This window comes from Dermacentor albipictus, chromosome 2 (genome assembly GCF_038994185.2).
Source record: "Dermacentor albipictus isolate Rhodes 1998 colony chromosome 2, USDA_Dalb.pri_finalv2, whole genome shotgun sequence".
Taxonomy (NCBI): domain Eukaryota; kingdom Metazoa; phylum Arthropoda; class Arachnida; order Ixodida; family Ixodidae; genus Dermacentor; species Dermacentor albipictus.
Window position 1 is genome coordinate 70,670,587 of NC_091822.1, and position 116,914 is coordinate 70,787,500.

General features: G+C 47.5%; 3 protein-coding genes across 6 annotated transcripts in view; all 3 read right to left on the reverse strand.

Annotated features, from left to right (window-relative positions):
* Nucleotides 1–13,521: 13,521 nt before the first annotated feature.
* Nucleotides 13,522–46,195, reverse strand: LOC135908194 (glucose dehydrogenase [FAD, quinone]-like). The gene is made up of 11 exons (XM_065439943.1): nucleotides 46,001–46,195; nucleotides 41,786–41,988; nucleotides 35,480–35,672; nucleotides 34,323–34,460; nucleotides 33,930–34,060; nucleotides 30,939–31,106; nucleotides 28,905–29,052; nucleotides 24,352–24,518; nucleotides 22,289–22,466; nucleotides 18,433–18,649; nucleotides 13,522–15,000 (listed from the first exon to the last, which is right to left on the reverse strand). Exons 1-11 carry the CDS (start codon nucleotides 46,122–46,124, stop codon nucleotides 14,820–14,822), a joined length of 1,848 nt encoding a protein of 615 aa, XP_065296015.1. The 5' UTR covers nucleotides 46,125–46,195; the 3' UTR covers nucleotides 13,522–14,819.
* A 21,044-nt stretch (nucleotides 46,196–67,239) lies between these two features.
* LOC135908235 (uncharacterized) lies at nucleotides 67,240–96,386 on the reverse strand. Its single transcript, XM_065439988.1, has 6 exons — nucleotides 94,247–96,386; nucleotides 92,515–92,765; nucleotides 86,110–86,210; nucleotides 85,243–85,318; nucleotides 84,146–84,265; nucleotides 67,240–67,613 (listed from the first exon to the last, which is right to left on the reverse strand). Exons 2-6 carry the CDS (start codon nucleotides 92,719–92,721, stop codon nucleotides 67,464–67,466), a joined length of 654 nt encoding a protein of 217 aa, XP_065296060.1. The 5' UTR covers nucleotides 92,722–92,765; nucleotides 94,247–96,386; the 3' UTR covers nucleotides 67,240–67,463.
* Nucleotides 96,387–108,180: 11,794 nt separating this feature from the next.
* Nucleotides 108,181–116,914, reverse strand: part of LOC135908236 (solute carrier family 22 member 7-like) — a 43,664-nt gene continuing 34,930 nt past the window's right edge. For 2 of the 4 annotated variants that reach the window (XM_065439993.1, XM_065439989.1), the window contains 2 exons: nucleotides 114,355–114,638; nucleotides 108,298–108,810 (listed from right to left, as the gene is read on the reverse strand). In XM_065439993.1, the coding sequence (XP_065296065.1) occupies nucleotides 108,436–108,810; nucleotides 114,355–114,638 (659 nt within the window). In that variant the 3' untranslated portion in view covers nucleotides 108,298–108,435. Of the gene's footprint in view, nucleotides 108,811–114,354; nucleotides 114,639–116,914 lie in introns of all 4 variants that reach the window. The other 2 variants (XM_065439992.1, XM_065439990.1) reach the window with 2 other exon arrangements.

The following is a 116,914-nucleotide window of genomic DNA, read 5'->3' on the forward strand; positions in this document are numbered from 1 at the left end:
AACAGTTTGGGAATTCACTGTGACGAGGCATTGACACGCACAGCTGACGCGACTTGGCCCAGTTCGAAGCCCGGGCGGCCATCTTCTCCGACGGCGAGCCACCGGCCGTCCAGCGCATGACGTCAGTGCAGAGTGCGCACCCATTAGTGGATGCTCGTGTGCATCTGCCTCGGAGGAGTAAACGCCCCTGTTTTTCTAAAGTTGTATCTGACTATAATCGAGCACAGCTTGACCCTTGGCCTAATACTAAATCAGGCTTGAAGCTTTCAATGTGTGCTAATCGCTAGAACAGCACCAGATTTCATTCTGTGCCAAGGGGTGGAACGCATTTGCTTAGAGCTAGGCAGATGAATGTCTTTCTTTCGCATCGAAGTTCCCAATACTTTCTAGTCATAGGTGAAAGTACACAGCTCAGCACAACGCATGTATGGTATACGTAATAGTACTTTGTTCTTTAAACCGTATCAACAAGAAGCAGCTACTTCCGTTTTTGCAAACCTTACCTTATTTCCTAACCTTTCCTTGATCAAAAGTGTAGAAAATTAATCTGTGCTTGTTCTGTTGTTTCACAGGTAGACATCGGCGACGGTGTATATGTTGAAAAGGGCCTGCTGAAGAGGATGCGCCTGGATGCTAACAACTCGGGCTTTCAGTTCGCGGGGGGCCTCCTTAAGGCTCCTTTTACAAAAGTAGAGGTTGAAGGGAGGCGCTACACATGGATGCGCAGCAATTGTTTGTGACAGCGTCACTGCTGGCAGGCCTGGCCTGCTTTTTCGCTTCCTTCTGGGTCTTCCACGTTATCTACTCGAAAAAGGCCCACAGGATTTTGACATTTATTGAGCACTGCTTTCTTGATTTTTACTACACAAAGCCGCAGGTGAAAGCATTGGATTTACTCAATTTTTGCAAGACAAAACTATTGCTAGGCAAAAAAATTTTTAGATGCATATCCTCTAGAAAGTTTCTGTAAAAATTATTTTGCCTAACGAAAGCACTCGTGGGTTCTGTGGCTGCCAGGTTGCCCAAGCCATGTAGCACAGTGCTTGCTTTAAAGGGACACGAAAGAGAAAATTTATTTGAGCTTTATTAAATCATTCTTCTACCGCACTGAAAAAACAACTCCCACCATGAGAATTGGCTTGATAAGCCAGATAACTTGCTAAAATGAAAACTGGTGTCGCCACCACCACCTTATAGTTCCTGCACCAGCTCGCTGTGATATGGAATTTGACGGTGTCTGGTCGGGTCTAGCTAATGTTCTACTGGCCAATATTGATGAATTCTGTTGTAAAGGTGTCAAAGAATATACATAGTTGAAGTATGACTCCACACTGATGTGCGGGCACCGCATAAAACTTGAAAAATGAAAGTTATATCTTCATTTTCTCATGTATTAATCTGCTTATTGCCACAATGTTCATGAATACAGTTCTGAAGGATTGTTTTATCAGTCTAAAATGATTTACTGTTTCTCTTTAGTATCTCTGTAATGGACCTTCAGCAACAAAATGTGTGTTAGTATGCCACAGGTATTCTCAGCAGGGGCAAAAGCACCAGCAGCATGCTGAATGATTCTGTACCAACTGATAACTTGAAGGATGTCCTGTGCCACTAGGGTTAGGCCAACGTGGCTCTGTGTTAATCACCACAAGTGTATTATGCAAAACTTAATGGCCCAGAAACTGGTAATTCAGGGGGGAGTTGAATTAGCTATTTTTATTTCTTTTTTTTCTTTATCATGGACTTCTCACATTACACTTTGTCACAACGCATTCACTTTAAAGTAACTGTGGAGAATAAGGTGGTTTGGTATTCAGACATGCCTTCTGTGTGTAAACAGTGTTAGATGAGCAATACAAAGATACACTATAGATGCTGACTAGCAAAATGAAGGGGTTTGAGGGCAGCTACAAGTATACATCCTTGTAGTCGTACCTGTAGCACTGTGTTCAATTTGTCACACAAGCATATGGCATCCATCACAACTGCATGCCTAGAAACAGACAAGGGCAACACACTCAATTCCCTTTTAGTCTATCTAAGAAGCACTACAATTTTTAGGCAACGAAATTTAAATCTGGCTTGTACCCATAAGTACTGCAATACAGTTGTGCAACATGTTCCTCTTGTGTGGAAAAAGAGCTGCGTATGTTTTCTTTGAGCACAAGGGGGAGTGGTATCAGTTAGAGCTCCTCCATCCACGCGCCACTGCCGCTTTCTTAAGTAGCGACAACCTTTGTTGTGCGCCGCCTTTTCTCCTCACACCAAATCCTGTTCCAGCATTTCTGCTTTAAAAGTTTCCGGTTCCGGCGTTACCGCTTCCTGGAGTTGTGCTGCGGGAATTTCCGCTTTGACTGCCGATGGTCAGACGCCCACGCGTGCTTAGCAGAGCTGTGGGAGTCGCTATGAGAAGAATGCAAAGGCGACAAGCTGTTATATTCCGCTGAAGTAGTAATTCGCGGTCGCTGTTTTCTAAATGCACGAAAAACGGCAGTGGTCTCCAAGCGCCAGGCACTACATTCCACTGTACGTTGTCTCTCGTGGCACAACCCGTCACAGGTTGAAGTGAAACAGCGAACACGATCAGATCGCTGATTACAATAGGCGGTGGTACTTGGATGGAATCGCATTCACAGTTTAAACCGCAGCTGGTGCAATTAAAGCCTCTCCATCGACGCGAAAGTAAACAACGTTAAGAAAAACATAGCGTTACTTCCACTCGGAACAGGAAGCTGCAGCTACTGAAGTTCCGCTTGACCCCGGAAGCTAAGGGGGTGAGTGGCAGAGGAGCGTGGAGGAAGAGGGTAGGTTGGCGGTACTTAACCTGGTCGGCGGAAACGTGTATGGAGGGGCTTTAGTATCAGTTAATGGCTGTTTTCCACACATGTTTTGTCGTGTGTATTAGCAATCACCACTTTCCTTATCTGAGTGACGTCATTTTTTAGAAAGTTTGAAAGTTTATAGAACATGTTGCTCATGGTTGTTGCAGTTTTCTTCCTAACTATCCATTCATTGCACTGTGCACCCATGTCTTGGGCAACTAGCTGTTTGAAGCTCAGTATGCTATCGATGGGTCTAATGATAATCTCTAGTGCCCCCTCATTTGCTTGTTGCAATACTGAAGAGTTAGATTTTGTATATTGTGTCACTTGTTTATTTTCACTGTACTTTAGTTTCACTACATCTTGAATGTGTTGTGATAGTTTTTCTTTTGCAATGAAAGATATGGTGGACAGTTGCCGACACTAATGTGATAGTATGAATGCTTGCTGTATTTATCACGATTGTTTCATTTTGCTGAGGCACTAATGGTCATTAGCAGCAGATGCTAGCTGCCCTTAAGTGCAATGTTTTTATGTTGCATAGTATTGTTCATGATCCATTTAATGCACTGCACACGCATGTTGTGGACAACTGCCTGTTTGAAGAAATTGTCTGCATATTCAGTGGGTCTAATGTGAACATCTCTACTACTGACTTAGCTTCACTACATCTTGAATGTGTTGTGATAGTTTTTATTTTGCCGTGACAGATGTGGTGGGCAGTTGCCGGCACTAATGTGATAGTACGAATGCTTGCTGTATTTACCACATGGTTGTTTCATTTCGTCTGAGGCACTAGTGGCCATTAGCAGCAGATGTCATTTGGCCTTATGTGCAATATTTTTATGTTGCATAGTTTCGTCCATAATCATCCATTGAATGCACTGCAGACCCATGTTCTGGACAACTGCCTGTCCCCGCAGGGGCGTCTGCGTCAGCAGGCGTTTGGTGTGTTGCGACACCACGGACCCGAGCACACGAGGGTTGGACCCTCCCGCGTGTAGCCGTGCGCGGCTTAGCCCTGTCTGGGGAAAGGGGGATCCTGGGGGTTGAGCTGATGCTGGGTGATTGGACCTTTATGGCCCCCCGGCGGAGGCAACACACCCCTTTGGCCTCTGCTTCACATAGATGGCACCCCCGGACTGACCCACCCGGGGGAAATCGGTAGTTGCCTTTTCCTGTCTCTCTCTCCCTCCAGCCTTCGTCTTTCTCTCACTTTTCATCTTTCCTGTCTTCTCCTTCCTTCCGCTTACTTCCAAATTTTCCAGGCAGCAAGGGTTAACCTTGTGTGATTAGCCAATCTAGGTTATTTCATATTTGGTTATAGTGATGACGTACGGCTGGCGTTTACAGGACCTGTTCTTACAGTCCCTGTAGCGTCCCCTTGTAGGACTCCATGGTGGGTGGCTGGCGTTATTGCCGAAAACTAAGTTCTCCTATGGCAAATTCCTTCCCACCCCTCCTTGATCGCCCTCAGAAAAGAGGGCGCACCGAAGATGTTTTCAAGTTCTTTGGTCGTGAAAGACCCAACTTCCCACGATTTCATGTTATTCACTCGGAAAAGTCAGACACACAAGTACGCACAATCTCCCCATTTCTAGTTTCAAAGTCCTTAACTGAGGCTCTTGGTCAAGGTTACAAGGCAACAAGGATGGCAAGTGGAGATCTCCTCTTGGAGCTCCAGAATCTGAAACAATTTGAGAAGTTATCCAGTCTCGTGTCATTTGGGGACGTCCAAGTGACAGTGACTCCGCACCGCACTATGAACACTTCACGCGGCGTTGTCTCAGATGATGACCTGCTTCAGCTGACGGAGGCAGAGCTCCTAGAGGGCTTCAATGAGCAAAATGTGGTTAATGTGAAAAGAATAAAGATGAGGCGCGATGGTAAAGAAATATCAACCAAACACCTAATTCTCACTTTCAATTCAAGTGTCCTGCCCGACTCGATCGAGGCCGGGTACATAAAGCTCCGTGTCAGGCCTTACGTGCCTAATCCGCTCCGATGTTTCAAATGCCAGCGCTTCGGCCACAGCTCGCAGAGCTGCCGAGGCCGCCAAACTTGTGCTAAATGCAGTGCCAAAGAACACACCACCGAAACCTGTGAGAACGCTCTCCGCTGTGTAAACTGCGATGGGGAGCACGCCGCGTACTCGCGGTCGTGCCCATCCTGGAAGAAGGAAAAGGAAATTGTTACAATCAAAGTCAAGGAAAATATCACTTTCAAAGAGGCACGCAGGCGGGTTTCATACCTGCCCAAGAAAAGCTTTGCCGAAGTGGCGCGTCAGGGGGCAGCGTCACAACGGCCTCCGGCGGCTGTCCGACCCACACGCAGTGAGTCGGCAGTTACGCCGTCTGCCCCTGCGGCGGTTGCAGCTAGCGCTGCTCCGCCAACCGTGGAGAAGGGACCATCGATCCCGAAGGTGGGCGCAGCCGAGGCTGCCTCAACCTCCCAGGTCCCTTCCAGCGCTGGCAACAGCCGGCGCAGCCAAATCCCTCAGGGAGCCCCAACGACCTCCGGGCTGTTGGGCGCAGCGGTCTTGCCCTCCAAGGCAGGACACTCCCTGATAACCTCTCGCTCGCAAGAGCACGTGTCCGGCGCCTCACAAGAGGCAATGGACACTACACCTATCCTCCAGGGGCGCCAAGCGCCTAAGGAGCGGCGAGGTTCACTCGAACGCTCCAGAAAGGGCAAAACTCCCGTTACAGGGCCTCGAAAGGGCTCTGTAATTTAATCACTAATTTCCATAAACACTACTTCTGTTTCTGTACACACAGCACATATTATCTCCCAATATGGATACACAGATAATTCAGTGGAACGTCAGAGGTCTCCTTAGAAACCTTGATGATGTTCAAGAATTAATCCACAAACACAATCCCAAAGTGCTGTGTTTACAAGAAACAAACTTAAAACCCAAACACACCAACTTTCTCCGACAGTACATAACTTATCGCAAAGATCGCGATGATGCTGTCGCATCATCAGGCGGTGTCGCCATTGTTATCCATAAGAGCATTGCGTGTCAACGTTTACAGCTACAAACGCCTCTCGAAGCAGTGGCGGTTCGAGCTGTTCTCCTAAACAAACTCATCACCATTAGCTCTCTTTACATACCCCCACATTACAAATTAGCGAAACATGAATTTCAATCCTATGTAGATCAATTGCCAGAACCCTATGTTGTTCTTGGCGATTTCAATGCACATAGCACCTTGTGGGGAGACTCTCGCATCGATGCGCGAGGTCGTCTCGTTGAACAGTTCCTTTTTTCTTCTGGAGCGTGCCTTCTAAATAAGAAAGAACCCACATATTACTCTCTTGCAAACAGATCCTTTTCGTCAATAGACCTTAGTATAGTTTCCGCGTCTATACTGCCTGAACTCAAATGGGAAGTTACGAGCAATCCTTACGGGAGCGATCACTTCCCCGTACTGCTAAGAACATCTGAAGAAAATGAATTTCCGCCACAAGTTCCTAGGTGGAAGATAGATACAGCCGACTGGGAGAAATTTCGAAATCTATCTAGACTCTCATGGGCTGATATGTCTTCTATAGAAATCGATGCCGCTGTGGAGTATCTTACAGCGTTTATAATAGATGCCGCATCTAAATGCATATCTGAAGGAAGCGGTTTGGCATGCAGACGGCGTGTCCCATGGTGGAACGAGGAATGTAGGATTGCTCGTAAGAAACAGAACAAAGCGTGGGGGTTGCTACGCGCTTCTCCCACCGCAGAGAATCTAGTCAATTTTAAAAAAGTAAAATCCGAAGGCAGGCGAACCCGCCGACAGGCCAGACGAGAAAGTTGGCACAAGTTTTTATCAAGTATTAACTCGTTTAGGGATGAGGCCAAAGCCTGGAACAGAGTAAATAGGATTAGAGGGCGGCAAACACATTCACTCCCCCTAATAAACACACAGGGAGATACACTGCAAGAACAGGCCAACTCACTCGGAGAGCACTTCGAGAGTGTATCAAGCTCAAATCATTATTCACAACCCTTCCTAAAATATAAACAAATAGAAGAATGCAAGCCACTCATCAATAAATGTCGACAGAATGAACCGTACAATTGCCCTTTTAGTGCTGCCGAGTTGAAAGCTGCCTTGAGCGCATGCAAGACCTCTGCACCGGGATCCGATAGAATCATGTATGCAATGCTCAAAAACTTACACAATGACACACAAGTAACACTACTTACACTCTTCAACACTATCTGGGACGCAGGGTACCTTCCAACGGCATGGAAAGAAGCCATTGTGGTCCCTGTTTTGAAACAAGGGAAAGACCCTTCTTCAGTGGCAAGTTACCGCCCGATAGCCCTCACAAGCTGCATGTGTAAGGTATTTGAAAAAATGATAAATCGGCGACTCATCCGTTTCCTTGAACAAAACAAAATGCTTGATCTCTTTCAGTGTGGCTTCCGAGAAGGGCGCTGCACAACCGACCATCTTGTACGTATTGAAGCACATATTCGTGACGCGTTTGTACACAAACAGTTCTTCTTATCGATATTCCTCGATATGGAGAAGGCGTACGATACGACCTGGCGCTATGGAATCTTGAGAGATTTGTCAGAAATGGGAATTCATGGTAATATGCTAAACGTAATAAAAAGCTACCTGTCCAATCGTACCTTCCGGGTGAAAGTAGGCAATGTGCTGTCACGTCCTTTTGCACAAGAAACCGGTGTACCCCAGGGTGGCGTGCTCAGTTGCACACTTTTTATTGTTAAGATGACAACACTTCGTGCTTCCTTACCACCCGCCATCTTTTACTCTGTCTACGTGGACGACATTCAAATAGGTTTCAAATCCTGTAACCTCGCAGTGTGCGAAAGACAGGTGCAGCATGGTTTGAACAAGGTGTCAGGGTGGGCAGAGAAAAATGGATTCAAAATCAATCCCCATAAGAGTTCTTGTGTTTTGTTTACAAGGAAGAGAGGCCTGGTTCCGGATCCCTGCGTAGAAGTGTGTGGACAACAGATACCTGTAAACAAAGAACACAAATTTCTAGGTGTCATACTTGACTACAGACTCACTTTCATCCCACACATTAAACATCTTAAAGAAAAATGTCTGAAAACAATGAACATAATGAAACTTCTATCCCAGACTACGTGGGGTAGTGACAGGAAGTGTTTAATGAATCTATATAAAAGCCTCATTCGATCGCGACTAGACTATGGTGCCGTCATTTATCACTCTGCCGCCCCGAGCGCACTAAAGATGCTAGACCCTGTTCACCATCTGGGTATCCGTTTAGCCACAGGAGCTTTCAGAACGAGTCCCGTACAAAGTTTATATGCAGAATCGAATGAGTGGTCACTTCATATCCAGAGAACATACATCAGCCAAACATATTTTTTGAAAGTCCACTCTAATCCCGAACATCTCTGTTTTAACACCATTAATGATATGACATATGCTACACTATTTCGTAATCGTCCTCCCGTAAGACAGCCTTTCTCTCTGCGTGTGAGGGAGCTTACTCATGAAATGCATGTTCCACTCCTCGAACTTCGCCTAATGCATCCAGCCAAGCTGCTACCTCCTTGGGAGTGGCAGCTGATACAATGTGATACATCTTTCATGGAAGTTACAAAAAACGCTCCAGAGATTGAAATCAAGATGCATTTCCGGGAACTCCAGTACAAATACTCCTGCACGGAGTTCTACACAGACGCATCGAAGTCACACGATGGGGTGTCTTATGCAGCCGTCGGTCCATCCTTCTCGGAATCCGACGTACTGCACCCGGAAACTAGTATCTTTACGGCTGAGGCCTACGGACTGCTGTCGGCCGTAAAGCATATAAATAAATCACAGCTCCAGAAATCAATTATATATACGGACTCCCTCAGTGTTGTGAAGGCCTTGATGTCTTTCTGTAATCACAGAAATCCAGTATTTAATGATCTCTACTCCGCACTGTGCAAAGCATATGTATCTAACCAACATGTGATCATATGCTGGGTACCTGGACATAGGGGCATCGAGGGAAACGTTTTAGCCGACCAGATGGCCACATCAATCTCATTGCATGCAATTAATCCTACTGCTTCGGTCCCTGTCACAGACCTGAAGCCTTTTTTAAGAAGGAAACTACGAAGCCACTGGCAACGCATGTGGGACGAAGAAATCAATAATAAACTGCATGTAATAAAGCCACAATTAGGTTTCTGGCCTCCTGTAACAAAATCCCGCAGGACAGATGTCCTATTCTGCCGTCTTAGAATAGGACACACTTTTGGAACACATAACTTTTTACTCACAGGAAACGAGCCTCCAACCTGTGGTAGATGCGGGGAGAGGCTGACCGTCCTCCACGTCCTACTGGAGTGTCGGGAAGCCGAATATGAAAGAAAGAAACATTTTCCCTTAGCATACCGACAGCATATTCCCCTTCATCCTGTAATGTTACTCGGCCCAGAACCGCTCTTCGACACTAACGCAGTCCTAAGTTATCTGAAAGATGTTGTGTTGCATGTTGTTAGCCCAACATGTTCGTAGCGTCTCCTCTCTTCAGAGGATGGCGCTGCGATAGTTCTTTCGTGTAGCACGTGCCTCTAGGCCCTTGTGTTTGAAGGGCTCTGGCGAGGCAACAGTGCTCCAGGCATTTTTACCATCTCATATATTTTCTATTCTGCATCATTCTTTCACGATGGATTTTAGTGTTCATAGTATTCGTCATCTGTCATCGCCATAATTTTATAACAAGTTAATTTTACGCACTCTACAGCGAATATTTTTAGGCCACTTTACAGCCAAGTCACATCTCCATAATACATCGTCAACATCACCACTTGTCATGGCGCTCTTTGGCCAAACCTGGCCCTTGCGCCATTAAACACCACATATCATCATCACAACTGCCTGTTTGAAGGAATGATCTGCATATTCAGCGTGTCTAATGTGAACATCTCTAGTACTGCCTGTGTATTTGTGAGTTAGATTTTGTATTGTGTGTCATTTTGTTTTCACAGTGCTTTAGTTTCACTACATCGTGAATGCGTTGATAGTTTTCCTTTTGCAGTGAGAGACATGGTGGTCAGTGGCCGGCACTAATGTGATAGTACGAATGCTTGCTGTATTTACCACATGGTTGTTTCATTTTGTCTGGTGCAGTAATGGCCATTAGCAGCAGATGCCATTTGGCCTTAAGTGCAATATTTTTATGTTGCATAGTTATGTTCATACTAATCCATTGAATGTACTGCACACCCATGTTCTGGACAACTGCCTGTTCGAAGGAATGACCTGCATATTCAGTGGGTTTAATGTGAACGTCTCTAGTACTGACTGTATATTTATCAGTTAGATTTTATATTGTATGTTGCTTGTTTTCACTGTACTTTAGTGGGATTGCACATTGAATGTGTTGTGATGTATTTTATTTTGCTGTGAGAGATCTAATGGGCAGTTACCAGCCCCCAGTCTGTGTGTTAGTACAAATATTTATTATGCTTATCACAGCATTTTATAAGGCTATAGTTTTGTGATGATTAACTCATGCCTGACTTTTTTATGAGAAACATGTCAGAACTAATAAACAATCACTCATGCTTGGGATCCATGAAATCATCTTTGTAATCTTTCAATTGTCTTCGAAATATTTCCACATCAGGCCCAAGAAACTCCAGAACGGGCTTGAAAAATTACTCTCGGAAAGAACCGAGAAAACCTGATGAACGAGGTAAAAAAATACTCCGAGATCAGCTCCAACAAACCACAGAATGGGCTTGAAAAATTACTCTCAGGTAGAGCTACGAAACCTTGATAACGAGGTAAGAAAATACCCCGACATCAGTACCAACAAACTCGAGAATAGGCCTAAAAATAACTCCCAGGAATAGCCTAGAAAACTGGATGAATGAGGTAAAAAAATACTCCCACATCAGACCCAAGAAACTCGCGAATGGGCTTGAAAAATAACTCTCAGGAATAGCCGCTAGAACTTCGTGATGGCAGTAAAAATATAGTACCACTATCGTCCCTAAAAACCTTCCCACAGATTAAAAAATTACTCTCGTTTCTACATACAAAAACCTTGGTCAGCATGGTAGTAAATTTTTACCTCGACTGGTACGTAGTAAAAAAAACCCAGAAACGGGAATGCGATACAGGACGAGCGGTTTACTCCCGTTTCGCGTTATTTTTGTTTAGTGTGTAGACACTACTACGCATGTGCCACTAATAGCACCGAGCCACAGGTGTTCCGCCGCAGCGCCGTGGCTTTTGCCGCCGCCGTTTGGTATGACATCACATCCCGTACCTCGTCGTTGCGCTTGCCTCCGCTCGCTTCGCCAGCTGCGTCGCATGCCTGATAACATGTCGGAGGATCGAAAAGGAGAGCTCGCATGCGCCGCAACCCCAGTTGAGGCGGCAGTATGGACGGCGACAATTCTGATAAGCAGGAGGAGGCCTGGAATCGCCATCGGAACGATGAAGAGGAAAGACATTGCACAGGAAGCAGACGAACAGCGCGCCGAACGACTGGCTAAGCGCCGCAACAAAGTAGACAACCAGACTAACCTGGGTTTGCAATCAACATTAACCAAGGCTAGCCATGCTATCTATGCCTTAGCTTTCGCTACGTATATCCTGGCATAGCCGAGCTAAGCCACTGCCAATTTTTATGCTTTGCTTTTGCTCTTTCTCAGCTCCCTCCCCCAACTCGCGGAAGCTGCGGACCTCAAGATAAATCCTGCGAGGTTCTAATATAGCTCCACTGTAAAAAATCATGTTGCTCTGGGGCAACACATGGAACAGCTAGTATGGGCCCACTGTTGCGCTCGCAGGCGCGTATCGTGTTATGCAGGTTACAAGCGTGGGTATTGAGAAAGCGCATAGTATTCCAACAATTGTACATTGTTTCGATAACGCTCCCTCGCTTATGCGGTCAGCGGTCTTTCATTCTTTTTTTTTTACGAAATAAGCATTATAGGCCTTGCTATAGCTCCAGTTACGTCAAAGGTAGTGCGGGTTAGTTGGTTTGTGCGTGGTGGAAAACTTATTAGAGCTCTTATGACAACACACGGCGCAATGTATCGCATATCTTCTGTCAGATTTTCAGTTGCGTCTTTGCCTATATTGGACTCGCATTCGTGCTCGTTAACTGAACGGGGATCAACAAATACAGGCAGGGCGTCGTTATGCAAAAGTACTTGTAGGCACAACGTAAGCACTTATAGTATGGAAATAAAACCATCATCAACACGTCGCGATCATACCAAAGCGCAAGTTGGCGTTGGCGCGATATGTACAGTGCCCGCTTCCTGGCCACTCCCCCGTTGGGGGCGTGTGCCATAGAATCGAAATAATCATCACAACCAGCAGGCGCACGAGATTATTGCCCGGTAACACAGCCCCCTCCCCCGCCTCTCCGTTATGGGTATGTGCCACAGATTGGAAATCATCACCATAACAATTGGTGACCATCTCAAAGAGCTAGTTGGTTATCGCATGCACGAGAGAAGCGTGCATGCGATTGTGGCTTTATAATAGAGTCGTGGCAATACAAGATGAGCTCAACTCCTTTCTTGTGGGAGCTTCTCAAACAAATTTTGAAAATAGAAATACTGTCAATCCCTTTGCGCTGTTCGTTTCTTGCCATTTGGAGGCACAAGGGGGAGCGCCCAGCTGACATACTGATGCTTTTTGTGTATGAGCAGTGGGTGCAAAAAGCACATAGGTGTAAGGAGTGCCCGAGTATAGATGCAAAGCCTGTGAGGCAACACTTAATAAAAAGTACTACGCTCACGCGCGATGCCCTAAAGCACATGATGAACACCCCCCCGCCCCTCCCCACCCCGAGTTGTTTCAGAAACTTCATGGTTTGGTTACCGCTATCGCCTCTCCGAAGGCTTTTAAAATTTTGTAAAGTCTAACCAAATGAAGAAAAATCATTTTTTAGCACCAAGTGACCGGCTCTATACGTGTGTGCGTAGTGTTGCTAACAATGCAGTAAAGGAATATAAAAGAACTGTGAGCGGCGCCTTAATTAGAGAACCCTGCTTTATTGACTGCATGGGCGCCATCTTATCTTGGGGCGTTCTCCAAAGTACTTAAAAAGACCATGATGTAAGTCGTCGTCCGATACGATATCTCATGCCGCCTAAATGGGAAGATGTGCCTTTTGACATGCTGCTATTTATGGCGTTATGCAGTTTACGGAAAACTCGCATGTTAAATCGGAGTGCAGAACCAATTTTTTTTTCGCAGTCGCATTTCATTCAGGTGATTTCACAACTAAAAGCCTTTTATGATCAAAGAGACTTCCAGCCAGGCTGGGATCCATTGTCGATGTAGTGTATCCTTTTGCCTTCCATTTAGAGAACTGTTTACTGTAAAAATTCTACTGTGAAGTGTTTTGTTTTGTGCTTGTGGACCCGGCTATGATTGATTTTGCTGCTACGGAAATACTTTACCCAAATACATATTATGTTCGTAATAAATATTATGAAAAGAAAAGTGGTTGTGACCTAATGTTTAAATCATCGGACTGCTGCACCTGGCAGCAGAGGTTTGAATCCTGCGGCAGGATATGCTTGCCTTTTTTTGCTTTCTTTAAAAGTGAGGAGCAATCTTTTTGGCGAGAACCTGACCAGCGACCGACTGATCCAGGTGAAAGAATCGGATGGTAGGCAAAAACACTTCGCCTTAATAGGCGTACCCAACGTACACAACAGCACTCATTCGAGATGGAATATTTTTATTCAATGAGGAATGTTCATGTATTTATTTGTACAAACACTGCGCATCACAGGACCCGGGTGTTTTTAAATCTTCACAGAAAATATTCACGACCTCAACAAACTAAAGCAGGTAAACGAGCGTGCAATCCCACGGTACTTCGTGCTAGTGTGTAAGGCCATACTGTACGTAGGTCCGGGACGACAAATCAAAGCCAGCAATTTCAAATAGCTCAAGCATGCTGTTATCAATGCATTGTACTGTTTATATCAGTCAATTATCAGTTCCGCAAGCCCGATATTGCAACCTATAAAGCGTCGTCGAAATAACCAGCTAGCGAGCTTTGCAATGAAAATTCCTAGTACCAGGTGCATAATACATTATATAAAGTTTTTAGCAGTTTCTAGGATTGTCTAATGCGTCTCAATAAGGGGCTACACAATGTTACTAGCATGCTTGCAGATTGCGTCGCCAGACGTGAAGATGCTTTAGCATGGATTCACAGACAGACAGACAGACAACGAACTTTATTTAGTCCTGAGGAGCTACTTTCAGGACCTCCTAACGGGAGGCCATTGTAGCCGCTGGCCGCGCCCACGTAAAGGACAGAACGCCGTGACGCTCCGCTCTTTCCTGGGCCCTCTGGATAGCCTGGGCTTGCTTTCGGAGTACACAGCTGTTTTTTTTTTCATTGAGTGGAAAATCGGCCTTATTCGTTTACGTAAATCTAGCGAAGTTGGCGAGACGACCTTCAGTCTTGAAAGGATGAAAAGTGCGGTGTAGAGATATTTGCGAGATTCCTAAGATTTCCCGCGCATTTACTTTATCGCGGAAAGTAAGTTCCAATCTGTGGTTTCAGCAAGACAAGGATCTGTGAAGCCCAACCAGTCGCAACGTACGACGCGCTCGTGCTTATCAAACACACACCGCCTAACCTACCTGGCATGATCAAGAACGATCTAAGCTATATACAATAACCTTTCAACATACACGGTGCAACTTGCTTTGCATGAGCAGGAATGAACTATAGTTTGGCTCTTGTATGCAGTCTGTAGGCTCTTACGCCGACATTCTATTAGCTTCATGCACCGTCGCCCGAACTGGTGCACGGCAACACTAGTGGTAACGTACACTATAGGTTTAGACGCTTCGCCTTGACGATAACTGACGCTATGATGATGCTCGGTACACCACCCAGAGTAAGTTGACGTAACGCGCAAGCGCGTCGAGAAGGCTGCCGGAAAGCTGGTTGCGATGCAATGTTCTTGAGCCTGGAAGACGGGGGGCGTCCACGGAGGTCTCAAACGACGGCCGTGGCGTCTGGCACCAGGGGCTCGTTGTCCTCGCCCTCCAGGTCCCGGAGGATCATGTGCGCCGCCTTCTCGGCGATCATCATGGTGGGGCCGTTCAGGTGCGCCGACAGCGGCTCGGGCATCACCGACGCATCCACCACTCGCAGGCTTTGCACGCCGCCCAGCACCCTGCACGTACGCGCATGCGCACGAAATCGTTAAGGTCGTGCGCGAGGTAGGGACCGGACGCGGCTTCGCACTGAGGCTTCCCGTTTTTCTATGCGTGAGCCTATGTGGCGGCATATACTTTGAAGATTCGTTAAGAGAGAGCTGGATAGACAGCTGGGCTATAGTTTTGGCATGTGGCAAATAGCGCCGACACGCTTTCGGTGGCCAACGGAAAATTAAATACGTCTTGCGCATTTGGTTCTATCGCTGAAAGATAAATAAAAATGAATTATTTTAATTTATTAAAATAAAAAATTTATTAATATAAGTAAATAATAGATAAATTAAAAGATGATATAATTTAAATTAATTAATTAAATTAAACACATAATTAAATTAACACAGCGGCAGTAGGTGTAGAAAAATATGTTTTCTCTTATTTTCTTTTTTCGTGTACCTTTTTGTATTAGGACGCTTCACTCGTTCGCCTCACTGTCGCAGTTGTCGCTTCGACTGAAATTTTGTTCGTCTTCTCCTGGCTCTCTCTGCACACGTGTACGCCTTTGCCGTCACTGTGCGCTGCAGGATTTCATTTCTGATCGGCCATTGGTTTTCAGCAAGGCGAGGAAAACAGAAGAAAGGACATAATGCGCTCACGCGCATCTACGTTGATTGGGTGTACACGGGGAGGAATAGCAAAGCCATTTTCTTTCCACTTCCGAGAAATTGAAAGGTGAGCATGCTTATTAAGTAGTCGTTATGTAGCGAATAGCCGCTAACCTTATTGAAATGGTTGTAAGACGAGGTGTCTTCGGTACGGGGTACATCGTGTGTCGCGGCTAAAGTTAGCCTAGCCGTTCAACGAAAGAGAAATATAATGTAAAAAGGAAGGGACAAAATAGAAATATAAGACTTACGGTGTTAGTTCTTACGTTCAGACAACCGACCATCGTAAGTATTAATATCGTGTCTTGCACCGTGTTTATTTAATATTTTTTTTTCATCGAATAACTTTGCTAACATCAGGTGGGACACTTCACATTCGCCTGCGGGTGTGCAAATACATTGAAGCTACCTATTGACAGCTGCTGCTGAATAGAGTGAGTGCTAGCTAAGCAGCTGACGGAAATTGCAGTTCGTTAAATCTTGGCGACTGCTGTTCGTGGTCTTAAGGAATAAAAAAAAGAAAAAACCCGATAATTTGTCTTTGCGGAGGATGTTTGAATACATGCTGCGCGGACGAGACCATTAGGTTAGAGATTACTGGGCTCGCTTGTCGTTCTTGGTTAGACATCGGAGACTGCTTGAAGCTTCGCGAGGTGCAGAAACCATGAAGGAGTCCTGCGCAGGCGCACAAAGCAGTGCAAGCGCGGTTTTTTTTCTCCGCATTGTCTGCTCCAGCGCCGGGGGCATGTTACGTTGTGAAGCAAAACTTGTGGTGCGTCGCCCCCCCCCCCCCCAAAAAAAAAAGAAAGAAAGAAAAGGAAAAGAAAGCCAGCGTGCTTCTCTGCATTTCTTTATCGGATAGTCATCTGCGATTTGCTATATTCGCAGTTGTTCACCGGGAACTATGCAGCCGAGCAGGTTTTGCAGTGAACGAATGAATTAAACTTCGCGGCAAGTCGCGCTGCCGCACAAATGCGTGCGAAGCTTCTTACGTGGGCGCTTAGCGAGGACAGCGCCTCCTGGCGAGTCATGCACTCAGCCGTTCCCGCAGTGTGTTGTCCCCCGTGTGCAGCGGAAACTATTCTAGAATAGGAAATGCTCATAGGCAGTTGAACAGTGACTTATAACTTTTGGAAACTAGTCTTACTGAAAGTGGCATTCTGAAGAACGACAAAGACGCAGCAAATAAATGGTTCAAGAGCTTATGCGTGAGCGCCATATCTACAAGCGAATAAAAAATCCATGGGTCAAGGTAATTTAGCTGTGAGAAATTGATCAATATATACAGACAGCTGTTGAGAAAGCAGCATTAACGAGTTTCTTATCACAGTGAACTAGCAGTTAAAATAAGAATGTGGTTTGTTAAACTTTTGTGCCACATCTTTACGTATAAATCCCCATAAGAAAATATAATGAGTTGACCTACTTGAATTGAAAGCGCTGTCTTGCTGTAACGGTACTGAAATTTTTCCAGCAATTGTGTTGAGTGTAAGCACATGAGTGATTACCTCCATTTTTTTTTTTTGCGGACCACAGGCCTAGCATGGACAATTCCACCTCCCCTGAATTTCCATCTCGTCTGTTCCAGGCTATGCTGAATGAGCTGTCTTAAGCCTTCCAACCGGTTTTGCCCACTGATAGTTCTCGCGCTTCTGTCAAGCGTGGAAAGCCTCGGGGCAAGGTGCCCATCAGCAGCCAGAGTGTGTTGCGCGGATTTAACTGATGAACGCAACGTTGCCGACACAGGCCGCTATGGGGGAAGCGAATAAAATGAGACGATCTTCAAACGACCGCGACCAATGCTTTGTCGCTCCTCCGGCCACTATGTGCCAAGATTTACCGGTAACGTTGCCGCGTACGAGTTTGATCGCCAATAGGAACGCGCTCGCTGCTCCGGGCTCGTCGTGAGAGATCGGAGGTGTCGCGCCGAAAGGTCGCAGCGTCCTTCCCGCTACCCTTTTCTCGCCAGCCAGACTGTGCGTGTGTGTGTGTGGCGCTGTCCGTCAAACGCGAAAAAAATTACTGCAGAAAATTCCCCTGCGGGACCTGCTCATCTTGCACGATCATGCAACGAATGATTCGTTGAGTGGTCGAGTGTATACGCACACCGCGGCTCAATGTGTCCAGGGTGACGCAACGTGCTGCAAGTATTCCAAGGGCTTGTTGCAATTACATAAATTGGTGAACCTAATGAGTCGTAAATAATCTTACTGGGCGAAATTAACGTCATCGTAATTAATCAGCATTAGGGCTAAGTAATGTAAGACAATTTATTTTATTGCCTTCATTATTCTTGATTTGGCTTAAGTACTGTAATCGTACTCAATCTTAATTAGGCTTAAGTCATCTTAATTACCATGAATTATTCGTGATTAATCTTAGTCAATGTAAAGGTAATGAAGTCATATTACGCCTAAATATTCCTAGGTACCCGTAATTAAGTTTAATTAGGCTAAATTAATTTAACCGTACTTACTTTGATTAGGCTAATCAGATATAGACATTGAGGTCGTAGCGCTGGACAAGTTGATAGAAACAGCACGTGCTGTCGTCTTTCTTGTCCGCGTAATTCTAGCGCTATGACCTCAATTAGTGCAACGAAGCAACTATAGCCCGAAAATCTGCACTCCTGGTAATCATATTTAACCTGAACTAATTTAATTAGACTCAGTATTCCAATTTGCCTCAGTATTCCAATTTGCCTCAGACTCAGTATTCCAATTGCGGTGGTGCGTGAGCCTCGGGCGAGCGGAGCCGGTGAAGTCCGTGCGTGCGTGCAACGCGTACCTGAGCTCGGGGTCGACGACGGCGTCGCGGCCGCCGCCCATCTTGCAGGTGCCCGACGGGTGCCACAGGGCGGTGGTGTAGTGCCTCGCCAGGCACTCCAGGTACTCGTCACTCCACAGCAGGTGCCGCTCGCAGCCCGGGAAGTGGCGGGGCCAGAGGCGCGAGCCGAGCTGCTTGAACGCCTCGGTCTCGGCGATGCGCGCCGAGGCCTTCATGCCTGCGCGCAGAGGAAGGGTTGGCGCCCGTGTGCGGTCAACGTGCACGCGAGAATCCGCGCCGACAAGCGGACGACGTTATACGTACTACGGCTGTAAGGCGGGGCTTGCCGATTATTACCGGCATTAGGAAACGTGTTTACGGCGCCAAGGAAACTAAACGTTTAATGTTTGGCGCCCACCCTCTCCATTTTGCGTTTTTGCTTCCTCTTTCTCGCTGCTGTCAAGTAAGCGCAGAAGCCCAAACCACTCACCCCGTGCTCCTCGTAACAAAGGGTCCGTGAAACTGACAAACGAAGCCACAGCACGCCGAAAATAGCGTTGTCTTTTTTTTTTTCTTCACTCGAAGTGACTTGTGAGTGGTCAGACGGCATGTGTACTGCTGCTATCCTTATGAGCTGGGTACGAGTGCTCGTTTAAGGCTACATAGTGTCCCATTGGATAAAAAAAGAAAAAAAAAGAAAACATAGGCTGCAATTCGACAGGTGGCATTTACTTTAACATGATTTCAGTAAAAACTGAAACTATACATTTAAAAACAGATTCGGTACATTTATCTGCAGAATGAAATATGGTTCTTATTCACCTCATCGCACATAGCGCGTGACAGAGGCTCGTGCGATGTTCCTTTATTGGATAATACCTGAAATGTCTCTTATCAGGGACTTTACATCAATACTTGACATGAATGTATACACACGGCGTCGCTCTTGGCGTTCCCCACCTACGGGATCAAATCCAGTTTCATCCGACATCATCCTGCGTGGTAACGTATGCCTGTCTGGACGTCAACGCGCCGCGTCAGAGTAACGTTAATGATCCTGTCTGCACGTTAGCTTAGTACGGAATATGTTTGCGCTACACCCGAAAATCTGCGACCACGTGACGCGCACCCAGACGTACTACTTCGTGTGTGACGCGCCCCGTGGTGCCCGCGCATCCATTGCAATGTTGTACACGGGCTCTGTCGGATTGTTTTATTTTCTTTTTTGCCTCACAACCCTGTTTCTTTTTTTTTTTATCTCGAGTGGGTGAGCGGCTTTTCGTGGTACATAAAAAGACATGCTTATTAGCACAGTTGTTGTACTGCTACTACTGCTAGCGGTATGCTTTGCGGCAGCGGTGGCGTTGTGAAACTCGTCGTGAAGTCAAACATATTTCGACAGGGATTATATAAACATTTTGCATTAGGCCGACAACCCTACGCGACCATTGCGTTCTCACCGCAATCGTGACAGATAGACGTGCGGGTGAGCGCAGGACATGCGTAGAAATTTTTGTGGGCCGTGCGGGCTCTGTTATAGGTCTCACTGTAGTGTTCTGATATGTACATAGCGTATTCGCCGCGTAACGTGGCCCTATACAAATGCAAGTTAAGTTTCCCGCAACGGCATCGGTGGATTGCCTTGGCATGCTCTCGCGCTTGCCCCGAAGAAGGCATCTTTGACTGCTACAATGTGAAAGTGGCGACGGGTAGCAATCCTTGACTGCATGAGCTGCAACTTTTTTCGACTTTTGCGTCATTCCGGATTACATCAAAGCAAGCTGTATGGAAAGTAGGGAATCAAATCAAGGAGCGCGTTATGCGTCGATATCTTGTTCCTGTTTAATGGCGCAACAATTGCTCGATATCATAATCCAGCTCGAGGGAAGTGACCTCGCAAACGCTAGAGTATTCAGCTACATGATCGGGCCAGCTTGTGGCGGCCACCGTCGCCCAGCATATGATCCTTGCCTCAAGAAACGCGGCTGCATTCGCCCACGCAGATTTTGGTGAGGGATGCAACTGATTACGGCGGTGCGCAGTAGAACATTAGTGTGAAGCATGCTGTACACATTCCTCTAAATAAATATGCCGTGTGACTGGTGAATCAAAGGTGCTGCGCCTAAATGTTACAATTGGCGCAGAAATCTGGACGAACGGTTGGCACAGCCCCGAAGCGGCCGACTTCAGAGGTGAAGACGGTGCATCGAACGCTTGCTGAACTTTGCGTGATTAAGTGTAGCCTGACAGCCGAAACTGCATGCGTACAAAAATTGCCTGCATATAGCGGCAGGCAGCTGTAGGTTGGCACGTCGAATTGCGGGGAATGAACGCTCAGAAACAGCACGAAACGCACGTGCGCGCGATGGAACATCATCATCATCAGCCTGGTTACGCCCACTGCAGGGCAAAGGCCTCTCCCATACTTCTCCAACAACCCAGGTCATGTACTAATTGTGGCCATGCCGTCCCTGCAAACTTCTTCATCTCATCCGCCCACCTAACTTTCTGCCGCCCCCTGCTATGCTTCCTTTCCCTTGGAATCCAGTCCGTAACCCTTAATGGCCATCGGTTATCTTCCCTCCTCATTACATGTCCTGCCCATGCCTATTTCTTTTTCTTGATTTCAACTAAGATGTCATTTACCCGCGTTTGTTCCCTCACCCAATCTGCTCTTTTCTTATCCCTTAACGTTACACCCATCATACTTCTTTCCATAGCTCGTTGCGTCGTCCTCAATTGAAGTAGAACCCTTTTCGTAAGCCTCCAGGTTTCTGCCCCGTAGGTGAGTACTGATAAGATACAGCTATTATACACTTTTCTCTTGAGGGATAATGGCAACCTGCTGTTCATGATCTGAGAATGCCTCCGATGGAACAGGTAACCGGCTATCACCCGATCGTGTCTACGGTGTTCATCCTTCCCCATGGCAGCCGAAAACCTGCGTCGCTTCATTGCAGCACAGGATAGTCCTCATTACGCAAGTCCCCTATAGCTTCGTCATCGCACAGCGCGAGAATTGACGAGGTTTGCTTGATGAAGGCAGCGCCTCACCGCCGCTTTGTGGCCCTTGCCCTTGTCATTATACTTCTTTTTTTGGCACGAAATCCGTTGCCGGTACTTCAAAAACGGCCTCCAAGATTGCACCGGTGTGATTTTGTATGCCACGACTTACGGCAGCTGACGACAGCTGACGGCACAGTTTTCGAGAAAAATATTACAAGCGCAGCGATCATTTAGCCATGACTTTGAGATGGCGTGAGGAGGTTCTCGATCTCGGATGTTGCACATTTCGAAGGCCATGGTTCAGTTACCGGGGAATGATTAACGTCATTGTTAACACTGGGGGAAATGATAGACATAGCACAAGGATTTCCGTAATCTTTGCGCTTGTGGCTTCCAACGTTTTTTGTGGCATTAGTTTTCGACGGTTTGTATTTTCATCATCGTTTTCTAAACACCGCTACACAACAATTTCACGCGCACGCGCGCAATCAGTGCCAATGGCTGAATATGCAGAGTGATGTTTATTGAACATAATCAATTTTGCAAAATCACAAAAACTGTTTGAAGCCAGAAGAGCGAAGTTCAGGCGAATGCGCGTTCTGCACATGTTTCCCACGTTAGATAAACCGCCTCCTTGCAGCTAGCGTAGACGCTCAGCGCCAGAGATTCCTGTAGGAAACTCTAGGACGGACAAAAGCCACCAGTTCCGCGTACCAACGGTACCTCGCGCAGGTCTCCAGTTCGCAATGAATAACGTGGCATGTGAAACTCTGGGACTAACCACCCACCCCGTGCCATCATCCGCTCTGCACTTTTAATACTAAAATGTAGTTTTTTCCTTTCTTTTCTCGTTGTCTCAGTTTGTACGTACCTTTGACAATGACCCGGACGTCATCCGGATGTGACAGGTATCGGGGGTCAATGGCCGGAGGAATCCGGGGATCGGCACTCTTTAGTCGCAGCACACCGCGAGACTTGGGATGCAGCAGGACGGGCACCAGGTTGTAGCCGTGGCTCCCGCGCAAGGGCTTGTAGTATTCGTCGTACGCCTGTAAGCAATGGTGCACACATTCAATAGCCAACCAAAAGGCGGCTCGCGAGGAAAACCGAGTAGTTTGCAGGCCCACTTGTTTGTAACGCTTGTTTGTAACATTGCATTTTCCATGTAATGAGCATCGCCGGCCAAGGAAATTGCAATGCCGGAATTTTTTTTGTCCTCGTATTGCTGGGGCGCTATGCCGTAAAACTATCCCAAACTTTTCTATTCCAATTCTGCAATGAGCCCTCCACGATTGGTCAAAAACTTTTTTGGACCACCCCCCCTTCACCTGTGTGTCACGCGACGTCCCGGATACCGCGATAGCTCCCCATCTGATATGACGTATACACGCTGATTATGCATAATTTGACCGAACAAAAGAAAAATAATTATTTCTCATTCAACGCCTTTTCACCATTAGCCCTGGGCTATTGGTCAAAAGTTTTCGGGCTGCGCCCACTTCACCTGCGTGTCACGCGACGTCACAAAACCGCAAGAACTCACGGCGTCAAAGTGACGTGTGTGCGTTAAAGATGCATTAATATGCCGAACAAAACTGAATTTTCCTCTGAATAACCACAGGCTGCCCGTACCGAAAGGAATAAAAGATGGCTGCCACCGATTGCTCACGCACTGCTTACTCGCACCTGCCGGATAGCATGGGTTTATTTGCTTGTAATAAAACTTTTTGCGTGGCCGTGCAACGTTTCGGAGAACTTTCAGCACGTTTACGACCTCGTTCTGCCAACTCTTCTTTACTGAGAATACGTTGTAGCGTCATTCTTAAGCTTCCGTTGCATGCCGCCGCAATTTTCGACGAGCCACCGCAAGCTAAGTAAGGGAAAGCGGACCAATCGCAGACGCCGGTACCATCCTCTTCATCCGCTTATCTATTTTCAGTGCACTGGCTCGGCCCCATCGAATCTCTCTCCATTTGAGCGTGGTCCTCGCCTCTTGTCAGTCAATTAGATAAGACAAGCCGCTCAGTGTAGGCAATGTTATTCGTTTTTCAAGGAAACAAAAGTGACCTCCTATGAACGAGGAGAGCGTTTGATTGGTCTGTTCAGAGAACCCTGCGAGTGACTGCCCGATGCTTGCGTCGGCGGTTACGCAAATTTGACGTCTGGAGATCGGAATAAAAACATATTGGAATAGTTTTACGTTATAGGGCCCCTGGTTTCAATAAAAGTTTGTTCCTCCTCCTCCTCGTATTGCTCTTAAGCACATTCTGAGTAAGAGTGCACGATCTGCTAGTGAACTTGATGCGATCTAATACAGGCGAATCCAAAACGAAAAAGTCCGATTTTCCAATAAATTGTACAGGCGTGCATTCTCATTGGAGGGGATCGAATGAGAAACCGTCGCCGTTCGTTTTACTCTTGCGGACGTCTTGTCGTTATCAATGCTAAACAAATCAAAAAGTCAAATGTCGAGATCATATCAAGTATGAGCCAGAGCCACTATTTGTCGGCAGTTATTTCGATGCTTTACTGCGCCCATCGTAGACGACGTGTTCGATTGGAGGTTAAAAAAGTTATCATTCAAACAGTCAATACTGCTGGACACAAGCAATGTTGCTTCTGAACAGTAAAATCCACTTTTGCGAGGTGAATAATGTCTTTAGTAACTTTTTGAGCCCTCTGCACGGGGGTTCTTTTTAGTATCTAGATTTTGTACATCATGTTATAGTTCACATTGTATTTATCTTTTGTAGTCGTGTCCTTGTTTGTCGTAAGCTTCTTCTGCATGATTGAGGTTTACGATGTGTTCTAACCTTGCGGCAATATTATCTATCGATTAACTTATCAGCAACTCTGCGAGCGTACATGAATGAATAGCGGGTTCTCTCACGATGTTTTTTGTTACTTTCGCGGAAATACATGCAAACGCAATACCTTTTGTTCGAGTCCGATGTCGAGCATGAACCTCTCGCCTTCGCTGGAGGCCGGCGACATAGAGAAGAGCAGGATTTCGATGTCGGGCACATCAGCGGCCGTTCCATTGGCTGGCTCGGTCTGCACGAACGCGACCGTCTCCACACCGCCGGGGATGGTCCAGGGACCTGGTCGAACAGGAGACCGAACATTCGATGCTTGTGGTGGTGGCGGTCGTGATTTATCGCTAAAAAAACGCATTTAGGGCTAAAGAGACAGCGACGAAAAAGCGTGTCAATGTGTGCTCATTTGTCTTCTCTGGCTGTTTTGGTGTTGAAAGCATTTTTGAAGCTGCAAAGTGTCCGCGTTTTGTAGGGGCACAGAAATGCGCATGCCCAACATGACGGTGCACGCGGTCGCGCTCGAAAGGCTGAAGTCGCGAAGTGGTCCCGCGACTTAGCACTGCAGTCTTACTCTCTGCTACGAACGTTTTGTCGCCTAGTACCTAGACGAACGAGCATCGCAGATGTAATGCCTTTTCGGCTTTAGGCGTCTCATTTTTGAAGACGAAAGAGCAGCTGGCGTCGGTAACATCTGGATTAAATTGTGGTCTCCGAGATCAGGCGTCAACGCGCAAGCGATCACAGGCGCCATGGTTAAGTTTTCGAGGATAAGCATTGGGCGGTGCGGACAGTTGAAATCGTTGAAACGCAGCTCGATGGGTGTGAATCCGGTACACGTATATGGACGGGATGTTCACACTGGTAGTTTTAATAACTCTTCACTCTCTCTAGGGCGCCAAATTAGGGTCAAGGAACTACCAGTGCGTTTAAAAGGCTGAGATGCTGTTGGCAATGTCATGGGACGCCGACCGGGCCAGTACTCGGCGCCATACTTGAACAGGACTTCCAGTCCCTTGAAACCCTCTGGAACAACGATGTCATGAACTCATCGCTTACTCTCGATTCGCAATAAGTTTGTGGGCATCACTGAGGGTGACGACATTGAAGAAGTCCAGGATTTTGTTGTTGCTAGTGTCGGCCGGTCATGTAGTTTCTACTGCCCTAACCTCTCCTCCCTTAATCCCGTCTCAGAGATGCCACTATCACGTTCTGCTGGCGCTCCGCCTATAATGTCCAAAGGGCAGCTTATATATGACCACAATGACTACCTTGCGATACAAACTACCAGAATAAACATCGACACTTCTTCTATGCGCTCGTCAAATCCAGCTTTTTTCTCTTTGCCGCTGGCGTAGTTCGCATTAGAGGTATTTGATGTCGCTTCACTTTCCGCATTTTAGTTCAGGCAGTGCAGCACTTTCGTCTTCGATTTGACAATGCAGCGCACGCCGTCTGCACTGCGCTCTTTGATTTGACTTCGCGCAGGGTCAGTTCAACACGAGTTCGCAGTTTTCTCGCACTCACGATTTAGGAGGTGCAGACGTCGTCCAAGCTTTTGGCAGCAGGCGACATGGCGCAGCGCTAGTTAATTAGCGGTGTGTGGACGTCAGTATCTCCCGTTTTAGTTACCGCATTTGTTCTAACTTTCTGTTTGCGTAACGTTAAAGAAAGCACTAAGAGAAGAAATTGATCGGAAATGAACAGAAAGATGGATTTAGCCAACTAGCCCAGTTCTGAAGACGAAAGCATATATTCTAGTTTGCATAAGCAGCTGATCGGCACTGGTCTTATGACTGAATCCAAGGGGTGGAAGACTTCCACAAGGTAACGAATGGATCGTCTTTTGCCGTAAAAGTGCATAGCGAAGTGTAGATGGTCCCGTGCGTGGTGCCACTTGTTTGTATACCTCTGCCGTCTTCTCCAGAACACGTTCAGGCAGATGCAACTAGTCACCAACCTCCAGTGATATATCCACTGCCGTTCTTCCCACAATCCCCTGCTATTCGAAAAGGCAGTCATTTGCCAATCCACACGCGCACTGGTAACTCGGTGTGGATCCGCCTTGTCTCTCCCGCCGCGAGAGGGTTGCGTTAAGAAGGATACGTGTGAGGTACTGCACTGATGTCATTTGCTACTCGTACAAGAGCTCCGGACCGTCGGTCAGCGTCCCGCGCGACACGTATCTTCTGCCCTCGCCCAGCGCCCCTTGCAGATACCGCACATCTTGTGAAATTGTACACCTATGTAAGCCGCTCACCTGACCACCATCTGTGGATCCATGGTCCCCACCATATATCCCTGTTGGACTTCGTTGAACACAACGAATTCTTCATGTAGATATAACTTGCACGAATCAAGCATGTTTTTGCTGTAAGGCGAACTTTTTCATAAAAGAAGAAACTATTGCGTGCACTCGTGCATTCTGTTCCTTCAGAAATGAATGTATTAACTGCTTACCACGAACCATCACTGCCTTTTCAGTAGCTGTTAGTTAAACGTGGTTTATGAACAGGGACTCACTCAACACGTAGTAATTGTAACTAATGCAGTTGCAAAACAATTTGAAAGTTTCCAGTTATAGCCGCGATTAGGCTAGAACGCTAATCAGCAGTCCAGTTAGGCTTGGCCTCCGAAAGCACTTTCGTTGGCTATAATTATGCATCTCGTATTGTAAAGTCCACCCATGAAAGATAGAAAAAAGAGAAATACGCGCCAACACGTTTTGTTAATCCCTACGTCGAATTTCTCGCTGCATTTCTCACTGTGGGACCTTCATGATCGGAGAATTAAGCCTCTCGTGCCTACACTAGACGCTTAAATGAGAACGGAGAAAAACGCGTCGCAGAGTCTGCGGTTGCAGTTTGGAGGAGGACCGCGTCGATATTTGTTGCCGTACTTTTGCGGGAACGGGTCGGATCCATGAGTACCTGTGTTTTCCATGAGCACACATACCCTTGTGCGGTAATTGGTTGGTTACAAAGCGTACGCGTAAGCTAAGCAAGAGCTAAAACGAAAACTGCTGTTCTTCTAAATGTTTTCTAGCACCCACATCTGCTTAGATCGAAAGCTTGAAATGGACCCGACCTCATGAGAATTCAATCAAAATGCAGAGCGTCGGGCTCTGAGAAATATGTGCTCTGGGGATGCAAATGGGTGATAAGTGTTTCCTCGTAGGCCGGCTTGAGGCGATGTGTAGGGACTGTTTCCTCACGTCCACGCTGCGCAGCGACAAAAGACTTGGAGGAACGGCGCAGAACCGGAAAGAGTCCATCATAGGCCGGAATTACAGGCGCCCCTATGCCGTCTCGCCTTCGAAAAACATGTGCGGCAGACGCGAGGTCTGGGTCCTCGAATGTATGTTGCCTGGCTGACACGGGTTAAACGGGCTGTAGGTCGCAAAAGTAGTCTCGCAGGCGTTGAAGATAGGGCTGGTGTTGAAGTGGCGCCTTCTCTGTGGCAAACAGGTCGCCGGGATAACGTAAGAGGGAGCCAAAAACAAGTTCAACTGCAGAGCACCCATGGTCGCGACGGAGGACGACTCAAAGGCCAAGCATTACCAACGGCAAGTGGTCGGTCCCTTACTCACGGTCCCGCAGCGTGCCGTGAGCTCCCCTGGTGTCCGAGCAGATGTGGGCGTTAAACTTTCATAGGACTCTCAAGGTGGTGTACCCACAGACCACGGGCAAGACGAGGTAGTCCCTGTAGTTTAACGAGGGGCGTTAGAACCGGACGCCTGGCTTGTTTGTTATCTCGCAGCAACCGAGCGGGCTAGCCCCCGTGGCTGCAGCCCGTGCTCGGCGCACTTTCTTCTTTATTTCAAACTGTCCTTCCTAACGTACTGAGTTAATGATTACGCTTACTATACCCTCGCGTGCCGTGCCTCATAATCAGATGGTGGTTCTCGAACGCAAATGTCCAGCAGTTTTGAAAAGTTAGCTATAACTACGAATTTTTCGAGTGTGCATATATTAGACGAGACAGAGAAAGAAAGGGGAGGAGGGGCAGGGAAGTCGGGCGCACACAAGTTAGTAACGGTCCGGAACCAGGCAATAAACGTTAACTGGCGCTTCTTTGATGTAACTGGTCAAGTGCAGGCGATAGCGACCACGAAAAAAGAACATTAAAATACCAGGAGTCTTTAATGGACACCTCATTAAAAGAGCATGTGTACTGTGCTTTGGGCGGAGGATTGAGAACTCCAGGTAGTTGAAATTATGCGGGAGGGTCTCACTAAGATGTCGCCCATAGGCCGTGGGTGGCCTTGGTACCGCAAGCTCCGTAAGTTGACCATCAACCAATGAGTTTGCAAGTGGGGCATAGAGATTCACGCTGTATTTCGCATAACCACAGAAAAAAACATATTTGTAGCCACACGACCTTACATAGATTTGCTGAGACAGATGTTTAAGACAGTAGTAGAAAGTGGGCTGCATTTGATAGGACACAAAGAGAACAGTCGCTTGCCTGTGCAGTCGAGCCTCGTTACAACAGAGTCCCATCCGGGGCGAAAATGCCTTCTTACATCCGCCATTCGCTATAAGGATATTTGTTACAGGGTAATAGAACAGAGACACATTTTGAGCATGCTTATACTGATATCCCCATATTCCACTATATACGCTCGTTATATTAACAACAGACTGTACCAAGGTGGGACGTGCACCCGCGTACCTTTGTTGCGGGCGTAGAAGAGCAGTGGTCCGGCGAACGGCGTGACGTCGATGTCGATCTTGCGTTTGACGCTAGCGCTGACGCCACCGGGATACAAGTGCTCGGCCAGATTCTCTCCGACGCCTGGCAGGTCGGCGATCACCGGAATCTACGAATATACCACGGCAGTTGTGGCATTTACAACGACACATCAGGCAGCACACGCTGGGAACTCAAGCAGCGGGTATAGTTGGCAAAAGTGGGCCAGAAAAGCATCGGGTACACGCATTCGTATATTTCTTGCTTTACTGTCGGAGTATTTTCGCGCACCTTTTACGCCTCATGTTTTATCTGCACGAGCGGTGTTTAGCAGGGTTGTCAAAGCTACGAGATCAATTGGGTGGGCTGCGATAGCTGGTACTGGTCAGCAGCGTTTCTCGCAATATGTTTTCGAGCTATTTCCAAAGCCTGCACTTGAACGGTGTGCTTACTCGACAGGATCCTCTTTGATAGCAATGAAAGACATGGGAGTGCCACCTGACACACCGCAAGATATAAAAGAAAATGAACCCATCTGAGCCAATGAAACTGCCTTTGTGGTGTTAGCAACTTTCACAGGAAGGCTCCCGCGTTCCTTACCTTCTGAATTACCTGATCAGTCAGGATCAAGAACTAACATTTTAATTACTGGCTTTATGACCACTGTGTCAATATGAGGTTTGTGAGGCATATCTTGCGAAGCGTTACCGTTTGTGTACCTTCCCCTTTGTGTGCTTCGAAGAAAGGCTGCAAATTCTTCAAATCCGGCTGCGCGACTCGACCTCCCTGCACGCCACGCGGCTGCTTTCTTTTAAATAAATATAATAATTCAAGAAAGTTACGCAGAAAGTATATAGCGCGCGGGAAACAACTCAAAATGGCGTTTTCTAATGTGCTCTACAAACGGTATTGACGTTGCGGTCGTAAGATAATAATTAAAAGCTGCGTTAAGTAATCACTACCCGTCGTTAAACAGAACACACACAAAATGTACTGTAGGCTTAGTCAGGAGGCTACTAACAATGTACGGGTGCTTTCAAGCATCAAGAAAGCACTCATTTTTTAAAGCAAACCTGCTCAGTGCTGGCGAGAGCCCCCTGGGTATAAGCTAGCAAAATGTGCCTCTCGGCCACGAAGCAGGAGTTCTTGCGACCTAAAGGCTTCCTTGATGAAGAGCTATTCTAACACCCATTTTCGCCGCTACTACAACCTCTTCTTATTCATTTCTACCCTTGGGTTTTAATCTCCCATATTCCGCGCTAAATACCAATGTTTTCTGGACATCCGTGCTGATCTATTCCATTTGAAGTTTCGTGGCAGTACACTGTATGAGAGAAGTATGCTTAACCCTTCTCCAGACTCGCATGTATAGCAAGGCAGAAAAACCTACGCTTTGTCAAACTAACCTGGAACATTTCGTCCTCACGCACCTGGGTCTAGTCTCAATTTGTACGGCACTTGGAGTTGTTCAGAAAAATTTCCTTTCGATGTTTTTTTTTCTATTTACTGTAGAGCTCCATGCACCATCTGCATCTTTCATTTTGTCGTAATTGGGCCCGATGCGCGATGTCTTGTGGAAAAAGTTAGGTTAGCATCACATGGACCAAAAAAAAATCTGAGCATACACAAAACGACAGATTTACAAATGAGATAGTTTAGAAGAACTTCTAGCTGGGCTAGTTGGTGCATTGCTATGAGGAACCAAGTTGCGCATTCAAAATAGACAACCACAGGAAAAGGCGACGGAGACGGAAAATCGGGTGCGCTCTTGCCGTCTCCGTCACCTTTCCCTGCGGTTCTCTTTTCTGGATGCGCAACTTGGTCTTCATTACACATGAGAATTTGAAATGCCATAGCAGAATAGCCACACGAATGTAAATGGCGTAGCTAACGGTCAATTAGCCAATTGATTACTTTTGTTCCAGAGATGCGAATTTTTTTCCACAGTTGGCAAGTGAAATAAACTCAGCCTTCTACGTTCCCTTCGAAGAGGCATTGAAGCGACGAATACGTTACCCCAAACTCTTGCAGCTGTTCCTTGGGTCCGATGCCTGACAGCAGGAGCAGGTGCGGCGACTCGATGACCCCCGCCGACAGGATGACCTCGCGGGTGGCGAATGCGGTACGGATGCGGCCATTCTTCACGAACTCCACGCCGACGGCTCGCGTGCCTTCGAAGAGCACCTGGGAGCAGAAAACGCACGCGCATTGTCTTTGGTGCTGACTACAAGATCTAATTTGGCTCCCATTCGTTACACCTTGCGGCAACTCCTACGAAATCCTAAATATGATATTATTGCGAAAGCAATACTGCTCGCACTTTCGCCCCATCGGTGGTCGTGGCGCCTCCTTACACAGCTGCGCGTCACGTGACCGTGTGACGTCACGCCAGACCAAGAGACGGGGCCCCAGCTCGCGGCATCGATGGTGGAGGCGAAGCCTTGCGCGCCGCTGCTGCGGTGCTACCGAGAGAGGACGCTCGCTGGTGTCCACATGTCCACATGTCCACACCATCAGCCGAACCAAGGCACAGCCAAGGGTATTGCTTTCGCAATTTTCCAGGCTTAACCAAGCTAAGCCTTCAGCCAATTTTTTTACTGGCAGCTCAACGCGCCCCGTCCCCGTTCTTTCTAAACTAAGCAAGAAACAAAAAATCGGCTCGCCCTCCCGGCATGGCTCGAGGACTTGCATGACGAGCCGCGGCGCCCGCCAGCAATCCTGGCGTCTCGCCCACCGCGAGAGCGATGCGGGAGTGGACGTGGGGGGATCGCGTGACAGTGGTCATGCGATGCTTCAGAGATACAGCGCCATCACGCAACACTACAGATTGAATGGATGTAAATACCCACCGCCGCATGCCAAACTACACAAGAAACAGGCCGTTGCCCGGCGGAAATTGCAGACACACCCATATCCGAACAAGGCGATCCTTCACCTCTGCTACCCCGACATTTATTCGTCCGACGATTGCAAAGCCTGCGGAGTCAGAGCGACGCTGCAGCGTTCCCTGACTGGAACGTGTCTAACGTGTGATAAGGAACGTGTCTCACATTGTTCACAGGCGTTTTATCATTCATCATGAGCTTTTCATGCTCGTTCTGTGCTTTTCTTTATTGATATAAATACTGAGCTGTCTGTTGTACACTGTGCGCCTGATTCCAAAGGAGATATGAACTTTTTTTTCGGTTAAATTTTTTTTTGGCTGGTGGACGCCAAAAATCCTCACCAACTAGAGGCTAACAGCTTGGCTGTAAAATAATTGTTGTCATATATGAATAAATTAAGAAAATTACGTGAAAAATATTTGAAATATTATCTTTCATGAATAGTAACGAACGCAAGCTCATGGAAACACGCGGTGTCATCCTTCAGTTAAAAACTATTCTTATAAAATTTCTTCCGAACGCAGATGGCTGTGTGTACTGATGATGACCGCACCGGCATACTCAGTGACCCTAAACGCAGACGTACGATCGCATGCGTAGCGTTTCAAGCATGTCGTTTTGCCCTGACATAGATACATTTGGTTCCGTATTTTTTTTACAGTGACGAGATATTTCTTGTGTGAGGCAAAATCAGGACTTTTCCTGAGGGCAAAGCTTGAAGTAGTAAAGGCAAGGCGTAGAAGACCAGGAGTCAGGAAGAAGAACACAAACGGCGTTTGTCGTTTGTGTTGTACTTCCTGAGTCCTGGTCTTCTGCGCTTTGCCTTTACTACTTCTAGCATGAACCAAATAGCCCAAGCAAGAGTTTTACTAAAGCTTGAAGCACCGTCAAATCTTTTTATCCGCTGTTCACGGGATCTGTCACAGTGTGAATGGGGAATCGTTATTTATAAGTTTTTTTTTCACAGTTCTAGAATGTTAAAAAAATATAAATTGTTCATCACAAGACGTGAAATATTTTTTTTACGCGAAGACTTTTCATCTAAATGAGAGCTCGTGCATTCAAAAACAGAGAGAAGTTATTTTCTTAATGAACTTGGGGGGGGGGGGGGGGGTGCGCGAAAAAGAAAGAAATAAGCAAATGGCTGCTGACTCCATCGTAACGGTCTAACATTGATGTTGACGCCAGCAGAGAGGAGAGGTAGCGGTAAGAGAGGGAGGGGGGAGAAAGCAGAATCAGAACCAAGAAGGAGCGAAGGTGCAAACGCACAAAAACTATTGCACCCAGATTGCACTGTACAGTACTCGAAGGATCCGCGTACCTTGGTTCTACGCTTGTCCAAAATTATTGACCTCTTACCCCCGGACCGTTTTTTTGCCCGTGACAACCGGAAAGGGCTCCCACGCCTAAAACATCGTTCGAGCATTCACGCGTCACGTCGGCGCAGTCGTAGATATATACATGGCCTTCTAACACCGACCACGAGGACGCGGGGTCGATTCTCACTCGCGGCGTCTGCATTTCGATGGAGGTGAAATTCATAGCACATCCTCTTTCTAGAGGATGCCGCTGTGATGGTAGTCTAGCATAGCACATGCCTACAAGCCCTTGCATCCCAAGGACTCTGTTAAGGCCGTAGTGCTTATTGGAAAAAGTATATCTATGAGATCTATCACTAAATCATCATTATTTCACAATGTGTATTTTGTGTCCATTCTACACCCCATTAACCATCGGCATAGTTTTATCTTGTATAGGTTTTATGCACTTGTGCACTTTTATGACCGACTGTTTTTAGGCCCCTTTACAGCCACCGTAACATCTGCCCTTCGTTATTCATACCTCCATTGCGAACGCATTACCACCGGCTTGGCGCTCTTTGGCCACATTTGGCCCTTGCGCCACAAAACACCCCATTCATCGAAATGGAGAAACGCTGCTCGTGTGTCTGAATTCGGATGCACGTTAAAGAACTCCGGGTCTCGTGCAAGTAATGTCCGCCTCTACGAATAATCCGGCTCAAGGATTACAATTAGGCTATCGACAACAGGCGTATTTTTTTTTCTTTTTAAACTCCGGAAAAATTAAAAAAAAACTATAATTCGTGCAGTATACCACGCACCCTGTTGGCCGTCGAGTGCAGGGAGATGTGCAAGTTCTTTCTTCCTGCGGGACCGGAGATGGGCCTCAGGAATGCGCTGGCTGTGCTCCAGCGGGAACCGTTGCGCATGGTCGTCTGGAAGGTCGAGAACCCTGCGCACGTACAGATACGTGTTTCATTGTGCGACGATGGTCATCGGTCGATACCGCCTTGGAGACTACTACAGCACGCAAGCGGAGAAGGTTGTAAGCGCTTACTTTCAACGCCACCATATTGAAAGGGGCAGTAAGTGTGCAAGCGTTCTTTCTTTTCTTAATTTTACGGGTATTTTGAATTGCCTGTGGCACATAACACGTTTATATTCCTTGCGATTGAGGGTTTAGCACCAAGGGATTCCACCACGTGCGGCCTCACCTATCATCTGGCCGCGGCCGGCGTTGTAGTCAACGATGTCGTAGCCCAGTTCCTTGCCAGCCTCCAAGAACGTCCTGGCCAGCGGTGTGTTTGACCCGGGCATGGACACGGTCAGCTCGCCGCCCACGCCGTACATGCCTGCAGCAAGTCGCAACGGGAGGCACTTGGAATAACCACGAATAGATAGGCGCTTCCCAGCAAGCCGTTACACTGCACTTGTACGTTTAGCGACCAGGGGTATAGCTTGACACATTACTTCGACAACAGTTCGAATAATTTGTGATGCGCACCCTATGGGTGGAGGGTGGTGCAACGTTGCGGTGCACCAAAACATGCACTGCCGGTGCTTTATTACGAATGGTTCATCTGAAATGAACAGTGCGTTTTCATGTTGGTCGGATGGTCGTAACGGTAGATCTTCGAGAGAGACAATCGCTCTGCAGCGTTCTACTGCTAGACTGTTCCCGCATGAAACATGCGCCGAAAGAAAATTGACGCGGCCTTAAAGGGACACTAAAGTGAAAATGATTTCTTCTGCATCAGTAAATTACCGTTCTACAACCCCAAAAACACCACTCTTACAACGATAAGAAGTTTGGTAAGCCAGAAAAAGCGCAATAACGAAATACGGGTGGCGACGCCTACTTAAGTACCCGCACCCGGCGGCTGTGATGTCTTGGATTTTGATGGCATCTTCTAGGGCCTACTAATTATATATAGCGGTACAGATTGACTACATTGTGTTCTAAAGGAACAATATTAAACGTGCCAAGTTTCGGGAACCTTTATTCAGCTAATGCGCCCCAAATGCGAAAACATACTTTGGTATCCCTGACGTCACGCTGACGTACCGGCGCTGTGGTTCCGACGCGAAATTCAAACGCTGATACTTGGACCTTCATTTTCTCACCTAATAATCAAACTATATTTCTGAAATGACTGCCTGCAGGGTTCTCAAACAATGCTTCATTAGTCTAAACTGATTTATTGTTTCGGTTTAGTGTCCCTTTAAGCACGCGCAATAAATTGCGTCCACCTACAAGGAAGTGGCGCCCTCAATGCTCTCCGTTTGGCGACACTGGGTAGGTTCTAGGAAATACGGGAGGCCACGCCCTCGGAATCGCGCGGAGGCAAGACATTCGACGAAGGGACGGTACCGGACGAAGCCAGGCGTATGTCGGTCTGGTCCTCGAAGCGTTTGAAGAAGGGCAGCACGCTCTCCCAGTCCCACCCCGTGGCGCCGTGCACGCGGCTCCAGCGGTCGTAGTCCTCGGGGTGTCCGCGCACGTACAGCATGAAGTTCACGGCCGAGCAGCCGCCCAGCACCTTGCCACGCGGCCACGGACTGCGCTGCGCAACGTTCGCCATGGGCGGAGGAGCAAAGACGTGAGCGAGTAACGGCGGACTGCTGCACTTGTGCATTTAAACTTACTGCCAATTCAACAACGACTTTATGTCCAAGCTGCAGAAAAACGAATTCGAGAATAATGCAATAGAATCAATGAAAAAAACCATGCGGTACAATAATGAGCAGTGTAAATATTATACAAGTGGGTAAAATTTAAAAAAAAATGCAGTAGCAGCAGTAGCACTAGCTAGTAACCACCTTGTAGTATTACTAAGGAGTACTAGTAGTACGATTGAAAAAAAGTACTACGAAAAAAAAGTTACAGTATTTTTATAAAAGCTGCATGGTTAAATATAAGTAAATCACAGCGCATCATTCAGAGGGCACGACCGAAGAAACGAGACAAACAGGGCGCTGCGGTTGTCCCTCGTCTATAATGCGCTATTTACCTATATCTTTGCAAGAATAACTATCGTGGATTTCTATTATGGTCAAGATAAATGATAGCAGCGTGTTTCTACCACTGCACTTGGACAATCGCATTTTGATGGTGTTCCTCCTCTTTAAATAATTGTTTCTTCGGCTTTTTGAGAACTTTATGTAATTTTCTGTTCTTTTAGTGGCTTGTGTTTGTATGTTTCGTTTTCTTACCTTGCACATAATTCCTACTGTTACTTATGGAGCTCTTTCAGGTTTAAGATAAGTACCATGAAAGCATTTAAGTGGCGTGAATTGTACTTTATTGTACAGTCATTCAAAATGTGCTGAGCCACTTCGACAGACATTGGGTAGCATTGCGCGCATGAAGCGCCGCCTGATCTCACGTTGCATTTTTCCATTACAGTACACTGTGACACTGTCGCGGCCACAGTGATGTAGTCTGTAAATAAAGAGACCTCATTCCAAAACTTTTCTGTTCCCAATTCTGCAATCAGTCCTCCGTGATTGTCAAAAACGATTTTACCACCCGCAATTCACCTGTCTATCACGCGACGTCACGAAAACCCCGATAGCTCTCCATCTGATATGATGTGTACACACTGATTATGCATGATTTGACCGAACAAAAGAACAATTATTTCTGATTCGATGCCTTTTCGCCATAAAACCTCGGCTATAGGTCCAAAGTTTTTGGGTGGCACCACACTTCACCTACTGTCACGCGACATCACAAAAGCGCAAAAACTGACCGCGTGAAAGCGACGTGTACGCGTTAATAATGCATTAATATGCCGAACAAAACTGAATTTTCTTCTGAATAGCCACAGGCTGCCCCGTTCCGAAAGGAATAAAAGATGGCTGCCGCCGATCACTCAGGCACTCGCTACTCGTACCTGCCGGAGAGCATGGGTTTGTTTGCGCATAATAAATCTTTTTGGGTGGCCTTGTAACGTTTTCGAGCACTTTCGGCACGTTTACTAACTTGTTCTGCCAGCTCCTCTTTGCTGAGGATCCGGTTTAGCGTCATTCTTAACCTTCCGTTGCATGCCGCCGCGATTGTCGACCAGCCAGCGCAAGCTAAGTAAGCGAAAGCGGACGAATCGCGGAGGCTGACACCACCCTCTTCACCTGGTCATCGATTTTCAGCGCAGTGGCTCGGCCCCATCGAGTCCCGCTCCACCTGAGCGGGCTCCTCGCCTCTTGTCAGCCAATTAGATAAGACAAGCCGCTCAGTGTATACAATGCTATTCGTTTTTCAAGCAAACAAAAGTGACCTCCTATGAACGAGGAGAGCGTTTGGTAGGTTTTTTTCAGACAACCCTGCGGGTCACCGCCAGATGCTTGCGTCGGCGGTTACGCAAATTTGACGTCAGGAGATTGAAATTAAATCATATTGGAATAGTTTAACGTTCTAGGGCCCCTGCACATTGTACGACACGCCTAGTGTCGTGTTTCAATGAACTATCCTCTAAACTGATAAAGCTACGCTCACATGGACAAACGTCAGCATAATTTCATTTTCGCTGGTAATGCCTGCCAGCAGTAATGAACTTGCAGACGTGTTTTGATCAAATAATTCCATTATTCTTACGAGAGGAAAAAAAATTACGCGACCTGACTGGCTGCTCTAAATAACGGTTTAGTTACCCTGCAATTACGAGAACTAACTAAACCGTACGTAAAGAATCATCCTACCACCAGTTTATTTCAATGGAGTCAGCGCGGCCTTGGAATACATAAATTTATGTACCTGTGACACGTGTATTGAAAGTACTTTACAATGCGTACCTAAAGCGGACGCACTTCTTTTCTTCTCCACCGACGAAAGGTAATTAAACGCACTTGCGTTACTGCGATATCAAAATACACATCTCGAATTTACCGACATTCAGTCACTAACAACGCTGAACCATGGTTTGAAGATCGTACTTTAACTTAAGGGAAAGTGTTTTCTCACAGACACACAAATAAAAGAAGCCCTCTCTTTCAAAACGAATTGTATTCAGCGCAACTTTGATGCGGGCGTTCTGTGAAGTGTTCACACGTTACTGCTTGTTCATAAATGACTACTCTTAAAGCTGAGATACAGTACAGAGTTCTAGGGGCCATGGTGCGCTGGTTATTTACACAGAATCTGCTACCTGTAATACTTTTTCCTTTTTTTTCTTGCATCCATAATAACAAAACGGGGCAAACAAAAATAAAATTATTGTTCCGCTCCTGTCTACAGCTCGTGACCGGCAAAATTAATACATCCCCCCCCCCGTTCCAAACATTGGTTAGTGCCCGCCAGAACATCTACCCTCAAAACGATTTCACTGTTTCTATTTTCATATCACGTATGGATATGACATTTTTGCCACCTATGAGGTAGCGCAAAAAGAAAAAAGGAAAGAAATAAACTTTAGAATACAAGCAAACTCCATAACAGGAGGCATTTATCAGGCGTAGATTGTCAGCGTTAGCCTGAAGCCCGCAAGGACTTCTAAATGCAACCTTTAGTGTATACGAGAGCCTTCACACAGGTCAGGCAATTCTGTAGAAGTTTCTACAAAGGCCGATGTAAGTTTGGAGCTGGCTCTCGATCAGCTGCCAGCAGCACGCAGGATCCCTACTTAGTTCAATTCCAACTTGGGTAGCTTACTGCAGCCTTTAGCACGGTGCCCATCTTTATGAAGCTAAACGTTACCTGCACCACTTTTATGCTGCTCGTTCAAAATTCCCGCTCAACACGTCGACCATTCGAAGACCAGCCGCAAGCACCCGCTCCACGCGCAAGTGGAGTGTGTACACTGGGCAACAACACATGGTAAACCAGGGCAGGACAGGTTTTTCGCTGGAATTGCGCCTAAATGGACGCTAAAGTGAAAAAAAGGAAAGAAGAAGATTTCGCTGTGTTCGTAAATTGCCTTTCTCAACCTGTGGCAGATGTGGCGACCGGCTGACCGTCCTCCATGTCTTCCTGGAGCGCCGGGAAGCCGAAAGAGACAGGAGGAAACATTTCCCATTTGCATACCGCCATTGTATTCCCCTGCATCCGGCTATGTTTCTTGGTGAAGAACCGCTTTTTAAGACCAAAGCAGTCCTCGCTTTCTTAAAAGATGTTGTACTACATGTTACAAGCCCATTCATTTCGTAGCGCATCCTCTTTCCAGAGGACATCGCTAGGATAGATTCTCTGTATGGCACATGCCTCTAGGCCCTTGGGTTTCAAGGGCCTCGGGGAGGCAGTAGTGCTCTAGACTATTTTTTACATCTAGATAATCACATATTTTATATATTGCATCATTCTGTCTCAATGCCGTCTAATGTTCATAGTACAAGTCAATAGTCATTCTCATAATTTTATTATTCCTACATTTTATGGAATTTGGATCAACTCTTTTAGGCCCCTTTACAGCCAAGGTACATTAAGATCACAGAACCCATCTGTCCACAGTGAACTCATTAACATTAGCATGGCGCTCTTTGGCCACACCTGGCCCTTGCGCCATTAAACACCAAACATCATCATCAAATTGCCTTTCTGGAAAACCATATGAAGTCACTCATACAGTGAAGAGAGGCCCGGCTAGCCAGAAAACGCGTGAAAATGAGTGACAGGTGGCAGCGCCACCTCGATGTTACCGCACCAGCTTACACGACGTTACTACACGGGGTTTTGCCTCCTCCCTAACTTTTATCGGTAATGACGGACAACGTTGCTTTCTATAAAGCAGTGATTTGGGCTTGTTGGTTAGACATCGTGAGGCTTACAGCACGTGATATAAGCCTCACGTTGCTTTCTAAAAGAGCGAAAGACTTGGCAAGCTTCAGTTGCTATTACTGAGCCACTTGAGCCAAAATACCTTTGAAATCTTTAATGCTTAGATGTATGTCATATTGTTGTAGTGGCAAAAATTTCAAAGTTTAAACAGAGGCAGAAGTATTATTTCATCTTAAAAATAAAATGAAACTTGCAATGAAAAAAATGGAGTTTTAATGGAATGTTTTATCAGTTTACAGCGATCCAGCGTTTCTCTCTCTCTCTCTCTCTCTTAAAATCAGGCTTGTGTAAGGAGATGTTGACGCCTTGTGGAACAGAGCCACAGCGATGGAAAAAGCACTGAGGAACCAGAATGGTTACTTGCTAGGCTAGTTGCTTCCTCACAACTTATATAACAGCGCTAAAAAAATAAGGAAGACGACGATTCTGACTCGGCAACGTTTTCGTGAGAGTAGTTCACAAGCCGTGGCGCAGAAGCCACAAGTTCTGAATCGAAGTTCACGAGCTAGAACACAAGGGCCCTTTCAGCAGCCACTACGTTTATTTTCATTCCTAGAAGACGTATTGTTCTTTTTTTCTTATTAAAAACTAGATGACTGGGGAAGTTCCCGCCGCCGTACTGATGAAGCACGTCACTGTTGAACTAGATAGACTTGAAGCCGGAGGCCGCACACACAAAAAAAGAAAAATGGCCAGGCTTAGCTTGGTTAAGCCAAGAATGCGTTGCATATTGCGCGAGTTGGGGCCCAGCTTTTCCTCCGGCTGTCGTGACGTCACGTCACGTGGTTGCGCTAAAGGTCAATGGTGGCTGCCCGGCCGCGCCCAAGGGCTGAACTGAGTGATTGCAATATGCAACGCATAAAAATAGAAGCAACTTAATAACAAACATAGCAAACTTAAAAGAGAATAGACCCACATATGAGACGCGCAGCAATGAACAATGGCTCATACCCTCAATGATGGCTGCGCGGCCGCGCCCAAGGGCTGAACTGAGTGATTGCAATATGCAACGCATAAAAAAAAATTGGAGGACGCTTAAGCTTCGCCTTCAAGAGTGGGACGCGACAGCGTTCCCGTCGACCCGCCAAGGGGTATAAGACAATGCGCTACGGCGCAGCGATCACTTACGATGCGCCCCGCATCGGACTTAGCGCCCACCTATCACGCGGTGAGCGTCGAGCAACGCAGCGTTCGGCGCGGCAACGAAACGTGCGCCTGAGCGAACGGAACGAACCAAAGAACTCGGTGTCTCGGAGGGGAAACGATCTACGACAGCCAAACGTCGTGATCGGCACGGGCGGAGAGATAGATAGTAATCTAAACCGGGAGCACGGCGAAGCGTCGTCAGGGGAGAGGGAGTCCCGCGACGCGCCTGGCAGCGGTCCCAATGCGCGCGCGGCGCGCCTCCTGCCGGGGCAGCACCGTACATTGAGAGGAGGGGGTCTTCTGTGTTTGCCGCAAGATGGCTCTACGTGTGCGGAAAGCGCAGAAGAAATGCAGCGGAAACGCACTTCGCAACTCGTGTAATTGTGACTTCTGTACGTTACATGTTCATAATTACCGATATACACCGCAGTATAACTTTCCACGGCTCGTTTCGAAGGCAACACCGCATTCACTAGAGGCGCATTTGCACCGCTTGGAAGCATCGAACTCGTGGCTGAGTGGTAGCGTCTCCGTCTCACACTCCGGAGGCCCTGGTTCGATTCCCACCGGGCCAATCTTGGAAGTTGCTTTTTATTTATGAAGCGCCTGCCGTGATTTATCGCTCACGGTCAACGCCGCAAACGCCGACACCGACGCCGACACCCGACGCCGACGACACCGGCTTTTCTGCGACACGAGCTCCTTAACGCTATCGCGTTAAAAGAAACTGGCACACAACTGAGCCATGAAAAAGCTGCGTACCTGGTCGGTGAGCGCGAGGCATGCGTTTCTCTGGGGCTCCGTCCAGTAGGCCCAGTCCTTGGGCCCCTGAAGCTGCAGCGTGGCCATCAGCGGCACAGCGCTCAGGGTGTCTTCCACTCCTCCGGCCTCGAGCAGGAGCACGCGAAGGGAGGGCTTCGCCGACAGCCGGTTTGCCAAGAGGGCGCCCGCCGACCCGCCGCCAACTGCACGCAGGAACGTCGGCAAGTTGGGTGCAGTCAAACGCAGCGTTAGGATGCACTGCTAAGCATATGAATGTGCCTTTCTGCAGACACCGCAGATCAACGTGTCAACGAGGTGTGGCAAAAAGAGGCAGGCTTTGCACCTGGTCTACACAACCCGCGGTCATCGCCCAGACCACAGCGGATAGGCAAAAAACGACAAAAGAAATTAACGGATCGGATACACTGCGTGTTGTGTGAAATGATCAAATATACTATATACTATAGGTACACATATGCATCGACAAATACTGTTCCAGCGAACATTACGCAGGGGATTGTCAGAAGATTACCTGGCGAATTCCGAAGGAAATAATGCTGTTTAAATCATGACGGGGATAAGGATACACCGAAAATACAAAGAGTCCGGGGAAAGTGGAAATGTCAGCAGTAAACTGATATCAAATACAGTTTTAAATACGGGAGCTTACCTCTTCCTAAATTTATAGCGAAGCAAACCATATCTTTCTCTTCCGGTTAACCTCGACGCCTTTCCCTACTTATTTCTGTCTCTCTCTCTCTCTAAAAAGACAGTAGCATTCAACGAGGTGCAGATTTTTCACACTGCTATTTATGCTGTCCTAAGCTGGCCAGTCGCGCAAGCATGAAGCGAAGGACAATCGCGGCTTGATTAGGAGAGTCGCGTCATGCTTGTCGGGTGGCGAGGCGCAAACAGCACACCACTGTCGGGCGCCTGCCGAGGGCGTGGCATTTATGCTCTCCGGCAATTCGGTTACAGTTTCCGGTGACACTTGCTGGAACTAAGTGCGTTGTAGAAAGTAGCAGCTTGAGTTTTCTTTTTGCGTTCTGAAGTTTTACGTGCCAAACCATGATTATGATTACGAGGCACGCCGCAGGGGGGACTCCGTTTTAATTTCGACCACCTGAGGTTCTTTAACGGGCACGTAAAGCTGAGCACACGGGAATTTTTTGCATCTCGCTCCCGTGGCAACGCAGCCGCCGCGGCTGGGATCGCACCCGCGACGTCGAGCTCAAGAGCGCACCGCCATAGGAGCTTGGTTACCCCGGCGAGTTCCTTAAAGCTCCCAGCCAACACAGAGAAAATAATGACTCCAACAGTGTGCGAGCAAAAAAAAAAGTGAAATGCTTCAAAAAGAGATAACAGTGATGAAAAGGAGAGTATACCAGCAGTATTATGTCGAAATAGTTCCGATGGCTCTGACTATTGTTATATTCAGGTTCTTAAGATTGCTAGGCTTACTATCCACTTATTTTGCACTTCTTGAAATGGTTATGAACTCTTTCAATGACTGGCTTCAAGTCTGACATATGATCGATCGTCTGACTTTTTTTTTGCTAAAGTTAATGCTTTTAATTTTTACGATTACTTGTATTCTTACTACTCAGAGTCACCTTTCTATCCTACTCGTATCTGGGCAGCTCTAGAGAATGAATTGCTGGTTAGCAGTGAGGACAACCTCTTTAGACTGTAGTCTTAATAACTGTGTCTCTACTAAACGAGCCTCATATTTATCTAACTGCGTACATTTTATGTGAATTTTTGTTCCAGTAGAGCTAAACAATGTAATATGCGCTCTCACTGCAGTAATCCGTTCGACTTAGGGAAATGCTTCGTACATTGTAATGTGTCATATTATCAAGCTTGTTCGCTGGTTAATTTTTGTCGTGTTGTTAAATGTCAACGTGTCAGGTTTTGGAGCTCTGTAAGTCAGAAGGAGGATCAGAAATAATACGGCGTCACCTGACGCGTGGCTGACTTAATTGTACGTCTCTGGCAGAGGCCTAAGTTCAGCAGTGAGCTGACCATGCTGAACATGATGAACATGATAGGCTGACCATGATGAACAACAAATTATTTTGTGCATTTGATCACGCACCTCCGGCCGAATAGATTTTCCTTACTGTCTGGTACTATAAAGAAATACTTTATAGTGAAAAGGAATTTCTAATTATTGTCTTAGTTATTTCTTTTTTTTTGGGGGGGGGGGGGGGGTAGCTAGGCTTTGGCAGTGAAGCTCGATGCTACGGATGCTGGGCGCCGTGCAGATTGAATATTGGCCTTCGAAGTAACATACAAGAGCAGCGCCTAATCAGTGCAGAAATGTATCGTTCGGAAACTCTACATGAGGAGTTCTTTTCTTTTTTTTTTCAAAATGTGTCAAATCCGCCTAAACACAACTTGTGAAAAAAAAACGCAAACATTTTTCTCGAACGGACATTAAATGCTATAAAAGCAATTATGTGATACCTTTTAGATGTCAGCTAGAGCAACTTTGCAGCGACAAGTAATGAAAAATTATGCAGCATATTTGCCAATATCAGCCTGTAAGGTTCCCATTTGATTCTTCTTAATTCTAAACGCTCTATTTGATGCAGTTTTCGTAAGAAAACATTGTTGAAAACGACTGTCAGAACGGTCTGATGTTATTTTAGCAGAAAAGCTCTTAGAACGTTAGCAATTAGGGGCGCTAGCCATGCTTCATGAACACTGAGAGTAATATTTGTAGACAAAAATTTGTCTGCTTGTAAGTATGGGGGGCCTCATCTGTAATGTCTCATAGGAACTTTTTTCTTGAGCAGCATTGAAGGTTATAACATAACCAGGAGCACAACTTGGAAAGAAACTGCCATAGCGCCTCGATCACATTGTGCGGTAAGCGTTTTCCTACAGGTAGAGTGGATTTGACTCACTTTGATCTGTCACCGAAAGTCTCATTTTCAATTTCAAACAGGATCTGTGCGCCTATGTTGCTGGCGTTATTTGACCCAATTCGGTCTGATAGGTTTTTTTTTAGGGAAAACTGATTACATGCTCTTCCCATGGGAGCATAATTTGAACTAGTTTCGGTTTCTAGATTCGTCTCTTCTAGATAAAAAAAAGCTCTTCATATATGTTGATATGGTGAAAAAGAACATCAAACTTGGCTTACAAGAGATAACTCAACTTCATTACAAATGTATTGCTTGTGTATAATTTACTAGCGTACCTGTAATACATTCACCCAACCCTTTCGTAATTAGTTTTCATTAAGGTAAAAAAAATGAACATGGAAAATTAAGAAAGCAATAGTGCATAAAATCAAGGGCAAGCTTCCCATTCTGGAATATCGCGTCGTAACCCTGAGCGTGGGTTTGTAAGTGTGACGTCACAAATTTCAAAACAATTTACCGCATTTATCATAAGTTAGCAAAACTTGCCAGGTTATGTCCTCGGTTCCTTTAGCATGAAATGTAGGGGCTCCTTTCTTGCGGACAAACAGGTAACTAGACGCTTGCGGAATGCTGTCACAAACCATGACGTCGCACGGCACTCTAACACGGGTACGTCAGGGCGACATCGGCTCTTCGCCCTTGACGTCTTTACTGTCCTACGAAGCCTCCAATTTCGCGGTAAGAGGGAGCTTTCTGCTATCGCAGAAGCGCCATAACTACTTAATTCATACAACTAAACATTATTATTTAGCGTGGATATAAAACTCTGCTTAGGTGACCGTTAGTTCGGTAACCAATGGCATAATTCCGGTTACGAAAGGTCGCACGTGTGCCGCATGGTTGGATTGGCAAAGGCGTCGTCGGTCCAGCACTGACGTTTTGCACAGCGATGATTATAGACTGTGCGGCAAAAGAGCAGAAATTCAGTCTTAGCCTTGGAGCTACTTTTTCTGCGTAAAAATAAAACGGTGCAGAGACGGAAGGAACACCTCGAATAGCTGACATTACACAGGCGGCACCGGTGGCGCTCCTACAGATGAAATAAGCAAAGACGAATGAAAAAAAAAATCGAAGGTTAGCTTATGGTTTCCTTCTTGATTAAGCCGCTTTCCACCATTAGGAAACTTAGGCGCAGTCGTGATATAACCACATTCTACACCGCTCTAAAGTGACTTAGTGTTACGCTGCTCTGAAAGGGGAACTCAGACTTCGCGCACACGTGCCCGATACACGCGGACTGTCGCCCGTGAAACCCCCGCTTGGCCAAAAACAGAGGACTCACCGATGATGAAGTCGTACGTCTCGGATAGTTCGTGGAAGTCGTAGTAGTCTTCCTGCGCTGGCAGCTTGGAGAAAATCACCGCCATCATTTGCGTCATGGCCAGGGCTTGCGCCTTGGTGAACATCTTCGCTGTGGATCGGCTCCTCTGGCTAGGCGCACAGCGGGTAAGCGTAGAGTTCGCGTCCAAATGGTACCCGTGAGGATTGAAGCTGCTTCTTATAAAGCGGCCCTAATTTCCCCGCGTGACTAATTTTCGCTCTCACGCGGAGTCAGTGATAGTGCCGCTTTTGACGCGCTTTGTTAAAATGAAAGAAGAGGAAATCCGCCCTCCCCCCACCCACTTCCTTTTGGTTGTCATTTTTCCAAAAGCCGTCGTATGACTATATCATGCGATGTCCCACTTTAAGCTTAAACGATCCCTTTCATTGTGCTCCGAATGACTGATAATAAGCCGAGTGGTCGAAACTATCACGACGTGGAAGTCCCGATACGCTGCTCCTTTCCCGACGCTTATCTGTTGCTGGAGATGACTGGGCCATTTATCTGGCAGTAAGGCTAAGTACTGGGGTAGTTGCTATCCGGTCGACAAGGAATTAAACTAGTGAAAACGAAGTAGGCGCAAGTGAGGATGGACATTAGGCCATCATAGCAATATATCTGAGTGTGTTCCTCTATTTAGTTCGGTAACGATTCTTGGTCGAGGAAAGGCACGAACCGCTAGGAAGATTTTTAAGCTTTTACCATTAAGAAGCGCAATGACTTTTCTATTAGTTTACCGTCGCTCAGCCTGACTGCACAATAATGTTCGTACCTAGACATCTGATTTCGATAGCATGTGTCAACGACACGTGAAAAAAAAATCTCGTTGTACGGTGTCGTTTTGTGCTGGCGCATGTACTTGTTGAGAACCTTGCTGGTCTGGGTGAATAATAACGTCACTTGATAGTCCAGCATCGTCCTGAGCACTTCTTGTCTCTGCGTATGCGTTTAGTTCGCTAGTTCCCCTGGGTATTACTTCAAAATGATTTTTTTTTCTCGCCGATATATTGCGGGAGTAATGTCATTTTCTGAGTTGGCTGGGATCTTTGAAAGAACTGTCAGCGGTGTCTGAGTGGTTATGGCGTCGAGCTGCTCAGCTCGAGGTCACGGGTTCGCTCCCCGCCGCCGCGGTTGCACGTATATTGCTAAGGGCGGGATGCAAAAAGACGCACGTGTTCCGCGCACTTGCGTTCACGGTGAATAAACCCAGATGGTCAAAATTAAGCGGGCGTCCTACAGGTTATACCTGCTTCGTAACCAGGTCGAGGTGTTCTTGCAGGCAAACCTCGAACAATTTAGTTTCTTTAGATTTGGAGGAGTGTGATGCTAAAATTGCGTAAATTCGTAACGTACAGGAACAGAAGGAGAGGCAGGAGCACGACCTCCGACCGTTCAACTATGGAATACCGTAAGCGTTGTGCGCGGCGCAATGTGCCGTTCAACAGTTTCGTAAATGAATTGACTAAGCGCGTGCTCGCAGGTGAAATTCGCCTGTATATTATCGTAACCTGTGTTGCATCGTAGTTGTTAACTTTATCCACTACTGCGATGTCTCGCACAGGCCAGTATCAGTCAATGAGAAAAAAAATGAGGATGACGCGCAAACGCTATCTATCACTACAATTTTATTTTCCATTCATCGCAGTCATGCATACCATGTGTGCGTTGTCCAGTTGTGATCTTAGCATACTGTCTCGCTGTTGGATGTCGAACGCTGAAGCCGTTGCGAACTTTTGTCTGTTGCTAGTAGTACTACTACAAAAAAAAATAGCTGCGTTGAACCTGCTTATGAATCACAGTTGTTTTCCTGCGTAGCAAAATTAAACCAGAATTGCAGCGCTTTATTTAGGACTTCGGCATGGACGGACGGATGGACGGACGGACGGACGGACATACAGAGAGAGAGAGAGAGAGAGAGAGAGAGAGAGAGAGAGAGAGAGAAACGATACTCGTTGCATGACTTTCGGTTGAGGGTATTTGCAGCGCCGTGCAAAACTGGGCATATTTATTGACAAATGCTGCAGCTTTGCGTTTCTCAATATAGTGACTGCTTAGCTAATCATTTCTTTGATAAACCTTAAAACTGCACGTTGCCGTTCGAGATAGCTAGGTCCACGTATATGGCCCACAATAGTCTGTTAAACGTGTACACGACTGCAAAAAAGAAAACTCAAATAATTACTTAAAAAAGGGGGTTTGTAAGTTACTGTAACATACGTTGCTAGTAGTGTGTTCAAAGGGGCTGGTTGGTTCATCTGCAGAATAAAAACAGGAACAGCGAAACACAGGAGGGACGAGTAAAGGGCACAGGGCAGAGCGCTCAGTCCTGTGCTCTTTACTCGCTCGTGCTGTGCTGCGCTGTCCCTATTTTTATTCTGAATATGTTGTTAGGTTCTTAGCAATGCATCGCTAGTAACAATAAAGATAGCTAATATACCTAAATCTCCAAGCTGTTGCGCAAATGAGTGTAAACTTAACTGGAACTTGTAGTACGTACTTATATGTATACTTGCACACTGCGCAATTCCTCATAAAGCGACGATCAGATAAGGCATGCATGTACGGAACACGAAACACTTCGTAGCAATGATTACACTTCGTACTTATGATTTTGATATGGTTACATTACAATCAGACCTTGATAACGTTACAACCTGGTGCTCCCGCTGGCACATGAATCTTAACACTTCAAAATGTAAATTCATGAGAATCTCACGCAACCAAGTATCTTTTTATAACTACCATCTTAACGACATCCCACTTGAATCAGTATCTTGTTATAAATACCTTGGAGTGCACATTACAAATAATCTCTAATGGAAACGACATATCGAACACATTACATCGAAAGCTAACCGCATGCTGGGCTATCTTAATCGAAATTTTTCACTCGCACCTTCTTCCCTGGGAAAAACAGTTATATGTAACCTACATTCGGCCTAACCTAGAGTATGCATCCTCAATATGGTAGCTTCATCAGTTAACATTAATTAACAGCTTAGAAGCTGTGCAGAATCGGTCCGTTCGTTTTATTCTTAACAATTACCAGCGCACAGCAAGCGTAACTAGCATCAGACTTGCCCTCAACATATCTCTCCTTTCCATACGCAGAAAAATCACTCGCCTTTGTCTGTTCCATAAAATATACCACTTAATTCCTACACTCAAGTCACGCTTTATCGAACCGGCCTCTTTTACTTCTGCACGCTTGGACCATCGTCATAAGGTGAACATCCCATTCCACAAGACGTCTGCCGATGCTAATTCATTTCTTCCAAAATCATGCCAGGAATGGAATCACCTACCGGATCCACTAATCTATATAACTAACACAGATAACTTCCGTAAGGCACTTACTAACATTATCTAGTATACCTTGATGTGAATGTATAACGAAGCAATTCCGTTTTCTCCTGATCAGTATTATTTATAAGTTTTCTTTTTTGTTATCTACCTAATCTACAAACAGTGTATCTTGTATTATGCTTTATTTTCTATCATTCTGTGCTCATTGCCTCACTCTAACTTGTCCTATATACCATGTATTTACATTTTAATCTGTATTACTGAAGTTTTCCGTTTTTCTTTGTATAATCATTTTTTGTTACCGTAATATGCTTTTTTTGTGTCGCTCTCGTGTTATTTTTACATTGTACTATGCATAGTCATCTGATTAGTATTCGTGCTTTTCTTTTTCCTTTCTTCCATACTTCTCTGTATTTATTAGCCCCTACCCTCTGTAATGCTTCATTGTAAGCCCTGAGGGTACTATAAATAAATAAATAAATAAATAAATAAATAAATAAATAAATAAATACGTCATCAGCGCAGCAACTGCCAGCCCGTGAAAGTCGAAACCTCGCAGTATAGCTTCTTCTTATTAAAAAAAAAAAATTCGCCTAATTGAGCGTAAGAAGTCAGCTAATGAATCGCGCTTCGGAAATTCTCTGAGTAACTGAGGACGGTTACGAACAGTCCGCCGTTGGCCTGATACTTCTATATAGTATTTATTTCTTTATTATTTATTTAGTACCACTATATTTGCAACGTTTGGTTATATAAGTGTACACAATCATTGCTGGCATTCTGAATGCGTCTTGCCGAGCGGTTTTGTGACGTTCCCTCGGCTGAACGTTCGCACAATAGTTCAATTCCCCCATGCTTTATTTCTTTATTGTTCCTTCCTCCTGTAGGATATAGAAACGTCGCGACAAGCTAGAAGCAATACCGACACAGGAAACAGAGAGCTCGGACGTTGTAGTGATGCCTATATCGAAGCACAGATTTGGCTATGCAGATAGCGAACGGGTTTTCCGGTGTAGTTAATGTTGCTGACTGTCCCCAGCAGAACAATGTAATCAATGAACTCCGATTGAACACGCACCGAAGATAGTTTGTCAATTGTGCCATGAAAACTTCGTGGTGGGATATTTCCTCCTTTATCGCCTTCCCCAGAGCATGGTAGGAAAGAGCGGGGCTTCTGACTAATCTTCCTGCCTTCCTTCTGTTCTCTCTCTCTCTCTCTCTCTCTCTCTATATATATATATATATATATATATATATATATATATATATATATATATATATATATATAAAGAGATGTGCTGGTGCACGTACGTAGAACAGCCAAAACATTTAGTTAGTCTGCGTACGAGCAGCTCCGACTTGGTAGGCGAGCATCTGAGTCCTGTGGGAATTAGAAATTCTTCTATGGCGTTCGCTGCTTCTTGCAAGATGTCCTGCACCATGCCCGGGGTTCCTTTGGACACCCACATGGTGATGTCATCTGCGTATATGGTATGCTCGAGCCCGTGGATCTGCCCTAGTTTCTCAGCTAGTCCCGCCATGGCAAGGTTGAAAAGCATAGGGGAGATGACCGAGCCTTGGGGAGTGCCCCTGCTCCCCAGCGAGAGAGTCTCTGTGGAGAGGTAGGGCGAGGTAGCATGACGTCATTGATCGAAGTGCAGAGGCCTTGTGCTCTCTAGGAAGCGTTGGCCAAGCATCTCAAAGTGCTCGCATGCCCCCGAGGAGTTCGTAACCCGAAGGGTCGCTCAGCGGCGTTCAATTCACAACTCATAAGTGCTTAGGTGTCCTCGTATTTCTTTCTATCAAACTTGGCAAGGCCAACATAGAAAATCGTCTACACGTGCAGGAGTAGGAGCCCTTATGATATAATATAAGCCATATTCTGAGTTTTCAAGTCGTATTTTTTCCCAAGAAAGCGTTTCAGATTGACATATTTGAAAGTTATAACCGTACTAAATGCTGTTCTACAGCAACTATAGCTTTGACAGCTACTGTTGTCATACCAACATACTCATCTTATACAAATTTAAATCGAGGAGTTCTGCTGCTCGAAATATATCATTTTGCACCTCTTACCCCTTTCTAAGTTGAACCACTCCCACAAACCTCACAGAAGAAAATTAAATATTACAAACACCTTTTTCGCGGCAAACGCTTCATAATTTTTCGCGTCATTACTTCATATGTTTATCGCAGTGCAGTAATTTAGGCTCTGAGCACAAATTTCACACATTTTCGAAAGAACAATAAAGTTTTATATTGAATATAATGACCAATCGTTTAAGAAAAGTACTAAGTGAGACACTGTGTGACGTGTGATCAGTTACATTGGATCATGTGAGCAGGCTTTAATTTCTTTATTCTTGTTCCCCTCATTCCTTCAGCTCGTCGTCCTTTTCCACATGTGCCTCCTTATTAAAATGTCCAAAGCAATGCACTACTATATGACAAGAATTAAAACACGGCGCTATCCAAGCTTTAAAAGTTCTTGTGAGATCTTATCAGAGCGATAGCGACTGAAGATAACCGACAGCCGCTGAAAGGAATCTTTCAAGTGCCACCTAAATTAGCGGTCCCTGACATGGCGGCAATGACGACGATGACAATCACTGTTACCCCAACGCCCTGGGACGTCGTCGTATCGTGCGCCGTGTCGTTTCCTGCCACACACTCTTTTGCCTCCTCAGAATGTTACTGGCATCTGCGACAAGTGATCTAGATTATACGTTAACCTTCGCGACCTCAACTCTAACGTCTCTTCGTGCATGGCAATTGGGCGCCCTACCGTGGGAGCATTCTGGAAGTTCATAAGCTTCTTCACGGACCCTGAAGCTGTGCTTTTATTGTGTGCGTATTATGCGGAATCACGTTCTAATGTCATAGGGCACCTAACGTCTTCTTCTCGTTCTTTATTTCTTTCCGCATCTCCCATCTGTGGGATCGAAATATCTCGCTTCTACGAGCCATGTCTTGATGCTAACCCCGAAGTGGCGGAATCAAATCCCGGCCCCCGGCGGCTGGATTTCGATGGAGGCTAAAAGCACGAAACGCCCACGTACCGTGCGTTGGGTGCACGTTAAAAAACAACACTACGGCATGCTTCATAATCATATCGTCGTTTGCCACGTAAAATCCAACAATAAAATTATTTTAATGTTCGAGAACACAACGAAAACAAACTAGCAAGCAAAAATAAAAGAAACTGGAGGATATAGTTTTCTAGAACTTGTGCGGCGGCTTGTATTCTTTGACGTTTCATATTTTACGCAATTTATCTCTACTTCGACGGCGCCGCAGGCCATACTCGTCAGACTTCGATTATAATTAAGAAATTACCGTACGAACCACTTCGGGACACGCCATACCGTGCGTCGACAAAATCAGAGTCCTGGGTATGATCGTAGAGACTAAAGACGTCAATGCCTCTACGGTTCAGAAGCTCATCACCAAAACCAACAACGCTATTGGGCTCATCAGAAGCATTGCCAATAGACACAGGGGCCTCAAGGAACATAATCTCATCAAACTCATACACGCGTTCGTCACCTGTCACTTCGCATACGTTGCGGCAATGCTCAAATGGACACGATCTGAAAGAGACAGACTGAATGCCCAAATCAGAAAGGTCACCAAGCAAGCCCTCGGCATTCCAACCAGCACCAGCAACGAGAAGCTGGGGCACCTGGGCATGCACAACACCCTGGAAGAAATTGCCGATGCCCAGCAGCGCGCCCAGCTTGCTAGGCTTTCGACGACGCCTCCGGGGCGCACGATCCTAGAGAAGCTAGGCTTTGCACAAGGAGACATAGAAAAAGACTTTGCGGATCTCCCACGGGACATCCGCGCCAAGATCATGGTCCGCCCTATACCCAGAAACGTACACCCCGAAAACAGGGGCAGACGACAAGCGAGAGGACAATTCCTTCTTAACCAAGCCTTGGCGAACCGTGAACGCTCAGCTTTTGTGGACGCGGCGGCATACACGGGAAACAAAGCTTTCGCAGTGGCGGTTGTGGACGGCCGCGGATCCACAAGATATGCAGCCACGGTAATTGCAAGGAAGCCTGAACAGGCCGAACAGGTTGCGATGGCTGTTGCGCTCACCGACGACAATCTTTCCCATATCTACAGCGACTCCATAGCCACTATCAGAGCTTTCCAAAAGAGCACGGTCTGCGCACAGGCTCTCAGAATTGTTTCAAAGAAAGCGATTAAGAACCACTTCATATACTGGTTCCCGGTACACTTAGGACCAATGATCGGCGACGTCCCCAACCTTAACGAGGCGGCACACGAGGCTGCGCGTGCGCTTACAGACCGCGCGGCTTCACCCAACCACTCGGAGAATAAGGACGCGCCCACTACATACAATGAAATCACTAAACACTACTATCTACAAAGCAGACAGTATAGCACCCCACACCGCACGCTCACTCGAGCTCAAGGGGTTACACTCAGAATGCTACAAACAGACACATACCCCACTCAAAACAGATTACACCATTACATGCCTGAGCTCTACGACAAGTCTCATTGCACCAATTGCAATACATCCCTTAACGTATACCATTTACTCTGGCCGTGCTCGCAAGCTCACGTAAACTACGAACAGGACAAGCGCAAGTTTGAAGAAGCAATCCGGAGCGAAGAACTCGCTCCCCAACTCTGGGCCGTCCAGCAGGTCCACGACGCCGCCACGAAACTCAACCTGCCGGTTCCTTCGTGGGAGACGCCCACTCCATGAGAGCCCAAAGCTCTCGTGGCCTGCAGGACCTGAATAAAGTTGATTTCCTTCCTTCCTACCTCTTAATCTTAATGGGGACACTCGCGAGTAAGCTGCGATTTGACACGACCGTTTTGTCACGCCGGGCTTGGCAATGGACATGTCGGTCCAAGTAGCACGACGTCACAACGCAGAGTGCACAGGCCGGCTTATCTAGGAGGCGCTTGTTTAGCCCAAAGGGTAAAACACTCGGCTTCTGAGCGCGGGGGCATCGGTTCAAGACTTTCTACCGCCAGCGTTTTTCCTTTCGAATTTATGTATTTTTTAAACGTTAATTCCTTTATAGCAATCACCAAAGTGAAGTTAGAATACAGGCGAGAGCTTGCGCGCACAATGAACGCGCGGATAACACGGGCTTCCGAGAGCCAAGGTGTAGTGGCATCGCATCGATGCCCTCTCCCCTCACGCAGCACCTGGCGCGCCATCGATTCAGCAGATGTTCCCGTTAGCCGGCTCTGCTCTTTCAAGGCGCGCACGTGACTTGGCGTCGCAGCCAATCGGAATTTAGGTGCTGTCTCGCTGCTACGGACGCCGGGTTTTTCGCTCAATGGGTCATTTGACGCTTTCGCATCAGAAATATCAGACAGCGCCGTGGCTTGCCTAACTCCTACGTTTCCCCATTGATATGTATGTTTTAGGGTCGAGGAATATAACTTAGAACGCAATTTCACCTGCTGCGTTTGCCATAAACTTCACACAGAAATGGCTTCGCATAATCAGTCTGTGCTAGGTAACCTGAACACCTAAGAGGTTTCCTAACGTGTAGTCTACCTGGGAAAATGCAACATATGTTAACAACTTTACCATTTGAAAGGTGTCGTATGAGTGAGCGAGGGCTTTTAGAAACATTCAAAAAGTTCATAACCTCGAGAAGCTCGCGGCTTTCGAGGCACCATGTTAGTGGCTTCTTCATCAGCATATGAGCATTTGAATGACTGAATGAATGAACGAATGCGCCAACCAACCTTAGACTTCGACACTCGGTAATACGGACGCGACAAAACAAACGAAAGCAAGAAAGAAGAACCAGACGAATAAATAATGCTGACTACGACCGCGTTCAGATTTGGCCGCTGCGTTAATGCTATGTTTGACCGGACATTTTAGAGCGCAATGCAGCTCTACTTTGTCCCATAAGAAAAAAAAATCAAGCTCCATTAGGAAGTAAACCACGCAGTAATGATATAAGCAAGTTTATGTCCACGGGGACAGAAATGAGGATGATGATGGTAATGTTGATAATGATAAGGGGCCATATTGATTATTCGTTCCGTATATACGTTTTTCTTTCATGGGCGCCTGCTTACTGTGTAGGCAGTAGCGTCGTCTATGGGCAGCCGGCATGCTGACTTGGGCGAGCCCTCCGTGTTGTTGCCAGGTGTACGCTCGTCGGCAGTTTCTGGTGGCTGTGTTCGCGATCGCGCAATCTGTTTAACATGACGTGGCGTCTTCTACGTGGGAAGCGCGGTTATGTGAGACGCAGTGAAGTGATTTAAGCAATCGTGGCCCGAGTTTCTGCGGCGTTCAGGTGTACGCGGTGCACTCAGCCAACACCACCTAGATAGCACAAGGCCTGTTTACTCCGATCCATGACGTCACGCTACCTGGCCCGATATTTCTATTGACAAGGCTGACGTGACGAAAGAGGTGACGTCAAAATCACTGTTGCCTACTCGGGAGCATCCCCATTAGATTCTATGGCAGTCGGGCTAGGTAGCATGACGTCATGGATCGGAGTACTTACCCTCAGAAGCAGAAAGCGTCAGATCACTCCCTGGCGCGTCGGGGGGTTCTACGAAGCGTACTCTAGCGGGTAGCAGTAAGGCGGGTTCTATAAGCAATGGCTAGCAGGGGGAGCTTTACCGTGTGGCAATGGAATTGCCGAGGATTTTATCACAAAAAAGCACCTCTCATGCAGTTAATAAAAACTCTGTAGACAAACCGAAAATTATTATGCTGCATGAAACCTTGGCGGATGACATTAGCCTCTCGGGATACAAAGCGACATGCAGGGGCAAAGAGCCGGGTAGGGGGCTAGCCACGCTCGTAGATAAGAAAATACCTTACATAGAACATGATTTGCACCTTGGACTAAACGAATTAGAATACTTACTTGTGGAAATAATTTTGAAAAGGAATAGAAGCAAACCGCAAAGCCTCTTTTGTCTTAATGTTTATAGCAGCCCTAGCGACATGAAACAGAGTTTCAGGGCACTTCTTAATAAGACTATGGCTATTACTAAGCACGCTCCACTCATTATTGGAGGAGATTTCAACGCCCCACATCAAACCTGGGGATGTCCCTGGAATACTAAGAAAGGGGATGGACTCTGGCACCTAGCTACAGATCTTAATCTCTCCCTCATCACAAACCCAGCTTAACCCACTAGGTGTGGTACATCTACATGCAGGGACTCCACCCCAGACCTTACTTTTGTATCAAATTTAGCGAACGCTGGCTGGAATAACTCCAATATTGACCTGGGTAGCGATCATTACATATTGCAAATACTATTGGAAACACCAAGTAATGCGATAAAGCATTTTAACTACATTGACTGCGATCTTTTTCGGAAAGCAAGGAAAAGCAGAGCAGAGACAGAGACAGGAGAAAAGAAAACACTCCAAACTTGGACCACTCAGCTCAGGGAAGATGTAAAGGCGGCAACGAAGGATATTACCACAGAGGAGGATATCGAAATCATGGATAGTAGGCTGGCGCACTTGATTGAAGCCAGTGCACCAGCCTACTATCCATGATTTACGTCTGCAACTATCCATGCAACGTCTTAACAGGAGACTCAGGAAGCACATATCATTGTTGAATAGGGAGATTGAAGAACACTCCAGAAATTTACAGAAACAACAATGGGATGAGCTTTGCAATTCCATAGATGGTCGAATCAGACGTGGTGGAAATTGGAATTTACTTAGACGTTTGCTTCATGAGAACGACACGAAATCTAATAGGAGAACAGCAGCAGCACGACTCGTCCATCGTGAGAGTCAGGACACAACGGAGGAGGCCATTCTGGATCGGCTTGCAGCTAAGTATTTACCGCTTAAGGATAGCAATGAGAGTACAGACCCGCCTGAATATACAGGGGAAGACTGTGAGCCTATGGATCAAGACTTCACAGAAGGCGAAGTTCGCGCAGCCCTGTACGACCTCAACAGTAGATCTGCTGCCGGTCCAGATGGCATTTACAATAGGCTGTTGAAAAATTTGGACGATGAATCTATAACATATTTAACAGAGTACGTATTTCAACGAACTCTGGAAAAATGGTGATTATCCAAAGGAATGGAGAATTGCTAACACAATTCTTATTCCCAAACCAGGCAATCAACTAAATCTAGATAACCCATATCGTTAACATCATGTCTGGGCAAAACCATGGAGCATGTCATACTCAATAGACTTACTAAGTATGTAGAAAACAGAAATCTTCTTCCGCATAACCTGATCGGTTTCCGTCCTGGACCTTCGACTCAATATGCAATGCTTTTAATGAAACATCACCCTATTCTTGCTAGCCCGCTGCATACGAGAGCTCTTCTAGGCCTAGATGTAGAGAAGGCCTTTGATCGCATCAAGCACAGGGCCATATTGGATATCCTCTCGGAGATGGGATTGGGTAAACGATTGCACAATATAGTTAAAGCCTTTCTCGGTTGCCGTTCTGCTTGTCTCAGGTTAGGCGAACTCCAATCGACAACTCTGGAACTTGGGAATCGTGGGACACCATAAGGGTCCGTCCTATCTCCCATGTTATTTAATTTGGCAATGTCAAAAGTGGCTCGAGGTCTCGCGCAGATTGAGAGCATCCACTTTGCTATATATGCAGATGATGTAACAATCTGGAGTACCGAAGGTAATATGGGACAAACAGAGACCAAACTACAGGAAAGCATTTATGTGGTGGAAGCAACACTTGAGGGTATGGGACTGAACTGCTCTGCTAAGAAATCAGAACTATTGGTACTACGGAGCAGTAAGCGTGGGCGCAAACCGAACGGATATATCCCAGAGGAAGAGCCCCGCATTGACATATACGCCAAGAATGGAGAACCAATCAGGCAGGTGGAGACTATTAGAGTGCTAAAACTTCTCCTGCAAGCGAATGGATCTAATTGCAGGATGATACAACACATCTCTAACAAGTCAGAAGAAGTCATTAGGCTTCTGCGTAGAGTTACCAACAAGCATAAGGGGCTAGGAGAACACAGTGCCATAAGATTGGTACATGCATTCGCCTTTTGCCACTTCTCGTACGTGGCTGGCATGCTACAATGGACACAGGCTGATAAGAACAAGCTAAACGCTTTAATCAGACGACTTATAATGACTGCACTAGGACTTCCCATCAGCACGGCTAACGATAGCTTATTGCGCCTAGGGCTGCATAACACACTAGAAGAGATAGCTGGGGCTCAGCAGGTGGCCCACCAGGAGAGACTAATGGGGACACGACCTGGGAGGGCGCTACTTGAAGAAATTGGCATAGAAATTAACAACCACACCAACGAAGGAGAATTATTAACACAGTTGCAAGCGGGACTACGAAAAACAATAAAGACGACCCCGTTCCCTAGGAACATGCACCCGACACGTAACCTCGAGAGACGAAAGACAAGGGCGAAGGCACTCCTTCAAGACATAGATCAACATAAGCAGCAGGCGGTGTTCGTTGACGCTGCGTGGGTTAAAAATAAGGATGCGTATACCTTCGTTGTTGTAGACACTCAAGGTAACATACGGGATGCCATCACCGTCTATACCAAGGACCCAACAGTAGCAGAACAAGTAGCAATCGCCTTAGCCATTCGGGCTTATCGGTGGACACATATCTACAGCGACTCTAGAACAGCCCTATGCAACTTTACCAACGGATATGTGACACGGATAGCAACAAAATTACTAGAGAAGGTCAACAGTGAGATGATTGAAATCCGCTGGTCTCCTGCACATCTGGGGGTAGTGGACGGAGCTCGGAGAAACTTCAATGAGGTGGCAAATGAAGCAGCACGAGGACTTTCTAGCCGTGCTCTTCAAGACCGAGCAACTTACACTTCACCCGGGGAACACAGGGATCGATTATTAACATATAACGAAATCACGAAGCATTATTATTTAAGCAGAAGGGAGTACCCATTGCCACACGATAAGCTTTGCAGAGCCCAAGCGGTCACATTACGTTTGCTACAGACTAGAACATACCCAAGTCCAGATTTTATTAATAGGATCTATCCTGAGAGGGAAACTCAAATCAACTGTAATAAGTGTAATGGCATCATTACTCTTGACCACATGCTTTGGCAGTGTCCCGCGGTCTTCACAGACTGTGACAAAGAAGAAGAATGGTGGCGGCAAATGCTACACAGCGAATCACTCTCTGACCAATTACGGGCAGTCCAGAAGGCCCGCAATGTGGCTGAAGGGCTCGGCCTGACAGTCCCAACGTGGGAGCGGCCCGCGTCAACCTATGGTTGACCTTCAGGACCAAATAAAGTTCTTCATACTATACCATCTAGGCGGTGTTGACTCAGCGCGATGTGTGCGCGCGTGTTTGTGCCTGAAATCAGCCTCGGAGATCAGTTGTATTTCTAAACATTTATTTCGCTAATGTGACCTTACTGCAGCATTCTCACTGTAGTTCTAATCTGTGGTTCAGCAGCGATGAGCAGTTAGGACACATATGACGATTCCGATAGCGTGGGTACCGTTCTGCTACGGAATACGTTGTGCTGTTTACTTTGACATTCGTTCAAAATGTTATCTGCATACATTTTTCGACTACCTCGTTTATTGCACGATGTTTCCGCCCACGAATAAAATAGTTTTGGTTAGTAATCATACCATTCGGCGCAGTGCGAATGGCACTTGTCGAGTGGTTGAGTGCGGACTGCACGGACATCTGAAGCAGTGGTAGCTGCCGAGTCATACATCGGTTTGGTCTGTATAGAACATGGCAGAAGCATGCGGAATGACCACACGAGCTCTTATTGCAGCGTTAGCTCATCCTCTTTTTTTGGCGAAAGAAAGACGACCATAGTCGTCGAATTCCTTTTATGCGATCCCTTTTGGATTTTAATTGCTTTACAGGGCAAGAAATATCCGACCATTACGATATTCCCTGATGGGAAATTTGAACGCAGCTTTATACGTGCTTTTATTTCGAGGTATATTGAGTCAAAAAATTGAGACCGAAATCACCGCACCGACTGGTAGTGAGCGAGTGCCGTCAGCGCCTTCGCAGGGGGAGAGGCAGTATGGGAATGCTGGCATGGAGAGTGGCTACGGGGTCAGCTGTGGAAGAAGATGACGAACGCACGAGGCATGCGCGCGTTCGCACGGTGTAACAGCGCGCATGCTGACATAGATAAGTTTTATTAAAAGAATAATCAGAAAAACCGCTAATGGGTGGTGCCCCTAGACCAGGGCTCCGCTGCCTCTTGCTATCTTCTCAGCTCTTTTCATCAGCATGAGCTGGTCGTCGAAGGCCGAGCTGGACAGCAGTGCCTCCCATTGCTCTCTTGTGGTGTTCGTGTCGGGGTGTTCTATGTTGTGTAGTGTGCACTCCCACGTAATGTGGTATAAAGTTGGTGTGGCCCCACACCATGGGCATTCGTCCCTGTAGGCTGTGGGGTGTATCCGATGTAATATGTATACGTTCGTGAAAGTGCCTGTGCCAGGCAGGCAGTGGCATCTTCTATCTTTAGGTTTCGATGGGGTGGTGGATATCGCAAGCGACGCCCTCTGTGGTAGTTCACGATGGCTGAATACTCGAGGTCGACAGGGTCCGGTTCTTCTGCAGCCGGCGTGATGAGTGCCCGGTTATGTATGAATCCTCGAGCTGCTCTGTCGGCCTGCAGGTTGCCCGTGATGCCAGTATGGCCCGGTATCCGGATGACGGTTTGGGTGGTGAAGTCCTCAGGGTCTTCCTTGAATATTTGGGCAAGGACTTGTGCGGCAGGTCTTCCAATTTTTCCCTGTAGGAAGTTGCGGTAGGCCTGCTGGGAATCCGTGAGGATCGTCAGTGGTTGGTTTGCGTGTAGGCTTTCGCGGATGGCTAATGCGACGGCCAGCTCTTCGGCTTCCGTAATCGTGCAGGGGCGGGTGGATACAGCGGAGGTAACGTGGCCTCGGTGGTCGCATGCCACTGCCTCTGCGCCCTTGTTGTTCGTCCCATACATGGCGGCGTCCGTAAAACGGGCCGTGGTATTGAACCTGAATGCTTTCTCCATGTACTGGGCCCTTCCTCTCCTCCTGCTGGAGTGTAGGTTAGGGTCCATGTTCCGTGGTATGGGGGCAACGTGAAACCTGTCCTGGACGTGACGAGGTATATCAAGCAGGTTTCTTGGGTTCGTGTTGTTATAGCTGGGGACCCCAAGGTTTGTAGGACCTGCCGGCCCGTGCGAGTCCGCGCAAGTCTCTGTTGTTGCGAGGCGTAAAAGGCTTCTGTCAGTTCGCTGAGGGTGTTGTGCAACCCTAGCGCCAATAATTTTTCAGTCGATGTACTCATCGGCAGGCGGAGAGCGGTCTTGAAAGCCATCCTCAAACGTGTGCCGGCCTGCTTCGTCTCGGACTGTGTGAGGTGGTAGTAGGGCAGGCTGTATGCGATTCTGCTTACCACCAGGATTCTGACACTTAGCGAACGCTGGCACTTAACCTAGGAACGAGCGCCTTAATAGTTGCTCTTTAGTAGGCACTGCCGAAGCACAGCGATTTTATCTATGAGGCTGGTTTACCAACCGCAGTGAGCGCTGTGTTGAGCAACGCCACCGGCATCATACAAGAGGCTAACGTAGACTAGAGCGCATGCATAACATAGTGATTTCAGATCTACTACACTTGAAATGCAGGAGAACTACGCCGGCGGCTGACGGAAGTGTTCTATAATGATTGGCGCTTAGATGATTCGGGTTTGAAGTGGGTTGGCCGTACACGCACTCTTATGTTCCCACACCAAGTGTTCAGGTAGAAGATTTTCTAATTCATGCTGGCAATTCAAAGACGTCGGTTATATTCGTGGAGTGAAAACCCGATACAGCCAAAATAGTTCACAACATGTGCGCACACCGCGGCTGTTGATGCACGCCGCGCGTTTGCGCAGCCAAGATAAATTTTCCAATGCTGTAGCTGCCGCTGCACCGAAAGGCTACACAGCCGTTTCTCGACGAGCTTGTATGAACCGACATCGAATAAATTTCACGCAGAACAAGCTAGAACATTTCCAAATCGTTCGCACTAGTGTGTCTGTATATCCCGCACACTGCGGGGGCATGTACAGGAGCACTAGGCAACATATTCAAGCAGCGCCCTCGCACAAACCGTAGAGTAGGATAGTCTCGCCGCGTGCCCTTTCTTCCTCGCCCAGTGAAAATGTCTATGGCGCTTCAGTAGAACTATAAAAGTCGTGCAGAGCAGCTACAAAGTATTATAACGAAACTGATCTAGCCTCATGTGTGCTGCATAACCTGCTTGTTCCTGTTACTGCGCACTTCCGTCCGAAATACACTTGAATCCTAAGCGATTAGCAGAGATTTCCAGCGCTCTAAAATGGATGGTAGAAAACAGAAATACTAAAGGGGCTAATTATGTACTCCATTCTAATATGTAATATTTGTTTGTTTCTGTCTGTTTCTCTTTCTTTTTTTTTGCTTTCGCTTGTGCTTCTCAGATTATATTACGCATTTTCAAAGGCCAGAGGAAGGTCACAAGTTCCAGCAATATCCAATTATTCCGGTCTTACATCAGCCGACTTCCCGCTCTGTTTCAGGCATCCGATGTCCCTCAATTTAACGACCAACTGCAACAACATTTTTGGCCGCATACACAGTCCAGTTTTATATAGCGGGCATTCGGAGTAGCCTGCGTGCCGAACATCACGTCTGAAGTGCTAGAAGAAGCATCAAGAAGTGCTTGGAAATATAGACGTGTTTGATACCAAAACTCAAGAGAAAAAAAAAAACGCGGTCATTTCTGATCGCTGGAAACGACACATGACTGAGGATGCTCTACTCCCTGGCATGACCCCAGGAATTATGGGCCGTCCACGGCTGCCCATGGTACGCTGGTAACTATCGGAGGCGACTTGCTGTTGCGAGTTTCAGCAGAACTATTACGTCAAACTCTTGCCTTTGCTTTGAGTTGTTGACAAATTCGACTTCACCCTGCCATCTGCTAGTCGACTGGTTAGCTCAGATGCTAGAGCGGCTGATCCAGAAAGTCGGTGGTCCCGGGTTCGAGTCCCGTACCGGGATGCATTTTTCTGCAACTGCGAGGCTTTTCTTTGTAGCAGCTAGCTACGTTTGGGTGGATGTCTCATTTTCCCTTCATTAGGTGCATAAGCCGTCTGTTTATGTGCTGTTTAGAGGCTGCTAATACAAGAAATGAGGCAGCTACCCGCCCTCCAACTTTACTAAGTTTGCTTCAGTAGCACATACCACTAATCCATAACCAGTTTAGATAAAGTGCAATTTCGTTGCAGTTTGTCTCTAATAACCTACTTTGTCAGTCAGTAGCAATTTTTCGCTCCTCGTGGTGTAAGCGCGGTGCATTGCTCACTTTGTTGTAAATCAGCGCCCAATATCTTTTCATCGTCGGCCGTAGGAGTCCAGATTCTCACACGCATTGACGCGTGCTTACGCATTGAACGGAACCTTCAACTTGGAGTGATTCGCAGAGATACCAGCCTTCAGTTTAATCTTGACCAGATTTGTAGACATGGTATGCAGTGCTATACCAGATACCGTGGCTATCGATAACATTTAAACCAACGTTGCCACTGCCTCAAATTTGTGGAACCATTTCCCTATCCATGGGCTGCAACGTTTACTCTATGTACAAGCACGTATGTATGTATGTATGTATGTATGTATGTATGTATGTATGTATGTATGTATGTATGTATGTATGTATGTATGTATGTATGTATGTATGTATGTATGTATGTATGTATGTATGTATGTATGTATGTATGTATGTATGTATGTATGTATGTATGTATGTATGTATGTATGTATGTATGTATGTATCTATACACCTACCTATACTTACGTACGTTTGCATAAATATGTGTTATTAAATTTACGAAAATTGCAAGAACGCACCTTATACTTTCGCAGGTAAATACGCGCTGGAGGAATCGTATATGGCATTCTAAAAAAACATTATGCTGATCAAACGCACATTTTGATATCTATGTGAAATGAAGCTTATGTGAAACCTCACTCAATGTGTATGTTTACGCTCCGCAAGGGTAACAACTTTATTCTCACGCAGTTTTCATATTTGTATGAGATTAAATGTAAACCAAATATGGCGGATACACAACGTGAGACGTCCATGCAATGGTACCATGAGGCGGAATGCGATGTGTGATGCTTGTCGAGCAGGGAACGGCGCTGGGAGGTTGCATGCACAGACAACTACGACGCATGTGAAGCTACGTATCACGAGTGTGTAACTCTTATGTCGCAGAGGCACATACCCATAAAAGGTGGCGGCTGCGTTAGTCAGCCTTCCGTAGGCTTATCTTCGAATGAAATGGGCTTGTTGAACAGGGGTGAACAAAGGTGTTAATCTCATCGGCGAACACGAGGCAATGTTTTGGTAATGACAAGTGCTTTTATTAGCAATGACTGTACTCGAACGCTTGATGTAAAGTTTCAAAAAGTAAAGATGTGTTTTATTTTCAATAAACGCAGTTTTAAGTCAGCGCCGTGTGTGTCCCATCCGCTTTTTGTGTGTCCTGTGTCGTTAGCGCTTTTTTTAAACATCATGGAAACTTTTCCATCCAGTTTCAAGCACGGCGCAAACTCTGAGGCGCGTTGCCAATAAGCCAAATATATTGACGCCTGTATTATTATTTATATATTACTTTCGCCTGGTCGCGCGCCATTCTTTAGTGGTTGCCTGGCGTGAGGATTATTATCACCTCGCATATCAAAGAAATCGAAACTGTCGGAGGCCGAGCGACGCGCAGATAGAATGAGCCGAAATAGTCGACATACGACGCATAATATTTAGAACAATGCAGTCATTTCATGACAAAGGCCGCATTGGTGACGCAGCTCTATGTTTGAAGCGGAAAACAATGGAGGAACAGAATATGACCATCGTCACTGTAGTTGCGGTGGGATCTTTTCCTCACTACAGGACAGGTGGAAGTTATTGTCAGACAGGACGTTTGTTACGATCTTATGCGACGACGACTCCGTAAAGCCGGATTAAGGAAAGGAAGTGCGGCTCAAAATCTGTTGCCCACGGCAAGTCGCAAGGCGGAAAGGCTGCCTTTGCAGACGATTACCTGTAGTGGACAGTGGATTATTGGAGCAGAGTGGCATTTACAGATGAGGGAACCTTCTGCATAGAATGGAAGCAGGAACACAAAGTTTACCGTCCGGCTCTCGCGAGGTGTCTTGGTCCGCTATTCAGCATTTGCGAGGATGGGGATTTAACCTTACAATATAAAGAGATCCCAATTTTCCATATTGTAGATATGACCTCACCGCACCCAGGACTTGAAGGCAAGTGGTCGCCACAGCGTCAACGTTTGCGGCATAGTCACCCGTGTACACATCTGCCGAATTGCACGTCGATTCTGCTCCGAAAACTACGCTGGCATCATTGACCGCCAGCTTCTGCCCCACTTGCTCGATGGTCCTATTAGGAAAGGCTGATTTGACCTCCAACCTCCGGCAGGACCTTTCATAGGACTACACTGCCCGCGTTGTGAAGGCCCACCTTAAGGAAATGGTGGTTACGGCTCTGGCATGGCCACCGCAGGGAGCCGAGCTTTAACATTATAGAGAATATGTGGGGCAGAATGAAGAGAAACCTTTGAAGGATGGGTCTGCACAACGTGACACCCGATCAACTCTGGTAATCTGTTAAGGCGCAATGCAAGATCCTAAAAACGACGTTGACCTCGTGCCTGCGTTGTACAATTCGTTACTGCGGCGTATGGCTGGTGCTGCTCAGCTGGCGAGAAATTCACAGCGTTACTAAATACGTATCTTTTTTATAAAGCACGAAATCATTTATTTAGACTAGTGCAAGGTGGCGAATGAAATCAAACATTAAAGAAGCGACGCCGTGTTCTACTAAGCCACAAGACTCGTCGGCGAGTATCTGTTTTTAAACACGTGCAGCAAGGAATTTGCTAAAATTGCAAAAATAAAATCATGAAACTCGGAAAAACCTGCTGCATCAACGATTTCTTATTTCTGCGCCCTTTGTTATTTATGTTAAGGTACATGTGGACCACAGCGGTCTGTGCTATAAAGAGGTTGCGTCCGGGCTCACGCGCACTTGTTAACTCCGATAAGCAGGGAAGCGTCCACTGAGTTAATCATGCCAGTGGCTATGTCGTACTGATGGGAAGAGCCTAACAGACGAAACCAGCACTTCGAGTGAACTTGGTGCGCATGCGCTGCTCTTGCTGAGCAGCGTCATCGCTTCGCGCCGTTAGAAGGCGATGATTGGCCGGCCAGTCGACGGTCGCGCGATGCTGTTAAACAATCAGTCGACTGTACATCTGCTTCTAAACGTGCAAGCCATCATTGCTCGGCAGTAGCACTTAGAGCTCTTTCTATTTGAGTCTTACAACGGCATCTTCTAGCAAATGTAACATTCAATAACGTAACCTTTTTTTTTCTGACATAACATTCGTCGGGCTGGTTAGAATATTAAAAGTGGTGAAATTGGTGACATGGCGCTGCTCGACACGCAAACAAATCACCTGACACTAGCACACTGAGGGAGCTAGTGCTGAAATGACGACGTGCTGCCCCTCTGCGGGGTGACTGCGCAAACGTAGCTGGTCATGTGTGACATTGGCACGTGACCAGCCAGTTTGCCACGTGACAGCGACGCGCACAGCGGGTGAGCGCAACATGCCAATCGGTGAGGTAGTCACGTGGCGGGATGTCAGGGCTGGTGCCAAACCAATACCGGCAGCTCTCCCGCCCCCAGCCCCAATCCATAGCGTCCCTCTCCACGAAGGCCCGTCCATACACTTTGCTCGTGCCACAGCTTCGCCGCCCGAAGATGGACGATCTGTGCTGCGCGATAATTGCGCACTAAAAAAGATAAGGTCGTTGCAAAGACAAAGTACATTGTAGAATCTATTTTTTGCACTAAGTTCGCATAACGGTGCCACAAGGCGTTTGCGAGCGCGAGCGTGTGACGTTTGTAGTGCGAGAGAAAGAAAGCTGAAGCCAGCGCACAAAATATAAGGCGCGTTTCCGCGAATCCCGCAATGAATCCCGCATTGTGAACGCGTTGGCATGCCAGCGCGCACGGGGCGGAGGGCCGCGCATGCGCGTTCACGGCTTGGATTTGGCGGGCCAGTCCAGGAAGTCGTTCCGGGGAGCCTCGTAGCCGGCGAGCGCCCGAAGCAACGGCGCGGACGCGCTCGCCGTCCAGTCTCCCTTGATCGCCACGCCCCGCAGCTTGGCCCAGCGCACGAAGCGAGCCTGCGCCAAGTGCGAGCGCCGCGGAGAAGACAGCGCTGATTGAAACGAAGCGGTCGGATCGGAAAGCAGGCACGAAACACGCGAGGCAGGCGTTCAAAGTTGCCTTCGCAAAAAGCGAGTTAATGAGGTCCCGCGGCCGAGTTAGGGTGGCTTTCAAGGAAGCATCTTTCAAGGAAGAACACAACTCTGTTTTCCCTGATAGATCCAAGTGATGGTAGCATAGTCGACTCACCAGATGGAGTTCTTGCACTGGCGAGGCAGTTTTACATGACCTTGTGTGCCTCTCCAGCTGTCTTTCCGTTTGCTTCACCAGCTGAGCCGCCACAAGCGTGCGACTCAGCCATAGATGAGGACGAGCTATTTTCGGCCTTGGTCTATGAAGCGTAATCGCAGTCCAGGATCCGATGATATGACAGTCGAATTTTATGTTAAATTTTGGACACTGTTAGTGAAGCCGTTCACATCATTGGTGAACAGGCTACTATAGGTGAAGGGACTTTGTCAGCGTCTCAACGAGAGGGGCTAATCACTCTCCTTTGTAAGGACGATGTCGAGGAGCTCCGATCTGAGAGCATGGCGTCCAATCACGCTTCTGAACTGCGATTATAAGCTCATAGCAAAGTGCCTGTGTACGCGACTCACACCAGTGCTCAGCACTTTTTTGGGTCCATATCAGGCATGTAGTGTCCAGGGGCGCTCTACTCGACACGGTTTAGCAGTGAGGGACCTTCTCCTGGAGGGAAATACCTGGAAACTTCCCGGTATTCTTTGCTCCTTCGATCCGGAGAAGGCTTTCGACATCATTAGCCATAGGTACCTTTTCCGTGTTCTAGAAGAGGCTGGTTTTAGTGTGGGTTTTCTGCAGATGGTCCAAGTTTTGTATTCTCGACCGACTTCTGCTGTTGTCATACGAGACCGCGTCTCGGGTGGTTGGGGGGGGGGGGGTTGCTTCTGTATCCCTCAGCATGTCTATACAACCTCATTCAGACACTCGAGGACCGGTTCACTCGTGCATTTAGCACTACGCGACTGCACGCAAAAGGTGTCAAGAATTTCTTGCTTCTAGCAGCCAATGTGCCACAGATTGGCTGCAGGAGGCATTCCGCTGATCTAACAGGATCGGTGTCTAGGTTTTATTGTATAACACATATATATTCACTTTTTCCTCAAAAGCTTAAATCTATGTGTCATCCACAACAAAGCCAAGAAGGTTAAGCCCTGCGTTTTTTTTTAAATGTGATGTTATGCATTAACCGTGTTATTTCCAATAAACATGTATTAAGTCGCAAGCGCTTTGGACTTTCTAGAATTTCTTCACCACAATGCTGATATATTGCATGAACTTCCTCCATTTAAAGTAATGTTACAATCCCAAATATGTGACTTATGTGCGGGCGACACATTCAAGGTTATTCCAATGCGCTGGCCTTGCGTGGCAATTCCTATGAACTATATTTTCGGTAAGGCATAAGCGCGCGAATCTCGGCAAGAGGTGGTCGCAAAAAGCATTGCTGTGTCGGCTGCGTAGTCGGTGCTCGCTGTTTCCATGTGGAATGAGAGCAGCGAAACATCACTAAATTCTCTCAGCATCAACAATGTAGAGAAAGAAGTCTGGTCAGATTTGAACGCATTCAAACGCAAAAACTAAGCGCTACCAAATCATTTTCCCGCCCGGAGGTATGCAGACGCCCCGAGAAACTACGGCGCCCTAAACGGCGCCCCGGCCGGCAGCGCCGTCACGTGGCAGGAACGCGTTTTGGGGCCAGCTTCCGGAGGCCGGTCTTCACACCTCCCCATTCTAGCCACCCTAGCCGAGTCTTGTCGAAAGTCAACTGCCGTGGTCAACGAACTTTAGAGCGGAACCGACGAAAGAACGCAGAGATACACAACAGAGGGCGCCAACAACTGTTCGGCCCTCGAGGTCCGTTTCGGAGATTTTTTGGCCACGTCAGCGGCGGTCCCTGTTTACACGAACATTCTGACGCTGGAAATGTTCGCCAGTGCCGGTGAAAGCCAATAATGACGTTGGGTAGTGATTGACGAAGGCAGTCTGCCGGTGGCAAACAACAACAACAACAACAACAACAACTACAACAACAACAACAACAACAACAACAACAACAACAACAACAACAACAACAACAACAACAACAACAACAACAACAACAATAATAATAATAATAATAATAATAATAATAATAATTATTATTATTATTATTATTGCCACAAAATATACAAAACAACACAAGCAGGCCGGTCTAAGCTTCAGTTGGCTTGTAGGACCGTGCTAATGAATATGATAGAAAAGGCAAAAAATATACATAAATTGATGAGACATGAAAAAAAAAATAAAACGAAAGGCAAGAAATTGAAAAGAATGAGATAACATTTGGTTATCTACATATAACAAAAGTTGAAGAGGTAAATATTGCGATGCAAATAATAATAATAATAATAATAATATTCAGCCAATTCTTATCGACTGCAGGAACAGGGCCTCTCCAAGCGAATTTCAATTATCATCAAGTAAAACTTTCGCTTGTGCTAGTTGGTTCATGCTTGAAGTAGTAAAGGCAAGGCGCAGAAGACTGCAGAACCGCAGGCGCAGAAGGCGCCGGTCCTGTCGTTTGTGTTCGTCTTGAGTCCTGGTCTTCTGCGCCTTGCCTTTACTACTTCAATTATCCCTTTCTTGGGCTGGCTAATTCCTACTTCCGTTTGAAAATATCGCAATTCCATCACCCCACCTAATTTTCTGAAGTCCTCGACTGCGCTCCCCTTCTCTTGGAACCCATTCTGTAACCCTAATGGTCCACCGGCGGTCTCCCCTACGGATTACATGGGCTGCTCAGCTGAATGTTTTTCTCCTATCGCCAACTGGAATATCGGCTATCCCCGTTTGTTCTCTGATCCACACCGCTCCATTCTGTTTCTTAACTTCAAGCCTAATATTTTTCGTTGCACGGTCCTTGCGCGGTCCTTAACTCGTTCTCAGGCTTCTTCGTTAGCCTTCAAGTTTCTGTCCGATATGTTAAGGCAGGTATAACGCAACGATTGTAGACCTTTATGTGTAACGACAGTGATATGCTCCTATAGTCAGGATTTGGTAATGACTGCTATATGCAGTGCAAGCCATTTTTATTATTCAGCGAGTTTCCTTATGATGATCAGAATTCCCTGTAATTGGTCTACATACACGTGGTCCAGCGCAGACTCTAGAGACTGACTGACGATCATGAATTCTTGTTCGTTTGTCAAGCTATTGAACATTACCTTCGTCTTCTGCATATTAATCTTCAACCTCGCTCTTACACATTCTCAGTTAACCCATCCCCCGTGTTGCTGAACAGGACACTGGCATCAAACAGATCCTGCGCACGGACAACTGTGAACTCGGACTCTCAAATTTTCGTCAGTGCTCGTGGTGTGTTTCTATGTTCCTGTATGCTTCGCCTGCTCGGCTCTCTAAGTTCGGACCCTTCATACCGGTTGAACAGACACTTTATACCGTACCATGGCGATATGAAAGCCCTTTTATATCAAGTTAATTGTGTTCAGCTAAAAACATACGACACATTTTTTTTTCGTTGTAACAAAACTCGAAGATTTTCTTCGTCTGCCGCAGGTCTTGTGCTTCCATATAAGGAGACAAGTTATACCCAACATAGTAGATATACCCTTCAGCGCGAAAAAAAGGAAAGAAAGGGGAAGACAAAAGAGAAAGCTGCAGTTCAACTTCATGCGAGATGTGATCGCGATGTAAACTTTTTTATCTTCATGTTTTTTTTCAGTTTTTAAAATCTGCACTTCCTTTCTCCAATCAAAGAAAATAACGCTTGAGAAAGTGGAGCTGCCCCCTACGCAGATTGCTTAGACATGAAGGCAGATATGATGATAAAGTGACGAACAGTGGCAAACTAAGCAGGTGGCTATTCAATAATGCGGTGCTGACGTGTTTGAAAGCAGGAATACTATGAACAAACGTTGACCAGCAGAAGCATAGACTGTTTGGCCAGTTGATGCATCATGCAGTGCCGTTGAGCGGAAATACAGGCGGAAAGAAACGGACTGGACAGGACAGACGCGCACTTACAGCTTGAAGTTTAAATGAAGGTTTTCGAGGGAGTGGAGGGCCGCACCAGGGGCGGGGGGACACTCCCCGGTTCCGGTGGCACAGGAAATTTGCGCCATCTCTGTAATGGGCGACGCAAAAATCCGTTTCCCTTGCACGGCCTCGTAGATCGTCGCGCGCACGCGCGCCGATCCAGGTGGCCAAGCCCTTCCCCCCCAATCGACTCCTCTCCCTACGCCCTCTCTCGTAATACTCTCTCAACTCCCTCACCTTCGACTGTCTACGCGCCCGCGCCGCCGTGCCATCTCCGCCGGCCCGGCTGCTGCTTAGTCCGCTACGTAACGCTTTACTTTTGTTATCTACTGTCATCGAGATGCGTGCGCTGCTGTGCGTTGACCGACGTGGCTAGTTTCGCCTGTTCTGTGGTCCTCGGTAGCTGTGTGCTTGTGCTCCGCGATGTTTCACCCGTTTCACGACTCGTACCGCTCGTGCATCGTGCAGTTGTGCACAAATACCTCAAAAACAAGTCCTGCAAGGTTGTTCCGGGTGCCTAAAGACAACAGGTGAGCGCTCAGACCCAAGGACATCAGAAGGCGCATGTACACGGTACAGCCCTGTCCATTTGTGTACACCATGAGGCTCCGGACGTCGTTGCGCCTTGATTGTGCTACACTTGCCTCTTCCCGGTAGAGAAAGCTGACAAATACATGTTCCTCCTCATTGACACCTGGTCTGTGACTTGTGTTTTTCTGTGCCAAGTCTCATTCTGCAACTTGAGTACCTTGCCCAGCTTTCCATACCGCCCTCAGTGCTTTTTCTGTGTATCACGTTCTACAAACCAACTAACAGCTGAAAAATTACTGTTAGTGTTTGTGTACTATCACAGTAACCCCCGATGGGAAAACCGCGCGAACAACCTTCATGTGTAGGCATGATACGCTTTCTTTTCCTCTGGAAAGCATGAGCATTGCAAGTGTCCTACATGCAGATTTTTGCAGTTCGTGTTTATTATACAAGGGAGAGCCCAGTAGGTACGACTTAGTGCCTTAAGTGACGTAATTTTATTGCTAAGCATTGCATTCGGGTAGAAAGAAAAGTCGTGTTGGCTTGTTTTACCTGGTCTTTGATTGAGGAATAAGCCTTTCTGCGAATGTTTTCTATGTGCTGCTGCAAAAGCCGACAACCTTCTGTTCCCCTTGCCACCGTTACTCAAGTTGTGGCCAAGTGCAAAATATTGTGATAGTGTGTGTTTCAGTTTTTAGTACAATGTTATTTTTTCTGCCATGTTTTTTTCAATTTGTTCAGTAGTAATGAACATGTCAAGCATTTCATATACTTTCGTGCAGATTTTTGAGTAAGCTTTCCTTTGGTATGGCGCTCAATCAAACAATGTTAGCATTTTATTCTATCTTTCAGGTATTTTGCGTGTCATTGTTTTTGCCATTACCAGTGAGTTTTCCCTTTTTGTAGTTGTCATGACTATGTCATACACGTCGTCCAATTTTGTGCAATATCTTAGTGCACATATCAGGAGCTCGTCTACATTTAGGTCTTGAGAACGTTACATAAAAATCTTGTTTTTATATGTGTGTACATGAAATGGCCTTCGCGTTTTCTAGCACTTTCTTTTGTTATTTCACCATCTGTGAACTTTTGTCTTTAGTACTCTTGTATACGTCATGCACCTCTCACTTTTGCTCATTTTTTGAGCGTGTATCACACCACGTTGTAAGAAAAATCTCTTTTCGGAAACGAAGTCAATAAAGCGAGACTAAACATCTGTTGTGTTGGAAGTGGAATTTTTTTTATGTCCCGGCACATGCTGGTATAATATAAGTATGGGCAAGACTGCGTGCGTACCAACGCATAGCCCACGGCGCACCACGCGCCAGCTCGCAAGCAATGCGAATGCGCGGCGTAGCGCGCGCATTGCTTGCGAGCTGGCGCGTGGCGCGCGGCAACAAGCGCGCTATAAAAAAGAAGAAAAAACGCGCCGCTTACGGGTAAAAACAAAAAAAAGTGAGCGGCGCGCGTGGCATGGGGGAAAGGGAGTGGAGCGGGTCGGCATAATAAAAACAAAAAGGAAAGAATAACGTTTGGGAGAGGAGGTGCCGCGCGGCTGCTGTTGCTGTTGCCATGACAACGTAAACAATCAAGTGCGCCACCATTTTGCTTAATGCGTCGCCCATTGGTTAGGGCCGTAACTGAAGGGGACCTTGGCGCTAGCGTCGAAAGAGCGTCTGCTCGAAAACGGCCAATGGGATGTATACGGAGTGTCCCCCCCCCCCCCCTGGCCGCACAAGCACAATCAATAAACACATACAAAACTCTTGCGTAATCGCATGCAAAACTTGTAAAAGAACGCCAACGCCCAAGGAGATAACATATTTCTTTATCCGTCAGCGCAACTGACGGGACACTGACACACGTGGCAGATTGTGCGTACATCTGGCCAGCCTCAATAATTTCCCTAACCGGTCTGGCGTTAGGCTCGTTTAATACCATTGCGTTTATAAACAGGAAAGTGCAACCGTAATATTTGACGCGTGCGGGTAGGTGCATACCACCCGCTGATAAGTATAGCGCGCGTGCTAGTTATACACTGATCAACACGTGGAACTGGGCTTTAGGCGTTGCTCCACTTGGCTAGGCGTATAATCCCGCGACTACGCGGCAGCGCGATAGCTGCGCGGTTATCACTGTCCCCAAGTTGACCCCGTGAAACGTTCCCCCTTACCGATAACTACACGAAATAGATTTGGGTGGCCTTTGGAGCAACGTCATTGCGCAGGGCGCAATGGACGTTCTAAGGGGTTTTAAAAGATCGATTGATGTTATGAGCGTCCCCTTTGGAACGGGGTGGTGGGTTGCGCCACCAAGCTCTTGCTACTATACTGCCTAATATTCTACCTAGGTTAAACAATGAAAAAAGACAAAAAAACACTATGAACTACCACGCCCAAATTTTCTGATCTCCTATTGTGAACTGTGCTTTTGTACGTCTTTTGTCGTTTCCCTACTTTTCTTCCACCAATCCTCCAGTCGCCTCTTACTAATGTCTATTGCGGACATGTTTGCTTTACCACTGCTCTCTCTGAACCCAAGGGCTTCAAGGAGGCCAGTGGTGCCTAAATCGACCGCTGGGTAGACGTCTTCACATTCTAATAAATCATGCTCCGTAGTTTCCCTAGCTTTACCACAGCAAGCACATGCTTCTTCCTTCTTATATCTCGCTTTATAGGTGCGTGTTCTAAGGCATCCTGATCTCGTTTCGAAGAGTAATGAGCTTCCCTTTGAGTTATCATAAATGGTTTCTTTCCTGATTTCGTTTTTTCCTCTTAAGTAGTTACTCATGGCAGGTTTCTTTTCCATTGCCGCCACCCATGAGATTAATTCAGCTTCTCTGACTTTCCGCTTGACCTTTGTTGTTGTGTTGTCCACCCTACAGGCCGCATACTTGCTGGTAAGCTTCCTAGTTCTTTTCCTCCACTGTGAATCAATGTTTTTCCTGTACAGATACCTGAACACTCTCCCAGCCCATTTACTTTCTTCCATATTCCTCAGCCGTTCTTCATACTCAATTTTACTGCGAGCTTCCCTCACTTCAAAACTAGTCCAGCCCATATCACCTTGCACCGCTTCATTTGTAGTCTTCCCGTGAGCGCCCAATGCGAGGTGACCCACTGACCTTTGGTTCCCGTCGAGTCCTGATTGTACCCCTGATTTATAGCAAACAACCGCATTTCCAAAAGGAAGTCCTGGAACCATTACACCTTTCCACATACCTCGGGGGACCTCGTAGCTATTGTATCGCCATAGCGCTCTGTGCTTCATTATGGCTGCATTTCTCTTCCCCTTTACTGTTATGGTTCTTTCCTGTGTTTCCATATATCCATTGCCTTCGTTTATCCATATACCAAGGTATTTATATTCTGTTACCCGAGGTATTTCTTGGCCCGGTATCTCCACTCTCTGTTCACTGTTTTCATTGAATACCATAACACCTGATTTTCTAACACTAAACTTCAAACCTAAATCGTTGCCTTCCTGTTTACAGATATTAGCCAGACGTTGCAAATCACTTTGCCTGTTAGCTAGCAACACAATGTCGTCCGCATAAAATAAACCTGGGAGTTGTTGATCTATTACTGCAGCCGCCTGTTCGTATGAGAGATTAAACCCGATATTACTTCCTTCTAGCGCCCTCTCCATCCTCACCATGTACACCATAAACAACAGTGGGGATAAAGGCACCCCTGCCTCAGTCCCTTGTTGATATGAACTTTCTCCTCGCTCCTCATCCCTTCCCATTCGACGCAAACGGTATTTTGTAGGTAAATCTCTCTCAAAAGCTGTATACAATCGTTACCTAAGCCTTCCCCTTCCAGGATATCCCACAATATGTTGCGGTCCACGTTGTCGTAGGCTCCTGTAATGTCTAAAAAGGCCACATACAACGGTCTCTGCTTTCTGCTTTTGATATTTCAATACACTGAGTAAGAACAAACAAGTTGTCATCCAAACGCCTACCTATTCTAAAGCCATTCTGAAGCTTTCCCAAAATGCTATTATTCTCTGTCCATGCTTGAAGCTTTAATTTGATTGCCTGCATTGCTAGCCTATATATTACCTATGTAATGGTCAACGGTCTATACGAGTGAATTCTGTCTTTCTCCCCCTTTCCTTTATAAATCAAATTCATTGTACTTTGTCGCCAACTGTCTGGTATTCGTCTATCTTTTAAAGTTCTTTCCACTGCTTTCACCAGAGCTTCCTTACTTTTTGGTCCTAGTTCATTTATCAGCCTAATGGGAGCGTCGTCTAGCCCTGTGGCTGTACGCTTAGGAATTTTTTCTTCCGCTTTCTTCCAGTTTAAATTTGTTAGCACCAGATTCTTTTCCCCTTCGGTCTCTTTCATGCTCTTTTTTCTAACAAGTATAACCTCGTCATTGCCTTGGAAAGATTCGGCTGTTGCTTTTCAGATGTAATTTATTGCCGCTTCTCTTTCGAGTCTGTTTTCATCTTCGTCTAGGATATGTTGTTGTATTGTTGTTGACTTCCTGCCTAATAATTTTATGTGTTTCCAAAATATTCTAGGTGCCGGCTTCTGTTTCTCACGTATTTCTGACAACCAAAGTTCACTTTCACCTTTAAATTTTGCTTGCACCAGTATTTCAACCATAGTCTTTTTCTCCCGGTATATTTCCCATTAACTAGTTACTTCATCCTTTGGCAACTGCCCCTTCTCATCCTGCCTGTGCTCTCGAGATGCTTTCTGTCGTACGGCGATCGCTTCTTGTATCTCCTTGTTCCACGAGCTTTTCGGTTTCTTTTCCTTTCCAATGAACATACTGTTTCTCTTTCCGTATTTCTGTCGTTATTACACTTATAAGCTCACCATATTCCCACTATTTACTTGGCCATTTGCCAAGTCCTTCCTCAACTCTAGTGACTGTATTTGCTATTTGTTCAGCGTTTAAATTTGGACTGGCCATTTTGCTCTCCTTGCTCTCTTTGCCAACTACATATCCCATTTTCAATATGATGCGTTTATGGTCACTCCCTATGCTGTTAAACCCTTCCTCATCGATGACCATTTCTCTCAACTTATCATGAATTCCTTCTGTCATCAGACAGTAATCAATGGTCGATTGCCGGTTTCCCACTTCCCACGTGATCTGTCCTTCACACTTAGGCCCTGTATTCACGATCACGAGGTTATTTTGCTCACAAAGGTCCAGCATTGACTTCCCGTTATTGTCCGTATAGCCATCTAATTCCTGTATGTGGGCATTCATGTCACCTAATAGGACAATTTCAGCACCACACCCGAAACCCTTAATATCAGCGCTTATGCATTCCACTAACTCTTTATTCTTCTGTGTGTAATTTTTTCCGGTCCACAAATACGTAACGCCCAGCCAAGTTTCTTTCCCACTCATTGTACCTGATAACCAAAGATGCTCTTGACATTGTGAATTTACTCTTTTCCATTTGGCTCCCTGATGGATGAGCGTTCCGACTCCCCCTCCCTTTCTTTCCGACTTAGTTCTGTTGCACCCTTCCCAAACAGAATTGTCAATAACTGGTGGCTCTTCTGAGTCTCTAAGGTGCGTTTCTGCAACAGCATACACCCCTATTTGTTCTCTGTGTAACTGCTCCTCAATCTCTGCCCACTTTTCCTTTCTTCTGTCGCCCTGCATGTTTATGTAACCTATTGCATGGCGAGCTCTTTTTCTTGTTTTCCTCATTTTTCTATTATCGACGGCGATGCTCTTCTGATGTTCCCCTAGGGGACCTTCTTCATTAATATCTACTCTGACCTCCTGAGCGGCCGCGGGCCCCCTAAAAAAGCAACAGCGTGACCACCAAGTCGCCAGCCCACTTCTCGTGCTAACCTGTAATTGAAGTGGATCCCGTCTCGTTTAAAACCACCGCAACTTCTCACTTCCCTGTTTACTTCGACAACCTCGAAGCCTTTCTCTCGGCTCATTTTCCATATTGCCTCATTAGCAGCGACTACGGCTTTTTGTACGCATAGATAACAGCGCAGATAAAGGTGCATAGATAACAGCGCCGCCGCTGTCGAGAAACGGTACTATCGAGCACTACCGATATCGGAAGACGCCGCGCGGAAAATACGTCACAAAGGCGTTCCTTGTGCAGTTACCGCTTAAGGATTAAGCACATAAGCGTCATGGTTACATTGGCGCATACAATAGAATTACATCCCCCCCCCCAAAAAAAAAACACAGTTGCTTGTCATTAAACTAACCATCACCGAAACAAACATTTATACACTCTGGTGTCTTCATTTTCGCAGTTGCCGTGGTAGCTCCGTTGATATGATGTGCTGCTGAGATCGTAGTCGTGGGTGCTGTCCTGGCCGTGGAGGCCGCATTTTGATGGGAGCGGAAGAAGAAGGAGGAAAAAAACACAACTAGAAAAAAAAACTCTTATATGCTTAGATTTGGGTGCACCATAAAGAACTTTAGGTTGTCAAAATAAATCGGAATCTCCCACTACGACGAGCTTTATATTCCTAATCATATTGTCATTCATATATGTAACGGCAGGAAATAAGACGAACATTTGCACGAGCGCTAAGCGTAACTACCTGCGAAATTCGATTTTCCTACCTCCCATATTGCAGACTCGTTTTTACCACTTTTGCTTGAAAAGAAAATTCTGAAAAATAAATTCCGTGCAAGTTTTCTGTTTTTCTGTTATAACAACGTCAGTAGAAAAGAACAAAAAACTTTGCACGCTAACTGCATTCTTTGAGCGTGTTACAGCGTATATTTATGAAATATTGGCACTCAAAATCATGATTCCAGCTAATATTTGCGGCAAGAATTATCGCAAAATCAGACCCTGTTTGGAGCCAAGTATTAATCGCAAAATAATCTCCACAGAAAGGAAGCTTTCGGAGACCTCTTAAACTAAGGCACCAAGGAATTGATCAGAGGCCGATAGTCCTCGTGCGCGCAGTGGAAAGCTTCCAGCCAGCCAGCGAATCATTCCAGATGCCGCATTCTATTATCTCTTCCCAATAAAAAAAATACTACATTGCAAACAAAACGTATATCCTCATTCGTCATGGACAATTAGGGTTGGTGACGCATAAAGCTATCACCAGCCCGACAATTTCCTGCGCATATCACTCGTCCTCCCTCCTTTGTCTGTGGCTCGGTGCTTGGCCTTTCTCGAGAAGCTACCCGGTTCCTATCGCGTCAGTGCCAAGTCAAGAACACTGCTGGTTGGGGACCTGCTAAGACTTGTGTTCGCCCTTGTACGGACCCTGTGCACATCGCAAGTTTTAAAAGGAATGCTTAAGTTCCGCTTCTGAAATATCAAGACGGACACTTTTTTTTCCACAAAAGGGAGCTTTGTAAGGCCGTGCTTCCTACGTGCCTCATAATGATTTCGTGGTTTCATATCAGCATAATCTCTTGGTTCAGTTTCACGGACAAAACCGTGGGCGGCGAGACAGAAAAGAAGCAGTGCTAGCCACCGCTTGACTAGCCTCGTCAACCAGCACAGTCCGAGAGTGCCAGCGTATGATGCAGATGGATGCATAACAGCGGTTGCGCATCCTACACAACAAACTGCAAAATGAAATGCAAAGCGAAATGCACTGTCCAAAACAAAACATTTTTCATGCAATGAATTACTATTCCGCTAATAAAACTAGCTGGTCACAAAGCGTATTGACTATTACGTATGCATTTACAGTCCAAAAAAAGACAGAAAGAAAACACAAAGCAACGAATAAAAAATATATAGATAACAGAATTAGAGAAAGTTGAGGCAGTTGGTAGGCATTCATTATGAAAGAAGGTAAGGCGTATAGACATGGACAAAAGAGAACCATACAACACAAATGCAGACACTGGATCTGCAAAGTTATACACATAATGTCCCAGAACGGTAAGCCCAGGTAAGTAAAACCCCAGAATTTAATTAGTTTAGCTAGGTAAGACAGAAAAGACGAAATGACAAAAGAGGGGTGGCGACGGTGCCCATAAGCTCGCCATGACGTCACGGACTTTGACAGAATTTGGTCGGGTCCGTATAGTTAATTGTTCACTGGTCGAGGAAGGACCAGCACTGCATTATAACGAAATTATATCTGCAACCCACAAAGTTTCGGTAACATTTCTTGTGCCGGAACAGCCCGGTCTTCTAACCAGCCCTGATTGGTTAGAAGTCCGTGACGTCACGCTGCCGTACAAAACGATGAGGTTTAGTCGCGAGTCTGGAAATGGACCTTGCAGTTGCAGTACTGGGCATGGCCTCTGAGATCTCGGACCCTAGGTTGTGCGTACTGCACAACTTTCTGCGGGACTGAAACGAAAGCTAGACGAGCGTAGCTTCTGCACATGTGTTATTGCGCCAAATAGTCCGGCAGGTTTCGGCAGCGCTTTCTGTTTACGACAGTTTCGCATTTGGGTAAACAAGGAAGAGTAAAAAGAAATAAAATTATTTATATGGGACCCTAAGTATCGTATTATTGTTTTGCTGTATACAAGGTTGGTAGTATGACAGTTGCTTGTTTTCTGCCCTCCAGCCTAGACAAATGGGAATGAGACTATTGGACTATCTTCAAGAGCTTTCCCCTTCATTGCCGCAGAAAATTGTCCGCGTGTATAGTTGTAGTCTTTGTCGCAAAATCGAACCGCCAGCATTGCTGCTCACGTCGGTGTCTGCCGTAATTCGTATACGTTAATAAACATAAAGAGAGGCTCAGAGAGTTTGTTATGTACATTAATAAAAGTTCCCTAACGACAGCGAACGCTAGGTTAAAGGGGCAATGACACTGCCGTCCTAGAGTTCTCAGTTTATATATGTAAGTGAGAGTAGAGGCCCAAATGTGGTTTTAAACGCACACACAAAAAAGAAAGAACCTGGGGGCGCAGCACACATTCTAACGCGAAATTTCAACTTGGAATCGCTGCCTCTCAACGCCTATCAGCGACACCAACCGCCATTTTGGCAACGATGTGTGACGTTTGGAAATGAGGGTCACCTCCGGGTCGTCTCCTTTGAAACAGTTCAAGACCACATCGGGCCTCTTTCTCCGCCCGCTCTAGCACCAAATGGCGTCGCAACGGTGTCGCACCTCGATTTGACGCCCCAAACGAGAAGCATGAGCGCAGCATCAAGCGAAAGAGTCGCTTCGAACCTGGATGTCGCCGTCTTCTTTGCTTATTTGGACAGTGCTGCCAGTATAAGTAACAAATTCTGAAGTCTATAATGCGTGCTGCTTGCTATTTTAGGTGTTTTACCTCTTCTCAGGGAAGCACTTCGCATACTCGATATAAGATGTGGAGCTCGATTTGCGCATTTGTATCCCACAAGAACGCCGCTGAAAGTCCAAAGCACCACCTGCCGCGGTGGCTTAGCACCTATGGTGTTGCGCTGCTAAGCACGACGTCGCGGTAGCAAATCCCGGCGCGGCGGCCGCATTTCGAAGGCAGCGAAATGCAAAAACGCCTGTGTCCCGTGCATTGGGGGCACGTTAGAGATCCTCTGGTGGTAAAAATTAATCCGGAGTCACCCGCTACGGCATTCCTCATGATCAGATCGTGGTTGTGGCGCGTAACACATTCAGTCCAAAGCACCAACCGGTGCATTTATTTGCATCGGCACATACAATTGCCGCTCACAGTTCGCTTGAGATTAATGCTAGCCGCTCATCAATGACATCAATTAATTTCAAAACATGGCAAAACATTCAAATCGCGTGCAAGTAGGCACCATGGCATAACTGGTAGCACCGTGGCATAGGTCGCGCCGATATGCGCGACCACACACCATCGAAAACAGTGAGTGGGAGATCATAGAAGGCGGTGTTATGCTGCCTACTTATAATTCTTCGTACTCTTATCACGTACCCAATATATGTGTTCCCTGAAGTCTACATACATTAAGACTTTGCGCGTATGATCGTTCATTTAGAGAACGCGGACTTATCTTGCGGAAACGCCGATGCCAGTTTTGACACCGTTGTCACCACTGAACGCGGCGTGGTTGTTTACGCTGTGGTATCAAAGGGGTATCCGCTTGCTGTCCATTCGGGATACGATGCAAACAGTGCACTTCGGAAGCTAAATAATGATTCAGCATAATAACACATAAAAGTACGTAGTCACATCGATCTTAGGGAAATGCAGGCGAGTTCGAGTAGTGTCGTCGTGTCTTCGCTGCTAGCTTTTCGTGTGTGCCCTGTACGAAATGAACGATGGTTTATTTCACATCCGTGTGATAAAAGGTGAACTTCAGAAGCAGTTTTCGTCATTCTGATGGATTTTTTTCTTTTTTTTGAGTTTCAGGTCAGTCGCTCAGTTCCGCCAGCAGTAGATCCGCACTAACTTGTCGACTGTGATACGCGTAACCTCGGCTGAGCGCGATCGATGTCGGCTCAAGCAGCGTTTGCGGATGGCGAGTGCTGAAGATTTTGCTGCCAACAAAGCAAAACCACTTGCCTCCGATCTCTTGCCCCTCAGCAGAGTTTAACTTCTCCTGACTGCAACTTCTCACGGGAAACAATAGATCACCTCACGGCCTTGTCGTCTGCCATTCATTCCCAGTAAGCTCTGCGCATAACGCCTTTTACCTCATAATAATAAGTGGTCAGTAGTTGCTGATCAGGCAAGGCTGTTGGTACCAAATAATGGACTAAAGTCATTTGTAAAAAAAATTATGCGGATCTCACACTGTGGGAATCGATGAAATGCGAAACTTTCTGTGGCGTTTTCTTGAATGACGACAATTAGCGGTGATGTGGGCGGCGAATCTTTAACTTTTTCTACGTTTAATCCAGTGCAAGTGTGGTGAGTTGGTATGAAACGTTACCTTGCGTGCACCACCGCTGTTAGTCTGTGCAGTATACAGAACACACAGGGAGATGTGTTTGCGTGATGTGTTGTTGCGCGTCATTGTTCATAATCATTGAGAGGGTTGAGCATTGTCATTGCCTCATACACTTCACCGTACCTTCAGTTTTCCCGCCGCTACTGTCGTGTCTATAGTAGTAGCGTTTCCTTGCCTTCTCAGGTGACCTTTTCCCTCTCCCCCATTTTTTATGGGGACTGCGAGCGAAAAGTGACAAGGCTGTTATTCACGTGTTTCGCGACTCCATCGGTTCCACCCATTCTCTGCCTCCTCTCCCCCTTACTCTGATTTTCTGCCGTTGTCTCATAAAAAAATAAGCCAGCTAGGTCGCTTCTGGGAGAAGTGACAGTGTTCTCTGACGTCACAGACATAGGGTGGCCAATAAAATGTTATACATTCGTGAGCATGAGTCGAAAATAGACAACAAATTTTTGAAATTCATATTCAGGAAAACTAAAGGACTAGTATTAGTCATATCGCTTGGCACAGATAATCATAGCAAAAGAGAACGTATATTAAACATTGTATTAAGGTCAATAAAAATAAAAAAAGTCGCCAGAGTGTCTTTTAAGTGAGCAAGAAGGTATGGACGAAATGCTTTGGTGCTCTGTGTACTCCTGTTCTGCAACGGATGTTTTCTAGTATGTGGAGATGGACTACCAACACTTTTTCGAACAGCCTTTGGGAAGGAACCTCGAGGACTGACCATTGGGGATTTCGCGTGTGTGATTTGTGCACAGAAATTCTTGAAAGTGAAATAATAAAAAAAATGATGTAAGAGGCTTAATTTGTTTATTGGCGGTTGCATCAGACTTGAGTATAGTGAATATTGGCTTTACATAGAATAACTCACTGAATGCACGAATAAGGTGTTCATCAGCGCTGGTGTTGAGTACTGGAGATTGGATTCGGATAGGTGAATAATTCGATAACTCGGGGGAGGTGGGAGGGGGACACACGCACACCATGCCTATGAAATCTTGGGCTATAAGCCGCCCGGTCTAGTTTTTATTTCATTGTGCGCACATGGCCGGCGGGGTCGAAAAACGATTGGCGGATGCCTCACCTTCTCGACCAGGGCGTTCACGTGAGCCTCGGTCCAGTTTGCGCTGCCCGGAAACTGGACGGTCATGACGACGTGCGCCAGGTTGCCAGTGGCGGAGTAGAAGGCGGCCAGAGCAGAGTGCTGCGTGGTTTACGAACATGTACGTGGAATGCGTTGCCTGCTGACGCGCGAGAGTTTAGGACGTATCCAAAGCATTTGTTGGAATCAACGTTAGGCGAAGATTGAAACGTTCATTGAAGCACTCCACTGCATGGAACGCCATGCAAGGGCTCTCACGATACGGGTAATTTTGTTTCATTCACAAGGACGCCACAAGAAACGGTTCTCGCTTTTGCCCCCTTGCAACGGCTTTGCGGGCTTCACGGTCACGCGTGTTTAACTGCTCGTAGCAAGCACCCTTGATGTTCTCTGTGTTCTTTTCGTACTCGTTCTTAGCCGTGTCATATGAACACTGTTAATTGTTCGTGTTCTGCAGCGCGTTTTGCAGCATTGCCAAGGCATGACCACCCAGCCAGACGGCGTACTGCGTCTTGCCGTCTACCACCACGCTATCCCCGCGACCGTGGACTTTACTTTCTCGCGGATTGGTCCAGTATTGATTACTCTCCCTCTCTGGGATCGGCCTCTTTAGCTAAGTACTCTCTACAGTATTGCAGGCCCATTTTACTCGGCGAGAAATTGACTGAGCAGAAACATCCAACACCGGGGACGATAGTAACGGAAGCTTCGCCTAAATAAAAAAAAAATAGGCCGTTGAAGGAGCATGTTTGTTACACTGAAATATCTACGTACCGCTTATTGTGACATTGAGTGATTCCGCATATAACAGAGCCGGTCACTGCCACAAGTGCCCGCGAAACGCCTGCTCCTTTGCTACGCTCCAGGTAGTACGTGCCCTTCTTGGGTCTGTCAAGTCTCAGGGCAAGAAATTGGAAGATCTAGCCAGCTTAAGACCTACACTTGTGATTTTGCGGCAATTCAGTTAAGCAGTGGGTCGGGTGTCCGTGATCCAAGTGACCGTTAGCTACACGTCCCGCAAATGCGGACCTAATTTACAAGAAAGAACAGGAGCACGTTGACATGGCCCATGTACTAACCCAGCTCTGGGTCCCCGTCAGGGGACACGGCTCGGAGGTGTCGACACAGGGGTTTAAGACCATCAGGTGCACGTTCCTGCAGTACGGCACAAGAACAACAGGAACGTGGGCTGTGAGTTCTCAAAGTGCGCCCTATTTTGATGTAATCCCACTGGCAACTTCTATAGCTTGCTCAAGTTTTCAAAGGCTATCGAAAAGCTAAAATTATGAAAATGTTAAAGGTAAACAGAAACAGAAGCTGCATCAAAATGAGAAAGCCAGAAGCTATATCTTTCAATTAACCGTCTAAGCCACACGCATGGTTTTCTCCCATTCACTTGATGAGGAGATCACTGACATCAACGGAACATAAATTTCTTTAGCCTAATAGGATGTCTCTAAAAGCTTCATTTATGTTTATCTGCGAGAAGAAGTCCATTATTAGCGATGAAAATAAAAGGTACATCTTTATTCTTTAATTTCACGCCCGAATCCTCAGGCTAGTTGCGTCAGTGTGACGTCACGGATTTAAGGCCATTTCCGCGGATATATGCCGTTTCCTTTTTCGCAAAGGTTTTAAAAAAGTTGCCAAGTCTTGTGGTATAGCTTGCTTTTTCATGATTGTCTTTCGATAAACGATTGCGACTTGTCGAGTTGATGTTGTCACTATCGGCGGCATCACAGGCAGCTGGTGCGGGAACGTCACAGAAATGTCACCCACCGCCTCTTCGTCAAGTGAGGAGTGCAACTTACCAACTTGGCATCATTAATTATTCATACGAATCCTAAGTATTCATTTGAATACAAGAGCTTAACGGATACGGAATTGGGCCTCGTTTCAGTGCGACAGTGGCACTGGGAGCTCCATGCAGGGTGCTCAGCGCTCACCCCCTGAGCTTGGCGAGCTGCATGTCCTCCATGAGCCCCGGTATCGGGTACACGTTGGTACTGAGCAGCAGGCGACCCGTGTCCAGCGTCCTCTTCATCGACTGTGGAGAGAAAATGGCACCCGAATAGGGCCGCGCTCAGTTCTAATATTTATTACTAACTAACAAACAAACTACCTAACTAACTGATAAACTAAGTAATCAGATGAACAAGTAAATAAATGAATCAAAATTGAATTATTAGAAATAATGCTAAACCAAACGATAGGGGTTGTTCGTATAGGGGTACAAAGGGTATAAGAAGTAAAAATAAATGAGAATGACAAACATATATGAGTAAAACTCGTCAAGGAAAAGGTATCAACATGATAAGTAAACATATGTCATCGCAAAAAAGAAAAAAAAACAAGCAGTAAGAATGCACACAGCAAAAAATCCCCTCATAGTTGTAGATACCCTGGAATTTTCGATCACCCAAATTATGTTTGTCAATTATATCAGTGTCAAGTTTGTTCCACTCGAACACTGTTGAATGAAAGAAGGAGTACTCTTGGTATTGCAAGGGAGGCAATTCAAATATGTGCTGGCGCCGAGCAGCACCTCCAGCAAAAAAAAAAAAGTTAATTAGCCAGTTCCACGCATTGGAAGCTGTCTTTTTTTTTCAGAACAGCGAAGCTGGTGGTCGTTTTCTCAAGTTTGATCTCGTGTTGAGCGCGATTTTCATGGAACTCTTTTGTCTCGTTGTCATCTTTTTGCTAAATTCGAGCTTCGGTTCCGGATTGCGCACACTCTTCAACGACGTGAGGTTGTGATCAAACACCAGTCTGTCACACAGCCTGCAGCTGTGGCCGCACTCACGGTCGAGGAATTCTCCCTTGAACCGTCGATCGTCACCCACAGCGGGAGGAATCTCTCTGCGTCTACGTCTCTGGTCGGCCTTCTACTCTCGAATTCGGGGGTTAGCTTGCCTCTGCTGGCGCTTGGCTGGGGTTGCCTTCTCTCGAAAGAGGGGGAAGCGCACCAGAGTTTGGTTTGCGCTTCCCGTTCTCGATCCTCGGTGGTAGCGGGTTCCCGCCACTGGCACTTCGCTTGCGCTTTTAGCTCTCAAAGCTCGGGATTTGTGCGACGTCCATGCTGCCGCTCCCGTGGGAGCTCCCGCTGCCGCTCATGCCGAGCGGAATCCATGGGGCGAAAAGACGAACGCCGGCGAAACACCTGCTCTTATATCTCTCTCCTCCCCCTCCCCCGGCGTGCGGTCTGCCCCCCCCCCCGTCTCCCCTGCGTGGCACCGGACAACGGATGGCGAAGGCTCGACTTAGAACAGCTCCGCTGTTGAAAAAATTATTTTGTGACATACATACCCCACAGACGATGAATTTGGATGCTGAGAGTCTCACAATTTCAAAGTGTAAAAAGAGCCGTCAGATATTTTTTTGGTTCTTTTAAGCTACGGCAAACAAAAAGTGTACAGTTTGGTCAATGACCATGTTATTCTCCCCTATGCTCCGTTCCATTTAGCAGGCAACGCTGTGGAGTTTATGCAAGTATAGCGCGACCATAGAAGCCTCTATCCGTGTGCTTCCATGCGCAGACGTTCTTGATCCGCAACGTTTTCTACGAAATGGCTACACTTCATAAATTACAGCTGCAGCTTGAGAATGCAATTTTACGTGAAATTCCATATCATTGGTGCACATATTCATGCTTCTAGTGGGCTACGTGCTGTTTTAGTTGCGAGCGCAAGCAGTGCACTGTGACTGCCGGTCGCAGAAACGTGGTATACAGATACTCCAATCGTTTAGTGGCAAACATGTTTACACCTGCGACGCTTTTCACGAAATAAATACGCCATATTTTGTGACACAGAAGTATGAGACAGAATTTTTGATAGAAATAGAATAGGGCGTGCCTAATATGTTTCTTTCATATGCTACTTTTTTGGTCGCAGATTCGGACAGCGAAAGAAGTATTTCTAGCCTTCTTAGCGTTACCCAGTAAATAGAAACGGAGTGAAAAATGTTTCGTTTATTGTTGGCGCTTTCTCCACTCTGTCTTGCTTACATGGTAGTGGTACGAGCTTGGGCAACCGGGGCACTGGCCCATATAAGAAGCGTGACGGATTGGTTTGTCCTGGCGAGGCCCTGCAACGGAGCATTTTCCCGATATATTGTACACTAGAAAGCTGGGCGTAGTGGTGAGAGAAGCACCGCTGACCCGATGAAAAGTCGTTTTGTTTGCTTTCTTCAGGGACCTGTGCTGCCATCCGACATCCAGAAGCGCTTGTTCCACGCCAAAGGAGGAGCTTTCAAAATGGCAGAATATGAGCTCCATCAAAACGCGCTCTCCTATTACGGTATATCGCAGAAGAAAGTGAACTTATCGCTTATGGGTATCTATGTAAGGAAAATTGTGTTTTTAGACTTTCCTAGTGTTTGCAATACTTGAAGGAATACGTATAAATTAATATCAGGTGCTTAGTTCAATAGCCTTCCTGGAATATCGGCAATTTTTATGATCTTGAACATTGACTAGCTAACTACCGATATTCTAAACACCATAAAATGTGGTTTTGTTGTTTTCTTGCAGACAAAATAAAACATTCTATCTATGCTATAGAGTAACAACGAAATGGTACGCGCGGAACCAGCTTGCAAAGAACGAGGAAAAGTACTCGGAGCTTGATCTCGTTGTATCGCGGTTACTGTTTTACAGTGGCATATGACTGTATAATATGAACATCGTAACGATGCCGTAAGTACGGGAAAACTGACCGTGATCTGGAAAGCGAGAACACGAAATGTGATATATAAGCACGGGAAACTCCACTAGTAATGGCACTGAGGGATACCTGTGATGTCATGCATCGCTGTATGCGCGAGATATTCAGCAGTGCGCGTATGCTGTTGATATTGGTAATGCAAGTTAGTGCACAGTTGCTGTAACATTATGCGGTCAAGCTCGAGGCCGTGCTGTCAATTATCGGCCTTGGCTTATGGCATCAAAAAACAAAAACAAATATCAAATTCACGCAGGAACTCCTATGGTAGTTGTGTAAGTATGCATAAGCATTGTGCCACTTGCTCATCTCCACACAGCCCGGTGTCATTAGCAACGTTATTTAACTTGCTGCGACCAGTATGAACACTTATCAGCCCTCACCGTTCATTCGCTTATCATGTTAAATAACGAACATGATAGGACAGGTTTAATTACGACAGTGTTCATTACGGCACGCGGAACCGTGAGCATTGACGTTAATTAAGGTGAAGTTAATTAGTCACAGTTAATTAAGATATAATTCATTAAGGCACTCAAGTGCACGACCTTTGGTGGGAGTTGAACCCACGACCCTTTAATTTCATTAAGTTGAATTAGGCTTAATTTAGCGAAGCTATTGCGAAAGCATCACTACATTTGCTCAGGAGGATATGCAATGCTTTATTGGTGATTCGGATTCTTGCTTTGAGCTGGTGGTTTATTGAAACCTAACTGTTCTGTTTGTTGTATGGGTGATTGTAATGAATGTATGCGCTGTTCGCTTCACTTTGCTGAGCGCTTGTGGCCTCTGCCTTACGTTCGTATGAGCCATTGCATTTTTTGCTTGCTGACGGAGGTATGAGCCATTCAATGTCTAACGTGACAAAATTCTCCTTGGGTAGGCATAGAAATGGTTACACATTAAAAAAACACACGAGTTTACATTCGAATTTGGGTTCAAGGTAAACAATCACGGGTGCCCAAAATTAGGCCAATGACGAGTACTATACGACACCAATGACTATACGTTTAGTTTGGCTTTCTAGCTCCGACTGTCCTGGGCATAAGATAATCGAACACCTTTCAATTGTTTGCCCCCGAAGCTTACACGGAGCAAAACATCATTGCTACACAGGATTCGGCTCAGGGTTGCTTTCACCCGTCGCTACGCACACCTCATCGGCCAATCGAACAGCCCTGATTGTGTACACTGCCAGATGCCCGAAACACTGCAACACGTACTGTGCGACTGCCCAGCATATATGCTGGAGCGAAGGACGTTAGACAGTTTCCTAGCCAGCGTTGGCAGACAACTACTGTCGGAGGAAGCTATCCTCGGCCCATGGCCTGACACTGCAATTTCAGTGCGCGCAACAAAAGTATTGTTGAAGTTCCTGCAGGACACCAAGCTCGACGAGCGGCTCTAGCGAGGCAACCGTCTCATGTACATAAGCACTCACCACTTCTCTTATCATCATCATCCATCCCAATACTTTCACTTCCCTTCCCTCTTCCCCAGTGCAGAGTAGCAGACTAGAGCGCACTAGCTCAGGTCGACCTCTCTGTCTTTCCTATCAATAAATTCTATTCATTCATTCAATTTCTGGCACAGCCGGGTGATTCCGTCGACAGTTTTCGTTGAAACTCATTTCAGAGACTACCATCATAGTTACGACGCTAATTACTAGAACATGTATTCACTTAAATGCTCTTGCGCTGATAAACTTTTAGTGGGATCAGGTACGGCGAGTTGTGATTTTTGGGCATATTAGCGAGAGCGGCAGGACATTGTGAAACAGCCTTTAAAGTAGTACTGATACCAGGGACATGACATTTTTGATACTTGAGTATGTTTTGGTGTTAATTAATGGTCGCAGTTTTTATTTTTGTTCATGTTAAACGTTCTAGATAAACGTTATATTCTGACATATAGCTTTTTAAGTAGACATCATTAACGTCTGTGACTTCGGCACCTCCGGCTCTGTTATTACAGGGTATCACATCTGAACTTTAATAAACTCATTTATAATTCCTATGTTGCCTGTTCAGTTTCGAACTCACTCGTCAGAACAAAAGGAGAGGTCGTACTTTCCAAGCCAATGAGGCGATTTTCTTGAGCAGGACGTATGAAGATGATCTATGCTATCGATAGCTCTCCGACGTAAAATTAACGAGTATGCTCGCTGGTTTCCTTAGCGACGCCTCTTGTTGCGGGTTCCGCCAGCTGACACGTGCTGAAGACAGTATTAGAGCGACAACATTATAGCCGCAAGTGTCGGCGTCGGCAACGACGTAATCGAAAGAACGAGCACAGCGAAGGATGGAAGAGCGAACGCGGAGCGCAGCGGGGGGTGAAAGACGCGAGTAGGAAAGCGGAGGAGGAGGGTATGGCGAAAGCTCGAGAAGAAAAGCGTGGTGCGACGACGATGGCTACGAGATGGCGCCGGAGAAGTGCGCGTCGTCCGGGAGGTCTTTCTATGGCGGCTGCTGTGAATCGCGCCCACGTGTCAGCCACGCGCTGCCTCTCGCGATTTCCAGATTAGCGAGGCAGTCGCGACACACATCGCTCCGCTTGCAACGTGCTGCACAAGAAGACAGATTGTCCGCGCCAGCCAGTATACCACGAAATGAAAACACGTATAGAGCTGCGCTCAAATTCCGCCCAAGGAAGTATCGTAATCGTGGATGAATTTTTTTATCACACGGGGTCAAACGCAGTGAATCGTCCCTGTTGGTGAGATAATAGTACAAGCTTTCATTCCCATTTTCGAACGCATTAAACTGGACTGGATGCTTCCCTCGTGCTGGATTTTCACTGTAAGATGTTTAGGTACTTTATTGCTGTTGGCGAGTTTTCTGCGATTGCCTGCGCAGGAAAAGGTTGTCTACATTCAATACACACCTTCGACGATACCTCGTCGACAGCCTATACGACGAGGTGTCGTTACCTCGTACTCTGGTCCGAACATATCCACACCTTAAAAGGAATAAACTAATTATTCGAATAAGACGCAGCACGTACTAATGACAATGACAGTGGACTGTCGACTGTTCTTAAGCGGCGCCGTTTCCTACAAGACGGCTGCGTAGGAGGGATAATGTGAACGACTGATATAGTTCGCGAGAAGTTTAAAAGGACACTTCAGCGAAGCGCTGAAACAGCAATAAAGCATACTTTCAATACTGTTTTTATAAAACCTCGTGGTAATATGCTTACATTTAGAAAAAAATATATTTCGCGCAGCAACCGCATCTACCGTACGTGAAAATGAGACGACAATGATTTTAAACGCTTTTTTCTTCTATCGGTCGTTTTGGTTAAGTAAACTTTCTCCAAACTGACAAAGTTTAGTCTTTGGTGCCTTTAGAATACAGTGCATGGCGTATCTAGAACAATAAAAGATTAACTAAGCCCGGGTCGGCGCCGACGAAATTCATGGTGGGTATGGGAACTTCAAGGTGGCGTCGGCACTCGCGCACCGTTCTCGAGCTTATTATTGATTCTTTTGGCTTACGAAACCAATTCTGACGTCCAGAAGTGCCCTTCTCAGTATTTTATAGAAATGTAATGCATTAATGTAGCTCGAAATACTTCGTATTTGGCACCTCTTTGACGTAAGCGGACGAATACAAATGGACGGGAACGCACCGCGACGATGGCGGCGTAATAGGACGCGTTGGCCTCGTCCTTGCTGGTGGGCGTCCAAAGGTCGAGGTCGACGCCGATGTAGCCGTGCTGCAGCAACCAGCGGCCCACGTTGCGCGCCATACGGCCCGCGTGGCCGCTGAGCACGGTACGGCGGGACAGCGACGCCAGGTACCCGGGCTCCATGGTCACCATCACCATGGGCCGCATGTTGGGCGCGTTCAGCCTCGCCACCGACTGTATGGTGCGCTCGTCTGCACCGGATCAAAGTAGCCCAGTCGCGCGTGCATGATATGGTCATCCCTTTAGGCTTAACTGAAGTCACAAGGGTCCTCACGCAGCTGTTTTAATTAGATTAGCATACTTCGGGATCTTCACGCACTTTTCGGGGGCTTTCTGCTTGTCTGTCGGTGTCTCTTAACAGTTTTCCGGGTAACTTCAATCCCTGGGCAGTCCATAGGCTAATATGTTAGAGCATCAGGTTTCCGTGATGAAGGAACTGTGAAACCAATCGTCGTGCCAACTTGAATCACGGGTATGTGAAAGTGCGTATGCAGCGCTAGCCGTTAACTCGTTTTCCGGCAACTTGTGTTGCGGGTATGTTCCATTGTTTTTGTGCAGCTCTTCAACCAACCTTGTTCACCCCAACTTGCAGTGGGTCGCTGCGTATGTAAACCTACTTATGTGCTGCTCTCCAATGACTGTTTAACTCCAACGTGCGTCAGTGGGTATGTGCCACGAGGTACGTGCTGCTCTTCGATACACCTGTTTCACACCAACTTCGGTCACTTGATATGTGTAACTGAATGTGTGTCGTTCTTCAATGAATTTCTTTGAGGCTAACTTGGGTTAGTGGGTATGTGCCGCGGCGTATGGTGCGGCTCTTCAATGACAAAAAATATTTTGGATTTTTCTGGCGGTGGGTGGTGTAAACACGCGTCATACGTCATAGAGCTAGTATACTGATTACAGGAGAAAATCTGTGCGAAAGAAGTGGCGACCGGAAAGTCGCCGCCAAGTTGCTACCTCTAATTTTTGTAATGCTTAAAATAATCAAAGTACGATGCATAAACAGGGATTAACACGCCACACGCAGGCTTGAACAACGTGTAAAGTTCATACTGCATATATTGAGAAACATCCAATGTCTATTTATAAAATGTCTTTGTAACATTTACAGCGTGTGAAAAGGTGCACTGAAGGCGCCTGAACTAGAAGGCTCAACAATACCGCGCGAAGCTCGGTCTCACATTGATTGCGCGTCTGGTGTGAATTGGATGCGCCTACACGCCTGCGTATCAACATGGCGGCGCCCTAGTGATTACGTATCTGAATGCATGTGTGCTATGAGGAGCTTTGCTTTCGAGTTGGTTATATTAGCTCTATAACATAAATAATCAAACAATCTCTGTGGTTGCACTAGATTGCACAGCGTGTCCTGAGGAAACGCCTCATGATGATGCCTTTCGGCGGTTGCCATGCTGTTTGTCGACACATTGATTGCTAAAAGTATTCACGTCGACATTCATCATAAAATCGCTTCTGCCAGACTTCTTGGGAGTAGGTGAGAAAAATGCAGGAATTTAATTTGTCCTCCAATTCTCCGCATTGAAAGTGCTTCACCAGACATTGCCGAACGCGTTGGCAGTGCAAAGGAAAGGAGGAGGAGCATAAAGGGAGAGGGCAAAGATACACGAAGGTGCAAGAGCGGTGCCACAAAGCACGATATACTGACGCTTGAGGGGCAGGCCGGCGTCGACCAGCCTGAGCGTGTAGACGTCGATGTATAGGCTTCGGTAGACGACGTGTGTGCATGCCGAGGGCACGGCGTCCAGTTCCTGGTCGGGCCTCACGTAGCAGACGACGCTGTGCGACGGCCGCTCGAGCTGCTCGTTCACGTCTGCGCAATGGGTGGTCACAGTTGCTAGAGGAGTGCACCACGCGGCGTTAACAGCAGCAACCGGCTGTGGGAGGATATGCGCGCTGACTGATTTTATCGTTAACGTTTCTTTTTTTTTTAAAATCAGACATGACCTTTAGCACAATTCTACTTCTTGAGCTTTATTACAATCAGAGGTAGACAATACTTGCAAAAAGAATGAAAGTGCCTATTTGACTATGACTTTAAGTCAAATTTTGCAATTTGAGAATTGTAGCCGGTGATTTTTAAGGTCATATCCCCATGTAACGAATTCTAATGATGCACCAGCTTCGAGATATACGTTCCCGAACTTTGCATTGGTGTTCCATTAACTTTTGAGCTTCAGTGCCTAGAAAGGTGCTTTGTTAAAAAAGTAAGTGAAACAACATTGCAATCTTACGGCAAGTTTGACAGCGTTTATATCAAAACTGATGCTAGTTTCAAAATTTGTTGTGACTGAATATGCCTTCTGAAAGCACTGGCTTTAATTCTTGCATTGCAATATGTGTGCTGAAGTTATTAGTTGAAAGTAATTAGTGACCTTTCACGAATTAGTCAATTATGCGCACTAATTTTCAGTGTAAGTAATCTATGCTTCTTCGACTTTTCCAGCTCAATATGTATATTGGCGCAAATGCGGCAGGCGAGTAGGAAAAATTCTATTAACGTTAAAATAAGACAGCCAGTATATGTGCCCTGCGTCAGAACACGGACAATTTCAAGCCGTGAAAGCATTTTAAAGGACGATAAAATGCAGACCACAACAACCAGCAGTTCCAAGTCCTGCTTACTCGTTTGTGCTCAGGTTCTTCTAGGATTCACACCCGTTGAAGTCCTTTCCTATGTTCTTCATTTCTGGGCTAGTGTCCTGCTAGCCTTGCCGTTCACCCTAGTGCTGAACATGCACTTACGGCGTGCGAAAAACGCACTTTCGATACTGACGTGCTGTCTGTGTCAAGCTACTAAAGCATTGCTGCACACAGTAGGCACAGACGTGCGTTGTTAACTTGTGCTTGACACTCATTCCAAAGATACAGATGCATGTATCTTGATGAAACGCCGCCCTTTCGGCATTCCGGCGTTAATGACGCAATCAGAGATTAGAGTAGCTTACTCAGCTCCAAGGTTGGCCCAGAATAATATACGCTACTACAGACACAGAATAAACGATTGTAGGGCTCGTATATACAAAGCTTATCGCCATGAAAGTGTCAGGCGTGATTGGCTATCGCCACGGGGATAACCAAATTATCTAGCCGATCGCTATTGTGATAAATGGTGTGTACCTGAACGTCGGTGCATCAGGAAACTCTCCTGCGTAGCTTGAGCTTTGCGAATGTGGTCGCACATCGCGCAATTTCTAAAAATATCCTATAAATATATCACTAGAGGAAACCCTGGCGATGCCACCGTTTCGGCTATCCTGGTATTGATGGGTAATACAGCAGTTTTGTCTAATCATGGTGTTTGTGGCTTCAAACATACTCGAAGAACTATTTATTACGCTTTATCTTTTTTTTCTAACTACAAAGAAATTGAATGTTACTGAACGTTAGAAGCAATATCTTTCTCCGCACTTGAACTTCCGTTGCTTATTGCTGCGTTTAAACCACAATGTTTCATTAGAAAAAAATTAATTTTCAAATTAAAAACGCTGCTTGAAGCAAGACAGACGCAGTTTAGGCGAATCCATGTGCTATCCCAAATTTCCTATGTTGTCTGAAAAAGGAAAACCAGCGAGAAAAGCGCGAGGCAAATATTCAAGTAAACCACTGGGCGACCCTCGTCCCGTCATCTTCTTCATTGTGTGCATGTCGTGAATTTCACTAGTTTTTCACCTTTCAAGCATGTGCCAACTGGCTCACCTCTCCACCGAGTTTTGCTTCTCGTGCTGACTCAACCGCCATACGCAACTAGGGTGGTTGCTTGGGCTAGTTGGTAATTCATGATCGAAAATAACGTACAGCGCGAAGGACAAGGATTGCGAGAGATGACATACACAGCGCTCAGCGCTATGTATGTCGTCTCTCGCAGTCCTTGTCCTTCGTGCTGTACGTTATTTTTGGCCATACGCTAGCGCCCGCGGACCCTGGACTGCCTTTCAAATTATTTTTATGCGCCGGATGAGATGGCAGGGGAGATAGTCTGCATTACGCAAATTAACAATATCCTTCGTTTTTGATTTGGACGCCTGGTGGCGGTGCTTGCCAAGCAGGTATGTAGACACGCATTCCAGGCTTAACATTCTCTGAGTGACTAACAACACATCATTTGCGTCCGCATGCTGATATTCTGCTGATGCAGCAGCCATCCCTGCCTAATCGTTCACGGTACCTACCGGCATGCATAAAGTGTGTACTTACACTGGCCTGAAAAATAAATACAGAAAAAAGCAAAGCAAGGAAGAAAGTATTAGAAGCACGATAAATCATACCATAAAATGCAACGATAGTGATATTCGTTACAAAACTGTATATACGTTTGTGCCTGCGACAACAACCTCTAAAAGACCTACGTAGCTGGCCACAGAGGTCAGCTTACGAACACCGCATTCCACGTCCCTTCCTCGTTCACAACCGCAATCAAGCGGCACACTTCACAACGAGGAATGAGAAGGGACGCGGAAGTTTGTGCGCAAAGCAAGATGCCCCCAGTTGTAACGGAAGCAGAACGCATATGCCTGCGTCGGCGGGATACCGGGGGTGACTTGCTTTGCGCCAGCGTCGAGGATGGTGTTGATGTTGATTCCTTCACGCATGGCACATACCCACCAGAACGATCAGCCCCACACGGTGAAATGACCTGCCACATCTAGCGAAGTCTGGAAAAAGAACAACACCGAGAAAAATAATTGACAGACACCTCTAACAGAAATAAAAAAGTAATACCATTCATTAGAAAGAAAAATGCAGCATATCCATTGAGTTGGAATCTATATAGTGCGAAGCTTTGTGTGAATGCATAAATATATCAAACAAGGGTACACGCGCGCGCGCGCACACGCGCACGCACACACGCACGCACACACGCACGCACGCACACACACACAAACACACACACACACACACGCACACACAAATACACACACACGCACGCACACACACACGCACCCACACACACACGCGCGCGCGCACGCACACAAGGGCGGACGCACACGAATTACACTGAATCTTTTGTTAAGCGGAGTTGCTGATTACAAGCGATACGACAGACGCTTTGAACGCATTATGGTTTTAGAGGCAGCAAAATCGGAATTCATTCGGGTGCGTGCAAAATACGCAAAAAAATGAGTAGGTGCCAGTCACCCCGGACTCTCGACGCGACGCCGACTAGAGAAGTGGAGACGCTCAGAATGTTGGGATGCGGAAAACTTCGGTTTTGCCGAATGAGCTAGTACAAAGAGATTCGAGCGACTAAGTCTGCGCAATACTTTTCACGAATACACAGTCGCGACGTTATATGCCCAGAAAGAACAACCTTGGTCTTCACTCACGGCAGCGAAGTATTCGCGAGGTTAGGCTTTACGCTCAGACCCCAGTGTTGCGAAGAGGAAAGGGCACATATAGGTCGTAATGTTCGGTCGCACATTGCGGTGGCCCCAATTGCCCAAAACATGCATCCCAAGTACCACCTTGGACGACGCAGAGCAAGGGCACAGCCAACTCACAAACGTCTCGGCATCCGGTCCCATGCCGAATGCTAGTCGAACGCATTGCACGAATGCATTACACGAACGCTAGTCAAACCAGCTCATGCGCCTTCCGAATTCTCGTGACATCCTTTTACAGCAACGACAGGAGTGGAGACGTTTTGGACATCCTCAATCGAAATTAACAGCCAACAAGAGAGCGACTGGCGTCGTGTTCCGACGAATACATACCGTAACCTGTACCACCTACCAAAATACACCCCACGACGTTAAATGACGAGTGTCCGTGGTGCACAGACGCACCCACACTAAAACACATCACATGGGAGTGCCCCAAGAATCCTCCTCACAGCTCCACATTACACACACATTCACCAATGAGGAATAGGCAGAGGGAGGCGTGGCTTGCAGACGGGGGCCGGGAGAGTCAGTTGGCTCTTCTAGACCAAGCCCAGCGAGTCACTCGTGTCAGAGGCTCGGTCCTGGAAGAGGGACCCCACCCATCGTGCCTTATTTTGTTTATTTTCAATAAAGTTTTCACTCACTCAGAGGCAGCATGCGCGTATAGACCTAGTGCAATTCAATTCCACTCTTTCCGCAAGAAGCGTTTACGTCCTCATTACTGTGCAGCCGAGGATCCGCGAAGGCGAGCTTCCCGGCGCTGCTACCGCCGCAGATTCGTGGAGGCGAGCGCCATCTGGTGGGGCTGCAAGGGCACAACGGCGTGCATGGTGCGCGTGCTCCGCTGTAATTGGTCGGCCTATTCGGCTAGGGAACATCCATGCAGCAGCTCTCACAGTCACGAAAAGCGGAAACGTTTGAAAACGAATCGCTTTAAAAAATACACGGTTGCATGTGCTCGCCAACTGTCTCGCTCTTTCTTGCTGCAGAAGCTATAAAGCTATGTAACTTATTGGGTGCTGATGTTAACGCTGTTTTATCCTGTAAAAAGTTGTTTGACAAAAGAGATCTTGACAAACACGTTGGTGGACGGTTACGGAGTGTGTTGGCGGGTTCCTGGGAAGTATTTTACGAAGGTGACAGTTGAATACTTGACGGGCTCAAGGTCTTTCATCTGCTGAAGCAGTGGAGAGTGCTCAGGAACGGCAAGACTTTGTAGTGAGTCGACGTTCGACTGAGGCTGGCGAGTCAAAGTGCATTGCTTCAACTCATCGTAGCTCTGACATGAGGTAACGACTACAGAAGTGGCGCAGGATTCCCGGCCAGGAGCATCTGGAATGCACCGTCATCGATGACTTTGAAAATGTGCTGAATTTTATCAGCTTCGGGCATGGCGGAGTTGACCTGTTCGCAAAGGCCAACGACTTCGTCAATGTAGCTAGTGAAAGTTTCTCCAATGTGCTGTGCTCGGAGGCACAAGCGCTCTTCAACACGCAGTTTGCAGACAACAGATCAACAAAACACTAGAGTGAATGACGTCTTGAAAGCAAACCATGTCGTGGTGTCGCCCATGTGCTTATCGTCTCACTTGTATGTGCGCTCACCCATTCGTGAGATTTAAGGCAGTCCTCCACGTCAATGTCATTTGTACCACTGAAGACCCTAGGATCAGGTTGCCGAGCAGGTGACGGACTGCGGCGAAAGCGCCGGAAGGTCTGCGTTGTTGGTCATGATGGGCGGAAGCATGCGGATTTGAAGTTCCAAGGTGCAAATGGCGGGAGAACTCCAGCAACCTCCACCAATTGATTACAGGTTTATTGGCGGTGCGTTCTTTCAAGGACGCTACGAGTGAGAACGGCGAGGCAGCGTGAGGTACCGTTTCGAAACTTACCAGCGACCAGCAGCGTGGGCACAGCGAGCAGAGTGTTGGCGATGCTATACGTGTAGATGTAGCTGTAGATATAGAACCTTGTAATCTACTGGCACGTATCCAATCTGGGGGATTGGCTAAGAATCGGGTTGGTTAAAGTGTAAAAATAGAGGTCACAATTTTATTATAGGTAAGTTACAATCGATAGGTAGCAAGATGAGAGCCTGTATGATATTGTGCAAAAGAAAATCCTATCATAACAATAACGAAAAACATTTTAAATTCAATTTTAGTGAAGATGAAGCTTAAAATTTTGCATTCAGAGTTTGAGCCTCATAGATATGGTCACCTTGCGTCACCTGGTCAGGGGCAGCTGAAAAGTCAACAGAGTGGCGTGCTGCGATGGGTGGCGATTTACAACCTTATAGTAGGAGCCTTATAATAGATTACACGCCTTACGCGGAGCACTTAGATGCGTCAATTATTCACCAGAAAAACTTGCCCTAAAAACTGAGTAAGTTTGTACAAAATCATCAGAATCGTTTGAGGGTCCCTTGAAGAAACATTTTCTAAATGAAGTCGAAATTTGTGCTATGACGTCAAAGAAAGAAACACTCGGAGACTTGAGAAACCACTGCTGCGACGCCGCGATGACCCATACGCGGGACTCCTGACGTTAGGGCTTCTTTTGATTTTAGTAAGGCCAAGTTGCATTGGCAATAGCATGTGAAGTACGAGTTATGGTGGGACTGCAACGCAGTGAGCGCCTCTCGTCAAGTAAACGACAAGGTGCGAATGTCTCCCTTTAAATGTATTATTCATCTGCAATCGGAAAAACAAATGTATGCTGCGATGCCAAACAAAGCAGCACCGGCAAATCTTGGCATAAGCGGACTCGCATACCCAGTGCTGAGTATGACTAGGCGGTCGGGGTGCTGCGTAGCCGACTATATGCGCTCAAATTTACAGTACACAGGTGGAACAACAGATGCGCATTGTAGAGTACCGGTGTTCACGTGCTGTTGATAAGTTTTCGCATAAAGGGAAGAAAAATATTTAATGTGTATCTACTTGCTTCACGGCAAACTACTTGTAAGCGCGCAAACGTCGTGCTGGTACGTCAGTACATCACAGCATGGAAGAAAAACGTACTGCACATACTTCAGGCTGGTGTCGTGAAGGAATACACTGCTTTGACATTGCCCCATTTTCTCTTATCCGGTGTAATTCCGTACCAGCTTCCTTACAATTCAAATAGGTGTCCGTGTCAATGTGGTGATGTAGCTGTTCAAGAATATTTTGCATGTGAAGCGAGTATAAACGGTCTGATGTCTTGTTCTGTGAACGCAGTTTTTTGAAGCAGGAGGCTGCGTTCTTAGCAAGAACTCTCGTTAGCACAGCTTGCACTGCAATATCATTTCAGCTTGAGTGCAGCGATTTCATTTTGAAGTTTATAAAACAAGCTTGCAAATAAGTCGGAACTATAATGTTTTTTAAATATATTTGCATACCAAAAGACATATATATTTAGAAAAACCATGCTGACGAATTTAACCCCAAGTGTGTCTTAGAAAAATCTAGAAAAATTCTCTATACCATTTAGGGGAGAACTGGCTTAGGAGGTTGGCAGCACTGCGTGGCTCGTTTGCGCTACCTCCGCTATGTTGTGCGTAGGCCTCCTCTCTCAGACACCATAATGAGTCCTGGAAAGCGTCAAGCGGAAGAGGAGCGGAAGAGTGCAAAGGCACTGCAGAGACTGCAGGGGTGTGCGGTGCGCGTACCGAAGCGACGAGGAAGGAGGCGAAGCGACCGGCCGACGACCGGCCGACGAGAGAGAGAGAGAGAAAAACAACTTTATGGAGCCGAGCTCGACATCTTCGCCTTCGATGGAAGTGGTTCCCTCTTCACGGGACCCATATGCTTCCCTAGCCGCCTGGCCCCTGGAGATCAGGACGAGCTGGTCTTCCAGGGCGGTGCTGGTTAGCAAGGTCTCCCATCGCTCGGTAAGGGTGGATGAGGGATGGGGTAGGGTAGCGGGGCAGTTAAGAGGTGGGGGGATCGCCTTGATGAAATCGCATACTCCAATGACGTGTTGGAGCGTGCCTAACTGAGTTTTGCAGAAGTTACAATCCTCCTCGTACGTTTCCGGGTACATCTTGTTTTGAAGGTAAGGGTGCGGGAAGGATCCTGCCTGTATTTGCCTGTAGATCGCTTGCTGTTCTCTGCCGAGCGATTTGTGAGGATCGGGGTAACGGCGCCTCTCCGTCTTATAATAGTTCGTAATGTCTCTGTAACTGAGTATGGACTGTGGCTCACCTTCCTCAGCCCGCAACAAGACAAGCGACGCGCGGTCGAAGAACAGCAGCACGCCAAGCGAACGATTTCTGAACAGACCGCCGAGACTAAGCGGCGCTGATTGGAGCGCCGCCACTTTCGGAACTCAGGCGCTTACATTCAAAGGCACTTTGTCGAAGACGACGAATTTGCTGCGGTGTGTAGCGTGGTGGTTGAGTGGGTGAATAAACTTTTATTTGGTCCAGCAAAGCGCGATAAAACGCACACCTGGCTAATCCCATGACGGGACTGACAGATCTAGTCTGCCGGCCCGATCGCGGGCGCGCTGGACGGCCAGGATTTGATCCTGAAAGACGGGACTTCGCAGGAGGGCGTCCCACTCTTCCTTGGTGAACTTCGGGCCCAGCGACCCGCACTCCCAGAGCATATGAGGCAACGTAGCTACCTCACCACAGGCCACGCAAGAACAATTGATATAAATCTCTGGATATATGCTATTAAGGGTCGCCGGATTTGGGTACGAGTTCGTTTGCAGAAGTCTTAGTGTGACCGCCTGCGGCCTGCTTAACTTGGAGTGAGGCGGGGGGAAGACCCTTCTCTCTAAGTAGAAGAATTTAGTTATTTCGTTGTGTGTGAGAGGAGCGTCTCGGTGTCCGGGGAGAGAGTCGCCCGACCCGAGGGCAGCGCGGTCGGTAAAGCCACGCGCAGCCTCGTGGGCAGACTCGTTGAGGTTCAGAGGAACCCCCTCAATCGCCCCCACGTGTGCAGGGAACCAAAAAATCGAGTGCATGGAGGTGTTGCCGTGTTTGGCGCCTTTCAGAATTTGAACTACCTGCCGGGCTACCCGGCCTTTCTGGAATGCCCTGATGGCGGCTTTCGAATCGCTATACACCCTGTCTCTCCGACCGTCTTGCATGGCAAGTGCAATGGCCACTTGCTCGGCCACCTCTGGGTTCGTCGTCCGGACGGAAGCACAGTTGATAACTTTACCCAGCGTGTCAACGACGGAAACCGCAAAAGCCTTGCCGTCTCGTTTGTCCCTGTTTACTTGCCTTAGCATATTCAATGCTCTTGCCTTGCGACGACCTGCGTTGTGAACGGGATGAACGTTGCGGGGCAAAGGGGCGACCACGATCTTCTCCCCTATTTCTCTGGGGATTTGGGTGTCTTCAGCCAAGTTCTTGGTTTGTGCGAGTCCGAGCTCCTCGAGGATACGCCTGCCGGCCGGCGTGGTGGACAGCCGAGTTAGCTGGGCCCGTTCCTGAGCCTCGGCTATCTCCTCCATGGTGTTGTGTACGCCGAGCCGAAGCAGGTCCTCTGTATGCGTTCGGACGGGCAGCCCGAGGGCTCTCTTGAAGAATTTTCTAATGAGGGCATTAAGCTTTTCCCGCTCGGCTCTGAGCCAGTTGTGCATGGCCACCGTGTAGGTGAAGTGACACAGCACAAAGGCGTTGATGAGCCGAAGCAGGTTGTCCTCCTTGAGGCCACGATGTCTGTTCGTGACCCTTCGGACAAGGCGAAAAGCATTGTCGGTTTTCGCAATTATCTTGCGTAACGCAGTGCCGTTGCCGCCGCGTGATTCTATAAACATACCCAGGACTCTGATGGTGTCGACCCGGGGTATCGGGTCACCGCTCCGAGTGAACAGGTGAATGTCACTTTCCGAGACCGGTTTCCAGCCCTTGGGTCTGCGCCCTTTTTCTTTTCTATAAAGGAGAAGCTCAGATTTAGTCGGGGAGCATCTGAGTCCGGTGGGTAGCAGGTACTGCTCCGTGACGTCTACCGCCTCTTGCATGGCGCTTTCCACTTGCCCTTCGCTACCGCCGGTGCACCAGATGGTGATGTCGTCTGCGTAGATGGTGTGTTTGATACCTTCAACTTGGGCCAGATTCCTCGAGAGGCCGATCATGCAGATGTTGAAGAGTGCAGGAGAAAGGACTGAGCCTTGCGGCGTGCCCCGTGGGCCCAGGAGCAACTCGTCGGAGACAAAGTCGCCGATCCGCAGCTTCGCTTTCCTCCCCGTCAGGAACGAACGGACGTAGTTATATAGTCTGGGGCCCAGCTCGAGGTCTGCCACGGAGGCCAGAATGTATTCGTGGAGAACGTTGTCAAAGGCTTTCTCGAGGTCGAGTCCGAGCAGGGCCCTGGTGTCTCTGCTACTGCCGTCGATGATTTGATGTTTGATCATCTTCATGGCGTCCTGCGACGAGAGGCCGGCACGAAAGCCAATCATGTTGTGAGTATAGATGTTGTTCTTTTCGAGATATCTGTTTAGTCTGTTGATGACGACATGCTCCGCCACTTTCCCAACGCAGGAGGTGAGAGAGATCGGTCGGAGGTTGTCCACGTTCGGAGCCTTGCCGGGTTTGGGGATCAGGACGACGTTGGCGGTCTTCCATTGCTCTGGGACGCTGCCGTTTTTCCAGGTCTCGTTGATCTTCTCGGTGAGGTATGCGATCGAACCGTCGTCAAGATTCCGCAGCATCGTGTTGGTGATTCTGTCGGCACCTGGCGCACACTTCTCCTTGAGCGCGAAAATGGATTGCCTAATTTCCCCCACGGTAAATTCTTCGTCCAATTCCGGACGGCTTGGGCCGAGGTAGTCAGGAAACTGGTCTTCCTCGTTTCCACGCTTTATGGGAAGGTATTTCTCCATGAGCTTGGCAACCAGCTCGTCCCCGGAACAGGATGTGGTAGCTTCGTGCAGGGCTCTGGCGAGCGTGTGTCTCTGACTGGATCTGGTGCTGCCCTCGTCGAGGAGATGTTTAAGCATGCCCCAGGACTTGCCGTTACGCATCTGCCCGTCTATCGAGTCACAGACCTCGTCCCATTGCTGCTTGCCGAGGGTCCGACAGTGATCTTCGATGGCCTTGTTAAGCTCGGAGATCTTTTTCCTCAATCTTCGGTTAAACCTTTGTCCCTTCCATCTTAGAAGCAGCGCCTGCTTGGCCTCGATCAGATGGGCCAGCCTACTGTCCATCTTTTCTACCTCCAGGTCGCTGACGATCTTCTTAGTGGATGACTCGGCGTCACTCTTGATTCGCTCGCACCAATCTTCCAGGTCTTTGGGGATGGGTGCGCTGTCGTTGCCGCGGAGCTTGCGAAAAAGGTCCCAGTCCGTGACAGTAAATTCCCTGGATTTACTTCGTGTGACTTCGAAGCGGTTCTCGAGCACATAATGGTCGCTGCCAAAATTTATTGCGGTGTTGCTCCACTCGGCTCCCTCGACGTTCTTCACGAACGCCAGATCGGGGGTGGTGTCCCGGCTCACCGAGTTGCCGATTCGGGTGGGGAACGCCTTGTCCGTGATGAGCGTGAGGTCCATTTCGTTGGCGTTCTGCCACAGACCCCGGCCCTTGCTCGTGTCGTAGACGTACCCCCACACGCCGTACGGTGCGTTGAAATCTCCGACAACGACCAAGGGATGGGTGCCGGCCAGGTCGACGGACTTCTTAAGTATCGTTTTGAACTGCTATGGCCAGTCCCTAGGATTGTTGTAGATGTTGAGTATAAACACGCTGTTTCTCCGCTGGTTGCGTTGTCTCGTGTTGAGCAGAACCTCCGTCATGACGTATTCGACCTTGCAACTCGCCAGCTTCAAGTCGTGAGACAAGTGTGTAAGTCTCCTGTCAACTAACGTGCACACTCCCCGACCTTCGGCCTGCACGTAGACTGCACGATAACCAGAGAGGAATGCGGCAGAGACGAGGGTTTCCTGTAATGCTATTACTTGTGGTTCGTTAGGTAGCGATCTTAAATATTGCTGCAAAGGAGCCCTCTTATTGGAGTACCCCCTGCAGTTCCACTGCCAAATTTTGAACTCCTCTTTGGAACTATCCATGATTAGATAAAGTGTCCGGGATACCCGCTGTAAGCACAGGTGCGCGCAAGAAGTTCCCCCCACTCTGACGTGCCGATGTGCTCGTAGCCCTGATCTGAGTCCCCGACGCGTTCGGAACAACAACCTGCATCGGAGTTACGGACGTATTATTATTCGGGATCACCAGACGCTCGAGGGCGTCCATGCGATCGGCCAGCGCGCCTAGGCCTCTCCGCGGGTCTCCAAGGGCGACTTGCACCTGTGCTAAGCCTTGTTGTAACTGCTGCACACTCTTAGTGAGCGTAGCCAGCATGCCTTTGATCTCATATGTTTGCGAGTCTGAATCGTCCTTACTGGAAACTGCCCTACGCTTGGCGGCGCCGGCCGAGTCGCAGGCCGGAACTGGTGCTTCTGTGGCGGTCGGCGCCGACGCGTTGGATGTAGCACTCTGACTGATTACCAATTTCTTTATCTCTATCATTTCACTAGCCATCTTTCTGATCATTTCTTTTAAGTCCGCGTTTTCCTGCATAAGGCGCGCTACCTCGGCGTCCCTGGATTGCTCTGGAAGCGGGTCGCGTGGGCCCCGGTAGGATCTCGCGTGGGCGCCGCCAGCAACCATATCTGCCCACGATAGCGTCGACTTTCTCTTCCTCCGCTGGCCGGCACTGGACTCATACCGGGCCCTCGAGACAGAGCGGCTCCTGGAGCGGCTTCCGGATCTGCCCCTGGACATAGATCTACCCCTGGACCGGGATCTTCCCTTGGACCTGGAACGGCGTCCGGAAGGCGGAGAGGGGCTCCTGGATCTAGAGCTCCCGCGAGCCGCGGAGCGACCGGCGGTGGCCTGGAGTTCTCGCTCGCCCATGGCGAGGGCCGGAGACTTGCTTCTATTGGCTCGGGATCGGTCCCCGCGCCTGCGTCTGACGAGGTACGGCGTCTGGTACCTCTGCTTGCATTCCTTGGCAGCGGTGAAGTGTCGGCCTCCGCACAGCCTGCATTTGGGGTCGCACTTGTGTTGTTCGTCCGGGTTGGCGATGCCGCATCCCCTGCACATAGTTTCGTCCGGCGAGGGGCAGACGTCCGCTCGATGCCCGAGGCGGCCACAGGCGTAGCACACCTCCACTTGCTTCCTATATAATGCACACCTGACAAGTGTTCCACCGTACGACACGTAGTTTGGCACCTTGTAGCCGTCGAAGACCACAACCACGGTGCCCGTGCTTTTGATTCGTTTGGCTCCCAAGGCCAGCGGGTTCTTCGAGTTGACAATCTTGCGATCGAGCTCCTCCGGGCCTTCACTCGGTGCGATGCCGCGGATGACGCCTTTGCACGTAGAGTTGGGCGCTGCCTCGTACGCATTCACCTCGTGCTGCTGGCCGCCAACAGCGATGCACTCGACCCTGACGTAGAGGGTCGCATTTTCTCTGCTGGGGGTGCTGATGACCATGATATTTTGTTGGAAATTCGGGCACATCGTGTCCGAGTCCCGCTTCGCCTGGTCGAAACCGACTGCGTTCCATATGGCCTCGGCCACAACTGTCGGCCCCACCTTGCTGATGTTCAGACCTCCCTTCGGCCTGACGATGATCTTCGCGTCTTCTTTGGGCAACGGAGGCATCCTTCCACCCCGAATAATTTTGGCTTTAGCGCTGCTGCGGTCTCGGTGACCCTTTGCGGTCGCGTTGTCATTTGGCTTAGCGCCGGTAGAAATGGTAGAAATGGAAATGGTAGAAATGGTAGAAATGGTAGAAATGGAAATAGAAAAGGTGGGTGGCCTTGTTGCGATATTATCGGCCTTTTCCGTCCAGGCTACGCCGCTGCGACGCTAACCCTTGCCGCGCTTGTGTTAGCGCGGCGAAGTGCTGCTGCGGCGCCAGCTCTTCTCGTCAGTGTCTGCCGTGATGGAATGCGAAGTGGAAGGGGAGCTTCTGACTCCCGAGGAATTTTCCAAGGATCTCGGATGGCAAACAGTTGCTGCCAGGCGCTCCGGAGCCAAATCGGCGCCCGTCGAGCGAGTTGGTGCCATTTCTGGCGTGAGCGACCACTTCTGTCTTTTTTTTAGTACGTTGTCAGGGTGGCGCGTCCCCCGCATGTGGCGATCCTCGAGTGAGCAGCTGCCCGCGAATTCACGGCACGTGAATTCGTTCGGGCTTTGCTCCGCACGAGCAGGGGAGAAATGCTTCACATTGAATTAGACAATAATCGAAGTTGGTTTCAGCCGTAATATATTTCTGGATCGCGAACCAGTCTCGCATCACATTCTCTTTAATATGGAACAGAAGTGATTGCATTCTGAAAATAGCTTGTACGCATCGTACCGGGTCGTACTGCAACAATAAACCTTACGAAAAAGGTGAGAGAGGGAGCGACTATAGAATGTGCACTCTCTAGCTCCGCTCCCCGTCTTACGCCGCGTAGGACGTGCACCGTACGCGCGGTCGACGAGCCGCCGTCGCTCTTCAGCGCTAGAACTCGTCCGGCAGTTTCGATATGTTGGCGTCGAACGGCACGCCACCCGAGGCCGACTCGATGCTGTCGTCCCTGGCCTCGATGGAGCCGCTCTGCTGCAGCTGCGCAGAACTGCGCGCCAGCGTGCTGGTCATCGGCGCCGTGCTGTCGTGCGCCACGTCCCAACCCGCGAAGCGATCCGTCGTCTGAGCCGGCGCCTCGGAGCCCTCGACCGCGGTGCTGCCGCTGGAGGGAGATCCGATCGCGGGTGCGTTGCCGCCGCCGCCCTTCCCGGCTTGCGCCGCCGGCTCCGGCGCCGTCTGCACGGCCACCAGGGTGCCGAACGCCAGGACCATCATGACGACGTTCATGAACGGCACCGTGTATGAGACCTGCGTGAGGGAACCAGGCCACCCGCACTCACGAAGCAGCACCCTTTCCTACGGACGTTCGTTTGGGAAAACTCACTTGTCAGTCGACTCCCTTAACCTCACTCAGATTCAGACCGGCCCGTAAAAATGAGCCTGAGTTAGATCCGACTGAGTAGAATTTTCGTGAGTCCTAGTGAGTCCGATTGAGCCCTAAGCCAGAAAGTATATCTTGTGTGGGAGTCTGAATGGGTTCCATTAGCTTTGCCAACCGGTGCCTACAGAGGCCGAGGTGCATGACATTAAAGAAGGCTGTTGGCCAGCACGGATATACAGTAGTGACAATATTGTGCGCTTTCGTGAACAATGACCCTACCCCCTTTCCGTGATTATACGAGCAATAGTCATTAGCAATACACCTAATTAGGCCTGGAATATTAAAATTTTTTGGCACATTGCACCTAGGCTTTTCCTCATTTCAACTAAATATAGTTTGCCTAATGTAAAGTTATATAGAGACATTGCGAAGCGTAACTGGCAACCGTCGCTTGACAATTTTTGATATTTGTTTAGGAAATGTTTTTGAGAAATCTGTATTTCATTGCCATGCATTTATTTCGTGTACACATTATCCAATGCGGTCGGGTCCTTCTTCGGCAAATTTGATATTGGTAACTTTGGTAGTTGCGCCAAGGCAGCCGTCTAAGTTTAGCGTTGCTTGCAAGGCACACTCATAGCGCTAAAAGCGCCCTTGTATGCGTAATTTATTGAGAAAACCGCAGAACACCCACAGATGTTGTACTGTGCCTTCACATTGCCCATAGCGTGCCCTTTACGTTCCCCTAATATAAGCAAGGTCCATTTTTCAGGCCACCGAGAACACCGGAGAACTTAACTTCACTGTAAAAGTCAGTCGCTTTATCATACGCTACAGGATCAGGGCAAAGGCTTGCGCGCTAACGGCACATTTATTGCATTACTTGACAGTTTCATTCTAATGCGCTGTTACTTCCTATTGTTTTCTTCCACCAAATGTTGTGGAGTCCAGTGCCTTAGTTAACTATATCTAATTAACTGTTACCTAATCAACTTCGCCTTAATTAACGCCGAAGGTAGTGTGTTCGACTCTCGACCCTCACTATGTAAATTGGAATCCAACTTGGAGATATGGCCGTTTCGTCCATAACTCCACGTTCGTTCGTGGGTTCCAGTGCTTTAATCAACTTCGCCTTAGCACCAAAGGTATAGGGTTCAACTCCCACCAAAGGTCGTGGGCTGGACTCTAGGCTTTCCCGATGCCAATTGGAATCCAACTTCGAAATATGGCCGGTTCGACCAGATTTCCAAGTGGGCTGGGCTCTCACCAAAGATCGTGGGTACAAGTGCTTTAACTTACTTCCTCATAATTACCTGGGCCTTAATAACTTTATCTTAGCACGACAGGTCGTAGGTTCGACTCCCACCAAAGTTCGTGGATTCAAGTACCTTAATTAACTATCTTAAAGGGGCCCTAAACCAGCTTTTAATCGAAGTGGAGAATTGCATTTGAAGTGAAAATAGGCTATCTGAGAAGTACTTTGCCGCAATAAGTCCTCCAGTGCGCTCTGCAAAAGCGGAGCTATTGGCAATCAAACACGGCCTCCGCTGTGCTCCAGTTCATTCTTCAATTCCTTGCACTACGAAGGCTGCGGTGCAGTGGGGCGTGCTTACAACGCTCCACCTTCTAAATGTTACCGTGGCGCGAGGTTCAAAGTTCATTTCGGATGTTAACGTAGACGCCACGACTTCCGCCTGTGGTGCCTACGACGCGCTAAACGTAAGCCAAACGCGGTTGTCCTCAGAGAGCCGCAGTGCACTTAGCCAGTGCACTCGTGGCGGCACCCCGTGGCTGCTGCGGTATCTACGCCATGTAACCGAGCACAGCCTGACGTCAGCTATCGGAGAATTGCAGCCGGATAAGGGTATCACGAAATAAAGCGTCCGATGACGAAATAATACGTCTAAAAGAGAGTCAGGACGGGACCTGTTGAAAAAAGAACGTTTGAGAGAAAGGTGATTTCGCGATCCAATTGCGAGCTCCACACACCGCTTACGACAGCAAAACTTGACTGAAATGTTCACAGCAGCGTACGCTCCCCGCGGACTATGTTATTTTACAGAGCCCGAGGGGTGGATCAGGGCCCCCTTTAACGAAATGTGGCTTACTTCACTTTGCCGTAATTAACACCAAAGATCGTGGGTTCATCTCCCACGAAAGGTCGTTGGTTAGGGCCTTAATTACCTCTATCTGAATGAACTGCGCCTTACTTCACTATGCCGTAATTAACACTAGATGTAGCCAGTTCAACCCCCCCAATGCTCGGGGGTTCGACCACCAGTTTTGCTGCCGTTCAAAGTTGGTGATATAACGCTGGATCGTCAAATTTTAGTCTCTGAGCCGTCTAAGGCTTTCGCCCTAAAATAATTTACACCCTTGAAAGTACACAAGGGTGTAAATCATTCTATAGCTCACATTTTATACCCATTTTCGGGTGTAATGGTGTGAATTACAAACAGATGTACACCCTGATTCAGATTTAAGGGTGTAGATTATTTTACAGTGTGCGAGCCTTGTACACCGTATGGAAGCACGAAAAAACTAGGTTAATAATTATTTACGGTGCTCATGATTAGGACAGTAACCATAAAATTTTGCGACACGTTGGACCTAATATAACCCTAATTTGTCTTAAAAATAAAATTTGGGCAATGCATTTATTTTGCGACATAGGGAAATGAAGTTCACAAGGGCCACGTAACACATTCGCACAATTAAGAACTTTTTTTTTACAGAAGCCGTAAGTTATCCACGTTGGTTAAATGATTCTTAGAAAAATTTGCCATACCATTTGCTCCACATTCGCTAAATGTGATCTATGTTACCTTTTGAGTAACGTCAGGGCAACGGGCTAAATTTTGCGCCGTGCGTTTTCACGCATACGTAATTTATTGTAAGGGCCACAAAATACCCACATCGCTCGAACTTTACCTGTACGTACGCCCATAACGGGCTTCTTAATTTTGCCAAATATAAATAAGGTGCCCTGTTCACTTCGAACACCTGGAAGACCAACGATGCGATCCTTGTGTGACACGTGAAAACAGGGGGGGGGGGGCGGTGAGGTGAAGAAGAGTGGGCTCGGTGGCTGTGCCACGATACAGTCCGCTTAACTGCTGCTGTTCAACATGCAGGTGCTCATCATCGCTCTGATCGGCGCAGCTATGCCCGCTACCATCTCCGCTGTCCCACACGCAACATCAAACTGCCTGGAACCGTGCCTCGGCCGTGCCCATTCTGTCTCTCACGAAGTCACGCTAGCGCCCCCTGCGCTTCTACTAGCGCTGCCTGTGACGAGCGTGATGAACCCTACCACCTCAAGGAGCTGCCTACGTCAGCAACATCCGTCGGCAGATCAGCTATAAAAGAGCAACACCCTCGCGCTCCTGCCTGTGGGCCAAGTCCGTGGCTGTGCCACGATACAGTCCACTAAACTGCTGCTGTTCAATATGCAGGTTAGTCAGTGTTATAGTCGTTACGCTAAGAAATCAAGCGACTATGTTTTGGTACTGCCGCCGAGCCGCCAGTGTCTGTTTGACATTGCAATGAATTGTATTCATGTATCGCGCTCTTTGCTGCTACTGTCGGGCGACATAGAAACTGACGCCAGTCCTGACTGCTTTCTGCTTCACGTGACGTGTCTCGCCAGACCAAAACGAGATTCGCCCGTCAACGCCGTTGCCATTCCCTTAGCGCAGCAGTTATCTTACTTGGTGCTGTCGCAAGCGAAGCAGTAGGCTGTGTGTAAGTACTGCTGATGCATGCTGAAGCTGCACTCCGTAGGCGACGAGGCACCATAGGCTAATGGGACACGTAAGATAAAGCACGTGCGGAAAAATTGGAGGACGCTTAAGCTTCGCCTCCATGAGCGTAACGCGATAGCGTTATCGCACCCCGTTCGCACCACCCACTCATTCGCTCGGCATGCTCTTGAGTCACACAAAGACGAAACGTGCACCTGAGCAAGCGGAACAAACCACAGAACTCGGTTTCTCAGAGGCAGAAGCGATCTACGCGAGCCAAACGTCGTGATCGGCACGGACAGCCGGGCCGCGACGCGCCATGAAGGCGGACGCGATCATGGGGCTGACGCCTCGATGGGATCATCCTCTATCTCGCTTGGGAGCACCACGCAGACGCATGACTCATCGCCAGCACCACGGCACACATCGCAAGGGACGCTTTCCCACCAGACGCGCTACGGCGCAGCGATCACGTCAGAGGCGTCCCGCATCGGACGCTGCACCTACACTCTTAGAAAAATATACACCCTTTGGGGCTTATCTTGTCCCACAACAATAATCGTCATCCGTCTTGCCCGCGTTTCCTTTCTCTAACGCGGCGAGCCCGGCACTTCCCAGTCACGAACGGTATGCGCGTTATCAGTGTGACGCAGCATTCTCGACAGGAAAGTAGCGAGCGCCGAGTTTTCAGGAAAGGAAACGCAAGCAAGGCAGATGACGATTATTGTTGTGGGACAAATTGACACCCCAAAGGGTGCAAAAGTTTTAAGAGTGTAGGAATCGCGCTGTGAGCGGAAAGAGGAGCCGCGTCGCCTAAACACGAGCGTTCGAGTGACGCACGCTGGAAGTTGGAAGGGGAGAGAGCGAGAAAACGTATTAAACGCAAGGATATTGGGGCATCCTCGCACCGGTCCCCGCACGGCCCCAATGCGCTCAACTGAGACGAAGGGGAGAAGCAAACGAGTGGCGCGCCACCTGTCGGGGCAGCGCCGTACATCGCGAGGAGGGGGTTTCCTGTGTTTGCCGCAAGATGGCTCTGCGTGCGCGCCAAGAGCAGAATAAATGTAGAGGAAACGTACTTCGCTAGGCGTTTAACTGCCACTTCTGTAATTACATGCTCATAATTACCGATATACACCGCAGTATAACTTTCTAGGGCACGTTGCTAAGGCAACACCTCATTCACTAGAGGCGCTTTTGTCTCGCTTTGAAGCATCGAACTCATGGCTGAGTGGTAGCATCTCCGTCTCACGCTCCGGAGACCCTGCTTCGATTCCCACATAGCCCATCCTGCAAGTTGTTTTTATATACGAATTGCCTTCCGCCATCTTTCGCTCACGGCCAACGCTGCCGACGACACCGGCTTCTCTGCGACACGAGCACCTTAACGCTGTCGCGTTTAAATGCATCAACTAAGCAGAAAACCTCCACCGCCTACGCCAGGCTAACACCGCGTTGGAGCCTCCGCTACGCCGAGACTACCGAAGTGCTCACTGTCGACGCTCATTAGTGTCACTTTCCAGCACTTCGCTTCATCGCTCCTAGATGGCGGTGCTACCCCTGTCAAGATAGACCACATTTTACGCGTTCGCGCCGACGTCACATCCGGTAAAAGAAGTAAGAAGATTATGGTAGACCCCGTCGTAAAACACTTCCGAGTTAGAAAAAGATAAAAAAACAACTCCTGATCGTGCCTTCAGCCGACGACGCGCTTCCCTACCCCCTCACCTGCACCGACATGAGGGACGTGGCGAAGATGGCGCCGACGCGTCCCGACGCGTACGACACCGTGAGTCCCGTGCTGCGCACTGTGGCGGGGAACGCCTCGGCCGTGTACAGGTAGTTGGCGCTCGTGGCAGCGGCCGTGACGGCGCGTGCGCTCACCTTGACCAGCGCGGATGGCAGCCAGTCGCGCTCCGCCGTCAGCGGCACCAGCACCAGCAGCGCCGAGGCCTCAAACACCAGCGCCAGCAGCATGGTGAAGGTGCGCCGCTGGCCGTAGCGTAGCATGCCTGCTCGTTCGCCGTAACAGTCGCGAGTGCGCGCGTTGAGTGAAAGATGCAGACGTGACTGCTTGGCGAATCACGAAAAGCTGTACAAGAACACACGAAGACCAAGAAACCATGCACACGTTGTTTTCTTTGGGCGATGACAAGCATGTCTGGAATCTAGATTATCGTAAAGCGCTGCACTGAGACAAACCGAAAAAGAAAGGACTCTATACGTCTATCGTCCTAAAAATGTTTCCAAGACACCAGTCAACACACTCCGTAACCGTCCACCAACGCGTTCGTCAAGATCTGTTATGTCAAACAAGCTTTTACACGGTAAAACAGTGCTGATGTCACCACCGAATAAGTTAAGTAGTTTGACAGCTACGGCTGCGAAAACGAGGGACAGAGTGGGCGAGCACACGCGACCATGTTTTAGAGTGCAGCTCTTAGGCGCCCACTGCTGCGGCGAGCGTCGGCGTCGGCGTTGTCCCTCGTATAAGCGAGCGACTGAGCACAGTGAAGGATGAAAGCGAACGCGGAGCGCTACGGGAGATGAAAGATGGCGATAGAGGAGAGAGCGTGAGGAGAAAAGCGGAGGAGAAGGGTACGGCGTAAGGCGTCAGAACAAAAGCGTACTGCCGCGCAAGGCGGGCTTTACGGTGACGATGGCTACGAGCTGGTTACAGAGTAGCGCGCGCTGTCTGTATGGAAACAAAGCGCTGCATGAACGGAGGTCTGTCTGCAGCGGTTGCTGTGAATCGCGCCCGTGGGTAACCTACACACTGCCTCTCGTCATCTTCCGATCAGCGAGGTAGTCGCGCCACACTTCGCTTCGTTTCAACGTGCCGCACAAGGAGATTGCCTGCGCCAGCCAATATATCGCGAGGAGAAAACCAGTATAGAGCTGTACTCAAATTTCCCATAAGGGAGTGTCACAATCGTCGATGAATTGTTTTTATGAGGGAAGTTTTTCTTTGCGAACATCGCGGGGTTTCGTGACCGTGGAATCTGCGATCTTGTTGTTCCCTTGCGGAATAAGCCAACCAATCTCAGCGCCGCACGCGTGCAGGGCTCGCCGCTGGGTTCCTTGCAGCACCACCAGATGGCGCTCGCCTCCACGCATCCACGGATGAAAAAATAAGAGCAACGTAAGAGGAAAGTAAGTAGCAGGAAAAAAATTACCGACGATTACGTTACTTCCTAATGCGAAATTTGAGCGCAGCAAATGCGAGCCTTTGTTTGCGTTTGGCCTCGGCCTCGGCCGCTCGAACGGTAGAGTCTTCTCTGCGACGGCGATGAGCTTCTGCTTCAGCCTCGCTTACTGCTGGTTGCTCTCGACGGCGGCGATGAGCCTCCGCTTCGGCGGTGCGAACGGCAGGGTCTTCTCGGCGGCGGCGATGAGCTTCTGCTTCAGCCTCGCTTACTGCTGGTTGCTCTCGACGGCGGCGATGAGCCTCCGCTTCGGCGGCGCGAACTGCAGGGTCTTCTCGGCGGCGGCGATGAGCTTCTGCTTCAGCCTCGCTTACTGCTGGTTGCTCTCGACGGTGGCGATGAGCCTCCGCTTCGGCGGCGCGAACGGCAGGGTCTTCTTGGCGGCCGCGCTTAGCCTCTGCTTCGGCGACGCGTACTCCTGGATCATCTCGACGGCGGCGACGGTAAGCTTCTGCTTCGGCGGCACGCACCTCTGGATTCTGACGGCGACGGCGCTGGGCCTCTGCTCTGGCAGCTCGTTTAGCAGCAGCAGCAGCAGCAGCAGACGGAGGACTTCCATCGGTCGTCTCGCTCATGGCTCAGAAAGAACTGGCAGATAATTTCGCAGTGGCGAACGGCAGCGGCAATTTCGGCTCGGGCGGTGCACATATAGAGATCCGCCGCCACCGATCTGGCTCTCTGATTGCCACCGCACAGGGCGAACGGCAGCGGCAATTTCGGCTCGGGCGGTGCACATATACAGATCCGCCGCCACCGATCTGGCTCTCTGATTGCCAACGCACAGGGGTTGCATTGGAGGAGGAGCGAAGAAAGGAATTAAGTTCGAGCCGGCGCTTTGACAACCGGAGACTCGCAGGAAGAGGGGGGAGGGGGGCGGCGTGTACACCCAGCGGCAAACGATGGGGGCAGAAGCGCGCGCAGCAAGCGGACAACACGATAAAGGGAGGAGGGAAGAGATAGCAGCGACTGACTGATGCCGCTGACGCCGATAGTGAGTCAACCCCAGCTGCGGAGTTGGTTTCAGGGACAACGCCGCCGATGCCGACACAAACAATATGATACCCTCGCTTCCGCAGCGCTAA

What these genes read in the sequence shown, in the direction of transcription:
- LOC135908194 (XM_065439943.1), bottom strand. Translation starts at nt 46,124, where the DNA reads ATGTTCACCAAGGCGCAAGCCCTGGCCATGACGCAAATGATGGCGGTG. An exon ending in GCCTCGCGCTCACCGACCAG is followed by an intron (nt 35,673 to 41,785) that starts GTACGCAGCTTT and finishes AACGTTGCGCAG; the next exon opens with CGCAGTCCGTGGCCGCGTGG. An exon ending in CTTCTACGCCCGCAACAAAG is followed by an intron (nt 24,519 to 28,904) that starts GTACGCGGGTGC and finishes CTGTTCGACCAG; the next exon opens with GTCCCTGGACCATCCCCGGC.
- LOC135908235 (XM_065439988.1), bottom strand. Translation starts at nt 92,721, where the DNA reads ATGCGGCCCATGGTGATGGTGACCATGGAGCCCGGGTACCTGGCGTCG. An exon ending in ATTACGCCGCCATCGTCGCG is followed by an intron (nt 86,211 to 92,514) that starts GTGCGTTCCCGT and finishes TTCTCTCCACAG; the next exon opens with TCGATGAAGAGGACGCTGGA. An exon ending in TGACGGGGACCCAGAGCTGG is followed by an intron (nt 84,266 to 85,242) that starts GTTAGTACATGG and finishes TAAACCACGCAG; the next exon opens with CACTCTGCTCTGGCCGCCTT.